This window comes from Hibiscus syriacus, unplaced genomic scaffold, assembly GCF_006381635.1.
Source record: "Hibiscus syriacus cultivar Baekdansim isolate YM2019G1 unplaced genomic scaffold, ASM638163v2 tig00110336_pilon, whole genome shotgun sequence".
NCBI classification, from domain to species: domain Eukaryota; kingdom Viridiplantae; phylum Streptophyta; class Magnoliopsida; order Malvales; family Malvaceae; genus Hibiscus; species Hibiscus syriacus.
Window position 1 is genome coordinate 744 of NW_024062690.1, and position 144,179 is coordinate 144,922.

Below are 144,179 nucleotides of genomic sequence, written 5' to 3' on the forward strand. Positions count from 1 at the left end.
GTGTCGTCTTGGCCCCACCGTTGATTGCTTGGCATTGCGCCATTCGACCCTAAAACGCTTTACGTTTATCATACTTTATAATACCATAAGTACTGTACATGAAAGAGCTACTCATATACTTATATTTCATATGAATAAAGCTGTAGTTTCTCTAAGATCGCTTGATAGAAGCCAAGGTTTCAATGATTCTGTATTTACAAAAAGAGTTTTACTATTTTGGGTTGATGAACAATAATTTTACTAATAATTGAGTTGGTTAGGCTTTTTAATTTTAAATCTGTACATTTTTATCGAAGAAGTAATCCATTAATGAATTAAAAGAAGTTATGTAATTCTACTTACTGGTGAAACTTTGATCATGACTAGGTAACCATCAGAACTTAAAACAAAAAGAAAAAAACAGTCCTGAATTCTTAAGTCTATTCATAAAACACATATGACATCTTCGAATATGCAAATAATATTAACACTTGTTCATTTGAAAACCAAAAGAATTCGGTTTGGTTAGACCTCGTATGGATCAGAAAGATATAAGCAATTATACATTTTTATTTTTTCTAATATATTGTTTTTAGACATGTTGCAGTCTCAATTTTTTTTTTGAATTTGATTTAAAAATTATTTTTTAAATAAAAAAGAGAAAGATTGTCTAAGACTGAACTATCAATTTAATGATAGTCAAACTAAAGTAATGTTCATTATTATTAATTGTACTATAGATTTGATTGATTATTATTTAGATTATTTATATCGAGTTACAGCTTTAATATATGGAAAATGATCAAATTAAATATGTTACAATTTATTAATTATTTTCAATATAAATGGTTTTGTTTTTGTTGTGTTGCAAATGACTGGAATTTAGGGTTTTACTAGAGTAATGGGAAAAGAAAAGGAAAAGAGAAGGCAGGTGGGGTGAGCTGAATCCCAACTAACGGTGGGGTCTGTGTTTAATCATTGTTGATGTAAACTCATTAGTGCTTCGGTTCCCCACGTTTAACTAAGGGAATGGCCAACTCTGAGAGAGAGAAGAAAACCCTAATTGAACAAAATGGAAAAAGGATTCAATGTCCTTTCTACACTCTCCTTTTGTCACCTTGGTGAGTTCCTATTGGTTACCTTCCCAATTTGAGAAAGTTACGAAAAGCATATTATACTTAATTTTTCAACAACTATAGAGTATATTATTATGGAGTAACTATAAGGTAGTATCTGTTTGAAATACTCTTAATCTTTTAATAATAAATGTTTAAATACTCTTACAAATATCGTGTTTAAACTTGAGGCTTTTAAAAAGGAACATTTCTCCTTTAATAATTTTATGTTAGAATGACATTAAAAGGAAATATCTTGTTGCGCTTCCTTTTCATTCGAACTATTCATTCTGAAAATCCCTTGCGCGTATCCTTCCATTTCATGGTATACAAGGCTACAGGTTATCACTGAGTTACATAACTTTTAAATCTTCAAGCACTTGCTTCACGAGTTCCACCACATTTGGATTAGAGTTTTTCTCAACCGAAATAAATTTATGAACGTCTTAGTTTAACTTTGAATTAACATATTCTAATTAACACATTTTGTTTAATGTTTAAATCGTCAAATTTAATAATTGTCTTGATATGTGATTATTGTTATTTTTCGTAAATTTATTCGGGTAAACTATATGTTTAGCACTTAAATTATTAATTTTTTTGTTTTGATACTTAAACTTTATTTTTTCTAAAACAATACCTAACGTTTAGTTTAAGTTTCAACTTGGTACCTACTGTTAAAAAGTTAACATAACTGTTGACGTGTCATTTTTTTTATTTTTTCAATGATGTGACATTATCTTACGGTGACACATCAACATCACCATTAAGTTTTTAACGACGGGTACCAAAATAAAACATAAACTAAACGTTACATATAATTTTAAAAAAAAATAAAATTTTGATAACAAAACGGAATAAAAGTAATAGTTTAAGTACTAAACTTGTTTTTAATCATTTATTTGTATTATAATAATTTTAAAAATATTATGCAAATGTTTTTTTAATATATAGATTTGACAAATTCGAAAGTCGAATCTAAAAAATAATAATAATCCGATATGGTTGTATGAGGTGAAAGATGCAGTCCATGGTATACAATCCTATAGGTCATCATTGTTCATTACTTAAGGTTCATCAGTAAAAAACATGATAAATCTTTTTATAACTTCAATTTAATAAAAAAAATGTTTTCAATGTTCTTTAATCAAAAGGACTAACAATTTCCCTAAAGAAATGAATCTTATTTTACTCTGTAATCTATCTTCCAACCCTTTTTAATCATACTCTTCAGTCAATTTGTCACACCCTAATTTAGGGGCTAAATTTTATTAATTTAAAGTATTGAATTAAAGTCGTAACAAGGGAAAAATTGAGGACTAAATTGTAAAAATTTTAAAAGTTGCAACTCAGTTTTAGAACCCGTGAAAAGTTCAAGGACTTAACCATGATTTTCTCAATTTTTCTTGGTAAGTTAAAACCCGATTAAACCCCAATTTTCCCAAAATCCCCAATTCCCAATTTCCCCCAAATCCCAAGCCCTAGCCGTCGTCTTAGCCAAATACGCAATCGTCCGACTGCCGTTAAGCTTCGTATCGCCTCCGTTTGGATTGTCGTCGCCTGGCGACCAAAACCCGACCCTCATTCCATCGTGAAACGACGTTCGTCACAATTTGGTTTTCAATCATACGACAAAATTACCCTAGTCGAATCGGTTATTTCACGAAACCTGCCAACCTAGACACCGTCTCGCTTCACCATCGGACCCATCAGTCTCGCCATCTCCATGTGCTCGAAACCCGCCCAGTGCGATGTGTCGTCATTGCCTTCTTCGCCGTTCACCATCGGGGTAAATTCCCAATTGAATTTTGGTAATTTTGGCGTAGTTTGGTTGTGATTTTGGGTTAAAATATGATTAATTGGAAAGTGTAGATGATTCAAGGAAGACCGACTGATCAAAACGACCCCTTTCACTATTACACACACCGACAGTGAACGTGGGATTCGTTCGCCGGTCCAACAAGCTTTTGGAATCGGTCCAATCAAACCGGTCTTGAACCAAGTCAACCCGACCTGACCCGTTGACTTTGACCCGACCTGTTGACTTTGACCTAACCCATTGACCGTTGATCGGTCTGACAGTTGACTTTGACCAAAAAAGTTAAAATTTTTGAAAAGTCATATTTTTATGTTTTTCGATATCCCGAGTCTGATTCAAAAGTCCGTTTTCCAAATTCACACTCGATAAGTCATTTTTCAGTGTTTTATCTTCAGATTCAATTTCGTTTTTCGATTAAGTTCAGCTTCTAATGTAAATTCATTTGCTATGTATCCGAGACATTATGAGACGTGGAATTAAAGTTCGAGAGCGATCAAATGGAGTTTAAATGGTCAATTGATATGGCTCGTAAATCGAGATAATACTCTATTACCTTTTGTATGCTTTTTGGAAAACATTGATAATTGGTAAATGAATAAATGGAAATGATTTGTTAATTAGGTGTATTTAATTATCATTGGACTTAAACTGAATATGGAATAAAGGTAGAACATTGTAGAAGACTCAGACTACTCGCAAAAGAAATTAGTAGATCGATCAGAAATAATTCTAAGTTCATGGATTATGTAGTAATAAGTTGATCTCATAATCCAAAATTTTGATTAATTTATTTATAGGTTAAATGCATGGAATACTTGATTAAGAAATTATGAAAATACCTTAAGTTGTAAAAATGGTATGTATTGATCCTGATAGGGGAATTGTCTCGAGAATCTGTATTTTGACCTGATAAAATTTATGACGCACCTGTTAACTCCTAATTTATTTGAAAAATATCTTATAATCAGTTTTAAACCTCAGAGAAAGCACAAGGCCTATAAACTCTGATTCTTGAATAAACACTTGAAGCCTAATTTATAAGAAGTAATGTCATTGACATAATTGAATGAAATGTCGATAATACCCTTAAAGTGTAAAAAAAGAAGACTATGGATGACTATGATAATGGAGATGTCCAGAGAACTCATATTTTGATCAACTTGAACCTTGGAATCATCGATTAAATTTCTGATCTATTTGAAATGCCCCTGAAGTGTAAAATGATCTAAAATATATCAAAGTCCTATAATAACTGAATACCCTCAAGCTCCGAAATGAATAAATCAATCTTGAATACCAAACTTACCTAGAATTCCTATTTCCTAAGCAAACACCCGGAGACTAAATTATCGAAGGTACTTTTCACGTCTGAATTTCTCGAAATGACTAAATTATATGACCAGGTTGAACTAAATAGAAGTATTGTATGTATATGAATTATGGAAACGACCGATTATTCTGGAAACTCCAAAGTGATCGGGATAAACTTAACTACTAAATAACCTAAATACCCTCAAAGACCTAAAATTAAGTGAATGACTTAGATAAGTCTGTAAATGCTGATGAACCTATATGTCGTACCTCCATAATGGTTTTGAACCAAGAATCACACACATCGACATTTCTTGATATCGTTGCAATATATAAATAAAATAAATACCATTGGAATATATGTTCGTATCCATAAAATTCGTTCGACGATGATTCTGAAGATGACCGGATCAACAAGAGTTGTTGGTATTAAAGTATGAATACCTTTGAAGTACATCAATTTGACTGATTGATATGTGTCATAGTGCTAGGATTTATTCAGTTCGAGTTAACTCGATATCCTGATAAATTGACACGAATCATAAATATCATGAATCATTGTTTCACCCTTATTATATTAAATTACTAATAATTCTCCAAGAACCAAATGTTCAAAATACTCCTGATTTTCTGAATAATGGAATCACTCTGTCATATTTGAAATCTTTAGTGACTCTGATGCAAAAGATTATGAGTACCTTCCTGATTGCTTAGCGCCTTCGAAAAATATTCGAATATTATATGATCTTGATAAATCACTTCCTGAATGACTGATAACTCTATTAGCTATCAAACCCCTTTTTATAAGGATATCAATTTTGAAATCCTATTAAATTACAGAAGTTTCATGGTCCCTACTTGATAATTGTTACGTACCTCCAGGTAATAATTGGATCTTCTAGTGTGTTCCCTATGCGCAATACGATTGTTTTATCAGTTTTAAAATGTGTTTCAACGGAATTTATGATTTATTGGCTTATGAACTATGGCTACATGGTATGTGTTCTCTGATTACAGTTCTCACTAGAAAATATAATCGTTCCTGATTTATGGATCATGGGATCTATTGGTTACTACTTGAACTATTTTATTGGGGCATTTTCTGAGTAGGTTGGAGTATGGAGGTTCAGCTTTGTTCAAGTTAGTAATTCTTTACAGACCTAAGGTGACCATTGGGTAGCTACGAGTCCCCGAGAAACTTTCTTGGGTAGGCCTTCATACCCCAAGACACTCCCTTGGGTAAATCATGAGACTGCATATGGTGTACGAGTGGAGGGCAGTTATGTGGTTTATTTCATTGTTACTCTTACGAGATTTTACTGGATCATGATATTACAGTTAGTGTTAAATCTGATTTATATTGGATATTGTATGGGTAGGATTCTGGAGTATGGAGGTTCAACTCTGATTAAGCTGGTAATTCCTTACGGACCTAAGATATTCCCTTAGGGTGGCTCCTTTGCTGTCTAATTAGGGTAAGTCCTTATGAATGCTGTTTTGGGAAACTACATAAAGGTGTTCAGTTGGAGGTTTTACTATGGTTTTAAAAATATGTTTTAAATTTTTATTGTTTTAAAAAGAGTTGTACATTTTCACTTGTTTTATGGAAACACACTAGACACCATATTCTCATCTCTTTAATCTGGTCCTCTGAACATTTCCTCTGAACTGTAAGCATCATGTCTTGTACTTAAAGAAATATCAGTAGAACCTCAGCTCATCCCAAAAACCTGTAGACGTATGAATCAATAAGTAAATTTTTATGCTTGCCTATTACTTGCATGTCATTCAATATCACCTAGTAGTTCTGTATTACTGAGCTTCTCAAAACTCACTCTTTTACTCTCTATTTCAGGTTAAAAGAATTGATCCGACGCAACTATTGACATCTGTAATGGGAGTTCCTTTGGTTTGGGATGAAGTGTACGGTACAAGTGTAATTAGGGGGCATGTAGGTCACATTTGATTTTTATACTAAGTATGAATGGTTTTTTTCTTTCTGAACTTGTTTTTTTTTATTATAAATTGTTTTATGATTTTACGCGTTTTAATAGAATTTAATTTTTTTTGGGATTTTTACTATGGGTTAGTCCGGTGACCTTAATGTGAAACCTTATATCGGATCGGGTTTTTCGCATCGGTATGTGGGTATTACATTTAGTGTTATCAGAGCTTAGGTTGAGTTGAGTCTTCTGGGTAGATTGGCCGATCGACAGTCATAGGATGTCTGGTTTGTACATGCCCCTAGATTATGGATGTACTCTCTGAGCCGGAACTCTAATGTTAAGAAATCATTTTGTAAAAAGTATATCGAAGTATCTTATCTGTTATGACTCAATCTGTGAAAAGGGAATAATGTCAGCATTCATTTTAATTTTGGAAGTTACCTTGCGAGTAACGTGGGAGATTATTCGTTCGAGAATTTTGACCTGTATTAGCTTAAAGTAAATGTTTGAATACTTGGTAAAAGTGTAAATCTCGAGGTGATGTTGTTTGTATAAAAGAAAATAGTTATGTCCGCATATTGTACTGAAAGTAAGCAAGTGTTATTCTGATTAAGGATTGATAATTAAGGTAAGTTTGGTTCTACGAGGAGAATTATGTTCAAATTCTGGAATTTTGATAAGGAAAAGTTTTGCCTAGAACTCTTATTCAACCGGTTAAGGTCTAATAGAGGAATCATATACCTGTAAAAGAGACCTGAAAGAATGAAGACTGGATGGAAGCTCAGTTTCTATATTTCTATGACTTGAGTAAATTTTGAGAATTTTTTTTAAGGAGGGGAGAATTGTCACACCCCAATTTAGGGGCAAAGTTTATTAATTTAAAGTATTAAATTAAAGTCGTAACAAGGGAAAAGTTAATGACCAATTGTAAAATTTTTAAAGGTTGTAGCTCGATTTTGGAATCTGTGGGAAGTTCAGGGACTTAGCCCTAAATTTTCCAATTTTACATGGTAAGTTAAAACCCCCGTAATTTTCCCAAAATCCCCAATTCATAATTTCCCCAAAATCCCAAGCCCTATCCGCCGTCTTCGCCAAATATGTCGTCGTCCAGCCCCCATTGAGCTTCGTACCATCTCCGTTTGAATCATCACATGACGACAAACCCGACCCTCGTCCTGACTTGAAACGTCGCTGTTTGTCGCAATTTGGCGTTCAATTGTGCTACGAAATAACCCTATGTCATATCGGTTATTTCATGATTTCGGCCAACCTAGACACCATCTAGCTTCACCTCCACACCCATCAGCCTCGCCATCGCCGTGTACACGAAACCCGCCCAATGCATGCGTCGTCGTTACCTTCTTTGCCATTCACCATCGGGTAAGTTCCCAATTGAATTTTGGTAATTTTGGCGTGGTTTGGTTGTGATTTTGGGTTGAAATCTGATTAATTGAAATGTGTAGATGATTCGAGAAAGATCAGTTGGTCAAAACAATCCCTGTCGCTATCGTACGCATAACCACGCACCGGCAGTGCGCGTGGGATTCGTTCGCAGGTCCAAGAAGCTTCTGGAACCGATTTAGTCAAATAGGTCTTGAATCAAGTCAACTTGAACTGACCCATTGACTTTGACTCGCCTAATTGACTTTTGACCCAAACCGTTGACCGTTAACCGTTGACTTTGACCGGTATAACCGTTGAACGTTAACTTTGACAAAAAAGTCAATTTTTTTTAAAAGTCATATTTTATGTTTTTCGATGTCCTGAGTCTGATTCTGAAGTTCATTTTGTCAAATTCGCACTCGGTAAGTCATTTTTCAGTGTTTTATCTTCGGATTCAATTTAGTTTTTTGATTAAGTTCAAATTCTGATGTAAATTCATTTGCTATGTATCCGAGACATTATGGGAATTGGAATTAAAGTTAAAGAGCGATCGAATAGAGTTTAAATGGCCAATCGATATGGCTCATAAATCGAGATAATACTCTATTACCTTTTATATGCTTTTCGGAACACGTTGATAATTGGTAAATGCATAAATGTAAATGATTGGTTAATTAGATGTATTTAATTATCATTGGACTTAAACTGAATATGGAATAAAGGCAGAACACTGTAGAAGACTCAGACTGCTCGTAAAAGAAATTGATAGACCGATAAAAATAATTCTAAGTTCATGGATTATGTAGTAATAAATTGATCTCAGAATCCAAAATTTTGATTAATTTCTTTAAAGGTTAAATGCGGGGAATACTTGATTAAGAAATTATGAAAATACCTTTAAGTTGAAAAAATGGTATGTATTGATCCTTATAGGGGAATCACCCTGAGAATTTGTATTTTGATCCGATAAAATTTATGACGCACCTGTTAACTCCTAATTTATTTGGAAAATTTCTTATAATCAGTTTTAAACATTATAGAAAGCATAAGGCCTATAAACTCTGATTATTGAATAAACACTTGAAGCCTAATTTATCGGAAGTAATGTCACTGACATAATTGAACGAAATGTCGATAATACCCTTAAAGTGTAAAAAAAGAATATGGATGGCTATGATAATGGAGACGACCAGAGAACTCATATTTTTATCCACTCGAACCTTGGAATCACCGATTAAATTCCTCATATATTTGAAATGCCCCTAAAGTATAAAATGACTCAAAATACATCCAAGTCCTAGAATAACTAAATACCCTCAAGCTCCGAAATGAATAAATCAATCTCGAATACCAAAATAACCTAGAATTCCTATTTCCTGAGAAAACATCCGGACACTAAATTACCGAAGGTGCTTTACATGTATGAGTTTCTCAAAATGACTAAATTATATGACCATGTTTAACTAAATAGAAGTACTGTATGTATCTGAATTGCGAAAATGACTGAATTACTCTAGAAACTCTGAAGTGATCGTGATAGACTTAACTACTAAATAACATAAATACCCTCAAAGACCTAGAATTAAGTGAATGCCTTAGATAAGTCTGGAAACGTTGATGAACCTATATGTCGTATTGTCCATAAGGGTTTTAAACCAAGAATCAAGCACATCGACATTTCTTGATTTCGTAGCAATACAGAAATAAAATAAATACCATTGGAATATCTGGTCGTATCCCTAAAATCAATTCGACAATGATTCTGAAGATGATCAGTTCGACAAGATTTGTCAGTATTAAAGTGTGAATACATTTGAAGTGCAACAATTTGACCAGTTAACAAGTATCATAATGATGAGATTTGTTCAGTTCAAGTTAACTCGATATCTTGATAAATTGAAACGAATCTTAAATACCATGAATCATTCTTTCACCCTTATTAGATCAAATTACTAATAATTCTCTAAGAATCAAATGTCTAATATACCCCTAATTTTCTGAATAATGGAATCACTCCTATCATATTTGAAATCTTTAGTAACTATGATGCAAAAGATTTTGAGTACCTTCCTGATTGCTTAGTGCATCCGAAAAATATTCGAATATTATATGATCTTGATAAATCACTTCCTGAATGAATGATGACTCTGTTACTATCAAACCTCTTTTTATAGTTATCTTGATTCTGAAATCCTATTAAATTACAGAAGTTTAATGGTTCTCACTTGATAATTGCTACGTACCTCATGATAATAACTAGATCCTCTATTGTGTTCCCTATGTGCAATATGATTGTTTTATCAGTTTTAAATGTGTTTAACTAAAATTTATGATTTACTGGCTTATGAACCATGGTTACATGGTATGCTTTCTCTGATTACCGTTCTCACTAAAAAATATAATCGTTCTTGATTTATGGATATGAGATCTATTGGTTACTACTTGAACTGTTTTATTGGGACATTATCTTGGTAGGCTAGAGTATGGAGGTTCAACACTTAATAAGCTGGTAATTCCTTACGGACCTAAGGTGACCCTTGAGCCCCGAGAAACTTTCTTGGGTAGGCTCTTAGGCCCCAAGGCACTCCATTGGGTAAATCATGGGACTGAATATGGTGTATGGGTAGAAGACAATTATGTGGTTTATTTCATTGTCACTCTTACTAGATTTTACTGGATCACGATCCTGATATTACACTTACTGTTAAATTTGATTTCTACTGGATACTGTATGGGTAGGATTGTGGAGTATGGAGGTTCAACTCTAATCGAGTTGGTAATTCCTTACGGACCTAAAGAGACCCTTGGTTAGGCCCACAGGCCCCAAGATATTCCCTTAGGGTGGCTCTTTTGATGTGTACTTAGGGTAAGTCATTATGGATGTAGTTATGGGGAACTGCATAAAGGTGTTCGGTTGGAGGGTTTATTATGGTTTTAAAAATATGTTTTAAACTGTTGATGTTTTAAAAAGATCTATAATTTTTCACTGGTTTTGTGGGAATACACTAGACACCCTATTATGATCTCCTAAACCTGATCCTCTAAACGTTTCCTCTGAACTGTAAGCTTCATGTCTTGTACTTAAAGAAATATCAGTGGAACCTCAGCTCATCCCAAAAACCTGTAGATGTATGAATCAATAAGGAAATTTTTATGCTTGCCTATTATCTGCACGTCCTTGATCATCACTTGGTAGTTCTGTATTACTGAGCTTCCCAAAGCTCACTCCTTTACTCTCCATTTCAGGTTAAAAGAATTGATCTAATGTAACTATCGACATCTGTAATGGGAGTTTCTTTGGCTTGGGATGAAGAGTACGGTACAAGTGTAATTAGGGGAGCATGTAGGTTACACTTGATTTTTATACTAAGTATGAATGTTTTTTTTCCTGAACTTTTATTTTTATTATAAATTGTTTTATGATTTTACGTATTTTAACAGAAATTTTAAAATTTTCCAGGATTTTTTACTATGTGACACCTCGGATTGAATCGGGTCACCCGCATCGGTATGTGGGTGTACACGATCTTTCTATCAATGGTGATATCGAGAATGTACATACCTTATAAAATATCTAATTGAGGGAGTTTTATTAATCTTATTATCAATAATATACACATTTTATAAACATAATTTTTTAAACTCAAAATTTCTATACGTGACGGATAATAATCTATGTAAGTTTAATGTTTTTCTTTCTTTATAGCATTGTGTTTGTTTCTCTTTCTAGAAGTAATGGTTTTCGAAATGAAAATAAATAAGTAGAAAGATTGATTCTCAGTATTTATAAACGTGAAATATTTTTAAGATGTAATGATTATTTTTTATCTTTTTAATTTTAAAAAAAGTTATTTTAGGTTTTAATTTTTTATTTGTTAAACATCAAAATTTTCAAACTAAATTAACTTATAAAAATTAATATTTTTATATTTTATATTTTATAATTTATAATTTTTATTGGAAAAGATAAAATAATTTATGTTAACATTGACAAGAAGTTAAAAAAGTTGACGTGAGTTGAACAGATCTATTATTTTTTGTCCATTTATTTGTTCGACATAAAATTAAAAGTTCAAAGATATTTTTTTAAAAATTAATAATAAACTATTAAAAATTGAAATATAAAAACATCATTAGACTATTTTAAAATAATGTTATTAGATTTTAAAATTTTACACAAACTGTTTTAAATATTATTTTGATTTCTATAAAAATAATTCTTCTCATCAATAACACTAATTACATTTGTATTTTTGTAAATATCTAACATCAGAAATAATGATTACATTTTGGTTTATATGTCCCCTTCATAATAATAATACCAATTATGGCGATAATTATAAGATTAAGAAATGAGAACAAATAAATGGTAAGACAGTGGAGTTTGGAGTCTTGAAAAGCTTTCACCACATCGTAACATCAATTAATAACCTGCACCAAGAAAATCAGCAACAACACCACCAATGCCCTTCCTAATGTTTAGACCAAGATAAAACCGTCAAAGGGTGAACAAAAACCTCAAACATCAGTAATGGAAGCATCATAGTATTAAAATACGACTGCAACACATTATAATGTAACGTTTTTTAAGATCAATGCAAAATCAACAAGAGTGCAACAGAATACAAGACATAATTCTCACAGAGAAACTTCATCACCCCATCAATAGCATATATTGCCCTTCCAATCTTACTAGTTGCTGCTCATCACCTTGAACTTGAATTCCTAGCCTCTTGTCGAGCTCTCTCATACCTTGTTCGTTTTCTGTACCATAATTTTACCCGCTTATGTCAGAATTCAAGAGGGATACATTCACTAAATCTCCTTCCTATCGTATCTCTTTTCTCTTTTTGCTTTGTCTTGTATATCAAACATGGAATCATACTTGTTCCACAATTTTTTTGGTTTACTGAGGAGTAAAACCCTAGGTTCTTCCACCTTGTAAACCAAAACTTGATCTTGTATATTACGTCCAAGCATGGAGGGGACTGCACGATAAACGTTGTTTGCCTAGTTCACTTGCTGTATAACACCCCTACCATCTTTAGTAGAAAATGGGATTAAAAAATATTATATTGATTGATCGAAACACACCAAATTAAAACGAAATTAAATCATACAATCAAAGTTTCAAAAATTATTATATGTTTATTTAGAGACTAAATTGCTAAACACATTAATTATGAGGGTTTCCTTTCATAATTTGTGTAGAGTCTCAAAATACACCCTCTAAGTATCGAAATTATTGAATAATCGGGTAAAGAAAACGGAAAGAACACAAGAATTTTAACGAGGTTCAGCAATGTGCTTACGTCCTCGTGCAGGCAGCGCTAGAATTTTTATTCAATGTCAATTATCTCATAGGTTTAGGTTACATATCCTTTTATAATAAATAAACTCTGGTACATATTTACAAAAATAACCCTGTATCGTACCGCGGGGCTGCTGTAACATCCCAAAAGTCGAGTCAATGACCAAAATGGATTTTTTGGTAATTTAGTGACCAATCTCAGAAAGATTGAAAGTTTAGGGATTTTAATGAAAAGTGTTGGTGTTGGATTTAATAACAAAGTTTGGAAGTAATAAGGGTATTATGGTAATTTCTCAGGAAAGATTTTATTTCCCTTTATAAAGGGTAATAAACACGTGGGAAATGAGAGAATTCTCCAGAGCTTTCTTTCTTTCTTCTTCTTCTCCAGCCTTGAGCTTCAAGAGAAAAGGTGAGTTTTCTGAATTCTTGATTATTTGTGGAATTAAAGGTTGAGTTTTGATCATTAGATAATAACTAAGCTTAAGGAAGCTTAAATTATCTTAAAAATCAAAACATAAAGGAGTTACGAAAGATTAAAGAAAATGAGTTTCAAAGTGAATTTTTGAAAAAGAGTTAATAAATGAACGTAGAGATGAAATTTGACTTGTCATAGGTGTGAATAAGAAGTTATAAGTGTTAAATCAAAGTTTGGATAACATGGAAAATTGGGAATGATTCTTAATTTTAAGAATCATGAAGAGATATGAAAGATAAAGATAGCTTATATGGGTATAAGTTGGTTTATAAAGTGGTAGTTGAGTTTAATGACATGATAAGGGTTTAAAATAAAAGAATTGAGTGTAGAGTTGATGATTTTCGGGCTTGAATATAATTTTTGGGCATGATTCATCGGTACACATTCAATATGTATCGATGCACTCTTAAAAGAAGAAACATCGAATGCCCGGAATGCATCGATGCAGTTTGAGTGTACATCGATGCACCAAGACAAAATTTGAAGGTGCATCGATGCATTAAGGGGTGCATCGATGCATGAGAATTCGAAGTTATTTTGTGTATCGATGCACATATAGTGCATCGATACACCCCTAAGGAAAAATGTAAATATGGGTTTATTAAGTTCGTTTAAGTTGCTAGTATCAAATTACAAGGTTTAGGTATCTAATAATTATCTTAAAATGTATAATTATGTAGATTCAGAGCCTAATCAAGTTCCGTAATCATTGACAAGAAAAATCGATCAAGGGGAAAGATAAGAGATTGGAATTGACTAGTGAGGCCAGGTGAGTGCATACAAGTTAGTTTATGATGTTTAATGGAAAGAAGACTTGCGACAAGTCTATTTCCTATATTAAAAGGCATGAATGTATGATCATATGCATATGTTTGATTTGAGTATATGTGATATATATTATAGTATGTATTAAATGATTTATGTGAATGCATGTAGTGTGATAAGTTATAGGAATTAAAAGAAATGATCTATATGATTTCATAGGAATGTGAAATAGGTTATATGATAGGTGACCATAAATTTTACATAGTAAATGTGATCAATTATAAGAATCAATATAATAGATTTATATTCAATATAATAGATTTATATGACTACATGAGAAGGGTGATAAGTTAAATAAGATTAGACTATAGAGTAATATGAGAATAATATATTAGTGAAGGGAATTGAGTATAAATGATGATGCCAAACTATAATATAAGTGTTATAGAGAAGAAATATACTTAAAGAGAATTATGGTATATGAGTTATGTAAAATTTAACTAAATAAATAGATTAAACGGGTATAAATGGAAAATGAGATAAGTTAGGTAGCATTTATAGGGATGGCAAAAGAACCCGAACCCGATGGGGAAACTCGAAAACTGAATTAAATCGGGTCGGGTTCAGGGATGATAAACGGGGACGGGGATGGGGAAAAACTGAGTTTTTTAAATGGGGACGGGGACGAGGACGGGTTTGGTAATCCCCATCCCGATTACCCGAATACCCGGCCCGATACCCGGGTATTCATACTTAATTTGTTTCAGACTCAAATAGCCCAATAAACTGAAGCCTACTTGGAATTGGACGGTCACAAACAATATTTTTGAACTCAGCACCATCACCCTTTTCTTCGTCTTTCACATTTTCTCGAGATCTCTTTAGGGTTTTACTCTACCGCAACTTTTGTTTATGGTGCGTTTTCTACTCTCAGATTTTCTTATTTATTATTGTTTTGATACTATTATTGTTATAATTCATGCATTATTGGTGGATGTTAAATAATGTTCATACTTTTAATCAACTTTTTAATTAATGGTTGTTAGCTATTTTTTTATAGGATAATTCAATTCTTTTTTGTTTTGTTTTCTTGTCTTGTTTTTAAGACGGATTTGAGATTGTGGTCTGCCTTTTTTCCCCTTATTTTGTGTATCCAATTGATTCATGGGTATCTCAGCTTATCTTAAGTCATATACGGCTATACCGGATTTTAGATAATCTATGTTTGTCATTAATTTCTGGGTATTTTCAGATCTTTAATTTATATAATTTCTTCTTTGGGTCAAAATGTTGTATATTTTACGAATTTAGATTTGTTACTAAATGTGAAAGTAGTGTTTTTAGAATCGAGGTGATTTTACAGCAAGTGCAAGTAATTTAACCTTTTAGCTCAGTTACTTTGTGATTTATGGGTTGGGGTTGTTGGTAATTTTGTTTTGATGGGTTCCATAGTTTTCGCAATGAAATTTCAGATGTTAATATTTGGTAATTTGTCATATTAGGTTAGGTATTAGTTATGTGGGATATAGTGTATTAACTTTGCTTACTAATTTAGCATCTTAATGTCCCCATTTCTTCATAAACAGAATATGATTTTGCCTTGTTCATAGGGTTACTACCTTTTCTGCTTTTTCTTTTTGCACCATTTTCTGCTAAATGTTGTCTTTATATGGGAGTTTTCAAAATGTATATGGAGTGCGTATGGTTATTAATTGATGGTGTATTTTATTTACATTATACTCCTAAATCTTGGTTTTATGGGTCTACAACCTTCTTAGAATCAAGGTGATTTTACAGCAAGTGCAAGTCCATTTTTGTATGATAGTTGAGAACATTAATTATCTAATTATTACTACTTCAAACCATAGAAATCATCTGCTAATTGCTAATACCATTTCTGGTCATTAATAGTTACTTTTCTTAATGAAGGTTGTTTTATAGTAATAATGGAAGGTCAACGTTCCATAGATGATAATTCTAATGCATGGGCACAAGAACAATCACAAGTTGAAAGCAATAACATGACTCAATCATCTCCGATGCGAAATAACCAAGGCCCATCAATTTCACCCATAGAAGAAGAACAAACACAAATCGATGGTAGCAATGTTGGTACAAATAGTAGAAAGCGAAAACTTACTTCAGTTGTATGGAATCACTTTGAGAAGGTGAATGTTAACGGTGAGGATAAGGCAGAGTGTCGTTATTACAAGAAAAAAATTAGGAGCAAATAGTAAGAATGGGACACGACACTTGCATGATCATTTCAAGAGTTGTCCAAGGCAAACTTATAGAGATATACGTCAACAAGTGATTGGGATGAGGAAAAAAACAACGGATGGACAAAAAAATCTATCATGCTTAAATCTTGACCCCGAAAAATCAAGAAAAGATCTTGTAGAGATGGTAATAGTGCATGAATATCCACTTGTAATGGTGGAACATCATGGGTTTCAAAAGTTTGTGATTGGTCTTCAACCTTTATTTAAGGTTCCATCTAGGAATACCTTAAAAAATGATATTCTCAAGATTTATGACTTCGTGAAAGAAAAAGCAATACGGTATGTTTATTTCTTTAATCGGTTTCTAATTTGTATCTTGTATTTATTTGGTTTCTAATTTGTATGTTGTAATTATTTCAGTCTATTGGAGAAGAATCGAAGCAAGATTGCCATTACGACAGATATGTGGACATCAAGTAATAAAAAAAATGTTTCATGTCAATCATATCACATTTGATCGATGATAACTGGGAGATGCAAAGCCGAATAATGAGGTACTTTAAACTTACCTTTGCTAGCTAGGTACTAAATATAATAACTAAATTGATTCTAATTACTTATTTACTAGGTTTATATACGTGCCTTGTCCTCATACTGCTGAAGTTCTTGCTGATGTGTTGTATGAATCTCTATGTGATTGGAACATTGATAGAAAAATATCAACAATTACAGTTGATAATTGTAGCACAAATGATCTGATGATTCATTTATTATTAGACAAGTTGTCTCTGAACTCGTTGATTTTAGGAGGAGAGTTATTTCATATGAGATGTTGTGCACACATCTTGAACTTGATAGTTCAAGATGGTTTATCTGTTATTGGGGATGGAATTGATAGAATTAGGGATAATGTTTATTTTTGGAGCGCAACAAAAAAAAGAATAGAAAAGTTTGAAGAAGCAGCTCGTCACTTGACAATTTATTGCTCAAAAAAATTGTCTCTTGATTGTAAAACACGTTGGAACTCGACATATTTGATGTTGAGTGTTGCTATAGTGTACAAGGATGTTTTCAAATGTTTAAAGCAACGAGAAACACAATATATAAGTTTACCTACAGATAGAGATTGGGAGTTAGCTTCAAGTATTTGTGGAAAATTGCATTTGTTTTATAAGGTGACTTTGATGTTTTCGGGTACCAAGTATCCTACGGCTAATGTATTTTTTCCATCCATATGTGAGATAAGAATTGCATTAAGTAAGTGGAGTGAAGATCGAGATGAAGTGATAAAAGAAATAGGGGAGAGGATGCTTGTTAAGTTTGATAAATATTGGTCAGTTATACATGGAGTTATGGGAGTTGCAGTTGTATTAGATCCAAGATACAAGTTCAAAATGATGGAGTATGCTTTCCCGAAGATTTATGGTTTTGAAAAGTCTGATGTTGAAATTGTAAAACTAAAGGAGCTTGTGTCTCGTTTGTTTCAAGATTATGAAACTTGTAATTATGAAAGTTCACGGAATCGAGATGTTGATTCAAGTCGCAACACTAGTGACATGGAGGTTCAGATGGAGGGGGGTTTTCAACGACTATTTTACATTCATTGAAGAGGATAATCATACAGGTATCACTATATGAGTTCGTTTTATTTATCTTTTGATTGTTTTATTTATGTTTTAAATGTATAAAATTATTATTGTAGGTATCACGTCGGAGCTTGATCATTATCTTCAAGATAAAGTAAGGACACAAAATTCAGAGCTTGATATTTTGTCTTGGTGGAAAACAAATGGTTTCAAGTATCCAACATTACAAAAAATTGCCCGATACATATTAGCAATTCCAATATCCACTGTTGCATCTAAGTCTGCCTTTAGTACAAGTGGTAGATTGGTGAGTCCTCATCGGAGTCGTCTTCATCCAAAGACGTTGGAAGCGCTAATGTGTGCCCAAAGTTGGTTAATAAACGAAATAAGAGGTAATCAATCATTTATTTTACTTATAAGTTTATTTTTTCAATTGTATTGTTGATATGATATGTTATATAAATTAATAAATACAACAACTTGTTCACAAAAGTCTGAAGCATATTGTAAAAGCATCGAATATGATCGTGATGATGGTGACGAGGTACTAAATTGATATACAAGTTATACGTGATATCAATAACTTTTTTTATATAAATTTTGGTGGCTTATATTTTTTTTGTGTAATTATAGCAATTGGGGGTCACAACTGTTTGATGACGGTGGTGGTGTCAAGCCCTTCATTGAGTGGCTCTAGAATGCCGAGTCTGAGTCGGAGGAGGGGTGATTCACATTTATCATGCTTTATTGCTAATTTTATTTCAATCATTTGGGGTCACAACAGCGAGGTGCTTTATGTTATTTCAGTCTGATTTTCTTCATCTTAATTAAGACTACATTTCCCAACCATCATTCCATGGGTATTTTACTACTCACCCAATTTTGGTTCGTGTTTAGATTCTGTTTAACTTATTTTAAATTTACTCAAATATTAAATTATTTTAATTTGATAAAATTTTGAAGTATTGAAATTATTTTGAGTTATAACTAAATTAATAGAATGTATAAGTTTTAATATAGAATGTATAAGTTTCGTGTTTCCCCGTGGTGAAAAATAATTATCTAAGGTAAACGGTTATTTAAACGGGTAATTTTCACCGCGGTTATCCCCGCGGTGAAAATTACCCGTTTAAATAATCGTTTATGCTAAATGGGGATACCCGTTTCCCCGCAGTTTTTCTCGATTACCCGATGGGGATCCCTATTTAAATCCCCGTAGTTTTTTAACCGGGGACGGGTACGGGTTTTTTAAACGGGGACGGGGATGGGGGGACCAATACCCGGCCCGTTGCAATCCCTAAGCATTTACCTATGAGATAAAATAAGATTATATGAATAAGTAGCATAAATGACATAAGGAAAACTTATGTGTTATATGATTTAAGCATTGAAATGAACAAAAGATATATTCAATTGAAGTTATTCGGTGATATGAGTATATGACATTACTATAAGGTTTAGATGAAATATTATACATGAATAAATGTGTTTGTGGGATAAATGATAGAAATTATATGAGAACATGTATATGTGAATTAGCTTGATAATTAGGTAAATATATGAAATCATAACTATGAACTATGCGATGTAAAAATAATCTATGTGATTATATGTTATATGAATACAAGAACATGAGATATGTGACAGGTGAATTATATGGAAATGATCTACGTGTAAGTGAACTACGTGACTATGTGATTTTATGAAAAATGTGATAATGAGCTATGTGCAAAAACTATGAGACTACGTGCCTAGGAAATATGAATATGTGAACATGTGAAATGACATAAATGATAATGCCCATGTTATGTGTCATGAGAGCTAGGGGTATAGTTGGCATGCCAAGAGTCGAGGGTCTACGCGGTCTTTCGAGACATATATGTGTCCTTTGGAACATCTATGAGGTCTTTTGAGACACATACTTGGTCCTTGGAATATGTATATGGATCTAAAGGAATTTTCTACGTGGTCCTTAGGGACATCTTATATGGCACTTCAGTGCATTTCTACGAGGCACTTAGGTGCATTTCTACGCGGTACTTAGGTGCAATTCTACGTGGCACTTCGGTGCATTTATACGAGTTGTGGTGGCAGCATTAGTGCACAACCTCTATAGACTCACATATCTATAGTTCTCACATGTGTACATGGGCTAATAAAGAAGATGATATAAAAGAACCTTGTATGATATTATGCGCTTTGTTTGTAATATTTATGATGAGAAATGATATATGTGATATGATGTTGATGTGTATATAGCTTGGTTAAGAAGAATAGGTACAAAAACATCTGTCTAAAAGATAAAGAACGAAAATAAGACTATTAAAGAGATAATGATAAATGTATTACATACGCTTTATATGCTTTGTGTTAGGAAATATATTATCATAATTACATGATGATATGTGTGTGTTTCTTGTGAAACAATATGTATATATATGCGTTTATGTTTGGAAGCATTTTATAGTTTATCATGATTACATGAAATGTGTATAATAGGAATTAGTTATGATATACTATAATTAGTTTATTTATGCCTCACTAAGTCATCGACTTAGTGTGTGAATGTTTCACACGTATGTTATGGAAAGCTAGAAGAAAAGTTAAGAGAAGCAAGACAGGTCAGATCAGAAAATAGAGGATTTAAATGACTTTGGTTATTTTTGAATATAGTTGGCATGTACTAATTAGTTGAGTTAAATATGCTCTGATTGATTTTGGTTATTGTGGTCAATTTATGTAACTAAACCGCTTTTACTTTAATGAAAATTTTAAATTTTCTTTGAATTTTGTCAAGAGTCAAAGTTTGAAAAGTCAATGTGATACCTCAGACTCGTATCCGGGTCGGGTACGGGTTGGGGGTGTTACAGCTGTGCCCCCGTACCCCTAACCCACATAATCGTAACCCACTACCAGGCTTTCTTTGTTTATCGGTATATTTATGAGCCATACCTAACAAATCTCCACCTTGGCGAATATCCTCCCCTTAGGAAACATTCAATGTGGGTTGGGTTACCTTACTTCTTTAACAACTCGAACAATTCAACAAGTCCAAGCAATGCATGAACTTGTCTGTTGTAACTGGCTTGGTGAACATATCAGCGACATTCTCATCAGTATGTACCTTCTGAAACAAAATCTCTCCAGATGCAACCAACTCTCTGATCTTGTGAAACCTTATATCAATATGCTTAGTTCTAGCACGATATACCTAATTCTTAGCCAAGTGAATAGTATTTTGATTGTCACAAAGCAACTGAACTCCACCTTGCTGAACACCCAATTCCTTCACTAAACCAGTAAGTCATAAAGTTTCTTTTGCAACTTCAGCCGCTGCCATGTATTCAGCTTCAATTGTAGATAATGTCACAAGAGATTGAACAGTAGACTTCCAACAAATAGGCCCTCACTATAGCAAAATGGGCTTTTAGCGGCGTTTTTTGAACAAACATCGGTAAATACTGGTATTTTAGTGGCACTAATTACTATACTTTAACGGTATTTTTGTACAAACGCCACTAAAAACTCATACTTTAGCGGTGTTTTAAGCACAATCGCCACTAAAGTCCCGTACATTAGCAGCGTTTTAAGTACAAACGTCGCTAAAGTACTTGTATTTAACGATATTTTTATACAAACGTCGGTAAAGACACGTACTTTAGTGGCATTTTTATACAAACGCCGCTAAAAAGTTATACTTTAGTGGCATTTTAAGTACAAACGCCGCTAAATGCTTGTACTTTAGTAGCGTTTTAAGCACAAACGCCGCTAAATAAATGTACTTTAGTGGCGTTTGTATATAAACACCGCTAAATATTTAGTCTTTATTATGCTTGTGCCTATCCAACTGTTCCTATTTTATCCTCCTCCCTCAATGAAATTATCACATTCGCCATAAAAAACTCCCCCCAAATCTCACACCTTGTCATTGTCAAAACCTACCCATTTCTCTTTAGTCTTTACTCTTACCTGTTGTGCCTTTTGCCTCTCTCTCTCTCTCGACAATGGCCACTGCCGCTACTTCTTCTCCTCGTGCCATTTTTATTTTGAATTTTTATTTTCAGATGTCAAACCGAAGACTCCATCGCAGGTGTAGTTCCCAATTTTGTCTTTCCTAAATGGTAATGTCTGCCTATTTGCAAATCAAATGTCGCTCTGTTCACTCCATTTTTTGTTTCTTTCTTAAATCTTGAATTTGATTACAAATAAGAAATAAGAAAAAATGGTAGTCATTTCGTCATTCTTCACCTTCATTCAATTTTCTTTTGATTTTTTTATTCTTAATTCGACTTTTCTTATCTGACTTCGCTCCTTTGTTCTTAGTTCATTTCTGGGTATTTCAGGTTTTTCTTTGTTCACTTATGGTTTCATCTTCAGTTTTGATTTACTTCGCAATCTAGTTTTGTGTGTTGCTTTTGGGTAAGTTTGCTTTCAACCTAATGTGCTAGTCATTTTTCCTATTTGTGTGTCTTATTTGTTTTAGTTTAACTGCTTGGTTTATTGACTTCACTTCTAATGTACATAATTTCTGTTATGAACAATTTTAATTCGAATTCAGAACTGAACTTCTTTCCTATTAGACGCTCAGAGATGGCATTCAACATTGGTTGAGGTCCAACTGTGGAAACCTAGGGTAAGTAATTTATGCTAATAAGTTTACTTTTTTTAATTATTTATTTTACTTTTATAGCCAAGATCTCTTATTACATATTCATGTCTAGGGATAAATCCCCACTTGATCAACTTTATTCACTGTGCAGCAAGGTATGGCGATATAGAGAGTTGAGACAGGAAACTAGTATGCCTTCGCTAATAGTTCTTCTGGTTCTTAAAGAAATACATTTCACATTGTTGCAGTCTCATGAGCACAATTATTCTATGCCATCTTTTACATGTTTTTTTTATTTAATAGAATTTTACCCCTTGGATAGCATTACAGACTAATCTTCCCTTAAAAGCCTTTGGTGATTATTTAGTACATAATGCATAAATACATCTATTTATGCAGAGTTGTATGTACATATGCACAACAGAAGGGATACACACACACTACTATGCAGTACCTTATAAATAGAAAAGTAGTTTTTAGTTTATTTACTTTGAAGGATAATGTGATAGTTTATATGGTGCAAGTTGATAACATTGATTTCATCTCTCTTTCTGATTCTATTGTCCACTCAAGATTATTGGAATAGGGAAAATATGTCTTTTTTCCGATTGTTGTTGCTCACTTTATTTGCTGACTTAACTTACATGAACCTCAGTCAAACTTGGAAATAAAGTACCTAGTAATCCTAGTGTGTAATTTTGGACATTCTGAAGTTTCTTCATCTCTGTTTTCGCTTGAGTTCTATTAACTTAAATGATTTGTTGAAAGCATCATATTATATGTTATTTTTTCCTTCGTTTTTCATTTTATGTAGAATGCGTAAAAATCAAATTTTAGAGTGAGAATCGTATTCATTTTTGTCATTATATAGCTTATATCCACACACTTTTGGTTGCCGTCTTGCAGCTACTATAAATGTAACAGAAGAAGCTGAAGAGACTAAAATGGCTGGTTTGACTAGCCAACTTATTCCAAATGCATCTGGGTGAGTTCATATCTGTTCTTTTAAAACATTAATGGAAGCTATATATGTTATGTCAAGTCATTATTGGTATCTTTTTCCACCTTTAAATTATAAAAATGTTTTGACCAATAGATTTTGAAGTTACTGCACAGTAGTTGTTTAAAGCAGCCATGAGGAAATTATATATGGAAATTAGAAAAAGAATGTAAATGATTTTTCTTCTTTTTGATCTACTCGTAATTTACAAATTTGGAATAAATATGTTAATATTTCATGTTTTGGGATTTCTTTAATAAATGAATGAAAGAATTTATACTTCGAGTTATATTTGAAAAGTTTGTTGTTTATAATCTCTAACTGCAGGTGGAATCTCTAATCAGAGATGTATGCGATACAACTTCCATTGCAGAGCTTGAACTGAAAGTAGGTGGATTTGATTATTGTGCCATAAATATCTTGATTAATGTGAATGAATTTTCTACTTGAATTGTTTTGTTTTGAATTGAAGCAATTGCAGATGTTGAAATTTATTCTTACTCTTTTGGCTGCCTCCGTTTTAGCTTGATGGATTTCGGCAATACATTGTGAGGGACTTAGCTGGAAAATTCTAAGGGAGGACGACGGTATGTCTTTGCCATCTTTTCAATATACATTTCAACTTGCGGTATTTTACGGTGTCCCATGGTCAGTTATTCTAACTTTCTTTGCTTAATACGACAGATTCCGTTGGATACGGCGATGCTCTCATCGCACTTCTACCTTCTTTTCCCGGGATAAAGAAGCTGCAGTAGATGATTCGATAATTTCGCTCGTTATCAACTGGTTTGTCGCAGATGTAAGCTTTGTGTCATTTAGTACTTGAAATGTGGAACTTGTGAACATCACTGGGAATCTACCATTGAACTTGAAGCATTTTCATTCATTGCAACCAATGATCGTACATTTTATGTTATTTTGATAACTATCGATACAATGTTGGTAACCATTAATTTATCGTTTGTAACATTTGCTACATTTTAGTTATTTTTAAATTATTTGATACATTTTTATACATTTATTTTAATATATGTAAATCTAAGCTTTGATTTGTATAACTGATTATTACTGTGGGTGTATATAATGTCTTTAATGGTGTTTTATGCAACTACTCCTAATAGTGACATTTGCGGCGTTTTTAGATGAAAATGCCACTAATAATGGGCTTATTTGCGGCGTTTTTAATTACAAATGACATTAAATACACAGTCAATAGCGGCGTTTGTCACTAAATATACAATCAATAGTGGCGTTTGTAAAGAAAAACACCGCTAAATGCACAGTCAATATCGGCATTTGTAAAGAAAAACACCGCTAAATACATATTCAATAGCGGCGTTTATAAAGACAAACGCCGCTAAATACACAGTCAATATCGGTGTTTATAAAGACAAACGTTGCTAAATACACAGTCAATAGCGGCGTTTGTAAAGAAAAACGCCTCTATATGTCTCGACCTATTGCGGCGCTCGTTATAGCGGCACAACTTGCGGCATTTTTGCAAGCGCCGAGAAAGTTTTTAGCGGTACTTATAAACGCCATTGTAGGGTTAAAAAAATGCCGTTAAAACCTGTTTTGTTGTAGTGCCTCCACCAAGAGTAAATACATACCCTGTCATAGATCTTTTATTATCCAAGTCACCCGCATAGTCTGAATCCACATATCCTACAACCAAATTATTATCCCGCTGACTACAAAAAACAATTCCATGTCCCACAGTACCCTTTAAGTACCTAAAGATCCACTTGACTGCTTCCCAATGTTGCTTACTAGGTTTAGACATGTACTTACAAACTTGACTAACAACATGAGCTAAATCAGAACAAGTACATACCATTGCATACATCAAGCAACCAATAACATTAGAATACGAAACCTTTTCCATATCTTCAGCTTCCTTATCTGTCTTAGGGTACTATTCTGATGAAAGCTTAAAGTGATTCACCAATGAAGTGCTTACTGATTTTGCGCTGCTCATCGCAAACCTTTCTAGCATTTTCTCAACATAACCCCGTTGAGATAGCCACAATTTCCTTGAGTCTTTGTCCCTGCAAATTTCCATTCCAAGAATTTTCTTTGCAGCACATAAATCTTTCATATCAAATTCCTGACTCAATAAAGTTTTCAAACCGATAACACCATCCATGTTCTTCGCAACAATTAACATATCATCAACATACATTAACAGAAAAATAAAAGAACCATCATCAAGGCTCTTAACATAGACACAACAATTATACTCATATCGCTTGTAGCCAATATTGATCATATAGGAGTCAAACCGTTTGTACCATTGTCTCGGAGACTGACCCGTACAAAGATTTCTTCAATCTGCAAACTAAATGCTCAATTCCAGGTTGAGTGAAACCTTCAGGCTGTTGCATGTAGATTTGCTCTTCTAAATCACCATGCAAAAAAGCAGTTTTTACATCTATCTGCTCTAAATGCAAATCCCAACTAGCCACCAATGCAAGTACTGCTCGGATTAAAGTGTGCCCGACGACAAGAGAAAACATTTCATCATAATCAACTCCTTTCTGCTGTGAAAAACCCTTTCCTACCAAACGAGCCTTGAACTTCTCCCCTTTTTTTCTGTTACTGCTGGTTTATTCTTATACACCCATTTACAACCAATAGGCTTCTTACCCTTAGAAAGACGGACTAACTTCCATGTACGATTTTGATTCAAAGACTCCATCTCCTTAACCATGGAAGCCATCCACTTGTTGTTTTTCTAACTAGTAACAACATCATGAAAAGTAATCGGATCATCATTGCTAACAGTAAGTGCAAAATAGACCAAGTTTTCAAAACTCAATCTGTTCGGAGGCTTTATATTCGTCCATCTCACCCTGTCTCTAGCGAGACTATAATCCTGCAAATCATCCGTAGCAGAACTACCTGAAGTCGGTTGAGAAGTTTCTATTTTCTCAATTGGAAACTGCTCGAAATCCACCACTGACGTGTCTTTCTTCTGCTGCAACATGGATTGTTCATCAAAAACAACATCTCTACTGATCACAATTTTCTTCGCAAATGGATCCCAGAACTTGAATCCTTTGAAACCTTTCTTATAACCCATAAAAATGCACTCCTTCGATTTTACATCAAGTTTGGATCTCTCATCGGCAGGTACATGCACATAAGCAGGATAACCAAAAATCTGTAAGTGATCAAAAGTAACATCATGACCAGTTCATACCTCTTCTGCAACTTTCTCAGCCAATGATTCCCTTGGCGATCTATTGATAAGATAACACACCATGTTAACAGCCTCAGCCCAAAAGTGTTTGGGAAGCCCCGCATTCAACCGCAAACATCTTGCTCTTTCATTCAACGACCTGTTCATCCGTTCCGCAACACCATTCTGTTGTGGTGTCTTCCGCACTGTAAAATGCCTCTTAATCCCATGCTCCTTACAGAAGTTTAGAAATTGTGAATCTGTGTACTCCGTACCATTGTCAGACCGCAAACACTTGATTTTTCGTCCCTGTTTGGTTTTCTACCTCATCTTTCCACAACTTGAACTTCTCAAAAACATCAGACTTCTGTTTCAAAAAATACACTCAAACTTTCCGTGAAAAATCGTCAATAAAAGTAATATAATACCTAGATCCACCCAAAAAAAGATGTCGTGGAAGGCCCGCATACATCAATATGCACATAATCAAGAATCCCTTCAGTTATGTGCTTCCCAGTCTTGAAACGAACTTTAGTCTGTTTACCAAGAACACAATACTTGCAAAAATCGAGCTTACAGCTTTTAACACCATGCAACAAATTTCTTTTATGTAATTCAGCCATACCACGTTCACTAAGATGAGCAAAACACATATGCCACAGTTTGGTAGTATCATCACAGGACTCAACAGAATGAACTCCACCTACAATAGTACTCCCTAACAATCTGTAAATATTCCCTGCAGTCATCTTTCCTTTCATCACAGTCAAAGCTCCTTTAACAATCCGAATGGTTTCCCTATCCTCATCAGCCTTATGGATAAAACCATTCTTGTGCAAAGTGCCCAAAGAAATCAAATTCTTTTTCAAATCTGGGATATGTCGAACACCACACAACGTCCAAACAGAACCATCATACATCTTAATTCTGACATCATCAATACCTACAATATTGTAACATCGATCATCACCCAAGTAAACATAACCATAATCAACCGATCTGTATGTCGAAAACCATTCCCTATTTGGCGTGATGTGATAAGAACATCCAAAATCAAGAATTCAAGCATATGTTAATTGTGTCGTTGAAATAGAGAGCATATCACCCTTACTGCAATCAAAATTGTCATCCTCGATCACATTCACAGACTTGGACGAATCATCATGCTTCTCATCAATATGGTTTTTCAACTTTGGACTGTCTCGCTTCATATGTCTCGCCTACTTGCACTTGTAATAGTGAACTGTTTTCTTATCCCTGGATTTGGATTTGAAATTCCGCTTCCAAGACCCTGCCTTCTCTGGCTTCCGTCCACGATCTCGAATACCCTTGACATATAAGCTATCAGCTTGAGAGTTTTCCCTTGCATTCTGCTTCCGCTGGTTGTGAGCCAACAAAGCTACAATAATCTACTTAACTTTGATAGTCTCTTTCCCATATGTAAGAGTAGTTAGCATGTGTTCGTAAGAGGGAGGCAACGAAAACAACAAAATCATCGCTTTATCTTCATCCTCAATTTTCACATCAACCCGAGCCAAATCAGAAACGATTTGATTGAAGACATTCACGTGTTGCGCCAAATCATGATCGTCCTGCATCTTCAGCCCATACAGCTGCTGCTTTAGATACAGTTTAGTCGTTAAGGATTTGGACATAAACTGACTTTCCAACTTCTTCCAAATTTCATCTGAAGACGACATATGCATGACGTGATACATGACCTCGTCCGCCAAACATAATCGTATGGTTTCTGTCGCTCGCTGGTGCAATTCTTCCCAATCTTCCTCCTCCTCCATCGACGCCGGCTTTATAGGTCGCAAAGCCTTCAGTATCCCTTGTTGCGCCAACAAATCCTTCACCCTTGTTTGCCATAATCCGAAGTTACCCTGACCATCGAATTTCGCAACTTCGAATTTGGCTCCTGACATCTGATACCAATTGTTGAATAATCGGGTAAAGAAAACAGAAAGAACATAAGAATTTTAACGAGGTTCAACAATGTGCTTACGTCCTCGGTGCCCTAAGCGGCGCTAGAATTTTTATTCAATGTCAACTGTCTCATAGGTTTAGGTTACATATATTTTTATAATAAATAAACCCTGGTACATATTTACAAAAATAACCCTGTACCGTACCGCGGAGCTGCTCCCCCAAAAATCAAGATACAATTTTAAAACCTTAGAATTTTCTGGAGTGGAATGAAACTCAATACCCAAAAATCACATTTGACCTTCTAAAACTAAAATAAACCCTTAAAGCTTACTTGATCACCAAGTAACACACATGAATACAATTTAACATAAAAAATGTACTCAACATGAATTAAGATACTAACATACAAATCACTTAAATTATATAGTATCACTTCAGTTGAAGATCATACTAAACAATTAACATATATATTTTTCGTTTAATACATTATAGCATTTATCTAGTTTTAATCTTTAGGCGTTTCATAACATAGTTTGCCAAAACTTCACCAATCATCCAAATTGACATATTTTTACACTTAATTTGCTTTATTACAACATGGATACTCTAATGATCAATACAACATGATCAATGTTCTACTTTGATACACATTGATACATACATTAGAAATATATATATAATCTCACATGGATTCGTCACATGCATTTTCAATCACTTAACTATAACATACAATGTCAACATTTTTCTCATGGAGAAATAGAATATATAGTGTAAGAAAATGGGTCAGATCACAGCAAATTTGTTTCTCCGGTCCCCCATAAATAGAATGTGGGGGCAATGAAGTTTAAGTTAGTAGGGTCAGGTGTGCAACCGCAAGACAGGGCAGCATAAGTTGGTGGAAGTAAGGGACTGACTGAAAGACATCCAAAGGAGTCAACTGAGATATGTTGTTCCAATGATAATAGCGCCGGACCTTTCTGTTAATTTAATTTTCCTTGGTAGTTAAGGTGGAGACATGAGCAGCCTTTATCATATCCAAAATATCAAATCCATTAATTTTATAAAAACTTTTCCAACATTGTTTTCTTATAATTCAAGCAATATTTGCTTAGGAGTAGGAACACAGTGTTGGACGCAATAATTAGCATTTCCACAAAGAACAGTATTCATACGTAGAGCATAAGGTATATATATATATATATACTTATTCGTAGAGCACAATTTCTTATATTGTTCCTTATATCCACTATATATTGAACAGATAGCAAGACGTATTATGTTTAAGGGTGATTATAGAGTGAGTTGATCATGAGTTGGTAGTGTTCGACTTGTGCTCGTTAAAAAATTTTGTTGCATAACTCGACTCGTTACTCATGCTCGTTAAAATTTTTCCCAACTCGTGCTCGTATACTTGTTTCTCAACTTGACTCGACTCGTTACTCGTTAAGTTTGTTGCTCGTTAAGCTCACCGAAATTTTTACCATTTTTTAAGTATAAATAGAATCTACTAATACTATATAGAGCTTAATATAAACATAAATTAATAAATTTAACCAAAAAATTATTAAAATAGTGTATAAAGCAATTTCAAAGTCTAAACTCCAAAATAACAATTCACAAATAAATCAAACTAACATATTAAAAACATTCTTGAAAAAAAAGTTCAACAACACAATCAATCTCAAAAATAAAGAACTCAACATCTCTTCACTCAATTCATTGTTTCTTGCAATCACCAAACTACAAAGTTATTAAAAAATATATATAAAATTAACGAGTTGCTCGTGAATTTATCGAGTCGAGTTGGACTTTGCTCGACTCAACTCGTTAAGATCTCGAATTGAGTTTTAATCGAGTCGAGAGCTGCTGAACTTATTAAGCACCCCTAATTATGGTATACATAAATAATTTCTTTAAGACATACTTGTTCTTTTTTTGGTTCTTGAGAACGTTGGATGTCTATCTCCCATGATATAATAACAATTGTTCATTGGAAGCAACACCACTTCAATGAAGTAACCAAACTCAACCTTCTCTTCTTCTATCAACGAAACAAAACTGATTTTGGAAGAAAAAAATTTAAATTCATATTCAAAAATGTTCTGTCAACTTATTTTTAAAGAGAGGAGAGGAAATGAAAAGACAGCAGTGAAATATATTAAATTAAATTAATGGAAAGATATGTGAAAAAAACAATCACAAGAATTAATTACAAAAAGTAAGCTACAAGCAAACGCTTATTCTGTCACTCGAACATCAAGAGATATAAATATGTTGAGAAAAATAATGTAAAATAGGTTAAAATTATTGCAAGTTCTACTTAGACCCGATCGATTTAGACATTTTGCATCGTCCATGTCATGCAGATGTGCCCCTAATCCCGGATGAGATTGCTCCAACGCGTAATAGTGTAACATTCTGATATGACATGGTTCGAATCTAGAAGATTCGAATGTCACACAGAATCACCAAAATAAGTAACTATTTTTTTAAAACATTTATTCAAATCAATAAGACATAATCACATATCCAAAATATATAAGTTAAGTTTATAAAATATAGAGCTCTAGATAATCTTAAACAAAATAGAGTTACGAGTGAAATATGATGTAAGGTCAATGAATATGCAGACCCACTACAATAAATCAAGACGTACTTTGAACAACGAGCGGCTGAAACTCTACTTGGCAACAGTGTTCCTTTAGCCACTCTTAAGAACATACGAATAAAAACACATTCTGAACGTTGAGCTAACAAGCTTAACGTCACACAAATAACTATACTATTTTACATATGCATTCATAACATAAGTATGACAGCAAATATAGTCAGAGAAACAATATCAACAATGCAATACAAATATGCAAACACATATGCAGATATCAAAGCTGAGGTTCAATGTCAAATAGCTTGAAGACACACATTTACATACATACACGTAGGTATCATATTGTAGTCCGATATCACGTAACCTCGAGACTCTCATCTCTCTAGTCTATTTAATATTGATACTTTAGATGAGATTCGAATCACACACACCTCAAGAATATACATCCAATAGTCCCACAATCGTCAAATATCTTGGGTGAGACCTAGGCCCTGGTCTGCAGACAAGTTTGGAGGAGAGGTATTGGTGATGGGCTTGTCTCTAATGATGGAGTTATCTTTTAACTCTTTAAAGTCCATTGGCACATCATTCGAGCCCATTGGTACAACATAGGACCTATTAGCACATCAAGGAGGCCCGTTTACTCTTCAGGTTGGTCTTGGTGAGGAGAATTGACGGGCAAGTCATGTACGCCCTTTTCCTATGAGGATTTTTGAGATTTCCCTATATTGTAGTGCCAGATATCCTAGGAAGAACATTTAAACTGCCAGCGTTCTTGTGGGGTTGCATTTAATGGTTATAACTTGCTTTCAGATTTAAAATAGATCATTAATGATCTTTGATGTTGTTGATTTGGTGAATCTTTTGAGTTCTGATTTGCTTTTGAATGCACTTCAATAGCTACGTGATTGCTTGTTGAGAGGTCAATATTAGCTTAAATAATTATATACCTAAATTAATTTGATGTCATTACTTACATCAATTTAGTTTTGATGTCATTGCTTACATCAATTTAGTTAGGTGAGAAATTAGGTATTTTTCTCATTTTTAATTTCAGTGGTTTAAATTATTTTATGGTTATTTTAATGAGGGGTTTAGATTATTTCTTGTAACCTATAAATACCCTACTTGTATTTGAATTTTATCATCCAACAATAAAATCTTAATTATAAGCATTTGAAAGTTTTTTTAAGAGTTCTTCATCTTTTGCAATTTTGTGAGATTATTATAAAGAGAGTTTTTTTTCTCGATCAATTAGAGTTTCTACTCTATTTTGATTTAACAATTTGCATCAGAGCCACGTTATATGGTCTCTTGAAATTCCAAGTATGCTATGTGGCTGCAGTTTTTAATTGATCTTCCACATCAGAAAATATTTCTTGAGATTATTGTCGGGGTTATTACAAACCTTGTGGAGCTTCTTTGTGTTTAGAGTAATTTAGTACTCTGCACATTTGTTACTCAAGCTTGTTCGTTGTAGTCAAAGCCTTTTCGTTACGATGGGTGACCTTCAAGTAGTTAGAGGAATCAAGAAGCTCAACAACCAAAACTATAACACGTGGGCAACGTGTATAAAGTCTTAACTTCAAGGTCAAGACTTGTGGGAGATTGTCGGTGGTAGTGAAGCTACACAACCGGTAGCGGAAGATGCTAATAGCATCTTGCAGAAGTGGAAAATTAAAGCAGGCAAAATAATGTTTGCTTTAAAAACCACAATAGAAGAAGAAATGTTGGAGCACATTCGGGATGCACCGAAGGAAGCGTGGGGCACCTTCGCTACACTCTTTCCAAAGAGGAACAATATAAAATTGCAACTTATAGAGAATGGACTTCTATAAATGGCGCAACGTGACATGGCGGTTGCCCAATACTTTCACAAGGTGAAGTCGATATGGCGTGAAATTTCAGAATTAGATCCAACAGCTGCTATTGGGGAAGCCAGGATAAAAAGAATAATTGTTCATGGCTTGAGACCTGAATATCAAAGCTTTGTAGCCGCTGTACAAGGATGGCCAACACAACCATCACTTGTTGAGTTTGAAAATTTACTGATAGGCTAAGAAACTATGGCCAGACAAATTAGATGAGTCTCACTAAAGAGTGAAGAAGAAGTGCTTTACATCAACCAAAGCATAGGTGGTTCAAGACAGCACAACAAAGGTGGATCTAGAAAGACTGGTGAACAAATAAAAAGTCATCAGGGAAGGAATGGCTCTCGTTCAGGGGAAGTTTTCAAGAATAGCAGTAATAGTAGAAAGTTCGATGGTAAGTGCTACAACTGCGGTAAGATGGGTTATATGGCAAAAAAATGTTGGACCAAGAAAAAGTATGTTGAAAGTAATACTGCTACTTCCAACTCGAAGGAGAATAGTGAAGATGATTGGGATGATGAAGCTTTATTTGCTACGAAGGAAGAAGAATTAACTCTCATGGTAACAATATCAGAACGGATTGACTACAAGAATGATTGGATTGTGGGTTCAGGCTGCTCAAATCATATGACGGGTGACAAACAGAAGTTGCAAAACCTGTCTGAGTACAATGGAGGTCGTGTGGTGGTGACAGCTGATAACTCAAGGTTATCGATAACTCACATCCGTAAGCCGATAGTTACGCCTAGATATAATTCTAACCAAGTGAAACTTCAAGATGTTTACCATGTCCCAGGAATGAAGAAAAATTTGCTATATGTGGCTCAATTAACATCATCAGGTCATTATGTCTTATTTGGTCCCCAAGACATGAAGGTTTATCGTGACCTCAAAATCTTAGAAACACCAACAATGGAGGGACGACGTTTGGAGTCAATTTATGTGATGTCAGCAGAGTCTGCATATGTAGATAGGACAAGAAAAAATGAGACATCAGATCTATGGCACATGCGGTCAGGTCACGTTAGCTATTCCAAGCTAAGTGTGATGGTGAAGAGGTTGATGCTTAAGGGGCTTCCTCAACTAGACGTGAGAACAGACACGGTCTATGTGAGATGCCAGTATGGTAAAGCACACCAATTGCCATATGACGAGTCAAAGTTTAAAGTAAAAGAACCGTTGGAATTAGTTTACTCTGATGTGTTCGGACCAGTTAAGCGGCAATCACTTAGCGGTATGCGGTACATGGTAACATTAATTAATTACTTCTCTAGGTGTGTATGGGTTTTCTTTATGAAAGAAAAATCTGACACTTTTTCAAAGTTTAAAGAGTTCAGAGAGTTAGTTTAAGGAGAAGTGGGAAAGAAGATATGTTGCTTGAGCATAGACAACGAAGGAAAATATAACTCAAACGAGTTCTTTCAATACCTAAGGGAATGCCGAATACGTCATTAGCATACTTGTGTCAACACGCCACAACAGAATGGTGTAGCGAAAGAAAAAACCGACATATTGCAGAAATTTATCGAAGTATGCTATATGCAAAGAACGTATCGGGAAGGTTTTGGGCTGAAGCAATGAGGACATCAGCACTTGTGATTAACAGACTTCCTCAACCAAGGTTAAGATTTGTTTCACACTTTGAGAAACTATGGAACATGAAACCTACAGTTAGCTACTTTCGAGTATTTGGTTGTGTATGTTATGTGTTTGTTTATGATCATTTACGGAGCAAGTTTGACAAGAAAGCTGTTAGATGTATCTTTGTGGGATATGATAGCCAGAGAAAGGGGTGGAAATGTTGTGATCCAATGAGTGGAAGATGCTACACATCACAAAATGTGGTATTTGATGAAACATCTTCTTTGTGGTCCTTAGAGAAGGAGGTGTTGCCAGACTTGAGAGAATTTGGAGACAAGCTGCAACAAAAGATGGGGGAGCATACTGTTAAACTCCAAACAAGTTCAGATGAATCAGAAGACCCAAACGGCAATGATGTCGAACAAAGAATGACTCAGAATCCTTGGCAAATTGGCGTGTATCAACAACCAAATGAAGAAGGTGGGCCGAGTGAAACAGAAGAATCAATTCCACAATCTCAACTCCGAAGGTCAACAAGAATACGAAGGCCAAATCCCAAATATGTCAATTCATCCATAATTGAAGAAGCAATAGAGCCTGAGACGTTCAAAGAAGCATCGCAGAGTTCTGAGTGGATGACAACTATGAAAGAATAGATCGATTCACTTCAGCAAAATTAAACTTGGGATCTTGTTCCAAAGACAAAAGATGTGAAACACATATCTTGCAAATGGGTTTACAAGATAAAGTGGCATCTAGATGGGTCAATTGAGAGGTACAAGGCACGATTGGTAACTCGTGGTTTCTCTCAACATTTTGGACTAGACTATGATGAAACATTTAGTCAAGTGGCAAAATTTACAACCGTATGAGTCCTACTTGCACTTGCAGCCAACAAAGACCGGAATTTATGGCAGATGGATGTGAAGAATGATTTTCTTCATGGAGAGCTAGATCGAGAGATCTACATGACCCAACCAATCGGTTTTCAAAGCCAAGATCATCCTGAATATGTGTGTAAGTTGCGAAAAGAACTCTATGGATTGAAACAAGAACCTAGGGCGTGGTATGGTAAAATTGATGAATTTCTAACGAAAAGTGGCTATTCAGTAACACCTGCAGATTCTAGCTTGTTTGTCAAAGTCAATGAAGGTAAGCTAGCTATCGTTCTAGTATACGTGGATGACTTAATCATAACCGGTGATGATGAGGCAGAAATTCTTCAGACGAAGGAGAATTTATCAGTTCGTTTCCAGATGAAGGAACTTGGACAACTTAAGCACCTTCTTGGTCTAGAGGTTGATCGCACACACGAAGGAATATTTATGTGTCAACAAAAATATGGTAAAGATCTTTTAAAGAGGTTTGGAATGCTCGAATCAAAGTTAACTTTGATGCCAATGGAACCAAATGTCAAAATGTGTGCACATGAAGGAAAAGATTTGGAAGATGCAACATTGTATCGACAATTGGTAGGTAGTCTGATCTACTTAACCTTGACCCGACCTGACATTTTTTATGTAGTTAGTGTGATGAATCGGTATATGCAAAATCCAAAGAAACCTCATTTGGAAGCAGTTCGACGAATACTAAGATATGTGAAGAGTACAATTGACTATGGTCTTTTGTACAAGAAAGGTGAAGACTGCAAGTTAGTTGGTTATTTTGATGCTGATTATGCAGGAGATAATGACACCAGGAGATCAACAACTAGGTATGTGTTTAAGCTTGGCTCTGGAACAATTTCTTGGTGTAGCAAGAGGCAACCGACAGTGTCCTTGTCAACTACAGAAGCAGAGTACCGAGCAACAACAATGGTAGCTCAAGAAAACACGTGGCTAATACAACTAATGAATGATCTACATCAACCAGTAGATTATGCAGTTATGTTGTATTGTGACAACCAATCGGTAATTCGGCTGGCGGAGAATCTTGTTTTTCATGCAAGAACTAAACATGTGGAAGTACATTACCACTTTGTTAGGGAAAAAAAGTTTTGCAAGAAGAGGTTGAGATGAGGCAAGTCAAGACAGATGAGCAAATTGCTGACTTGTTTACAAAAAGCTTGAGTGTTGGAAAGTTTGAACATTTTCGTCGTTAGCTTTGACGTCATTGCTTACATCAATTTAGTTAGGTGAAAAATTAGTTATTTTTCTCATTTTTAATTTCAATGGTTTAAATTATTTTGTGGTTATTTTAATGAGTGGTTTAGATTGTTTCTTGTAACCTATAAATACCCTACTTGTATTTGAGTTTTATCATCCAACAATAAAATCTTAATTATAAGCATTTGAAAGCTTTATTAAGAATTCTTCATCTTTTACAATTTTGTGAAATTATTTTAAAGAGAGTTTTTTCTTCTTCTCGATCAATTTGAGTTTCTACTGTATTTTGATTCAACATTGCTATCTTCCAGTAAGGTTCCAAATTGGGGTTATGTTTTCCTTTTATTAAAATAACACAGAGGGAAAGGTATTTAATAGGCTTGTTGGTGATAATCTTACCTGCACAATTGTATGAAGGGTATATCCTCCACCGAAAGGTTAAAACTATAAATGAAGTAGTTTTTCATGGGATCCTACTAAAATTTCATCGGCTAATAAACATAAAGAAAAGGAAGAAGAATAGTACCCAAGTCCATGATAACATCAGATATAGTATGCAGTTTCTTTCAAGTTTCCTCTTCACAAATGGTAAATTAATTAGAAACTCATCTAGGCCTTCTGTTTTTGTCTCTTTTGAGCACTAATTGAAGTTCTAATTATAAGCTGCCATGGCCACGAGTCTGAGTTGCTTGTACCAAAAATGATACTACAAAGTTGCGGAAGAAGGGCCTGATTTCACGCCTTTCTGGTTTATTTGTCTTTTCCTCGTTTCGGTAGGATTAATTTTGGCACTACCCTTCTAAGATTTTTTTTAAGAAAAAAATACGTAGATTTAAATTCACACGTGAATGGACATAGAAAATGCAAAAAAAATTAAATATAGTAATTTTAAATTTTAGAGGACGAGTGCCCATAATCGTCCCCTTCGATCTATCCGTGTTTATGCACATGTACAGATTATATTGTTTGAACTGTAATCACTAATGAAAAAAGAAAAATTCTCTTAACTAGTGGAACTAGTCCAAGAGTTCCCTTATATATTTTTTAAATAATCATTTTTTTCTATTATTGGTATTTTATCCATGGAAAATAGTAAAAACCTGCACATCGAAACTGAGCTAGCAATGGTCCAACACAAACGAAAAACATGACAAAATTATGTAAGAAGGGTTGGGGAGTTTAGACCCAAACTACATACACAACATCTTTACATGCACACGCGTCTTTGTATTTTGCTCCAAATAAAAGTAAGTATTTTATTCAAAATTACGTTCTAACTGAGAAAAATATATACTCATGCCCTAGAATTTTATTACTTAAGATATAATTTACATACACAAAAACGAGAGAAGATGATTAGATTTATACAAAATCGGACAAATACTCAATATACATCACGTGGTTGATAATATCTACGAGACCAAAACTTTCTGTTTTAGACTTCGCATGAACCAAACTCGGTCAGATAATAACAAAGCAACCCAAACATGGGTAGATTTGGTCGGGGGAATTCAACAAAATTAGGACAAATGTGTGGTTCTTATCTCAAGTATTTGCTTGTGGTCGACTGTTCTCTATGCATAATGTGATCAAAAGTTGCCAAAACAAATCAAGAATAAGAAAAACTATTATTAGAATAAATATCACAGTGTTTCCTAATTTCAATTAATACAATGTATTAAATTTAATTAAGAAAGACCAAATGTCTAATCAAGAGACTAACCACAAACAAAAACTGTCCATTAGTTACCTACAGATACATTTTAAATAAGAAGATAGATAATTATTGTTAATTAGATGTTAATGTGAAATTAAGTATGTTGGAGCCTTAAATAATTGGTAGTGGTTATTTAAACTGATTAATTAATTTAAATCCCGCCTCTTAGGAAACCATAGAGCCGCAGTAAGCTCGACCCTATTCCTGTGCCTCCCGGTTTTATTTGATGGCAAAAGTCGGCATTTTATCTAAAAGTTACTTTTTTTTTTGAAAAAGATATATATATGATAAACTAAGAAACCATTAAACTATAGTCAAAAATTAATTTGACCACCGAAGTTTCAGTTGAATCAATCAGATCATTCAATTATTTAAATACCTCAATCAAACAACATGTAGTTAATTTTTAACGGAGGTGGTTACGTGTCCATTAATAAAATTAGCATAATTATATATTTAATCCTTAATATTTACACATTTTATTAATTTAGTCATCATTTTAATTTAATTAAATAAATTTAATATCCAATTAGATAGTCAGATGTGTCATTAAATGATTGGATAATTATTTTAATTTATTTATTCTAATTTATTTATCTTCCAATAAGGTGGTGACACATGTCACAACCAATTTAAAGAAAATAATTGAAGGAAATAGTAATTGTTGTTGGGAAGATTCGAACCAAGGCCAAAAAAGGATGATGAACAAAGGCACAAACCACTCAGCCAACAACATATGACATATTTTTAGAATATTATTTTATATATCCTGTCATTCTTAATGAAAGAAAAAAATGAAAGTCAAAATGAAAATAGAAGCTGACAGCTTTTTAATTTATATTAAAAAGAAAAATTAGGGGGTGGTTTAGGCGTGCGATAATTCTCTACTTGGCCTTGGATCGAAACCACACCGTAGCTTTGTATTTTCACCAACTGTTTTCCTTTAATAAAGGTGGTGACACATATCACCACCTTATTAGAAAATTAGCTGATCCTTATTCCCATATGTAATAGGGTAAGGGAGGTAAGATAGTAGGTTACCCCCAACACCAAGTTAAGAGCAGCTTTCGTAGGAGACCTCCGAATTTTGAAATATCCTCCGTGGGACTCGGTCCCACGACCCCAAGGTTAAGAACCTTGTGCTCTACCAACTGAGCTGGATGGTTATTTCTATCATAATAACACACGTAATCATTTAATTGGATGTTAAATTTATTTAATTGAATTAAAATAGTGACTAAATTGATAGAATATGTAAATATTAAGGACCAAATATAGAATTATACTAATTTTATTAACGGACACATTACCACCTACATTAAAAATTAACGGGCGGTGGTTTAATTGAAACATTAAAATAGTTGGGTGGTCTGATTGATTCAATTAAAACCTTGGTGGTCAAATTGATTTTTAACCATAGTTTAGTGGTATCCCGTGTAGTTTACCCATATATATATATTTGGTGTAGTTTACCCATATATATATATTTGGTAGAGCTAAAGGTAATTACAAAGTAGTATCTGTTCTAAGTACTTTCAACTATTTGACAATAAACGCTCAATTATCCTTGCGGTTGTTGGTGCTCGAACTCGTAACCTTGGAATTAACAACGATTATTTTAACCACTGAAATAATATATAAATTACCCGTACTTTATTTCATTTATAGATTAAAAGATAAATGTTTTATATATCAATATTTAAATCTCTAAATTTGTCTCAACTAATTAGACCAAATAGGCAAATAATAGTTAGTGCTTGTAAAGTTACATGAGTATTGCACCGCATGTAAATAAATTATGATACTAATTTTAAATTGGTTTCCAAATTTTTCAATGTTTTAATTTCATCCTTAAACTATATTTTTTCTTTTAAATTTTTCTTCAAACTTTTGAATGTTTCATTTTAATCCCCAAATTATGGTCCTCATTTAAATCAATCACTAAACTTTAAATATTTTAATTTCATCTTCAAATTATCAGTATATGTTAAGCATATTATATATTAATTAAATCATTATAGAAATGTTCTTACATGTAAATCACATGTGTGTTATATAACCATATAGTGTGACATAAACGATGATTAATGTTGCGTATAAATAAAATAATAATTTCTTTGAAATATAGGAAAAAAAATTATAAACAAATTGAGAAAATAAAACCAAAGAACATTTTAATTTTATTTTAAATAATGATTTTGGGATATGATATAATATTATTGATTATGATATATCATATTATTGCAAAATATAGATCATTGTTAAAAATAAAATACATATCCCACCTTTAAAAACTTGGCAAACCTATTAAAATGGAACTTTTTTTTTTTATTTTTTTAGTGATGACATGATATTATCTTATGATGTCACGTCAATATCGTCTTTAGATTTTTAACGACCGTATACTAAAATAAAATCTAAACGTTAAATATAATTTAAAAATAATAAAATTTAAATACTAAAACAAAATAAAAATAGCAGTCTAAATAATAAAGTTTATCCTTATATATATATATATTAACCCCTACAAACAAACAAACAAACATGATAACATGTTAAAACAAAGAAAAAAAAGATTTCCTTTTCGGTCCCACTCTACTAAGTCATTACAGCGCGCCTGGTGCTGACCATTACGATCTCTGATTTTCTCTTACAAAAATCTTCTATATAAACATCTCTCAATCTCCTCCAAAAAGACCGAACCTTGTTCTCGTGTCATGCTTCAATTCTCGATCCAAAGCAACCAGCCACTGTTCCAAACCCACCAAACTTAGGGGGGGGGGGAAGACAAACCGAACAAGAAACAGAGGCACTGCAATGAGAGTCTGATACCCATGTCTGAAAACAGACCATTAGCAAGTCTCATAAGCACTTATTTGTCAAAGACATTCGGACACTATTTTTTTTTCGACGTAAAGATCATGAAGAGAATCAGAGGGTTCCAGCTCGGACGCAAGCTAGTGAAGGTTTGCAAATGGATAATACGACCTACAAGAAGAAGAAGAAACTTCAGGATTAGTTTCTTGGGACATACGACCCGAAGCCACAACCCTTTAACAAGAATCTGCTCTTTTGCGACGTTTATTCGACGGGGAATCAAGGGGCTGTGTGATTCGAACTCGGATCCGGGTTACATTCAATTGGGTGGAAAAGGAGCGAAGCGGGTTGGAGTGCCGAAAGGGCAGCTTGCTGTGTACGTCGGCGAATCAGAAGGTAACACGAAGAGGATGTTAGTGCCTGTCATTTATTTCAACCACCCGCTATTTGGTGAGCTGTTGAAGGAAGCGGAGCGGGTTTACGGGTTCAATCAATCGGGTGGGATCACGTTACCTTGCAGTATTTCTGAGTTTGAAAAGGTGAAAATGAAAATTGCCGACTGGGATCATTGCCAACGGAAACAACACCGTCGTTATTTTTTGGCGGATTAAAAAATTTTAGCTATTTTTCTGTAAATATAGAAGGCTGCCGCCGTGCCGATGTTATGGTTTTTTTGGGTAAATTACAGATTTAGTGCTTGAACTATAAATTTAATTCTGTTTATGGTACCTAAACTTTATTATTTTCAAAATCATGCTTAACGTTTAATTTAGGCTTCAATTTAGTACTCTATCACTAAAATTGAACCTAAAATTTCATATAATATAACATGGGTTGAAGCCTCAGTTTTCTCATTGAACGTTCCTCGAATTCTTCTTCTTATTTATAAAACTATTTTATAAAATTAAATATTAAATTTATTATTATATTAAATTTATTAACCATCATGTCATTGATAGTTTTTTTTAAAGAGGGTACTTTGTATTAAGAAAGATAACAAAGTACACCACGATCAGGTCCTCATTAAAAAACCTCCCTATCTCTAAATGGAGGAAAAAGAGTATACCCTGGGGTGGTAAAGATCAAATACATAAAACAATAACAACACTCGAACCAACCGTCCGTCCAACCACTATCCCCTGTCCAACTCATGAATAAACCAGGACCCAACCAAGAACATGAAATGATACATAAAACGAGATCAAACGAAACATCACAACCAAGATAATAAATCAAACAGGATACTAGAGAAATGAAAAAAAAAATCATATGAAGACAACTAAGCCAAAGAGAAAGGAGGACGAGTCTCTCAAAACGAAGTGGCAACCACTCTTTCAATCATAGAAGAAGATCCAGAAACTTGCAGAATTCTAAAGCATGCATCCCCCAAAAAGCCAACTATGACACTCCCAACGGGCAAGCAGTCCTGATGAACAAAACTTTTAGACGATAAGAACTATGGAGAAAGGAACCGCTACAGAAAACTCCTCGCATATCCAAAGAGAGCAGAATCGGAGAACAAAGATAGTCAAAATGAGAAATAAAGAGAAAGACAACACTGAACTATCGAAACCAGAAACAATACTGAAGATTGAATAAAATCAGCCCGAGATAATGGAATCCGGAGTACGCACAAAATCAATCACATGAGGGATCAGAGACGACCATAAAATCTTAGCCCAAAACCCAACCTGCAATAACACCAGATTAAAAATCCTATCGACTGTAAAAGAATCGCCATTGAACCTAGACTTATTCCTGCACAACCATATCTTCCAAATCAGTCTAAAAAACCTGAGATGCCAAAGCTTACTGACTTTCCTTCTAATATACTGAGACGACCATATCTCTAAAAGTTGTTTAACATTCGAGGGGGGCGGGAAAATAACATTCCATAAGGAGCACCACCTTTGCCACACTTGCCATACAACAACGCAATGAACTAACAAATGGCTAACATCTTCGTTATGCTCTTTATAAAATGAGCAAAGCGGCTGAACACTACCATTAATACCTCTCTTAATTAATTCAGTCGCTACCGACAACCTATTATATACCGCTTTCCAAACAAAAGCAGCCACTTTAGGAGGCATGAACTTATTTCAAACTACATGCCATATAGGATCTTGGGGTTTTCCAACCGAAGCCGACTGAATATAGAATTCTCGAGCAGAATACTTGCCATTGGAAGCCCCAGACCACAACAATCTATCAATCCCAGGACTGGCAGCAGCACCCATGTTTATAACTTGGTAAAATTGGCTCCACATCGGTAATTCCCAAGAGAACAATGAACGCCTTAACTCAATTCTCCATAGCCAAACTCCATTACCCCAACTCCCAAACTCACAAATTTAGCCGAGTTTTTTAATAGCCAACCCATATATTCGAGGGAAAGCTGCCTTCAAAGATCTAACCTCAGTCCAGTGGTCACTCCAGAATTCTATTCTTGAACCATTCCCTGTTGCACACCGAACGTCTAAAAGGAAGTCATCCTCCATTGACAATATCGGAAACACGATGTCAATCCACAACCCTTTCGACCTTCTAACGTTAATACTTTTGGGGAGAATTGCGACAGGATCAGAATGATATTTAGCAACAATAATCCTCTTCCATAAACTATCTATCTCCTCACTGAAACGCCAGATCCATTTATTCAACAGTGCTCAATTCCTAACTTTGACATCAAACAATCCTAGACCACCATGGGATTTCGGACCACTCACCATATCCCATTTTATCCAATGAATACATCTGTCAGACTTAACGTTCCACATAAATCTGGCTATATATTTATTAATCTCCTCAGCTATAGCTTTAGGCATAGAAAATAATGACATGTAGTACACCGGTAGATTAACCAACACATACTTAATCAAGGTAATCCATCCCCCGAAAGAAAACAACTTACCTTTCCATCCTTGTAGGCGAGACTTGACCTTCTCTACAATAGGATTCCACATCAGCTTTAGGTTTTTTTTTGTAACCTAACGGTAGCCTCAAATACATCGATGACAACCTGGACCAATCACACTACAACAAATTTGTCCACTCTTTGACTCTGCACTCATTCACATTAATGTCAAATAGTAATGTTTTCTGCATATTTAATTTGAGCCCAACAGCAACCTCAAAGATTCTAAGAACCCGGAACAAATTGAAATTTTTTTCTTCATTAGCTTCCGAAAACAGAATTAAATCAACGGTGAATTGAATGTGGGAAGTCGTTACTCTATTTGAACCTATATGCACCCCTTGACAAGCATCAAGAGCAACCGCTTTATTCAATAAACCACTAAGTGCCTCTCCCACAATATTAAAAAAAAAAAGGCGACAGCGGACATCCTTGCCTAAGCCCCCTTTTAATAGGAAAATATTTCGATGGACTCCCATTAACCAAAACAACAATAATAGGTGTCGAAATATAAAAGAAAATCCATCTCCTCCATCTTTTTCCAAACCCCATTTTCTTTAAAATCAAGCTCAAAAAATCCCAATCGACTGTGTCGTATGCTTTTCTAAAATCTGCTTTAACCAAAACTACTTCTCTCTTGTTTTTTTCAGATCGTCAACGATCTCATTCGCAATCAAGGAACAGTCTAAAATCTGTTTACCGGCCATAAAAGCAAAATGATTCTCACCGATTACATCATTAATACAAGACGCCAACCTCTTAGCCAATACGCGCGCCACAATTTTATAAATACTACCCACCAATAAAATAGGTCTAAAATCTTCAGGAAAGACTGCTTGAGATTTCTTCGGAATTAGAGCAATGAAAGATTTGTTAAAAGATAAATCAGAAATCCTACCCCAATAAAAATCTACCACAAACTTCATGACATCGACTTTAATAACTTCCCAAAACTTCTTAAAAAAATCCAAGCTAAAACCATCCGACACGGGGGCTCTTGAACCATCCAAAGAATTAATAGCGAGCCAAATCTCCTCTTCCGAGAAAAGATGTTCGATCCATCTTCTAGTAGCAGTTCCAATCCTTTTAAACGGGACATCAAACCTCTTAATCGGGATGGTATTCACCTCATTATAACAAGAGAAAAAGTGATTAACACAAACTTGTTGAATCCCTACTTGATTTTTGAAGACCGAATTATTCACCTTCAGTTTCGAGATCTGATTTTTGCACCCTCTGAACGCAGTAGTAAGATGAAAGAATTTGGTATTCTTATATCCTTCTCTAAACCACTTTAGTCTCGACTTTTGCAACCATTCTCTTTCCATAAGTCTATGCTCCGACCACAACTTTGCCTTTATTGACATAAGTTCTGCTTGAGATATCTTATCACTAGGATTCACAATACAGAAAGCTTCTAATGAATCAATTTTTTCTCCAAGGCAATAATCGACTCATCATTTGACTCTCTACGCACACCAACCCATTCCTTAATCGCGTTCTTAGCTAACATTAGAACGTGGTTCAAATCTTTCCCATGATTGGCGCCAAGAAACAATTTAATTTTATCAGCAATCATTGGTTCACCTACCCAATGGTTAAACCATTTGAAAGGCCTACTTACCATTTTTGGCAACCTATCACTCAACAGAATAGGACAGTGATCTGATATGCCTCTATTAAGAGTTGTTTGCACCAGATTAGGACTTAAACTCACAATATCAGCCGAGACAAGAAATCGATCTAACCTACTAGCAATTGTGCTCAGACCACCCCTGAACCAAGTGAAAACACTACCCAAACTTTGAACGTCAACCAGATCCCATTTCAAAATAAAATCTTCAAAGACCGACGTTGAGGACGCGATGTTGTGATCCCCTGTTCTCTCCAAATCCGACCTCACTATATTAAAATCCCCACCCATAATGACCGGAACCTTCAGATTATCTATAATAGTATTTAACTGCTCAAAGAAACTCACTCTATCACCATATATATTCGGACCATAAACATTGATGATGCCTATTTCTCGATTATGTTGTACAAGAAACCTTTTAACATAATGACTCTCCTGAAAACATTATGTAACTTAACGTTAAAAACGTCATTGTCCCATATAGAAATCAACCCCCCTGAAGCACCCTCTGCCGGAGCACAAACCAACTCCCTAGCAAACCGACCCTTTAACCTTCTCTCTACACCAACAGATAGGCTCCCCATTTTCGATTCCTGTAGCAACACCACCCTTTCTTTATTTGAATCAATCGCCCAACAAATTGCTCTCATTTTTTCATTCCTTCCTAACCCTCTAATATTCTATGACAAGATAAAAAAAATATAAAACCATAAAAAAACTACCAATCACACACATAACACCCAAGAACAAATCCAAATCAATGTTTCCCGATTGGACAGAGTTCTTCAATCTCGCAATCACCCTCTTCGAAGGAGCGTCAAATTGCACACCCAATGAATTGGCCACTGCTAAGGTTGCCTCGGCTTCATTATCACTCCCCATAGGCCGATCGAAATTGACCCCACTGGAAGTACCCACCCCATCGAAAGGTTTTTTTGCAATAGACTTCGCCCTACTAATCTTCGTATTTTTCTTCTTTTGCATAGAGTTCTTTCTACAACGAGCCTTTCTGCCATTTTGCGTAGAAGAGACATTATTCACCCCCTTTCCACTGCAGAATTAAAAACACCATCGAAATTGACTGGAAATTTATCTAAGTTAACCGTAGGAGCTTCTCCCCGCACTCTATCCACTCGGTCTAGCAGAGAATAGACTTGGATTATTGGAACGCCTAGTAATCTAAAACTATTAGAAATAGATTGGGTCATCCCACACTGGGCTTGCTCTCTATTAATATCCACAAGATCAATGTTATCATCCACCATCTGGAAAATAGGCCCATCGTTAAACCGGATGAGCACGTCATGCAAGCCATCACCGACAACCTCTATATTACCCTCAGGAAATCTGCATGTGAAGACCAGCTTTTCAGACCACCTTTTACACACCTCTGACTTTATGATTTATTAAAGCTTTCTTCCATAAGGTCCCTCCTCGAGACCAGCAGAAGCCGCAAAGTTCTCCTGTAACCTAGGAAACTAGGAGCCTCCATCACCTTCTAGAGACATCTCTCCACTACCCTCCGGTGTACCGTCAATGAAGACTCTACCTTCTTCATGATCCTCTGTAATGATTTTAATGGAGAATGCCCTACCATTAATGATAACAGAGCATCTGTCCGGAACCACCGAAGCATTAGGCACTTCCACAAGAAGTCTGGCTTCGTCAAAACGAACTCTATTTCTAGTTTCATCATGAATTGAAATAACAGAACCCCACTTGTTCCCTAATCCGATGAAGAACTAATCACACCACACTAATAGTGGGACATCTTTTAAGATAACCCATAATTTCCTTTTAAGTTTCTGGTCATACCCTTCTAAAAGTTCCAATTCATCAAACCAGGTACGAATCCATTCTTCTTTTCTGTCCCAGCATATCGAACGCTCCGCTACCCCCCCTTAAACTAAATAACCACCAGTATGTCGAGCCACACACTAACCCTAACATCAAAACCTTCCGCTGTAAAAGTTGTATGAATGATATCCTCATTATACATCCTTTTTATTTTTCCAACCAAACAACACTCTCTCCACCTCAGGTCATTCTTAGGAACCACTAAACTTGAACCATCTGCTAGATTCGTCCGACTTAAGTTTGAAGCGTGATCTTCTACAAACCTAACATGAATTACTACACCCGAGTCCGTAATCCTCAACTACTGGTTCTCTAATACTTTATCCGGGGACATACCTATTTCATAAAACCAGCCGCCCAAGGCATCCTTATAAGACTTGGAATCACGCAAGGCTGGCTTCCACTGCCCCTTCACCGACTTACCAGACTCATATCTGAACCTTAAATCCGATTCTGATCTGTTGCTTTTTGAAATCACGGATTTATCATGGTAGACTTTAATTCTGAACCCATCTATCAACCTCCCGTCAGCCCCCCTAACCGCTACACTAGCATCTTGTTTACTTTTGAACCTCACAAACGCAAAAGTGGATTTATCGTAAAGTCTCCTTCTGCTTCTAAATGCAATGAACACATCAGACACTTCACCATATTCCATGAAAGCTTCCTTAAGAGTTGACGGATGAATCCTCTTGCTCACGTTATTGACAAAGACAATATGGTTAATCGTCGACTGGTTTGCTCTCTCCGCTCCACCTCTTGCACTCTTAAACCTCTTACTCACATGCCGTTGATCACTCCTCGCACGCAACCGCCGTTGCTCACTCCACGCCATCTTTTCAATAAATTGTCTCCCAACCGTAGCTCTTCAAGCACTGAAAGAAAAGAAGAAGAAGGGGTCTCTTCATCAAATCGAAAAATAATCCAAATTTTGTGATTTTTACTCATGTCATTGATAGTTAAATCTTTAATAAAAAAGAATTAATTCATTTTTTTTGATCCAGATGATCATTTTATAATTAAAAAATATATTATAATAAGAGGATTATATATGTTAAAATTTGATAATTGAATTTTCGTTTAGACTTTGAATATTCCATTACTTAGTTTACAATCAATGGAGAAGAGTATGTGCCTTGAAAAATATTTGGTTGGCCTATCAAAGCTTCTGACATTTTTATTAGGTATAATGTCAAAAATAGTTATTAACGTGTATCAATATAATTATTTTACATTCTATTGTAATTTTTGGAATATTATTGCCCCAATGTTATTTTAGGACAGAAAAACCTCTAACGTTACGCCTCTTTATAAATATGAAGATGAGTTATTATATGGTTGATGTGATATTTGACGATTATTTAGTCAGTTTTTTTCTTTCTAAAAGGATCTAACACGATACAATATTAAAATACCCAGATTTATTTGGTGTCGTGGAAAACTAGAACACCCATGTGAAAGCTGAATCAAACAGAAAAAATAATTATTTGTTAGATTAGTATGTAGAGCACGAGCAACACAATGATCAGAGTTGGGACAGAAAATTGCAAACCAAATCTGTTTAATTAATGCTCAAATTATGAATTTGGTTGTATACTTTTTTTAACATACAATATAAGTTACAATACTTATATTATTCAAATTTCAATAAATTTAAAGATATTTAACGTTTAAACATATTGATTTTGTATTCTTTATATATTATATTAATAAATTAAACTAAATTTAATCTAATTTTACAAAATTACTTTTTTTAATATTTTTATAGAACCATTAGCTAAACCTGCTAATTATTTCAAAATGAAAAATGATATAGTGTTTTTTAATCTTACATAAATTTCTTTTTGTTGCAAGTAGTTTTTTTTTAAAAAAAATCAATGCAATTATCAGAATTAAGTAATGACATTATAAAAACAAGATTAAATTATATTAAAATATAAAAATTAAATTCTAAATTTCAATATAGAAAGAAATCAAAACTATAATTTGACCTTTTGACTTCTAAAATTTTCTCTGGCACCTTTGAATTTTACCAGGGTAAGTGCTTAAGAAAAGGATAAACTCGTTAGTGGCCATCCAGCTGCTACATTTGTGTAATTTTTAACCTAGAGTTCAATTTTACAAATTTTTAGTTAAACTAGAATTCAAATATTTTTTTAAAAAAGTACTAAATCATAACATAAAAAATAATAAGTGAAAGAGATGATTAAATAAAATATTTAAATTAATTTTCATATAATAAAAAATACTATCTCGTTTTATAATTTTATTTCTTTAATTGACTTTTAGATTATTATTATAAAAATATAACCAATATAATTTAACCAAAATTAAGAAAAAAATAACTATAATTTTTAAAGCACCTAAAATTAAACCAAATTCATAAATAATTTAAAATTTTATTCTTCGTATATTTGTTTGTCACAAAAAGGTTATCAACTTCTAAGTTCTAATAATACTCATAATCTTATCTCATATAATTAAATTAATAAATTAAAACAAAATAATAATAAATTATACACAATCTAAAAACATATTAGTTATAAAAATTATATTTTTATTACGATCAATATAACTAATTTGAACTATAACGTGATTTAAAGCTTGATTATAATTAATATAATTAATTTAAATTCTACTTAGAACCTTTTTCATTTTAGTTTCAGCTAAAAATTATACTATTATTTTCAATCAGGTAACAAATATAATAATTGGGTATAGTGATTAATGACTCTAGGATATTTTAGAGATAATTTGAATGCAAACAAGTCCAACAATCGACACGTGTATCTCTAATCTAGACTAATCAAGTCACGTCAAAAGATGGTTGCCAAAAAGAAAAATTTGACAAAAAAAAGATATAATTTTTTTTAAGGTACAAATAATTATAAGATTATATTTATTTAAAAAATTAATTATTTAATAATAATCGTTTATACATTTATATATGAAAGGTTTAAATCTAAAATTTCAAGATATGTAAATACATTCTTTAACTATTAAGAACGTTTAATTATTGGATGACCATCCATGTGATTTACCTTTACAGATAAAAAAATACAGATCAAAGTTTCATTTTCTTTGAATTCCGGAGAGATCCTCTTCGTCAAACATAGAAATCAAGAGATGATTGAAGTAATTAATTAGATTGTATAATTGAGGAAGTAGATGTTACCAAAGTTTCAAGAAAACGACACTTGTAAATTATATCATTATTAACGAAATTAGTTCAAATAGTAAGTAGTTTGACATCAATTAAGTTTTAAGTTCAAGTCTTTATCTATGCAGAAAATTTCTGTTGAGAGACTCACCCATCAAAATAATATGTACAACCTGAATCGATCTGGAATAGTCAAATCAAAACTTTAAGAAGGTAAAGGAAAAAAAAAAGAAATTACATAATCAATGTCTACCCCATAATTGTTGCCTACTCCACTAAGCTAAAGAGACAATGAACACAATCAACATCGGAACCCTGCAAATAACTTTAATTTCCATAATCCCAGATTTACATCATTAATTATTTATAATTTCAAGTAAATATTGTTTTATTTAATCCAACTTTTGTTTGCTGAAATTTATTGGGTCAAAAACTACAATGGGGGATCCCAGTTACAAGCCTGTCATTCCTAATTTAATAAATCGGTGATAGTTGAAAATTTGTGTTTTGGGGTCCAATTTCGTCCATTAAAATGACATTCTTTGTTTTTATCTCAATATATAATATGATTGCAAGATCTTAACTAATGGAATAAATAAAAAAGGGTCTAAGCTATGATCTTATATGTGATATATTTTATTAAAAAAATAATTTGATTCTCAATAATAAAGTTTATGAATTATTATAGTGGAGAACAAACAAGAAATAAAAGAATCGTTAATAAGAGGGGAAGAGCATGCCTAGAGTAATGAATTTATAGGTCAATGACTACAAGTTCCAACCATAGGTGTTTATATTTTATAAAAACATGTAGAAATAAATGTTCGATTGAGTCGAATAAGTTTTTTTTTGAATTATTCTCGAGTTAACGAATCTTATTTAATAACTCAAATTTAATTTAATTTTTTTCAAATCGAATTTTCGAATTTCTATTTAAATTTATGATATATATATATATATATATATATTTCTTCATATTTATTTTTCATATTTTTTATATATGATATAAATATGTCCTATAAAATCAAAAGACTTAACTTAAATTTAAAAATCAATCTACTAATTATTAGAAAATTAAAATTATTTAAATTACTATTCGAATTATAAATATAACATGATTTCATATAGTTTTACTTAATTAGGTTACTATTCGAGTCATTCGAATTATAAATATAACCCGATTTCATAAATTTTACTTAAGGTCAAATTTATAAAATTACAACTCAAAATTGATTTCATATAAATTTTACTTAATAACAAATTTATGAAATTACAACTCAAAATCAATTCAAATCAAATCAATAAAATCAATTTTTGAATCAAATTTTACTCACCTCTAACTACATAACCACATTAAAACATTTATTAATAACAACTCTTGGTCCCCTTGATTAAAGTTGAACTAATCTACTAAGCCCATTTTCTTTCTTTACTTTTGGACTTATCTTTAGAAAACAAAAATTACCCTTTGCTTATAGCAAATGAATAGGCCCACTAACAACATATTTATGTCTTCAACAAGTCTTCAAATAAAAGTTATTTTGTATTTATTGGCCTAAACATCTGCTAGATGACTACATTCTCGTACATACAAATAGACATGCACAAAGTCGGATAAAAAATCGATCTAGTTTTTTCACATAGAAAAAAAATCGGATTTTAAAAAAATTGGTTCGAATCCTAATCAGTTTGGAGGGCCGGATGGTGTAACCAGTTTCGGTTTGAAAAAAATCGAATATAAAAAAACCGGTGGTGGTGAGCAACACTACTCTTGTGCAATCTGTCTCTCCTCCTCCTCCTGAAGGCTTTGAGAGTAATGCTGAGCAGCACTACTCTTGTCCTGTTTTCTTTGTTCTTCATTCTTATACACTCTCATCAAAGCACATTCATCACCATTTCTTGCAAGCTTTCATTATCTTCCACTTAATCGAATTAGATCCTCATTTAAGCTCCATTTCACGCACACCTATCAAAAACCAAAAGCTAATCAAAGCACAACTATTCTAGGTAAATTAAGTGTATTTATAAACATTATATGCATGTGAAGAGCATATACACAAGATACTCATCAACGATAAATTAAAATACTTAAATATTACAATGTTAAAATTACATCGTCATCAATTGTAACAAAGTTTAAGATAATTGAAATACTTAAATACTTCCAAGTTCGATAAATTCAAATACTTAAAAATTTCCAAGTTCGATAATTGAAACAAAGTTTACGATAATTGAAACAAAGTTTAAAAATAAACTACATCGCCATCTCTTCTTCATCATCTTCTCCTTCTTCGTTTGGAGAGGATATTCCAAGTTCGACTTCTTCAATGTGTAAATTTGCTTCCAAATCGACATCAATTGCATCTTCTAGGGTGGTGATATGTTGCTTCCAAGCCGCTCCATCCAAATAATCCTTCAAACAAATGCATACTTCCACCGACTCGGGACTTAGTCTTGATCTCCGTTGCGATATAACCCTTCCACTAACAGAAAAAGCGGATTCCGAAGCTACAGTAGAAGCTTGGACGGTTAGTAAATCACGGGCCATGACGGCTAGAATCGGAAATTGTGCTTCATTTTCTTTCCACCAAGCCAAAATATCCAAACTTTCAAACTCTTCAAATGTCATTTTTGATAGAAAATCGCATGACATGTAATTTCCCAACTCACTACTTGGAGTGGTAGTACGTGATCGTTTGGATTGGGAATTTACTAGAGTGTTAAAAAGTGGCAAATTTATGTTACTTGGACATCTACTAGATGATTACGCATTCGTTTTCATTTGATCATGTATTACACCACTTGATCCGAATTTAGTTAAATAAATTGCAAACATGTCTCAAAAATATTTGTTAAAATAATTTATTTGGTTTTGGACAAAGTTGGGTTCATCATCGGTTAGATTAAAAGCAAACACAATTTGTTCGATTAGTGTTTCAACCCCCCCAACATTTATCGTTGGGTTTAAAGCGACGACACAAGTAAAAATAGGGGGAATCTCCTTAAAATATTTTAAAAGTTTTTCCTTCATTGCAAAGCCAATTTATTGAAAAACTTCGATTTCAAATTCAAAGTCATTTAGGCAGTTAGCCAACAAAAATATTTGATTAAGAACCAATGGGCTAGTAGGGTAATAAACACCGGATAAAAAAGTTGTTGCATTTTTAAAAACCCCAAGCAAATCGATTATTTTGGTTGTAGTTTCCCAAATCGAATCCGGATAAATGTTTGGGACATGACCCCTCTCAAAAAGCCGATCGTGAAATGTTTGCAATGTTTCCCTTTGCCTTAAGGCGGTATGCATCATCATCCAAGTTGAGTTCCAACGAGTTGGACAATCCAAATTAGGACCCAAAGCTTTTTTATTAACTGACTTACAAAATCGTTTATAATCATTTAATCTTTTATTGTTGTTACAAAGAACCGATTTTTTCATTGCTTTAAATTCTAATCTAATCGGCTCAATAACCTCCAAACCAGCTTGCACGGATAAATTAATTATGTGTGCAACGCAACGGGTATAGAAAAACGCACCATCTAAAATCGGTGAAAGTAATATTTTTAATCTTGGAACCACATTTGTATTATTCGATGCATTATCAAATGATATAGAAAAAACTTTATTTTCTAATTTATAAAGACAAATTACCCTTTTTAAAAGTATAAATAAATTAGCACTGGTATGCGGCTCACCGAATAATTCAAACGTGATTGTTCTTTTCATCATTTGCCAATTATCTTGATCTAACCAATGTGTCGTAACGGCTAAAAAAGAATTTTCGGTATTATGAGAGGAACTCCAAATGTCACATGTAAGCGACACACCAGAACGGTGTTCTTGGAATCCTAAAATCATTTTTTCCCTCGCCGTACGCCACATTTTTATAGCATCTCTTTTAAGGGTAGTACCACTTACTTGAGTATAACGTGGTTGCATTAGTTGTTGAATTGTTGATGTGAAATCATCATCATCAAAGTGGTCGAACGACAATGCTTTTGTAATCACGAACTTTGTAAACGTTTCTCGAAATTTTTCGTTGTCGTAAACAAAAACACCACCTTGCGGTGTAAGAATCGATTGACTTGGATCCGATCTTGAGCGAAGTGCCTTGCATGATTTTGTAAAATAGTTCTTCAACGTTGTGTTTCCTTCCGGTGCAAAAAACTTTAGACAAAGTTTACAATGCACCCTCCTCGAGCCATTTGACATCTCACATAAATCGTAGTGATCCCAAATATCTTTGTTTCGAGTGTGTTCGATCACTCTCACGATTTCAAGGTTTTCCCCGATAGAAGATTCAGCTGTGTTAGGGTCAGTATTTGTAGCCATGATGAACAAAAAAATACAAAAATAAGATTTAAGAGATGTTTAAGTGTTGTGTAATAAGATTTGAGAAAGTTGTAATCAACCAAATACATCCCCAACCTATTTATACATGTTTAGGGTGAAAATGATGATTTATTTAGAAAAAAATGGCCACAAAACCTCCCCCCAACGGCTACAAAACCCCCCACAACAACTAATTTTTAAAACCCCATACCGGATTTTTTTCGGATAAAACCCGATTTTTTATTCGGTTTTTTTCAATCCGGTAAAAAAATCGATCATCCAATTTTTTTTCAATCCGGTTATACTATCCGGTTTTTAAATATCCGATCCGGTTTAAAAAAACTGGTTTTTCCCAAATCCAGTTTCGGATATTTTTTACGCAAAATCGGATATTCGAATTTTTTGTGCACCTCTACATACAAACACCAACTTAAAAAATATTTATGATTTAAAGGTAGCAAATGGGCAGCATAGGCACATATATTCATCAATCAAGCGCTATATCCATGGTTTGAAGGATGCCATTGCCTCAAATCATGGCCGCTACCGCCGCCGCATGTGGCAACACAAGCTTCCTCCATTATGGATTGGGAAACACCACTGTTGCATATGTTGGCAAATGCACGCATGTGCTTCTTTCCGTATTGAGTTAGTGACCCGCAGTGTGTTTCAAACACCCGAACCTAGAGTGAACATTTGGTTTATAATTTAATTAAGCATTCAAGACTAGAAGCAAAGATGAGTAATTAAATTTTGAGTGGAAAAGAGAGTAATACCATGGATTTCAAATCAACAAGGGGCAAACCACGTTCCCTGATGGCATTGAGGACAGAAGAGCCTTTTGCTGGCCCGTACAAGAGTGTTCCGATCAAGTTAATGCTGCCATCCAAGTGGTTTCTGTGCCTCGTAGTCTGGGTAATCTGTGTCAGTATTTCTTTCTTCTTTGATCCATCTTCTGAATTTTTGTACTGTATAACAACTGAAACGACCAACATTGGTATCGTTTGTAATTTGAATAAGCCCAAGGAAAAGAAAAGAATATGGCTCAAGCTCACCATATGCCATAGGAAGAGAATGTCTGCATCTCTCTGGTTAATAGCTTCCATGTGCGTGTCGTGTCATAATTTGTTTGGAGGGAAGTTTTACCGTAGCAGGGTCAAAATACTGATACAAATAAAGTTTCTCAGCTTTAATGCTTGTATTCCCATATTCCATCACATGGGATCCACCGTTTGCGTACGCGTCGAAATCGGAAGTCCGTTTCCTAACCTGTTTAATGAAAATTCAAGAATAATCATACATCAGTGTCATAACAGGAGGATCCATTAGACTAAGGGGTGTTGGCGGTCGGTTTGAATAGGTTTTTGGTTAAAAATTCATCCGATTCGAAAGTATAAATGTTTGCAGTTTGGATCGGTTTGAATGTTTCTAAAAAAATTCGATCCGATCCAATTAAGTGCGGTTTGATTCGGTTTGAATTTGTGCGATTTTTTTATTCTAATTTTTCAAAATAATTCTTGAATTTTTTTTCATAAAAAAATAAAATATGTATAACAAAAACAAAGAGAATATATATTTTAACAAATGCAAACTTGTGAAACTTACAAAGAGAATATATATTTTAACAAATGCAAGCTTGTGACTGTACCAAGTCAACATAACAAAATTGAAAAATAAAAAAAGGGGTTGATTAAATGTAATTCTATGTACTAATGGTATAAGTATAATTAAACAAGATAAAGATCTATTATCTTGACCTACATATTCAATGTCGCATAAAACAATTATAATTATTCAATTACATATCATCTTATCAATCTGGTTTAAACAATGTAGATTGGTAAGGAAATAGAACGCACTGATACATGCGCAATCAAGTAGGCTTGACATTGGTTTCATTCAACTTTTTTTTAAGAATCAGTGAACATGTAGTATTTTGTTTTTTTTGTTAATGAATCTATATCATATTTTCTTTATATTTTGGCTCAGCCACATATAAAATCGTAAGCTCTGAAGAACAAAAAGGTGTTGCAATTGTGGAAAAGATGTTAAATACCTATGATAGTGCAAGGTTAGACCAAATAAGTCATAATTAACAACAACAACAACAACAAAACCCTATTCCCATATGTAATGGGATAAGGGGGAGGTAGGGTAGTAGGCTGTCCCCCAACGCCAGGTTGAGAGCAGCTTCTGTGGAAGACCTCCGGCAGTCAAAAAATTAAAAATAAAGATAAAATACAATGCATGTTTAAATAAATAAATAAAAATACATAGTTGGACAATCTTCATATGCAGTCTTCATATGCACGTCTGTAATGGGAAGTAATCCCTGCAAATACACCCCTGCGTAAAAATATCTGCATATAGACAGAAAAGTAAGACCCGTCCAAAATTATAAAGAGGAAACATGAAGAACAGTATACAAGGAATTCAATGATAGCAGGCTTCGAGAATGGATAAAGTCAAATGGGTTAAAACCTAAACTAAGGCAACACTACTCCGCTACCTTAGTTCTAGGCCTTCATTAATTCCAATGACAGAAACGTATAAAAAGTATAAGTAATGAAATTACTACAAAGGCATTAAAAGAAGACAAAGATGACACACCCAATGGATGTGACTCGCCCTACTCGGCTACTCTGGTCTTAAGTCGCCATAATTTCCTATCAGAGGTCATGTCCTCAGTAAGGGCTAAATCCTTTAAATCAGATCTCAAGCAGTCTTCCCATTTCCGCCTTGGTCGACCTCTCCTTCTGGTACCGTCGACTGTAATCGACTCTACCCTCCTAACCGCATCCGATGGTTGTCGTCTTTGGACATGCCCAAACCACCGTAGTCTTCCCTCCCTCAATTTTTCGGATACATACACCACCCCTAAGGACATCCTAATAGAAGAGTTTGGTGTCATGTACCATAGAGTCCTACCACACACCCATCGAAGCATTCTCATTTCTGCGGCCTCCATCTTCCTTACGTGATCCTTCTTGATAGCCCAACATTCTGATCCATACAGCAGCGCTGGTCTTATTGCCATTCTGTAAAATTTTCCCTTAAGTTTTAGAGGTACCTTCTTGTCACACAAAACTCCAGTAGCAGCCCTCCACTTTAGCCATCCCGCCTTTATACGGTGTGAAACTTCTTCATCTACACCCCCATCTTTACGTATCATAGACCCTAGGTACTTGAAACAATCCTTTGAGGGGAGAACGTGTCCTTCTATGCATATTTCTACGTCTTCATCGTTTTGGTTCCCACTGAAGTTTGAACATAAATACTCTGTCTTTTCAATATTGATCCTTAGTCCTTTTTCTTCCAAAACTGTTTTCCAGGTAGACAGTCTACTATTCAGCTCAGTTTTTGATTCAGCCACTAAGACAATGTCGTCAGCGAAAAGCATACACCATGAAACACTATCGGTCATAATTAACTATGATTTAATTTGAAAATTAATCAAAAAGGTTTGGCCATTAATGTTCAGTCATACTATCGGTTCAGTTTGGATCGGTTTTGGATTTCCAAACCGAAACCGAACCGATCGGTTTTTTAAAAAAAACCAAACACACTAAATTGGTTTTGGTTTTTTGGATCGGTTTTTGGTTTTTTTTTGATCGGATTGGATCTGAACACCCTTAATTAGACTTAAAAAATTAATTTTGGGAAAAGCGATGAAATTCAATTTTGAAAATAATTTAATTTTGGAGTCGCCACCAACCATTAAGTTATGTAGGTTGGAAACCTTAAACGTTAAAAAATGGTATAAATTTTACCAAATATTCGTTTTTAAAAGTTCGGGAGTCGGTTACGTGTGGGGAAGGGTGATCATCCCCACAACGCCCAAATTTTGGTATCTAAACGATTATATGTTGTTTAAATATTGGGCATTACAAACACGAAAATATATTTAAATTGCGATACTTTTATTCAATTTGACTTTATTCAAAAAGTGTCAATTTTCAGATTACGAATGCCCTTTTGTGTGAACAATCTTCGAGAAAACACTTCCTTTGTAATTAGGAGACTTTCCCATAGATTCCCCTCACAAAAGACATTATTTTACAAATTTTCGCAAAGATAAAATAAAACAAAATAAAAGTGAAAAGAGTTGAAAAATAATCAAAATAAATAAACATGGAACAAAGAGAATTATCGAATATAAAACAAACGTCTATGCGAAAAATCCTCGAAAAGATATCTTCCCTTTAGTTGGGAGATATCTATGTAGATTTCCCTCATATTGAAATTCCTTTTTATTTTTCTAAAATTAAAACAATGATGATTGGAAACATACGAAATAAAAATATTTACAATAAATAAAGATAAGCATATTTATTTATGTGATTCAAGTGAATACATAACATAAAAATATATACATACATAAGGGATTGATATAAATGCAAATGAATATTACAACCCAAAATAATATGATCAAAAAGTAAATATTTAAAATTACAAGGACCAAAATGGGAAAAACAACAACTAAAAGGACCAAATTAGTACAAACATGAATTTAAAGGACTAAAATAGCAAAAACACAATATTAAAGGGCTAAATAGTAAAAACAGAAACTAAAAGGATTAAAACAATAATTACAAATAAAATGGAGCCCAAATCGTAAATATTAAGTAATACAGGGTTCAGAAATATAAATAACCCATAACTAATATACAAGACTAAAATGAAATAAACAGAAACATTAAGGGCCGAACCATAATTAAACTAAATGCCAACAGTGATTAAAATGAAATTTTTACAAATATTATATCTAAATTCGATTATCCACAAAAATATACAACACATGCTACTAGTGACTAAAATGAAACATTTACAAATATTATGACCAAAGTCTAATATTAACATGAATGACATAACATACAATAACATGACTAAAGCATAAGTTCTGAGAAAATGAATGCTCGAAATCAAAGAAATTAGAATTTCATTAAATGGCTTTACACAAAGTTTACAAAATACGAGGACCTAAATGGATAATAGCCCCTATTGTGAAAACACGTTGAAGGTCCCTAGTGAAATGACGTCGTTTCGTTAGGGACATATAAGCCCAGAACGAGCCCTCTTCCTTCTCATTTTCTCATTTCTTTCATTCTAAAAACCAGAGGGAAGATAGAGAGTGTTAAAAACTCTCAACTTTCCTCGTCGGAGAGAGGGAACCACGACGAAGCCACGACGGTGCACGACGACCGGAAACACCCCCAAAAGATCCCTTTCACCTCCCTAAGCCCCGATCCTAACTTATCTTAGACAAAAACCCAACCTACAAGCCCATATCTAACTCTTACCTTTCGAACGAAAAAACAAACCCGACGACTTTAGGGCTTTCACTGTGACTTTAGAGCTCCCCGGTTTCGAACTGAGGTAAATCTCTCATCTCTTTTATTTTTTTTTCTTTGATATTTTTTTTGATTCAAACTGGTTTCCCCCCCTTTTGTAACATCCCAAACTACATGTTAGTGACTAAATTGTAAAATTTTAGAATTTGGTGATTAAAGCTAAAAAAGTTCAATGATTTATTTAAAAGTATTACCTAAAGGGTTGTTAGTAATTATTAAAAGAGTCAAAGGGAAAATAAGTCATTGAACAAGAAAAATAATTAAATAATAATTAGTGGGTATTATAATACCCATGTGATGCATGTGTGAAGAGATAAGTTTCCAGACTTATCTTCTTCATCTTCTTTTCTTCTTCAACGTGAGGTCCCAAGCCCAAGCTAAGTTTGATTTATTTTGGTTAATCCTTAAAATTTAAGTTGGGTTTTGATCATTAGATAATAATTAAGCTTAAGGAAAGCTTAATTTGTCTTAAAATCAAAAGATGAAGAAGTTATGAAAGATTAAAGAAAATGAGTTTTTAAGTGAAATTTTGAATAAGAAAGTTTAAATGAATTTGGAGGATGAATTTGACTTGTCATCCATGAGAATAAGAAGTTAGAAGTGTTAGAATTAAGTTTGGATAACATGGAAAATTTGGTATGATTCTTAGCCTTAAGAATTTGGATGAAATATGAAAGATTATAAGGTGTTGGAATGATAAGAATTGGTTAAAGTTGTTATAGATGAATTTAGTAGCATAATAAGGATTTTATACATGAAAATTTGAGAGAAGTGTTGATGATTTTCGGATGAAATAGCCTATTCTGGGCAGGTGCATCGATGCACTATGAGTGTGTACCGATGCACAAAGACAAAATTTGAAGGTGCATCGATGCATTAAGGGGTGCATTGATGCATGGGAATTTCGAACATAATTTGGGTACCGATTCATCCATAGTGCATCGGTACACTCCTAAAGGAAAATTGAATTTTTGGTTTATTAAATTAGCCTAAGTTGTTAATATCAAGTTATAAGGTTTAGGCTTCTGAAAATCGTCTCGAAATTTATGTTATGTAGATATTGAGCCTAAACGAGTTACGGAATAATCGAAGAGTTAGGATTGAATCAGAGCAAGTAAGGCTAATGTGAGTGCAATTTAATTTGTGCTTATGTTATAGAACGAACATTGGCTTGCGATGAGCCAGTGACGAAGTTACCATGGTAAGAAGTAACTCTTAAAATGTTATGGTATGTGACATGATTTACATGGTTACATGTATATGTGATATGTTTGACATGTTGTTCTATGTGTTGTGTTATATATATATATGAACATAAGTAAATAAGAACATGAGAAATAAAATAAGCTATGTGATAAGGATATAGAGAATGAAATGAATGACACGAAATGTATGTATGCTTGATTATATGAGTGGATATGTTCTTGTAAATGCTATGTGGCTTATCTAAATAAATGGAAAGGTGAGATAAAATAAGTAGTACTTACTGATAAGGTAAAAGGAAATTATATGAACATATACTATTGATAGGTGATAAAACCGTGAGCCTATATGAATATATGGTGTATGTGAAGCATATAAGAACAAGAGAAGTGTTATAAGCTAAGTGACGTATGATTATGAAATCATATGAAAAGTGAAATGTGCATGTGAATATGTGAAATGATATACAAGTTATATGAGAATGAGATATGAGATTACATGTTTATATGATACAAGTGATGTGAACTGTCATAAATGATAATGTCCATGTTATGTGATATGAGAGCTAGGGGGTATAGTTGGCATGCCAAGAGTTGAAAGTTTACCTATGTTCTACGGAACATATGGACAGAATTACCTATGTCTTTCGGGACATATGGACAACATACCTATGTTCTAAGGAACATATGGACAATTTACCTAGGTTCTTCGGGACCTATGGACAGTTATCGAGGTTCTTTATGACCTCTGGATAGGTTATTCGGGACATTTATACGAGTTGTAGTGACAACATAGTGGTGCACAACCTCAATGTACTCACATACTTTAAGTTCTTAAAAGTATACATGGGCTAATAGATGATCTTAAAAGATAATAAATAACTTGATATGATACTATGTGTGCTCTGTTGTGAAATGACATGGATGCTCGATGGTGAGTATAAAAAGGTACATTATATGATTACATGATAAAAAGGAATTAGTGATAGTATTAATTGTTTATGCATTGATATAAGTAGAGTAATATCATATGTTTTCATGCCTCATTAAATCAACGACTTAGCGTGTGATTGTTTCACGCGTAGGTTATGAGAAGAGGAAGATTGATAAGAGTTATGCAAGACAGATCAGTTTCTCCTTTCAAAAGATCAGATCAGAAAAGAAATGTATAGTATGTATTTTGTAATAAAGATAAAGGTTGGCATGTAAATAAAAGATTAAATCCGATATGTTCTAATCGGTTTTGAAAAGTCATACGATTGAGTTTTGTAATGTTTTAAATGCATATATGTAATTGATAAATTTTATACGGATGAAAGCTTAGATTTTTACGAGATTATACGTATTTTTACGAAAGTTACTGTAGCAGTGCATCGATACACAATTTATATTCAAAATTTTTCACTGTTTCATGGTATTGTTCATGGTATTGTTCACGGTACTGTTCATATCGTATAATATTGTTCACAAATATGTATTTTTTATTAAATTTTTTTATAATGAAACATAATTTAATAGTATTTATTGTATTTTCTTGATATAAGTTCAAATGTTCAGTTATTTTGTAAAGAAATTGTTTTAAAAAGTCAATGTGACATTTCGAACTCGTATCCGGGTCAGGTACGAGTTGGGGTGTTACATCTTTTCTCTGTTTTTCTTTTGGTTCTTTTTTCTTTTCTCTCATCTCAAACCCGAATGTCCTATGATAACAAGAAGTGGAGAGCAAGCGCGACTTGGTGGCTGACTTCAATTGGCGGCGACGACTGAAGATATTTTAGGATTCAAAACTCCAACCCTTGATGATATGGACCGTTGATTTGGGGTCCAGATCCAACGGCTAGATCAAAGGCGGCTGGAAGCTGAAGAGAAGAAACCCTAGCGAATTTGGGTGTTGGGCCTGGACCGGGTCAGATTCGAGCCTCGTGTCGGGTCATAGATACTGGGTCACTTGGGTACTGGGCTTGTGTAGGTTAGAGTGTTGTAATTGGGGTTCCAGTGGGCCTACAAAATGTAATCTAAAGTAATATAATAATAATAATAATAATAGATTAATAATAATAATAATAATAATAATAAAATAATATTTTTGGTAGATCAGAACAAAAACGGGTGTCTACAGTATTGTAGACAAAGAGTTAAGCCGAACATAAGTCCAAATTACAACGGCAAAAGTTTGTGGAAAATTTGTTCTGCTTACTGTTTCATATTGTTGCTCTATTGTTTCTCTCTTTAGATTGTGAGTTTCACTGCAGATCATCAGAACAGTTTTCGAAACATAAACTATAACCAAAAGTCTAAATAAAATCATAACTGCTTAAAGATGAATAAGTGCATATACGTGTCCTCCATCCAGGCCACACAATACAAATCTCCTAAACAAGTGATGAACTCTGGGGGTGGAGGATCCATCTCAGGACAATAAGTTCCCCAACTACTCTCTTGTGCATTCGATGCTGTTGTAACATAAATGTTAAGATCATCTGGCATTATGCCTTCTAAGATACTTCCACTCTCGCAAGCTTCTACATATATAACCTGTTAGAATCAGAAATGCAACATAAATGTCATACAAGTAAGTTCCATCAAAAGAAGAAGAAGAAAGGAAAATAAAAAGACTATGGAATTCATCCAAGTGCAGAAGATTTGTTACCATCTCTCTGTAGCTTCCAGCTGCATGTTTCTTCTTCAAGACATTAAGAACATCCATGGCATACAGCCATGGCGTATTTGGCATCCCTAGAATCAAATTTCAAATGAGTCAGATAAGATTCTGGCCATATATGATTCAAGAAGAGTCTGTAACGTACAGAGAACTCCGGGGCCTCCATGATCAGAGTAGTAGATGAAGATTCTGTCATTGGGTTTGATATCAACAACCTTTCCACTTCCTCCACTCATTGCACTTCTGTTACCAAGAAGTACCGCATACAAATTTGCAGCAGTGACATGCTCACCCGTGTAATCCTACCATTCAATATTAACTATAAAATTAAGTAGGGAAACCTCATATTTCTAGACCATTCCTAATCCAAGCAATTAATTAAACCCTTAATGCTTAAGTTACCCTTAAAAAACAAGCACTTGATGAAATCTAAGAACTAAAAATTAAGTTGGTGAGACAGTGACCGAATGAGTATGCTTAAACACCAAGTTACCACCGAAACACGACCCATTTATTACATGTTGAGTGGAGAAAGAATATTAGTGGTCACCTTAGGCACACCGGCATAAACATCATCGCCTTGGGGATGGTTGATGATGATTCCTGGCCTCGGATTCAGCTCATTCATGGCTATGTCATCGTACATGAACACAATGATATTCTCTTCCTTCAATCCTCATTTCCTTAACAGCTGATAGTCGTGGCATACTTCTGCCTGCAGCAATTGCACCCCATGTAAACAAAGAAACTGGGATTATGGTTATAAATTGCTTTATTGATATTACCTGATGCCTGTAATTACCAAAGCCAGCTGAACCAGCCACGAGAACAGCCCATCTTGTTCCAAGTTCCTGATCATCTTCATCTCGCGGCTCATCTTTCTCTGAAGGCAGTCGGATTCCAGACTCCCAGTGTTTCAACCGGGCGGCCCGACCAACAGTTGTGACTTCAAAAACCAATAACAGCAAGAAAAGCAACGAATGGTGGTTGTGGAATACAGAACCTTGTTTTCCCATGGATGTTTTTTTTTAATGTAAAACAGGGAAGCGGTTCACGAAATACGGCAACAAGATTAGTGAAAAGAAAGGGAATGAAAATTGAAAAGCTTTAGTTAAAGCGAAAGAAGGGGGCAGTGGGAGAGAACATTAAAATGTGGTGGGTAAAAGGGTGTAGATGCCATGCAAAACGACGGGTTGACACGAGTGGGAATGGTTCAGAACTGAGGGTCCTTAACTCCTGTTTTTGAAACAAATGTCAATATTCTTTTTGGTATTTGATTGTATAAATAGGTTCACTTTTACATTACTTTTCAAAATAATAGTTGAGTAACTAAAATATTAATTAAGTAATAAGTCGATGATCAAATATGTAGTTTACCCTTAATTTTATTCTTCGGTCGTGAATGATTATTTGTCCAGAGTCCAGACTTGGGTGTGAAAAAGGGTTCACTGTTTCGATTAATTCGCAAAGCAAGGAAGCCCCCGTTTCAATCACAAAAGGTAAGCACTCTTTTATCTTATTCTTGGATCAACGCAATCAATTTGCTTCATAATCCCAATTTGCTTCATAAAATTAATTAAATCCCGTATTTACAATCCCATTTCTCTTGGTATTGAAATTCAATTTGCTTCATAATCCCAGTTGCTCTCAATCTGAAATTCCAGTTCTTAATAAACCTAAGTTCAGTTTCCGCCTTAGGTTTTTACATACGGCTATAGCTTCATGTTGATCCCAAATTCCGATTTTTAAATACCCTACTGAATTATACGCTGGTGGTTTTCCGTTGAATTATACAATTGAGTAGCTATGGGAGGTCGTGGAGGGTTAAATATTTTGCGCCAGAAAAGTTGGAATGTTTATAACTACGAGAACAGAGAAAAAGTCCGGAAAGATGAAGAAGCTGCTGCAAAAGAAGAGCAGCTAAACGTGAACAGGCAAGGAAAAGAGATGCTGGGTACCGACTTGAGCAGCTTCGGGCTGCTCGTGGCTTGGCTCCATTAAATAAACCTGGAGGTTCAGAGCCTGCCGCTGATGAGCCTGTAGTGGCTGTGGAGATTGGGTTATGGGATTGCTGGAAAGGGTTTTAAGTTGCCGTGGTACCTGGAGAAGCGGAATGTAGATGTCTAAGAGGGGAGTGGCGATTATGGGTCAGAAAGAGTGAAGAAGGATGAGGGAAGGAAAACCGGGAAGAAGACGATAGAAGAATTGCGGGAAGAACGTTTGAAGAGGGAGAGGCGGGAGAAGGAGAGGGAACGGACATTGTTAATCGGAAGGAGCAAAACAAATCGAACTCTTAAGGATACAAGGTTTTCCAGGAGGTGAGCTTGCAGAAACTAAAGCTCTGCAGGTTTATGTTTCTAGTTATTCAAATTGCAGAGTTGTATGAATTTAGGGTCTAACTAGCCTTTTCATATTATATGCACCACCTGAAGAAAGGAGGAAGAATTCTTTTAAAATATATTATATATAAAAATATTTATAATTATTTTAGAGCAAGTAGGGATGATTTTATTCGAAATTTCATTATTCCAACTTCGATTTTTTAACTCGTTAAGTGACTTAAATTGAGTGTTCTAAATATCTGATGATTCTGAACAACAGAAAGGGATTGAAGGCACCAGATGGCCAGTTCCACCTCCCTTATTTCTTCCCGTAAACCAACCTCCTTACTCTGACAGTGCAGAGTTAGATGCAATTAGATCTGTTGTTAAAGAGAGTGAGAAGGTCGTTGAAAAGCTGCGGAATCAGGAGGAGAACATGGTGCAGGAAGTAACACAAAAAGCTAAGGATCTTCATGAGGAGGAGTTCAAGATTCCAGAACCGAAGCCTATGCCGTGTTTGATTGAAAGTAATGCTTGGATGGCATGCTATAAGGAGAATGCTAATGACCTTACTAAATGTGCTTCTATGGCCCAAAATTTTGCAGAATGTGCTCGTTAAGTTAGGCAGCTAGCAAAAACAGCTGATAAATAGACTTTGACAGGGACAAATTTTCAACTGATAGAACGGTGCCAGTTTGAGTTTAATTTTGGCATTGCAAATAAACCAGCAACGGACAAAACCTACTAATTTGTCTGGAACCCTTATAGGGTTACATTCTGTGTCATTTTGGCCTTTATCGTCTGATGGTTTGGTTTTTTGCTACCTGAACTTGGTTTCAAGCTACAATTTAGTACTTAAAAACTTTTTTTGTTCCAATTAAGTACTTGAACATTGCCTTAACGTTCACTTTGGTTGCTAAAGTATTTTTCCTACTCGAGTACTTAAACTTGATTTGTTGGTTCAAATTAGTATTCAAGCTTTACATTTTGGTCTAAATTAGTACTTACAATAAATGTCTTATTTGAATTATAAAGATTTGGTCCATAATATTATGTCAGAAGCTGCATTGACAAGACCCAGATATTCAGCTTATGTAATCGACCGAGAAACTGATATTTGTTTTCGTGTGCTACAAGACAAGAAATAATATCCAGATATCCACTATAGACACAATAATCATCTGAATCAATACCCTAGTCAGCATAATAAAAAGAAATGAGAATGAAACATGTCTTCTGAGGAGAAAACCTAAGATCATAATTGATAGTGCCCTTTAGATATATCAAAATACGCCCATCTGCCAACCAATGGCTATCTTTACTGTGCCACCTTGGAAGAAATATATGGCCTAATGTGGTAAATGTACTGTAAGGCTCTCACTATGCTTCTGCGTTGATAAGGGTTCTTCAACTCTTTGACCTCCATCTTTGCAAAACTTCGACGAAATAACAATATGAGTGGAAAAAAGCCTGACATCTATCTTCTTGGCCTTATGTAAGACTTCAGTGATGTACTTCCTTTGAGTTTTAAAGAGACCGCCACTAACTTGCTTCACTTCAATACCAAGGAAATATTACACATTACTCAGATCCTTCAATGAAAAATTCCTTTTGCAATTTGTGTATAACATCATTGATGTGTGTTTCAAAATTCCTTATGAAAAGTATATCATCTACGCAGACAAGAATATAAGTGATGATTGTGTCAACAAAATACACAAATAATGAATTATCAGTTTTGGAAAGCCTGAAGTTGAGACTAAACAGAAAACCTCTTAGTTAGTGAACCAATTCTTGGGTGCTTGTCCAATGCCATTTAAAGTCTTTCTCAACTTACAGATCAAAGGAGTCCCATAATTTGTTGTTTGTTCAAATCCACAGGGCTAAGAACATCATCCACAGGAGTTTTGTGGAATTGAAGGAGCCATTGTTTTCATCACTTAAGTCCCTTCTTATTCTCAAAACTCCTGTGGATGAAAACAAACGTTGGCATGCAATGTCGAAGACAGTCTGAAGTTATAAGAAGGGACTCGTTTGAACGTTGGAGATGAATCGTTGATGGTGGCAGCATTTTGCACCGAAGCGAAAACATCACCAACAATACTTGATGAGAGCATAGCTTCATTCATGCTTCTTCAATGCACAAAGAAAACGAAATCACAAAAAAATCAAAACAAATATAAAACAAAAGATTCCGAACTCATAATGCCAACATCGACACTAAGAAAACAACCGAGATGAAAGTAAATCTACATCGACAACACCATCGATGATCGAAAACCGAAACTCTGATATCATGTTAAACATCGTACATGATTGATCATAGATATAACTGAACAGAGGGAATACATTAATATGGATGGGTTAGATTATATAAATAAATGAATTATCACTTCCATTAATGGATCAAAAAGTTAAAACTCAATACAACAAACCCATTTATAACCCAACGTCTAATCCGTATATTTGACCCAACAACTTTGGGTATTTTCAACTGTTTCATTAGTGGGTGGGCTATCAATTGACAACGAGTCCAAGTCTAAGATTGGGTCGAGACTGAGTTTTACCTTGTAAAGGCCCTGCATGCCAATTGTCCCAGTAGATTTCTGCCAGCTGTGGTCAATCCCCAACAATAATAAATTATTGTTTGGCGCGTGAGTTGGTCAGCCGAGTTGAGTTGAGTCCAGGTGAGTCATTTTTCCTCTGGCTTTGACCGAGTTACTTCTTCTGAGCTATTTTTCTTTGGTTTCATTTCTCTGTTAGAATTGGCGGTGCTTGAGCGTCTCCTGGTAGATGCTTTATCTATCACAAACAAACAAACATGGGCATACAATAATTTTTGTTTTTTCGTAATTTCCATGCTTTGCCTACAAAATATCCGATTCAACCATCATCGATATGTCCGTTTGAATTAAATTTACATAATAACGTCATCTTAAGATTGACCAGATTTTTTCTTGTGTGTGTGTGTGCCAAATCTCCATTTACCGTATGCAATAGGGAAGATCCCTTTTCCCATATTCCAAGCAATAACAGCTCAGTTCTTGTCCGCAATAAAACCGATCGAATCATTTCCCTTGATATAAAAATTCCACAAATATGATACCCCATTTACACTGCTAACTCATTGTCTCTCTTCCATGGCTCTGTTTTTCACCCTTGTTGGTGTTTTTGCTATCTTCTGGTTTACATAGATGTACCTCAAGTCCAAGGGGAGTCCGCCATCTCCGCCGGGCCCTCGAGGCCTTCCCTTAGTGGGAAGCCTTCCATTCCTCCGTCCTGACCTCCACTCCTACTTCGCTGAACTGGCTCGCAACTACGGCCCAGTTGTCAAACTCCAGCTTGGGAGCAAGCTGGGGATCCTCGTCACCTCCCCTTCGGCGGCACGAGAAGTGCTTAAAGACCAAGACATCGTCTTCTCCAACCGTGATGTGCCTATGACTGCCATGGTTTTAACCGGCGGCCGTGATATATCTTGGAACCCCTATGGTCCTGAATGGAGGTTGTTAATGTTAGGAAATAAACCAAGTACAAGTAATTTCTCTATAACCATATTAGTGAGAATGCAAAATAAAAGCGGAAAAATAATACCCGAAATTGATAACGAAGTTCAGCCAATTGTGCTTACGTCTCCGGACTGCTGCAGATCTTTTATTAAGAGAGAAAATTTACAGGTGTTTACAAAACACTCACTACTCACAAGAAAACTCTCTAGTATTGGGAGAAAGAAATGATTTTTGGGATGGTCTTGAAGCTAAATGAGCTAGGGTATTTATAGTTGAAACTTAAGGACTTAATCTTGTAAATATCCTAAAACCTAGGGATTAATTGTGATTATCCCATTATCATTTTTCAACAAACATTTACCAAACTTTGAAAAACTATTTTTCAAAGAAACATTTACCAAACTTTGAAAACCATTTTCAAAGAAACATTTACCAAACTTTGAAAACCATTTTTTCAAAGTTGGTTACCAAACTTAAAAACTATTTTAATACTTTCAACAATCTCCCACTTGAAGACTGATTTTAATTTGTCTTCACACCTCGATCAATGCAACAGCTTTTCTAGTCTTGTTACTTTAGCATGCCAACTGAAGTTGAACACAACTTCAGTTTGTCTGTAGTCACCGTCTTTGTCAACATATCTGCCGGATTTTGAGCTCCACTGATCTTTTCAAGTTTCAAAATCTCATCTTCCAGAAGAGACCGGATAAAATGATATCGCAATTGTATGTGCTTTGTCCTGGAATGAAAAGGCGGATTCTTTGCTAGATGTATAACACTTTGACTGTCGCAATACAAGACATTGTTTTCTTGTTTCTTGCCTAACTCTTCCAAGAAACTTTGGAGCCAAACCATCTCCTTGCTAGCTTCCGTAACAGCGACATATTCTGCTTCAGTTGTGGAGAGAGTAACTATCTTCTATAGTTGAGAAACTCAACTCACTGCGGTTCCTCCTAGAGTATAGACATACCCTGCAGTGCTCCTTCTGATGTCAATATTTCCGGCTAAGTCAGCATCTACATAGCCTGTCAGTATCGTATCTCCACCTTTGAAACAAAGTGCTTTGTTTGTGGTACCCCGCAGATATCTGAGGATCCATTTGACTGCTTCCCAGTGTACCTTGCCCGGATTATTCATGTACCTGCTAACAGCTCCCACTGCTTGAGCAATATCTGGTCTGGTACAAACCATGGCATACATCAGACTTTCAATCGCTGAGGCGTACGACACCTTCACCATGTGTGCACGTTCTTCCTCCGTCTTTGGTGACTGTTCTTTGGAGAGTCTGAAATGAACACCTAAAGGTGTACGTATTGGTTTAGCATCTTGCATGTTGAACCTGGAAAGTACTTTGTTGATGTACTCAGCCAATATCAAAGTCCCTGACTTTGTGTCTCTCTTGATCCTCATCCCAAGAATCTGCTTTGCAGCGCCCAGATCCTTCATAGCAAACTGCTTTGACAATTTTTGCTTCAAGTTTATAATCTCTTGCATGTCTGAGCCTGCAACGAGCATGTCATCAACGTACAACAATAAAATAATGAAGCTATTGTCGAACCTCTTGATGTAGCAACAATGATCTGCTTGGCATCTGGTAAAACCACTGCTACTCATGAAACTATCAAACTTCTTGTACCACTGTCTAGGAGCTTGTTTTAAACCATACAAGCTCTTCTTCAACCTGCATACCAGGTTTTTCTTGTCTGCCTCTATGAAGCCTTTTGGCTGCCTCATATAGATTTCTTCCTCCAAATCACCATGAAGGAAAGCTGTCTTTACATCTAACTGCTCAAGATGTAAATTCTCTGCAGCTACAATTTTCAACACCAGTCTGATTGTAGATAGTTTCACGACTGGAGAGAAAATTTCATTGTAGTCAATACATTCTTTTTGCTGAAAACCTTTGACAACCAATCTCGCTTTGTAGCGTTTACTCCCATCGTGCTCTTCTTTGATCCTATAAATCCACTTGTTGTGAAGCGCTTTCTTGCCTGGTGGTAATTCAGCTAATTCCCACGTCTGATTTGACAAAAGCGAGTCCATCTCATCTTTCATGGAAGACTCCCACTTGACTGAATCCTCCACTTGCATTGCTTCATCATAGCACTCTGGTTCACCATTGTCAGTCAGCAACAAGTAGTGCAAAGAAGGAGAATACCGTTGGGTTGGTTTAGGAATTCTGGAGGAGCATCTTAGTTCCGGTGTGCCTGGTTCTTCTTGAACTGCTTCAGGACTGATCTGAACATCATTTCCAGAAATCTCCTCAAACTCAGCAAATTCCTTTGTTTCAGCTTCGGTATTACTTGATTCTGCGGTTGACCTGTCTTTGTACATCATATTTTCATTGAAAATGACGTCTCTGCTTCTAATGATCTTCCGATTTTCGTAGTCCCAAAACCGATAACCAAACTCATCACCACCGTAACCAACAAATACGCATTTGTTGGACTTGGCATCAAGTTTACTTCTTTCAGCAGAGTTTATGTGTACATAAGAAATACAACCAAACACTCTTAAGTGTGAAAGGTTTATTTCTTTCTTGCTCCAAGCTTCCTCTGGTATTCCGCCATCCAAAGGAACTGAGGGCCCACGGTTGATCAGGTAAGCTGCAGTGTTGATAGCTTCAGCCCATAGAAATTTGGGCAATCCGGCATGTATCCTCATGCTTTTGGCACGTTCATTCAGAGTTCTGTTCATGCGCTATGCTACGCCATTCTGCTGCGGTGTTATGGGAACTGTTGTCTCCATCTTGATCCCATTGTTTGCGCAGAAATCTCTGAATCTACTATCTCTGTACTCTCCTCCATTGTCAGACCTCAACCGCTTGACTTTTAAACCAGTCTCATTTTCCACCATGGCCTTCCATTTTCTAAAGGTATCGAAGACTTCTGATTTCTTCTTCAGAAAATAAACCCACACCTTCCTTGTTGAATCATCGATGAAGGTGACATAATATAGTGAGCCTGCAAGAGATGGAACTGGGGATGGTCCCCATACATCAGTATGAACCAATTCTAACATTTCTGCCTTGGGTGTCTTGCCAATATTTGCAAAACTGACTTTCTTGTGTTTACCAAAGATGCAATCCTCGCATAGTCCGACATCTACATTCTTTAGATCCGACAGCTTCCCTTTTGACAGAAGTATCTTCATTCCTTTCTCGCTCATATGGCCAAGCCTTTGGTGCCATAGGTTTGATTTTCCATCAGCATTTGCTACTGCAATGATATTCTCTAAATTTGAGGTTACATAGAGAGTACCAGTCTTCTTACCACGAGCAATGACGAGTGCTCCTTTGGTAATTTTCCATTCACAACCTGAAAAGGTTGTACTGTATCCTTCTCCATCAAGCTGTCCTATAGAAATCAAATTTCTTTTGAGACCAGGAATATGTCTCACTCCTGTCAGCTTCCAGGTGGTCTAGTTTGGCAGCTTTAGTCGGATGTCTCCTTTTCCGACGATCTTCAAGGTTTCATCATCAGCAAGATGAACCTTCCCAAAATCACCACTGACCTAGTTCTCCATGATTTCTTGGCATGGCGTGGAGTGGAAAGATGCCCCTGAATCCAAAATCCATGATTCAATCGGACTGTTGACGCTTAAAATCATGGCATTACCTGTCTCCTCAGTCATGTTGGCAGATTCCTGTGCGCCGGTATTTTTCTTCGGTGCTCGACAATCTCTTTTGAGGTGGCCCTTCTTGTCGCAATTATAACAGGTAAAATCTTTATTTCCTGTTCTTGATTTTCCCCTTCTGGATTTCGATTTGCCACGATTTGAATTTCTTTCTGAAGTTCTCCCTCTGGACTCCGTGTGCAAGGCTGAGGAGGTTGATGCTTCACCCGATTCTCTCCGTCGAATTTCTTCGCTCAGTACCAGATCCTGAACATCGTCGAATTTTAATTTGTTGTTTCCCGACGAACTGCTGACTGTTGTAACAGTAGCATTCCAACTGTTTGGTAAAGATGATAAGAGAATTAAAGCTCGAACTTCATCATCAAATTCAATTTCCACTGAACTCAACTGGGTTGTGATTGTGTTGAGTTCATTTAGGTGTTGTGCCACCGATGCCCCTTCCGTCATCCGCAAATTGAATAATCGCCTTATCAAATAAACTTTGTTTGAGGCCGATGGCTTCTCATATATACTGGAGAGAGCCGTCATAAGACCCGCCGTGGTCTTTTCCTTTACTATGTTGAAAGCAACATTGCGGGGATAACGTCAGTCGGATAACTCCGAGGGCTTGTCTGTCGAGAAGAGCCCAGTCTTCATTCTTCATGCCCTCTGGTTGTTTTCATGAGAGGAGTTGATATAGATTTTTCTGGTATAGAAAATCTTCAATTTGCATCTTCCAAAAATCCAAAGTCCGCACCATCGAACTTTTCAATTTTCACCTTCCCTTCGTCTGCAGCCATCGCTCCCACTCGAATCTGGCTTCGTTTGGATCGCTTTTGACAATTTTTGCGAACCGCCGTGTATTAGAACACCTCCGTCGACAAACTCGTATCGCCGACCGAATTTCACTATTCATGAAATTTACTATTCACGTGAATAGTAACCCGAATAGTAACATCGCAAAAAATTGACAAAATTCACAACCCAAAAGCTCTGATTACCAGTTGTTGGGAAATAAACCAAGTACAAGTAATTTCCCTATAACCAGATTAGTGAGAATGCAAAATAAAAGCGGAAAAATAATACCCGAAATTGATAACGGAGTTCAGCCAATTGTGCTTACGTCTCCGGACTGCTGCAGATCTTTTACTAAAAGAGAAAATTTACAGGTGTTTACAAAACACTCACTACTCACAAGAAAACTCTCTAGTATTGGGAGAAAGAAATGATTTTTGGGATGGTCTTGAAGCTAAATGAGCTAGGGTATTTATAGTTGAAACTTAAGGACTTAATTTTGTAAATACCCTAAAACCTAGGGATTAATTGTGATTATCCCATTATCATTTTTCAACAAACATCTACCAAACTTTGAAAAACTATTTTTCAAAGAAACATTTACCAAAATTTGAAAACCATTTTCAAAGAAACATTTACCAAACTTTGAAAACCATTTTTTCAAAGTTGATTACCAAACTTGAAAACCATTTTAATAGTTAAGAAAAGTATGCGTCATCAATATGCTTAGCAATGCTACTTTGGACAAAACATATGAGCTTCGCCGTAGAGAAGTACGGCAAACCGTGGGTTATTTGTATAGCAAGGCCGGATCGCCGGTAAACGTGGGAGAGCAAATGTTTTTAACGATATTGAATGTGGTGACCAGTATGTTATGGGGCGGCACCGTCGAGGGGGAGGCGAGGGCGAGTCTTGGTGCAGAGTTCAGGCAGGTCATCTCGGAAACAACTGAGCTTTTGGGTATGCCCAATATTTCTGACTTTTTTCCAACGCTGGCCCCGCTTGATTTGCAAGGTGCAGTAAAACGTATGAAAAAACCAATGGATAAGTTGAACGCCATCATTGAAAACATAATCGATCAAAGGTTGAAGAAGGAGAGGGAAAGTGGGAGCAGTTCAGCACTGGAATTCAAGGACTTTGTTCAGTTCCTATTACAATTGAAGGATGACGAAGATTCCAAGACCCCATTGACTATGGATCATATCAAGGCCTTGCTCCTGGTGAGTTTTCCTTCTTCTTCAATTAGATCAATTATTGATAAGTTCTTAAATAGCTATGAAAGAACAGAGTTCCTCTCCAAGTTCGCTAACCTAACAAAAAATAAAAAAAGGATCTTTAAACATACATTTAATACTTGACAGGATATGGTGGTGGGAGGATCAGACACATCATCTAACTCAATTGAGTTCGTAATGGCTGAAATCATCAACAAACCAGAAGTGATGAGAAGAGCACAGCAAGAACTGGTTGAAGTAGTGGGCAAAGATAACTTGGTGGAAGAATCCCACATTCACAAACTGCCATATCTACTGGCAATAATGAAAGAGTCGTTGCGTTTGCACCCCGCTCTACCTCTCCTAATCCCTCATTGCCCCAGTGAATCCTGCACCGTCGGTAGTTACAGTATCCCGAAGGGTTCGAGGGTGTTCGTGAATGCATGGGCAATTCACAGGGACCCCTCGATCTGGGACAATCCATCGGAGTTCAACCCTGAGAGGTTTTTGAATAGCCAGTGGGATTTTAGTGGGAACGATTTCAGTTATTTTCCTTTTGGGTCAGGCAGAAGAATCTGTGCCGGAATCGCGATGGCTGAGAGGATGGTGTTGTATTCGGTTGCCACACTGTTGCATTCTTTTGACTGGAAAGTGCCAGAAGGTAACAACTTAGATCTTACTGAGAAGTTTGGGATCGTCTTGAAGTTAGAGAAACCACTTGTGGCAATCCCAACACCAAGATTATCGGATCCCACTTTTTATGAATAACTCAGTTTAGACCTACTTCTACACCTTTGTTTGTACTAATAAAACTATTATGGGTCAATTAATAGCATGAAAATAATGCTTTTCGTCCTAATTACACCGTATGTTTTCGAATTCCAACGCCAAGAGATTGATGTTATTCTAAATTTCATTCTGATTTTTCAAACTCATTAAGTAACCTTAATAATTAAAGTGAGTGTTATTTTTATTAGATGTCTCGAGTTAAAACAACTACTTTTGTAGGCATGTGCACGATGTCAATGATTAATTTTCTTTCTAGAATATATATATTTTATAATCATTAGGACAAAATAATTGAAAAGAAAACAATTGAAAATCCTAAATATTATAGTCATGAAATTGTAATATGAAGTCAATCTAGAAGAATAGGCAATTATGGGATTGCTGGAAAGGGAAGGAAAACCGGGAAGAAGACGATAGAAGAATTGTGGGAAGAACGTTTGAAGAGGGAGAGGCGGGAGAAGGAGAGGGAACGGACATTGTTAATCGGAAGGAGCAAAACAAATGGAACTCTGAAGGATACAATGTTTTCCAGGAGGTGAGCTGGCAGAAACTAAAGCTCTGCAGGCTTATGTTTCTAGATGGTTATTCAAATTGCAGAGTTGTATGAATTCAGGGTCTAACTATAGCCTTTTCATATTTGTTACAACATCTTTGACTTGAAAATTTATTCAATATTTTGTAAGAGCTGCTTTTGATGCTTATGTATGAAAGTTATCATTTTTTTACCAAAATATTGCCAGTTGGATGTTGACATAATGTGGTTTGATATGGTAGTTGCCAATTGTTGGCAAGTTTCATCCTGGCAACTCCAACTTTTTGATGTTTCCTTCCATGTTTGTATGCTTTGATGGTATCATTTGTTAGAATTGTTGCTTTGATCTGTCTGTCCGAACTATTATTTTGTTTCATGTAAGATAAACATAACAGCATTGAATTGTGCAAACTATGAATATTTGTATCATCTTAGATCTTTCAAGTTATGCATGATCATGTGCAAATGCTAGCATATTTTTAAATACATGATTCCCAAAGTTATAACCTAAACCTAGTTGAACAAGCCATCTCACTCTGACTAGGTCCAAAAGAAATATTCAAATCTAGATATATTAATTACTCTACTTAATATTCATATCTACTATCCTATAGATTAAAATATCATTTGGTCCATTACCTATTTTAGCTTTTGCTCTGTCCATTTACATCAACAAATTGATTTAATATGGTCTTGAATTATATCTTATTCTGTCACGGAAAAAAAAACTAAGCTTTTAACATTGATTGTTATAGTATATACTATGCAGAGAACATGAAGGTCACAACGAATAGAAGCTTGGTGGGCATAAAATGGTAAATCTATCAAGTTATGGTCCTCCCAAGAAATTCAGCAGAATGTTAGGTAGTTTGAAGTTCTAGGAAATATTATCTGTAGTCATAATGTTGACGGGAACTCATTTTCCTTAATAGCAACTTCACATTTTTATAATATTGCATACTTCAGTTTCTTCTTGTCAAGGGGTTAATTATTGTCATAAATTTGTAAAAATCCTGGTTGAGGGAGAGCGGTCATCCCTTTGCAGAAGCAGAGCAGAAAATTGATTTTTATGGTGCATGGCATCAAATTTGAACACTCTCTTCAATCTCGAGAATCTGGCACTCCCTTCGGTACGTTTTCTGGGCTGCTTTCTTTGCATCAACGTTTTCATTGCCCGTAGCTTGGTCTCTTGGCTCTGCGTATCATTGTTATGCTGTTTTAGCTTTTTTCCCTACTTCGAGGAACACTACCTTTTGGTTTTCTTGATTGATTAATATCTGCAGATTTCTTATACTTATTTTTTGATGATTCCTCCATGATTATGATTTATCTAAATTGAATTTTCATATTAATGAACTTCCTTCTAACACCTCCATCATGAGCCAACTTTAAGCTTCTGCAAACTCACACAAGTGTGAAATGCACACATGAAACTGTTGGTGTTTTAGAATTTAATTCAGTTATTAGGAGTTCATATTGCATAAATTTCAGTTTCAGGTTATAGTGATGACTGCAAACATGGGATGCTCTGAATGCCGAAAGAGAGTCTCTCAAGTTATATCTAAAATAACTGGTAGGGCACTTTGATGGGTAAAACCTCCATGTCCTGGGATTATAAACCAAATTATTGTTTCAGCTTGCAGGATTGAGAGAATTCGTAGTGGATGTAAGCAATACAATAGTGATTATAAAGGCAGATTTTGGGATTCGTTGGGATGTGAAAAATGATTTTCTAAGACTTACAAGACAAATGTCTGGCTCCTATGTGTCGGTAAACAAATATCATTAGCTGATTGAGCTAAACATTGGGAATTCTTTATGCATCCTTTGGAAATTTAAATATCAAAATTTAGATTTTATTTATTATGTAAATTTATAAGAATGGAATGCATACATAGTTGAGATCCAATGTAGCATATAGATAAAAAGTATAAAAAATGAATTTATCAAATCCAAAAATAAATTAAGAATTTCAAAATCACTTCTACCAAATAGGCATCTAGAAAATTCAAAGATACGAGAAATAATCATCAATGCCATATTTCTGAGTATTTCATTACTCCATTTACACTTTTATTATAATCTAAATCAAAGTTTACACATGCTACATTAATTATTGTTATTTGAATTTATCATGACCAAAATTGGAAACAAATGTCTCGTCATTATAAACAAGCTTCATCTTAGGTCTCAGCCTAGTCTTAGGAATTTGATAGTCTTTTGTTTTGAGAAAAGGAGGAGTGATCCCTCTAGTAAAAGAGAATATTGTTCTTCTAAGATAATTCGGGTTCGAACAATCTTATTTACACGTAAACATGAGTTTAATTAGATCTATGTCTTCTAAAAAAAAATCTTCTTGTTTTGAAGATTTGGGATTTTGTCTGGAATGGTGGCAAATCTGAGCTCTCCCCAGCTCAGGTAAAAAGTCCCAGAATATCGGAGAGTTCAGTGTGCTTTTAAATAAAATTGTAACAATCAAAACCATTTTTGTGAAAATATAAATTTATATATATATTATTCCCATATTCAATATCGATAAATAACTTGAGTATCTATAAATAGAAACTAATAGTACCAAGGTTAGCTAATTTCGTCAAAGCTAACTAGTAAATACCAATTGAAGGTAAAGCAGCAACCCAAAAACCATTAATTTTTCTTCCCTTTTCCTTCATCATACTTGTCCAGACGAAGGTAAGTTAAGTTGAGGTAAAATACCATGAAGAATCCTAGAAGATGGTTGCTTATGACTTCTTCATGATATATCCCATAATTAAGCCGAGCATGCCGATCAAAATGACAACCATGAATGACAAACCACTGCCGGTTTTGCTGCCTTGATGCCTCAGAAGTTCCTAAAATATTTGTAATCTTAATATGTAAGAAGTTTATATATGGCTCAGATTAAAAGAACATAATAAACAAGGGAGCTCTCCAATGAAGTCTCCTAAACATAAAGAGTGTTTTGCTGCATACATGTAAGCATCAGGTGAGAAGGAACTAGGAGGGATAGAACATATATTACTTCTGTTATACACATTAATTATAATAATTATTATAATCCACATGGTTAAAGTCATGGTCTATTTTCCCTCACAAGTTCTTGGCGAAGCTTGTTATTTTGTTGAATTGCCCTATTTTTTTCCTCAGTCAGCTTTGTTACAAGAGCTCTTGCCTGCAAGTATAGAAAATATCATTGAGGGTTATTACTTATTGCACTCGAAATATGTCATTGAGAAACAGAGCTTTGGGGTCCAATGGTGCAAAAGCTGGCTACGGAAAGTTTGGCAGGGGCATTCAATGGAAAATTGCATGTGGTGCCTCCTTGCTGCAAGGTGCAATTTACAGAGATACTTAGTAGCTCAATAAGTTTTGGTCGGAACAATTAATAATAACATTTTCTAAATATTATTTGAACCTGAACCCCCTCTCTTACCCTGTCATTCATCTAACTAGATAGCAACTGAGAAAATGAAAGCAGATAATTGACCAAGAAAATAAGGAACTTACTATATCTGAATTACCAAAAGAAATTACTATTATCAAGAAAAAAATGAAATCAATCATGCATATGCAAAAGCACACTGAAACAGAAGACATGGAATTAAACATTTACCTCGGAAGACATATTTTGAGCTTCAAGCCCTTCAGTAAATGCTCGTGCACCCTGAATTCGGCAACGGAATGCAAACTATTACCAAAAGATGAAAGACAACAAGAGATGCAATGATAAAAACATACGAAGCAAAATCTTAAGCTGCACACATCTCCCATCTGAAACAGAGACTCCCGCTGAAGACCCCTCTTCCGACCCTTCTTGTACTGGTGAAGCTGGGGAAACATAAACCACTCTCAACTTGCACTCCTCAACCACGTCCAGCTTCTTTGTTGAACTATAACATTAAACATTCCCCATAGATCATAAGCTGCACACATTTCCGAATGTTGTAATAGTAAATAGTATCATGTAAAATAAATAGTTACCTACCATTTCTGCAGTTATATCATTTGCCGTAACACCATCATTCACTTTTACGCTTTGAAGGAGGAATTTGTCCCTACATTGCATATCAGGAGGAGCTTCCTTTTGCGCTTGCATTGTAACTAAATCAAAATCAACCATTGTTTTAGAATTTATCCGGAATCCAATAATGAGCAGAGATAGAAACAGCAAAATATAAAGTTAAAAAATAATAATTAATTTAGTATACCTATAACTTTGCATGTGGATCGAGGCAAGAAGACTCCCGCAATACTTCTTCGCATTGGTTGTTTTCACCTGAAAACAAAATCAATTGTAACTCAAAAGGCAGTGTACAATATCAATTTGAGATTCAAACATTAGAAATCAAAGGTTTTCTCGTTCGAAATGATAATTAATTCGTTATTCCTGATTTTATTCATCAACCAAACAGTGGCTTAGGGCAACGCATTATTCAAACGTTAGAAGATTATGATCAATCAAAGATCAGAAGTTACAAAACTACATGTTCCAGCAATGGATGGGGAAATTCGAAGCCGATAAAGATGCGTACCTTGAAAGCTACATATGTTGCGGAATACGACTATCGGATAGACCAAAAGCATAACTAATAATTTGAGAAAATAAAAATGAAGATTAAGAAGACACAAATTTTACTTAGAAAACCCCTAAATAATATAGGGTAAAAACCACGGGCAACGGTAGAAGAATTTCACTATGAGAAAATAGGAATTACAACTTCCATCGATCTAACAAGGATAAAACAATGATAATTCTCTCTTGAAAAAAGGAGAAAACAACTCTCAAGAAAACTCTCTAAATTCTCTAGTATTGGGAGAATGCTAGAATGATTTGGGATGGTTTTGAAGCTAAATAGGTTAGCGTATTTATAGTTGAAGCTTAAGAACTAATCTTGTAAATATCCTAAAGTTCAGGGACTAAATATGCAATTATCCCATGCCAAAAAAATCAACAATTTCGGTGGAATTTCTTTTGCACCGAAAGTTTTCTTTGCGTCGAAAGTTTTAAGCCAACTTGCTTTAACTTTTTAACAATCTCCCACTTGAAGATTTGATTGAAACAATCATACATTCACACCATTCTTTCTACCTTGTACCTTCATATTGGTTACATTTCTGACAGGCCACAAGAGGATCGACACCAAGTAAATTTATCAGCGTTGATCGCCTTCGTCATGAAATCTGCTATATTGTCTTTGGTATGGATCTTCTGCATATCTACCGTCCCTTCTTCCACCTTTTCACAAATGAAACGGTACTGAACTCGTATGTGCTTTGTCCTTGAATGAAATGTTGGATTCCTTGCTAGATGCAAGGCGCTTTGACTGTCACAAAACAGAGAGACATACTCTTGATTGTGCCCAAGCTCCTATAATAGTATCTTCAACCAAATTGCTTCATTACTGGCTTGTGTAACTGCTGCATATTCTGCTTCTGTTCTTGACATAGCCACAACTGACTGCAATTTTGAAACCCAGTTTACAGCTCCACTAGCAAATTTGAACACATATCCTGTAGTAGATTTGCTTTTATCCAAATCCCCTGCATAGTCAGAATCGACATACCCATTGATAAGTAAGTTTTATCCTCCGTAACATAATACAACATTTGAGGTCTCTTTGATGTATCTCAGGATCCTCTTTACTGTATTCCAATACTCTTTGCCTGGATTCGTCATGTACCGACTAACCACTCCCACTGCTTGTGTAATGTCTGGTCTTGTGCATATCATAGCGAACATTAAACTTCCCCTGCCAATGCATACGACACTCGAGACATGTCCATCATCTCTTCTTTGCTGCTAGGACTCATATTGGAGGATAATTTGAAGTTAATAGGAAGAGGGGTAGAAATCGGCTTACAATCTTGCATGTTGAATCGTGACAAGATCTTCTTCAAGTAATTCTTTTGTGAAAGCCAAGTCTTCCTATTACTTCTGTCTCGGTGAATTTGCATTCCTAGAATCTTGTTTGCTGATCCCAAGTCCTTCATTTCAAATTCCCTAGCCAGTTGTGCCTTCAATTCTTCAATATGATCTTTGTTGGATCCTGCAACCAACATGTCATCCACATACAACAACAATATAACAAAATCGTTATCACCAAACCTCTTGAAATAAACACAAGGGTTTGCGTTATGTCTGTTGTATCCAAGGCACATAATGAAGGAATCAAATCTCTTATACCAATACATTGGCACCTGCTTTAGACCGTACAAAGATTTGTTCAACCTACAAACCAAGTTCTTCTTTTCGTCTTCTTCAAAACCTTCAGGCTGGAGCATGTAAATCTCTTCTTCAAGATTTCCATGAAGAAAAGCTGTTTTAACATCTAGCTGCTCTAGATGTAAATTCAATATAGCACACATTGCCAAAACTACATGAACTGTTGTTAGTCGAACCACAAGAGAAAAGATTTCATTGAAATCAATATCTTCTTTTTGAGCATATCCTTTGACCACCAATCTTGCACGATACCATTCCACTTGATCATCAACATTTCGCTTGATTTTGAAGACCCATTTGTTACCAATTGGCTTCCTTTCTTGTGGTAGTGGCACAAGGTCCCATGTATTATTTTTATGAAGGGCTTCAATTTCTTCTTGCATCGCCATCATCCATAGTGAATCATATGAGTTGTTTATTGTCTCCTGGTATGTTCATGGCTCATCGTCATCTGTTAAAAGGCAGTATGCAATATTTCCTTCTATAACATAATCTGAGTTCCAATTGAGACAACTTCTCACATGATCTGATTGACGAGTTGTTGGAGCTTCAGAACTCTCTGGTTCTTGTTCATCATGTGTTGGTTCTGCTTCAGAAGAATCTCCTTGTTCAAACTCTTTTTCCATATGTATCTATATAGTCTCTGACTTTTCAGCGATATCATCGTCTTTTTTTCTTTGTAGTTTATATTCTACAAAGATAACACCCCTACTAATGATCACTTTGCGGGCAGTGGGATCCCACAAGCAATACCCCTTTATTCCATCATCATACTCCAAGAATTTGGATTTCCTGGATTTTTTTTGATCCCTTGCTAGATGAAGGTTTGTCATAACATTCTTGTTTATCTCGTTCCATTTGCTGTCATATGTGAAATCTACCGGTCTTTCACTTATAGCCGCTAGACACTCGTCTTTCATCAGGATGACCTTCATCTTCAATTTCCACAATGAGAAATTTCTCTTATTGAACTTTTCAATATCAAATTTTGTTGTCATAGCTTCTATTACGGATAGCTCCCACTATTTCACTATCTTGAATAGTTCTCTAGAATCTTCAAATAATGGATAATACCTTCTTACTTTCTTATGTTGGAAGATCCACCTTTTGGTGGCAACCACAAAGATAATAAGTAGATATTACACACTCTAATCTGGCTCTTGATACCAATTGTTGCAGAATACGGCTATCAGATAGAGCAAAATCGTAACTAATAATTTGATAAAATAAAAATGAAGATAAAGAAGACATAAATTTTACGTGGAAAACCCCTAAATAATATAAGATAAAAACCACGGGCAACAGTAGAAGAATTTCACTATGAGAAAATAGGAATTACAATTTCTCTCGATCTAACAATGAGAAAACAATGATAATTCTCTCTTGATAAAAAGGAGAAAACAACTCTAAAGAAAACTCTCTAAATTCTCTAGTATTGGGATAAAGCTAGAATGGTTTGGGATGGTTTTGAAGCTAAATGGGTTAGAGTATTTATAGTTGAAGCTTAAAGATTAATCTTGTAAACACCCTAAAGTTTAAAGACTAAATGTGCAATTATCCCATGCAAAAAAAATCAACAATTTCGGTGGAATTTCTTTTGCACCAAAGTTTGCTTTGCACCGAAAGTTTTAAGCCAACTTGCTTTGACTTTTCAACAACATAATTATCAGTTTTATTCGACAACTTAAGAGAACATGAGATCTGCTTCCTCAGCTAAACTATTCACCAAAAACACAACAAAATTAAGAAACAAATCAAAACAAAAATCCAAAAAAAAATGTAGATCTGCAAGAAAAAAATAAAATAAAAGAACATACAAGGAAACTTGAGCTCTGAAGGGTCGCTGCTAAGAAGGTCGCACGAGCTCATTTCGAGCAATGGCTGTTAATGCAAGAATAATTGCTATGGAAAGGATCCAGTATAATTTGTGTTTGGTTTCTTTTAATAGTGAACGTGTGTCCCAAAAGAACTAAGGAACTGAAGGGAAAGAAAAAAAGGAATCTCATATCATTCTATGATCTTAGCTCTCCTTTAATTATTGGATAATTTCTTTTATTATTAGTATAAAGTACACTAAATGTAATTTAATTAAGTTTTTTTATCGATTATGTAACTAAATTATAAATTAACATGTCCATAATAATAAATTTTAGTTTTACATATAATTACATTACCCTCGACCGTTAAATGATATATAATGTACGTATATGATAACTTTTGTTAATGTAATAACATGTTCAAAACAACGTTGTTTTAATATGGGTATATTAATACTTAAAATGATGATAGTTTTTTTGAAAGAGGGTACTTTGTATTATATATCACACAAAGTACACCACCCCAAGGACCTCATTAAAAAACCTCTCTAATCCTAGATGGAGGAAAAAGAGTGAACCTTGGGATGGAACAACTTATAACGACCATAGGCCGTATTACATCCGGAACCAACCCTGAAAAAGAACACCTAACATCAAACAAAAAAATGCTCTAAACTGAGCAACCACATTCTACAAACCACCCACATAATCAGTAAAGCATTAACAAATTGAAATCAAACCAACCCCCACAACAGGAAATCTAACAAACAAATTAAAGCCTAACTATACATACTAAAGACAAAACAATGGCAGCAAAATCACCAACACTGGAAACCAAATATGATAGATTCAGGACACCTCACGAAATCAAAAGCTTGAGGAACTAATGATGGCCAAACGATGTGAGCCCAGACCCCAATCTACAACAGAGCCATGTTGAATATCTGATCTAGTATAAATGACAAATTATTAAACCTGACTTTATTTCTACACAACCAAAAAACCCAATTTGCCATAAATCCCTCACTTTCCTTCTAATAGACTGTGACGACCACATCGTAAGAAGAAGCTTGACGTTGCCGGGAAGATAAAACTAACGTTCCATAACTTGCACCACCTCTGCCACACTTCCCAAACGATATTACAATGGCAAAACATATGAATAACATCTTCCGAATGAACTCTACAGAACAAGCAAAGCAACTGATTATTATCGATAATCCCTCTCTTATTCAGTTCAGTCTTAACCGGAAATCGATGATATACCGCTTTCCAAACAAATACTGCAACTTTAGGATGAACAAACTTGTTCCAAACCACCTTCCAAATATGATATTCAATCTTGCCAAACGTTGCCTGTTTAATGCAGAATTTTTTGGAGTAGTATTTACCATCAGAACCACTAAGCCAATTCAATCTATCTTGACCGTGACAGTCCCCAACATCTCTATTCAGAACTTCAATAAACTGATTCCAGATCAATAATTCCCATTCGAACATTCTTCGCCTCAGATCAATCCGCCAACACCAAACACCATTAGCCCAACTCCCAAACTCAGAAATCATTCCCTGTTTTTTAATAGCCAACCCATATATTCTAGGGAAAGCTACTTTCAATGAACGGACTTCAGTCCAATTATCTTACCAGAAATCAATTCTCGTACCATTCCCCATGACATACCGAACCTCTGAAACTAAAGTATCATCATTCATCATCACCGGCTGCATTATATTGTGCCAAACTCCATTCGACCTACGATACCTAGAGCAATTTGGTAGAATTGACTGCGGATCGTACTCATATTTTGCCACAATAATGTTTTTCCAATAACTATCAATCTCTTCACTATACCGCCAAATCCATTTATTCACCAAAGCACGATTCCTATCCTTAATATAAAAAAACCTATCCCACCATGAGATTTCAGACCACAAACTAAATCCCACTTTATCCAGTGAATACCTCTATCATTCTTACCATACCACAAATATGGATTTAGGCATAGAGAATAACGACATGTAATATACCAGTAAATTCCCCAGCACATATTTGATTAGCGTAACCCTTCTCCCGAAAGAGAGTAACTTACTTTTTCAACTTTGGAGCCAAGATCTTACTTTCTTTACAATCGGTTGCCACATTTGCTTAAGATTTCTTTTATAACCCAACGGAAGCCCCAAATAGGATGTAAGAAACCTATCCCAATCGTAGAACAAGGTATCAACCCATTCTTTAACTCTGCAGTCATCAACATTTATACCAACTAGTTTCGTCTTATGCATATTAAGTTTCAGTCCAGCAGCAACCTCAAAATTTTAAGCACTCGAAACAGGTTTTTAATCTTGTCCTCTTTTGCTTCCGAGAAAATAATTAAATCATCAGCGTATTGGATGTGAAAGACACCCAATCTAGATGAACCAATATGGACCCCTTCACACACTTGGAGTTTGACAGTTTTAGAAAATAGCCCACTTAGTGCCTCATCCACAACATTAAACAATAATGGTGACAGAGGGCAGCCTTGCTGCAATCCCCTTCTGATGGAAAAAAATTCAACGGACATCGGTTAACCAAAACATCAATATTTGCAGACGATACACACATCTTAATCCATCTCCTCCACTTTTTTCCAAACCCCATTTTCTTTAGGATCATTATCAAAAACTCACAGTCGACGGAATCATAGGCTTTACTGAAATCCGCTTTTACCATGATTGCTTCTTTTTTATTTCTCCTCAACTCATCAATAATTTCATTCGCGATCAGAGAACAATCTAAAATCTACTTATCAGCCATAAACGCAAACTGATTTTCGCCAATCACTTCGTTTAAGCAAGACGCCATTCTCTTCGCCAATAAGCGCGCCACAATTTTATACAAACTTCCCACCAACGATATAGGTCTAAATTCTTCAGGATCTTCAACTTGAATTTTCTTTGGAATAAGTGCTAAAAATGACTTATTGAAGGAATAGTCCGAAATATTTCCAAAATAGAAGTCGTCCAAAAACTTCATAACTCCATATTTAATATCCATCCAAAAATCCTTAAAAAAATTCAAGCTAAAGCCATCCGGCCCCGGCGCTCTAGATCCATCCGAATTTTTGATAATGAACCATACTTCATCTTACGAAAAAGGACATTCAAGCCTCCTTTTGGATTCATAACAAAGCCTTTTGAACGGAACTCCATATTTCTTAACTGGGATCGTGTTCACATCATTGTACCAAGACTGGAAATGCTTTACGAAAGCTTGTTGAATAGTAAACTAACTTTTAAACACCGAATTATTCATTTTCAGCTTCGAGATCTGATTCATTCGGCCTCTCATCGCAGTTGTAAGATGAAAGAATCTGGTATTCTTATCACCTTCTCTAAACCACTTTAATCTGGACTTTTCTAATATGACAATTTTTTTCTCTAAGACCTCAATAGGCTCCGAATTTAACTCCCTACTGACTTTAGCCCAATCTTTAGTCACATTCTTCACTAACAACAACACGCTATTCATGTCCTTGCCCCGATTTGCATGAAATACCCTCTTTATTTTCTCAGCTAACGTATGGTCGTCTGCCCAATGGTTAAACCATTTGAATGGCCTACAGGCCTTTTTGATCTCTTTTTCGTACAACAGAACGGGATTATGATCTGAAAGGCTTATATGAAGCGTAGCCTGCACCAGATTTGTACTTAAACAAGCAATATCCGCTGAAATTAAAAATCTATCCAATTCATTAATCGCAGTACACGCCCCACCTCTAAACCATGTAAAAACGCTCCCTAAACTAGGAACCTCAACCAATTCCCATTTTGAAATGAACTCTTCAAAGATCAGCATTGAGTTCGAAATGTCCTGAACCTCCGTTCTTTCAACATCCGACCTAACAATATTGAAGTCCCCCCCACAATCACAGGCACCTTCATCAATGATGCTACTTAACTGATCAAAAAAACAAACTCTATCACCGTAAACATTCGGACCATACACATTGATGATGCTTATTTCCAAATTATGCTGAACAATCCGACCTTTCAACACAATAAATCTTTTGTAAACTCTCTGGCAGCTAACATTAAAGAAATTCCCATCCCACATAGACACCAACCCACCAGATGCACCTTCTGCCGGAGCATATACCAACTCTCTACCTATTCTCCCCTTTAGCCTTCTCTCTACCGTAGCATGCAAACTCATAACTTTTGTTTCCTGAATCAGCATCATACTAACCTTATTTGATTCAGCAACTGGACACACAACTCTAACTTTCTCCCTCTTTCCCACCCCTCTAATATTCCATGATAATATAGAAATTCCTAATTCCATAAATTAAGCAGAAAACCCACAAACTATTAACACCAATATCCCATTAACTAAGCGGTACATAGCTTACCCGATTAAACTATTGACTCCAACCTCTCGATCACCCTTTTCCTTGATCCTCCAAACTGCACTCCCAGAGTATCCGCCACCGCTAACACAACCTCCGCTTCCATTTCATTCCCCAAAGGTTGAACAAAATTATCTTCACTAAACAGAACACCTCCCTTTTGGGCTCTCGCAGAAACATACCTACCCACACATCCCTTCACCATTTTCTTCAATTTTCTAGAATTATCTCTTATCAGCGCCTGACAACCGGGATGCATGTATGAATCCTTGACACCAATATCAAAATTCCCCACAGCAGACACGGGCACACCTTCAACAAAACTTGGAATTTTCTCTTTTTGGAGCACATATACATTTTCCATATTTTCAACTACAAGGCCTTGCCACGATGATATTTCTTCTACTGAGACATCAATAAGCCTTGAACTGTTCGAGATGGAATGGGTCGTACCACATTGGGTTGTCTCTCTATTAATTTCAACTAAACCAATGCTTTCATCCACCATTTGGTTAATGGGCCCATCTATAGATACAACTGGCACTTCATGTAAACCAACAAATGTTTCTTCCATATTTCCTACGCACAGATCTGCATGCATAGACCTACCTGATATCCCTCTGTTTTCACTCCTTTGACTTTGCACCTCATAAAACCTATCATCATTATACCCTACATCGATATCAGCAACACCATCACACTCCTCCTGCAACCTTGGGAACATACCATCATCATCAGCTACTAGTTTCCCTACTACACCGCCGGTCGGAAAACCATCGATGAAAACTTTTTCTTCTTCGTGATCTTCCGTAAAAAAAATTATTGTGTAAGCCGTACCATTGATGATTAAAATACATTTCTCTGGCACCGATGACGCATATTGGACTTCCATAAGCACCCTAGCTTCGTCGAATCTTGTTCTATTATATGTATCTTCATGGATCGACACAACTGAGCCCCAAAGACTACCCAAGTCATTAAAAAACTTGTTGCTCCAGACTATCAAAGGAACTTCTTTCAAAACAACCCAAATTGTCCTTTTAATTTTCTTCTCATACCCTTCTAATAGTTCCATTTCTTCGAACCAAGTTTGAATCCATTCAACTCTACTATCCCATCACAACTTACGCTCCGATTCTCCTTTAAACTGAATGACCACCAGCATATCGTGCCAAATACTTACCCTAACATCAAAACATGCTGCTTGTAAAGTTGTCTGGACAATCTCCTCATTATACATCCTTTTTATTTTACCGACCAGACACCTCTCTCTCCACCTAAGTTCATTCATCGGAACCACTACATTCGCTCTAGATACTTGACTAGACGGATATGTGTTTGAAGCGCCATCTTCCGAGATACTAACATGGACTGTAACACTAGAATTTACCACCCTCCACTGCTTTAACACTGAGTCCTTTTCCTGTGACAAACATGCTTCATTATTCACGACGCCCAAAGCGTATTTAAAAGACCTCGAATCCCTTAGAGCCAGTTTCCAGACCTTCTTAACATATTTTTCATTCTCAAAACTATTACTTTTTGTTACGAATGAGTTTTCATGAAACACTCGAATTCTGTATCGATCCATCATTCTCCCATCTGCCCTTTGGACCGCTGTAATCGCTTCGTTTTTGCTTCTGAATCTAACAAACACGAAGGTAGACCTATCTAATAGCCTCTTTCTACTTCTAAACGCAATGAACACATCTGCCACTGCACCATACTCCTGAAACGCTTCTTTGAGAGTGGACGGATGGAACCTCTTGCTTACATTGTTGACAAAGACAGAATGAATCGTTGGCTTTTGGTTTGCTCTCCCCGTTCCTCCTTTCCTTCCTGACGCCATTCTTATAATAATCGATTAGTTAAAATGATGACATTTTAAGACTATAAATCATCTAACATGTGTATAGATTTTTTTCACTCAACTTTAAAACGTTTAAAACATTTATATCATGATCAATATTGATAACTGTCATAAAAAAATAACATCCCACGGTAAAATCTTCAAAAATCTAAAATCCTAAAAAAAAAAAACTCTCAACTTCAAACCGTATATTCTCCGACAGCTACTGCTCAAAGCACTAAGATCGCAATCGTCTAGCTTCCAGCGTTCTTCCATTCGCCGTCGTCACTATCAATACTATGGGGGAAATTGGGGAAAGGGTTTCATCAACTCAGCCAGTCCGACACTATGGGGATGACAAAGTCAATCACCTCCTACTTTAAAAAGTTATATCATAAAACTGTTATATCGCCACATATCTATGCAACAACATCGAAAGAACTATATCTATGCATTCCAAATTGCATAAGGTTAGCATCCAATTGAAAACGTCTTCATGATTTCCAAAACACTATTTTTAGGTAGCTTTATTCTCAGCTCAAGCTTTTCGGGAAGCATCAGTAATCTAATCCTCCACCGTACATATGTATAAAAATCGTATATCAGACTTACACCAGTCCAGCACAACACCCTGCAAACTCAAACTTCATGTTAGACTTCAGAACCAGAAAAGAAACCTAAATGCCCCCAAAGTGGATACAAAGATGATGAACAGTGGTGACAGTGAAGGAAGGACGGTGACTATGGTGTTCGAGTGGCAATTGTCAAAGAAGATAAGTTTTGAAGCTGAGCGTAGACTTTAAGTGACATGAGCCCATGACATCAGTTTTTTGGAAGTACTCATAATTTTATGTAAACTTCTTAGAGAGGAACTTACAAAATTTTATGGGATAAAAATAAATTATCAATAAAAAATATATCTAAAATATATGATTAAATTAACCATTATGGCAATCTTCTTTTCTCTAATTTATCAAATTTAAATTAGTGAAAATAAAATGGAATTGAACTTTCCTCTGGGTAATAATTGCGGTTAATCTTGTGAATTTCCATGGAGAGATATCTTGCAGGCTTTGAGAAATTAGACATTCCCTAACAGAAATAACATTCAAATAAATTTTGAACTCAATATTAGAAAGTCAGCATTTATGTAATATCCCATTAAGGCAGGCTTCTCTTTTTAGAAATCTATATATTGTCATAGAAAATAGGCCATACAGCAAATAGAAGAACATTGATCTCAGTTACTGTGTATCATACTCTGATTCCACTTGTTCACATAGTTATAGACAAGTAGAACTCTTCAGCAAGAAAAGCAAAAATAAAGCTTTCATGTTTCTCCAACTCCCTCCACGTCTAAGATACTTGTGGTGGCTGCTATATGCATCTTGCCTTCGATTGAGCATGCGGGAAATCTCAAATTGAGTGTTTTCTCTTGTTCTGACTTCTGATTTATGATACTTGACAAATCTGTCATGGTTACTTGTAGCAATGCATTCAGGTCCACCATGCCGACTCTTTCTATGTATACTGGTCTACAACTTCGATCGACACAATGAAATCTATGACGGTAGCATTTATTCACTTCTTCAAGCTCGACGAACTTAAATTTAAAGTAGGAAAGAACTTATAAAATTTTTATTCACTTCTTCAAGCTCGACGAACTTAAATTTAAAGTAGGAAAGAACTTATAAAATTTTAGAGGACGAAAATATATTTTTAATAGAAAATGTAAAGAAAATATCTAAAATATACATGAATTTAAAACTTTTAGAAGAGGTAACCGTCTTACCCACCCCTGTAGGTCCATCCCTTCTTGCGGCATTGAAGATAGTTTATAAACATTTCTTTTGCTTTTGGCAGATCAGAATCTCTCGTTCTTAGAAACCTAAATCCATTAGGAAAATGTATTAAAAAATAATATTAATATCTACGTAGGATATCGATATCTAATATTTAATATCAGGGTTCTAAATAACGGAACGAAAGTGTTATTGCGGCCGCTATTTCGCGGTAGAGCCGCCCTCCGACATCGATATTGTTCAAAAAAGCGGTGTGACATTAGAATCACACTAATAACGGCCGATAGCGGCCGCAACTTAATGGGTAACGGCCGATCTCGACGATAACGGCCCGTTATTCCCGTTATTTTCCATTACACAAAGTCAACAGCAAACTCAAAATAAAAGTTCAGATTTTCTCTTAAATTTCATGGTCCAAACTCAAAATCAAACAAAATCAGAAAAAAAAATATTTCACTTTGAAGAGAAGTACCTGGTTATTTTATTTTTATTATTGCTTTTCTTTTGGTGTAACAAAGTAAGGCTTTTTTGGGTATTTTTTTTGTAAGAATCAAGCTAGCAAGCAAAGAAAATTTAAGAACATCAAAAATAAAGAAGAAAAGAGACAAATTTTAACAAAAAAACTCCCTATTTTCACAATATTTGCTTTGCGTTTTTGTCTCCCTCTCACTCATGCGTGATACTGAAGAAGAAGAAGAAGAAGAAGGGATATAATAATTTTTTAAGATGTTTTAAATAATTATTTTTTATTTTTAATGTTTTAGATATGGACCAAAAAAAACCCAATAATAAGTTAATTAATTGTTTACTTTTTAATGTTTTGGGTTTGGACCAAAACATACCAAATAATTTAATTATTTTTGCAATTTGATATTTTTTTTATTTATGTTATAGGTTTTTCTATTAAATGATGGGTTATTTTTAATTGTATAAGTTTTAAGTTATAATATGTTAATTTTGGTAAGTGAATAATAACAAGTAATTTATTTTTATCTATTTTATTTTTTAGAGTTTTTCCTATGTTGATAGTCTTATTTCTTTTAAATAATAATGTATTCATAATGTTATTATTATTTAATTATCTCATCCTATCACTGAGTTTAATATTTGATTAAACTATATTATATGTATGTTAATTTCATTTAGAAAATATTCTAAAAATCGTTAAAAATGACTCTTTAAAATTATAATTATAATTATTATTGTTTAGGATAAGTTGTGCGAATTTTAAGAAAATTCACGACCGCGATACCCGTAATGACCGCGATGACATATATTATGTCCGCAATCGCGACAAACGCGATACAACCGAAAACGCGACAGCGAACGCTATTTAAATCCCTGTTTAATATTGATACCATTAGAAAATATATCGATACCTTAAATATAAAATGGGTTGATTTGTCCTTTGATTGCTTGATATATGTTTATATCCTTATTAGTCCCTAAAATATGTATGGTTTGTAAAATGATTATTAAATGTACGAATGAAATGTTTAAAATGTCTAATAAAACTTATGAATTGATTTAAAAATTGAAATATTTTATTTATCTTTTTTGACATCACTCTCTCGATCAGTGTAACATCCATCTCCTATATACATATTCTGTACACGAGATACTGATGTCACATCACTTTGAAAACAGTTTCTCTTTTGAAAACCCTTAAAATTTTGTTTTCGATTTCTTAAAACATAACATTTTTAAGATAAAGCCAAAACATTGATTGTAATATGTTACAAAGTTCTACTTAATTAAAAATTCAGAGCATTTTTAATACTTTAATTACATGCCAAACAAGTTTTCCAAAATAAGCTAGATTGTCCTATTGTCACTTACGAGTCAACCTTAATTGATGATCACCGCGGCTACAGCTGCACTCCTTACTCAATTAATCTTTGTTTTTACCTACGCATGGAAGCAACACACGTTAAACATTTACTTAGTGAGACATAATATTGTAAAGAACATTAAGGTATACATAAGTATATCATAGTTATTTGATTCCAAAATAATTTGTATCAACCATAAGGATTAGCTAAGTCCCTCTTATTGAAACCAAACTTCTTTCATACTATTACTATAAACATCCTTAGTATGTCCAACATACATTTCTTTCTTGTATATTTTTTTCTTTTCATTTTTCTTTAGTGATTATTCGTTAATTCCAGTTATGGCCTCTTTTCATGCATCCATTCATGCATTTTAGTTATGTCAGCCTTTCTTACCTTAATGCATCATTTCATGCATTTTAGGTATGGCATCCTTTCTTGCCTTAATGCATCCTTTCATGCATTTTAGTTATGACATCCTTTCATGCCTTAATGCATCCTTTCATGCATTTTAGTTATGACATCCTTTCATGCATTTTAGTTATGGCATCCTTTCATGCCTTAATGCATCCGTTCATGCATTTTAGTTATGAATTCGTATTAGAGCAGTTCATACTCTAGAACTCGTTCATAATACCCTTTCAATACATATAATGATAACATATTAAATACTATAAAACACACATTAACTTAAAACATTCTAATTTGAATCATTGTGAATCTTCTTCATCTCAAATAATTACAATAAATGTACTCACCCGGTAATCCCCGCAAGTAAGATGTATAGATGTCTGGCTAATCAACAACTTTATCTTTCCCCCTTTTCTTGTTAGATTCAGGAGTTTGGTTACGATCTACACAAGCATCCATTAAGTACACAGAACATACCAATGTTAGTATACTCTTTAACACTATACTTTAATAATATTCAAAAGTACCATTATTTCAATTTATATAACAATTTCAACCTATCTTGTAGTTACAAGCTCAATAGTATCGGTACTACTACCCTGGTATCGATACTTCTATGCTATGGTACCGATACCCCCTTTCAGTATCGATACCATTTCTATATTCTGTGTTGCATGGTATCGATACCTTTCTCTCAGTATCGATACTACTATACTATAATATCGATACTCCTTTTCAGTATCGATACCATTTTAATATTCTGGATCCATGGTATTGATACTTCCTCTTGTTAGTATCGATACCCCATCAATATCGATACCACTTGCATCAGTACCGATATTGTTCGTAACATTTTTACCTATTTACACCTATAATATCAGTACTATTCTATCAGTACCGTTATCCTTACCCATATTTACTATTTTTCAGCCCGATTTCTACTAAATTTTCCCCTCTAATCTCTTACTTTTACCTTCAACAATACTATTAAACTTTTATTTACTTAACCCCACTAATTTTCCTTCATTTAACCTCTTATAGCTCCTAGGATCTTAATAGAACACTTCAACTCAAGAATCATATCATTTTTCTAAGCATGTTTTTAATCATATCTCATGCTTCTATTCTCTTATTCAATCCTTTGACAAGTCAATTCTACTAATAAACCCCAATAAAAACACATATATCAACATATCATTCAAAAACTCTTTTCTTTAAATCTCCTATAAAACACCACCACTTAGTTTTAATCTTCTTTAATCATTCCTTAAGCTTACATATCACTTAATGTTACAAGAGCAACCCAAAATTTAAAGGAAGAACTAAGTAATTGAAGTTTACCTTATGCTATGGAGGAGAGCACTACGCACGTGAAGAAGAAGAATAGAAATGACTTAACTTTCATATTTTCCCTATTTAAAATCACTAATAATAATATATTTTAAATTCATTTTCCCTTTTAAAAGATCAAAATGCCCTCTTAATTTATCATTGGTACAAATTAGTCTAAACACTATTCCAAATTAGTTTTTCATCTTTTATCACTTATTCAAATAAATCTTAATTTTTCGAACTTTTTTCAATAAAATATTGACATAATATTTGGGTATTACAATCAATCCGATCCAAATAAATGGTGTTTCATTGATTCTGTCATCTTGTGTGCTAAGACACTATGGTTATGGCTTTAGAACCATGTAAACTTTCCGCTATTAGACTAAAGGTGTGATATATGGTTTGGTTTTATATGTTGAGGGAACATGTGGAGGCATGATTGAAAGTTTTTTTTTTAACTTTGTTGCTTTCTTTGCTGGTAGGGACCATATGGTTGAAAAGAAAATTAAAATCACATAAATTATTTAGCTGTTAATGGGACCTATTGAACAGTGTCGAAGTATTTTGTTTTGGTAACACAGTGTCAAAGTAAATTAAAGTATTAAGCTATTAAATAGTAAAATTAACATTATGCTTCATTATTATTTGATAGTCACATTTTCATTGTATTTTACAATAATATTTTACCATGGTAGTTATATTATAAATTATCATTGTGAAATATACTGGTAAATAATTTTTCTACTTTAATATATTTCACATTGATTTTATGTTTATGTTTGATGTGAATGATATGATTAAAAAGTTAAAATATTTTAATTCATCTAATATTTATAAGTAACAATGAGGGTACATTAAATCTGTCTAGCAACTTCAGTGATTAAAGATAATGTTGTTTTTCTTAACGATTTTGGGATCGAATAACTACATCAGCAAGATGTGTGTTATTAATGACTAAAAATGTATGAATAACTATTATCTTTTAATCACTCTAAACTACTAAAAAAAACAATCACGACACATTAAAGGTTAAACCATTAAAAATTGACAGTCATATATTTAATATGTTAAGTAATTTGTTTGGGACAAGTATGTCCGTGTTTACATAAAAAGAAGTGGAACAAAATGCTAAAACTAATAATGTTGATTACATTGCTGAAACTGTTAATAGATAAGATGAATCTGTTAGGGGTTGATTTTAAATCTGTTAGGGTCATATGGCTTCCACCTCATTTTAGATAATCCTAGAACTTGAAAGAGTAAGAAATCTTTCATAGTGAAGTCGATTTACTTTTAGTGTTTAATTATTTTATTAAAAGTATTTTTCGTAAAATATATTTAAAAAATGAATTTTAAAAATCATTTTATAATGTTTAGATGTTATTGTATAAACTATTTTCTGGTAGTTGATAAATATAAATATAATATACATTATTATAATATAATTATGTATATTATTATAATATTAAGAGTACGCTATATTATTTTTTTGAATTAATCAATGATAATATTATTAAATTATTAATATATATATTTTAAATATTTTAATAATTTATATTTTAGTTAAAATAATATTAATATATTATATTAATATTAAATATATAAAATAATATTGTTTTGAGTATTTATTCTTTAAAGTGAAATGTTAAAAAAATAATTTACGAAAAATATGACCGTAAGTCAGTTTTTAAAAAATACAAAAAAGATTTTGTTGACTAGAGAAATTTTTTATATTAATTAATTTGTTTTCCACCAATCAAACACTAAAAAAATAAAGAAAATATTTTTCAAAAAATAAAGAAAATATTTTTCAAAAAATATTTTTTGTAAAATAATCGTACCCTTAATTATTTATATTTTGGGTTATTTATCTTAATAATTGGGTGAGATGAGTTTTACTGTATCGTCGTGCACCAAATCTCAGAAGTCCAAATTCAGAACAATAATTAACCACAATAAGAAGCTCCCTACCCCACATTCAAATATAATAACTTTGATTAAAAAAAGTATAAAACTTGGAATGTATCTGTTTTCTGCTGGTGAACATAATTGAGCAATGGGTCATAGCCATGATTGAGACAAATTCTGTTTGCATCATTCACCTTACTATTAACACGAAATATCTGCAACATTACAGAGCATCCGAAACTTCAAGGAAATTTCCTACAAGTCCCCACATTTCATTCAAACCTGATCCCATGCACATGTGCAGGTTTAAATGATCAAAGCAACAAATTGTAGGATACATCATGAAGAAAAAGTAGAAGACAGAGGACTCATAAATGCTGAAATTTAATTTCATATTCTGTCGTCTTTTTGCAGCCTCCGATGACTGAACCAACACTATAAAATCCAACATTAAGGATATTTTCTTTTTCCCATCTTCCATGGGGCTGCACTTGGTAGCACTGGCGAAACTCCACTTGTTATCTCCTTCCCATAGTTTCAGTACTCCTTTAGTTGCGAGCTTGATATACCCTTTCGTGCTCAAAGTTTCTTTCAGATTGAGTTTTCTTCGTCGGGTTTACATTGATGCGTTTGATGCATCAAGGCTCTTCCTTTTTCAGTTGAGTCAAATAGCCTTGGGAGCTGATCAGCCAGCTCCGGGCAGCGGTGGTGGTCACAGATGGCAACGAGCTCTTCGATTAGTTTGCCAGAGGATAACCCATGTGAGAAGATCTACAGTGGCAGAATCCGAAGAGGATAGCTTCCATACTTTCTCCATGCTTTCACTTTAAGCAAATGTTTCATTTTCGGGTGAGACTTGTAAATGTAATTTAATTTTCATGAATGTGAACAAAAGTTTGTGTTGCCTTAATCAATTTATCTTTCTGGGTTCTGCTTTTCTAAACGTTCCCACTTCCCCATATGAAACACTAATGTGCCTGCATGGATATATATGCCTTCTTTACAAAGAAAAATTAAAGCTTCTTTAACACATTTTATTCAATTTAAAACCAAGCTGATTCTAATTCTGGTATCAAACTTCAACATCCATTGCTTTTAAGAGGAAAAAAAAAGTTTAATACTATGGCCTTGCAAATGGTGGTTTTGGCTACCCTTCTATCCCCCTCGCATGGCATGAATCCCATTCTAGCTGGTTTAGCATGCTCGTTTCTATTTAAGCTCTCTTTGAATTTCAACCTTCTCCATCAAGGTTGCATCGATTTATGCCATGTCATTGGCTTTTTACTATATCGGATTGGTCATGTGGCTTTTGGCATTGAACCAGCTCTTAGCAGCGGCAGCAGCGGCAGCGGATGGGAGCAAACTCTGCAGATACTCTACGGGAGAGTGATGAATGAGAGGTCACCTGCACCTGTTGAGACTAGCTTCGATGACCTCACTATGCTTTCACTTTAAGCACATAATTGTAATACGTTCCAAATGAAGACATTCAACATTTGTTAAGTTCTGTAGATTCTTTTTAATTATTCATATGATGTTTTACAGCAGATACTTTATGGAATTGCGTTCACGTTTTGAATCCACCTCTTCTCAGAAATTCAACATCACTAGTGGAAAGTTTAATTGTTTATTTGGTTTTTAAGGGAGGGATATTGTATGGGTCATCCCAAGAAACAAAAACTAGGAATGATTATAGTAGTACGAAAACAATGGAAGGATAAACCAGGGTTTTAAAAAACGGTTCGCGATCGCGATTTCGGACGTGATATAGCGGTTTCGTCGCCGTCCGAGTTACCCGTGACGACCGCAATAGCGTCCGCGACAGCCGCAATAGCGTCCGCGACGACCGCAATCACGGTAAATCTGAAATAACCGAAAACGCGACCGCGACCGCGATTTAAAACCCTGAGACTACTCTAATGGTCACTTTAGTTTCTTAAGTGTTCACTTTTGTTCGTCGAATTTAAAAAAGTTAATGTCTTGGTTATTTATGGTATCGTTTTATAATGTTTTGGTCATATACATTACCGTTTTATAATATTTTGGTCATTGAGAGGTTAAATGCAATTAGTTTGATGATGTGACATCTTAATGAAGTGATTAATTTTTAATTTGATCCTTAAACTTTAGATAAAATATCAATTTAAACATTTAACTTTAGGTAAAATATCAATATAACTTATGAATTAGACTAAAGTCCCAACCGTCGGTTGCCACTCACCGTCGACAACAGTTGGACTCCAAATTTTTCAGTTCACTCCTTTTAATCTTTTAAATGTGAATATGATATTTATTTCATTAAAAAAATGCCTTAAACTTTACAAATCCCTTCTTCGCTAAAGCTCATCAAATCCGGCCTAACACCTTTACAAAAAAAATTACATTACAACCAAAACATGTCAAAAACTAGATATTGGGTGGAATAGATTATGAGGTACATGCCTCTTTTCATTTGGTTCTCTCTCATCGATGGCAAACAAATTTCATATTCAAGGATGAGTGAAGCATATAGATGTTGTTTTCATGTATGGTATAAGTATATTAAGGAGGAGAGACAATATGAGATTTGATGAACCAAATAACTAAATATTGCGATGAAATTGAATTTTCAGAGAAGTTAGAATATTGTGAATATCCTGTCTCACTGAATTGTTGTATGAACTCAATTATGGTTGTGAAAAATATTAATATGTGATATTGTTGTCATCCATGATATACTTACATTTAAGTGGCTGCATTATCTTTCCAATTGGAGGAACTTCATGCTGATATTATAAACTTGAAGGAAATGTACATAGAACAAGTCAACTTGCTTGTGAATAAGGTGTTCTTTTTCTTTATTTCAAAAGTGTGTATCTTCATCTTTTTTTTCCTTTTAACTACATATATTATAAGTAAGCATTGTCATTTATTTATTTTGTTGATTCTACATGTTATATGCTAAAAGCTGCCTTATTGTGTTTGATAGATATAAAGAATGACCTCTACAATCGGCAACTCGTAAGAAAATTATATATATATATATATATATATATATATATATATATATATATATATATATATATATATATATATATATATTGTGATATTCAAAGATATTATGTGCACGGTATAGTTAAAGCAGATATAGTTAATGCCATGGTTATTTAATTTTTTTCTAATATTATCAATCATTCAAGATTTTGTGTTTTATTTGTTTTATGCTTATATTCATTACTATATATTTTCATATGCATTTACCCTATACTATAATAAGATGATGTAAAAAACAAGATGTGAGTAATACGTTGAGTCAAATGAATCTAAATAAAAATAGAAGCATATAGTAATATTTTTCAAGAGAATAGCTCAAAACATGTCCACAAGTACTTTTTTCATTTTTACACCGGAAAGACTACAAGGATTTAAAGGTCATTAAAACTCGTTCCTATAGTATAAAATAGATCTAATCTTGGATATAGTATGATTGTTCTCCTTAGAAGTATTGGGTTTAAATTACTACGTCTACAGGATATCTGCGTTGTCAATTAATTAAGAAAGTTCTGAACATATACTATATTGTAATCACTTGAACTATTAAAAAAACACCTCGATTGAACATGTTTAATATATAAAACATAATATACATGAACAAATTAAAAGAAATAAGTTGTCTCTTTCCCTAGCAAAGTACCGTCAACTCTTCCACATCACATGCTACATAATGTATGGGGTAGCTTTCTAAAATTGTTTACATTTTTTTTAAATTTTTTATGTACTCTTGATTGTAAAATAAGACATAAATTTTTTGAAGTTTGGGGTATTTTTTATGGAATATACATTAAATTTACGTTTTAAAAATAAAATAAAAATTAGAAATTTTAAAGTCTAATTATTGTTGAAGATAATAATTAATAGTATAATTATGAAATAGAAGTAACCATTGCAGTAGTTTACCCAGAAGCCATAATAAATATCAATCTGGCGTCTTTACTATTTTGGTTTCCAAGGCCAAATAGCAAAAACAAAGGTGTTGAGAAGTATAAATTTGGACATGATTTCTGTTGATAGCGTAGAAATACCAAATTGTTCTTACGCGCGGAGGTCCGTCTCCAAAGTACTTGGTGGTGAATTGGTGATGGTAAAACTGTTTTAACAGGGATGGATTCAGAGATAGGTGGAGATGATGAGAAAATTTTAATTTTTTATATATATATTTTAAATATTTTCTTTATATTTTTTATTTAAAATATATTTTCGTCACTTTTCATTATAAGTATTCTTATCTTAAAATTTTATGAATTTACTCTAATATAAAATCATTCATCGGTTCATATACTTCATTGTGGACTTATCTTGATTTTCTCAGTTTAGACCATTGAAGGTGCTTATAGTGATACTAATGGTTTAGATCTTAATACCCACGATGTGGCTGATATGAATGAAAATCGACTTTTGTCGAAGTTCGAGAACCACCAAAATCTACATCTGTTCATGTACTTCATTGTGGACTTATACCTGATTTTCTCAGTTTAGACTTTTAAAGGATGCTTAAAGTGATACTAATGGCTTAAGTCTTAATACTCATGATGTGACTGAAACAAATGGAAATCGACTTTTGCTGAAAATCGAGAACACCTAAATCGTGCCACTCTATTGTGCATGGTACCTATTGTGTTGTATTGACTGATAGAAGCTAGTTCTAAGGTTTATACATCTTGTATTATAAAAAAAAACAAAGGAAAATACACTAGAAAAGGACTGCAAGGGGGTGAAGACTAGAATGGGAAAAGCTACACAAATGGCTACTTAGAAGAGACCGAGTTGAGCGCAGCACAGCCTTTTCCCCATTTGAAGTAGCAAATAGCCCAAATTAGGAGAAACCAAAAAGTCCTTATTCGTTAGTCTCACTAGGCTTAGTACCAACAATCACACATGATGACTTGTGATTTGCATGGTTAATAGATGGCACAAAATATATATATATTATATTGATTATAATATAGTATTTGTTCAGAATTTTTTTTAACATATGATAATATGTATACACCTTGCAGACACAACTGCTCGAACTAGAATCCGAAGAATAATGTTTCCTTTCCCACTAAAATCACTCAATAAATTTTTTGTAATCCTTTTTAAAACTTTTATTGTTAGATTTAGTCAATCGTTTTAAAAAGGTGTTGTAACTGATTTTTTGTTTTTTTTCTTATTCATTTTTTTTCTTTTGCTTTTTTTTCCTTTTTCTTTTTTTCCCTCTTTTCTTCAAGTGTAATTCTTCTTAACCTAAATATGAATTTATTGGATCACTTAACACTCCTCCAAGAACGACCTCATTGACAATGTATGGTCCTTTCCCAATCAGGCATCCATTTCCCACAAGAATCTTTATGAATTGACAAGTTCTTTTCAATCATTAGATCTCCCTCTCAAACTTCTATTAGATGAACTTTCTTATCATAAGCTCACATAATATGCTTCTGATAGCTTTCAACCTCTTTTCTTTTATGAGGCTCAACTGATCATATCGAGCTTCAACTTCGTCTCAGCTCTACTCTCGTTGAAACTTGAAGTAACGAAATCTTGACTGCGATGAGTAAGACTATTTTGTTTCAAAACCGAATAGAAAAGGAGATGCATCTCATCATAGTACATACTGAATGCATACATAACGAATGATAGTTTATTGTGACAACTTTCTCTATCCTCGTAGTTGAAAGATTACTGACGAGGAACTTTTACATGTTTTCAGCACTTAAATTTTCTTTTCATGACTGCTCTTATCCCCCAAAGTACAAGCCTCAAATTTTGATACAAAATAACTCTGGTCTACTTGTGAAATGATAACATACATTTTCTAAAGAAATCACCATTGCCCCAAATTATCATCCCAAAGCACTAGATACTAAATCAAGATATAGTGGTTCATCTTTTGAAACAACATCTTATACAATTGAAATACGCATTAAATCATCATATGCACAATGTCAGATTCTGATTACAACATTTTTATCAAGATAATCTTCTAGTTAATGTTGGTGGCCATACTAAGAACTCTAGTGGATCGAATATGGATATTTATCAAGTAATATGGTACCACAAGTATCGTATGAGCCCTCAGGAACTCATACAAAAGCACATCATGACTCCTGGGTTGGCGGGTATCAGATATCACCATCAATGAACTTCTTGCTAAGATGATAGATGACTCTCTCATTTCTTTCAGACTTATCATGTAGCCTCAACACATATCTCAATGAATTTTCAAAGATGTTAGGGCTATTAGGAACTTGTTCCACTATTTCATTTGTATTCAATCCTGACATGTTTTGATAAGATTAGGAAAAGATGCCTTTGAAATCTTGAAGCAATTCTATCAGCTCTTGTATTATTTCATGTGACAAATTAGAGTCAATCTCCATCACTTTTCTTTATTATTTTATCATAGATTCAAAATCTCTACTTCTTCATTGTGAGATAAGATATGTCCATCAGTATTTTCACCAGCCTTAATAATTTGCCATAAACGTCATACTTTACCTCATTTTTGCACTCATAGATTTGTACTAAACACAAGCTGCTCAAAATTTATCTCATGATTAAAATTAAAAAACATTCATGTTATTAATGATTGAGACACCAGCAAAGAATACTTGGAGCGAATATATACATTTGGAAGAGTAATAAACATTTGTATGGAATAAATAAAAGAATAAAAAAATAGAAAAAGGTAAAAATAATAAAGAATGTAAAGAATGATAAATAATATAAAAGTGTATAAAATGATTGCCACTTGAGAATTAAAAGAAATCATATTTGATTACAGAAAAAGTATAATTAACATAGTAGCCCTCATAAAAGATTCCTTAATGCTCGCGGTCAAAAGCATAAGGGTTAATTATGAGTATTACTCTAAGTTTCATCTAAAACTGTAAGAGGGTTTTCTATAATCAAATTGTTCAATTCATCTTCAGGAAAACATGGTCAGATTTCAATGCAAATCTTCCAACCTCACAATCTTTAGGCATCACAGTGATATGCATCTCTTGATCCTTCAAACTCCTCATCTTCTTCAGTTGCTTCCACAAATTATGGTTCATTATTAACCTTCCTAGAGTGTGCTTCAGATGTTTCAAAAGATTATCACCTTCTTTCAGGCTGACATCTTTCTCTTCTTCTTGATTCTTCACCTCATTTTTTCCTTGTTAGATATTGGTCCCAAATTTGGATCCTTCCTAGGACCATTTCTCGTTTGGAGGCCATTGTAGCTGGACATAGCGTGGTGCAATCAGCATGACTTTGAGCATTTCAGCATGCAACTTTTTGCATGAAAAATGGAAGGGATGGAACTGAAAACTCTACGATTTCCTCTTATTATCCTCTAACTCTCATGATGGAAGACTAGTTTGTGTTGTCTTGGGAGGTTGAGTTTGATTGCCCTGACTTAATGGTTGCGAAGGATTAAAGCACTGGATCATAGGAGTTTGACTTTTCTTAGTTTTCTCAATCTGCATTCATGCTTTTTCTCTGCTCATCTTCTTTGAGTGAGGTCCATCTCTCATGAGGAAACCGTCACCTTTCAATGTTTCTTCATTCATTATCAATTTGGAGATAGGCTCTGGGACCATATCTAGTTTTTGGCTCGAGTTACCTTACTCTTTAGAAGGTTCTTGATCATCTATTTATATCATTTTGACCCCACCACTATCATATAAAATCTCATTCACATTCTTTACAACAGGATCTTCTAGTGGCTTTTCCCCATGAATCAAAATAGTCATCATATGCATCGATTTAGACATGTTTTCTCGACTCATCTTAGAATTTCCTTACTTGATTAATCGTCTCTTGCTGAGTCTTGATAAGTTGCTCTTGGAGTTTTTCGATTCTACCAACACGTGCTAAAATCTCATTCATGGCTCTTATCTTTCTTAAAGAAGACCAAGTTGGCTCCAAATTGCTTTTTAGAATTTCTGTCATAGAATCCTCCACAAGTTACTCTCATATTTTCATGATTGAATGCATGTATTTTTTTTTTGAATAAATATGGTGTAGAAATGCAAATGCAAATGTAAAGAGATGCAAATAAAAATACAAATTTAAATGCAGCGAGGGTGTTGATTCCAAAGTAATAGTCATAAAACAACTTCCAAAGAACACACAATATCTCTATACACCGAGGCAGATGAAAACTACAAATCATGTCATATTGCTCAATTTTCTAATTATTTGATCGAATGTTCAAGGAAACATGATTCTTCTATCTATGGCTTGATGCATAACTATAATATTTCGACTTTCTTTCCCCAAAAATGTACTTTTTGAACAATCATGTGCGAGTAGCATCATCCACTGTCTCGTGTCAACTTTCATTATTGCTTGATGACTTTAAATATATTATTTCTTTTTGGCTAGTTGTATCAGCATCATTATAGCATCCTTGAAAAGGTTGTTTTGACTGCATCATTTGAGCTTCATGTATTCGGACTTGGTGTACCTTCTTCAGCTACTTCCTATAGCACACCTCTGGACCATTGATGCATTTTTTCAGTTATATTCTACCACTTCGAGTGACATTGTCATTTTGAAAGCCTTCTAATGCGACTATTAACTCGGGAATCAATACCTTCTATGAAGTGTATGAAACATATGTTAATTCAAAGGTAATTATCCTAGAACAACTTTCAAAGAACAAACAACGTCCCAATACATTAAAGTATATAAAAAATAATTTTATCTACCCCTTTCTATGGCGTAGTCATTTTAAAAGCTTTCTAATTTTATAATTAACCTAGGAATTAACACCAGGTTTATGCACAAAATAAAGCAACAAGACAAGGCACAAGAAAAAGATGTTAGCAAAATTAATAATCAAAGAGAGGACACGTGTGTTATTAAAATATGACAAGATTAAATTCAACTGGTAAATGAACTGTAAAATACAGTGAATAAAGCACACAAGAAAATTAAAACCCTAACCATATGCATTCTAGTTCTTTTAGGGTATCCACATGGGTCTAGAGATGTGGGTTAACTATATTCTATAAATGATGTTTAGTTCTAAAAAGGGTTCTCAAACTATCGTTACAACATGATAAGGTGAATAAGGACTTAGATCCTCACCCATTACAGACTTTTCAGATCGAATTCAGTCTAGGGGATCACATTACTATATGGCTATTAAGGAAAACAATATCCTGACAGACATAAAGAATGCTTTCCAAAGGTACTCTGCTAGACCTACACAAGGAAAAAATGGTATTCCTTGGTGGTGTGGTGTTTCCCAATACTTAGGTGAAATGGTACAAAGCTCGAGTATAGAGTTATGATATGCATAATTCCTATAAATTCAAATAAGTGAAAGCAGTTACGAGAGAGATCTTTTTTGGTTTTCTAAAATCATAGTGGATCATGAATTAAATAAAATCAATCTCAAAATTTAAGACTTTTAAAATATAGGGTAATCTATTTATGGCTCGACTCTTTTTTTTTTTTTTAAAAAAACAAATTTTCCTAGCGAAGTTACCAAGTTGTCGTAACCGATTTTTGACAGGGAAGACCGATACGACTTTTTGGAAAATAAATGGTGTTTTATGGAAAGATGAGAGCTTCCACCAATCATTTATTTGGTGAGATTTAAACACCTATAAAAACAAAGTAAACTTAATAAAACATTTTATTTTTCTAAAAACAAAATTTTGGTCTACGAAATCAGAAATTAGGTTCGGGAGTCAGTTACGCATGGGAAAGAATTAACACCCGCAAATAACCCAAAATTGGTACTTGGATGATTACCCTATATTTTCAAAATTGGAAGTTTTGATTTTAAAATTTTATTTAATTTAAAATCCACTATATATGCATATTTTAAAAAGGATGTCAATTTACCAAGACTAATAACGACCACCCCCAAGCAAAAGCGATAGCTTCATTATCTATCACAATAAATGGACATTGCCTTAATAATTTATAAATAATGATGTAGGGTTTGAAAAGGATGTTGATTTACCTCGAGAATCAATAGCGGTTACCCCCAGTCAAAAGCGGGAGATACTCTACTAATCCCTAATAAATTAAAATTACCTTATTTGAAAATAAAATGCAACCAAACAATTGGTTATGGAGCCTAATTATACTACATGAATTAATTAAAGATTCCCTCTACTTAAAGTATCAAATTATGAAATTTAAATAACCTAGGGATCAAACCTAAAAATGTAGGTTCTAGTGTTAATCCTAATTAATTTTAATCAATTATGAGATTCGAATAATTAAATTGGACCCTCAAGCAAAAGCGAAGACCAAATTAAGAATTCACCTAATTTAAGGACTAAATATGAAATTAGGCCTAAGATTGAGGCTCTAATATTAATCCTAATTAATTTTGATCAATTATTAAATATCGAATAATTAATTTGGAACCTCGAGCAAAAGCGATGACCAAATTAAAAATTTTCCTAAATCAAAGGACTAGGGACAAAATTTAAGGTAACCTAAACTTAAGGATTAAATCTAAAAATCAAGTGATCTAACAAGGATTAAATTAGAGGAATTTAAAAATTAAAGGCAAAATTAAAGGCAATTACCAAGTGTAAAAAGACTGAATTGAAATAAAGTAAGAACATAGAATTAAAATTAAGACTTTAAATAAGGAATAAAATGAAATAAATCAGAATATAGAACTTAAATTAAAATAGTGCATAAAAATTAAAAGTTGGAATTGAAATAATAAAATGTAAATAATTAAAAATTTTAAGCATATATTAAAAAATCAAAATTTTAAAAGGCAAAATTATAAATAACAAAAATAAATCAATCGAATAAAAATAAAGTTAGGGGTTAATTTAATTGTTACCCGAACCATAAATAACACAAATCATCCCCAGTGTGGGTCATCGCGAGTTCGTAAATTGATTCGAAGGTACTTTAAGTTAGCGGTTAATAAATTAACAAGTTAGAAGTTAAAAATTAGAATTTTACCTGGACCATAATAATGTGGATCATACCCCAGGGCGGGTCATCACAAGATCGTATTAACATTCAAATATTTGTATAGCAATAATAAAATAACAATGACTGAAATAAAATAAAAAAAACACAGTGCAAAATTAGAGTAAAATAGCATGAATGCAAGTGACTAAAACGCAATACATACAAAAACAATAACTAAATTGAAACAAACAAAATAGCAGAAATGGTGACCAGATTGAAATAATATGAAACGATATGCCAAAATTAAAATAATTAAAAAAATGTGATTCTGGTGACTAATATATAAATATGTGCTTGCACTAGGGGGATTGTAAGACCCATTTCCCGTATATGATTTCGTACACGAGTCTCAGATGTCACATGACTTTTGAAACATTCTCTATACTTGAAAATCAATAAAAAATTTCGGTTTCTTTAAATAAAACCATTTAATAAGATATTAAACACTTCTACTCTGATTAGCAATACTAGTTCATGTTATCCATAATCAAAATCAATAAAAAAATGGTCCAATTAATCTATTACAAATCAATTTCCAAAATATTAAAATAGAGCTAATAGGACATTCATAAGTACATGCCACTAAACTCAGTCAAAAATTCCATCATAGGATGTTTTACTGATATTGAAGGATATTCCTTAATGCTTACAGTTGCTCGGTACTCTTTACTTCTAATCTCGGCTTTTACCTACGCGTGAAACCAACACATACTAAGTATTTACTTAGTAACGCATAGTAATACAAAATGAATTATACTTAAATATAAGCATATTCAAAATTATCAAAATACAAATGAAAATCGTATAATTCAAATCAATACATCAAATAGGCTTGGCGAAGCAATCTTCAATCAAATAACATGATAATTATCTTTAGTATGCCCAACATACCTTTCAATCAGTATTTTCTAATTTATCCTTTGTTTTCCAGTATATGATGAATAAAAATACATGGTACATGAGTTGCACCTAAATGCCTTAATTAAAACATAAGTATATCATATATATCAAAATACATTTTTTCATAACATTATAAGTTCTCTGGGATGCACACGTAGTGCCAATACAGAAATCCATAAACTTATTATGAATTTATTAAGTTGCACATACAGTGCCAATACGAAAATTCATAAACTTATTATGAATTTCTTAAGTTGCACATACAGTGCCAATACAGAAATTCATAAACTTATTATGAATTTCTTAAGTTGCACACATAGTGCCCATTTGGAAAATGCAACACATACATTAAGCAAAATGTATATGTGACTATCATAACATATAAGTACATAATAAATGCACTCACCTAGTATGCCTCGTTAGTATCCTTTGAGGATGTCGAGCTATTCGACAACTTTATCTTTGCCCTTTTTCTTGTTTGACTCGGGAGCTTGATTATAATCTATACAAATATCCATTAAGTATACATATCATACCAATGTTAGCATACTCTCTAATATTTATACTTTTAATAATACTCAAAATTACTATTACATTTAATTTCTATCAAAATCTGCCTTATTTTAATTTTTCAGACTCAATAGTATCGTTACCCCTACCATGGTATTGATACTTATATATTATGGTATCGATACTCCCTTCAATATCGATACCATTTCTGCATTCTGGAATCCATGGTATCGATACCTTCCTTATAGTATCGATATCCACATCAGTATCGATATTATTCATCATATTTTCCCAAATTTAAACCTATAGTATTGGTACTGTTCTTCCAATACTGATACCCTTACCCAGATTTTTCATTTTTTAGCTAGATTTTTATCCAATTTTGGTCAAATTCCCTTATTTTTACCTCCAACAATACTATTAAACTCTTCTTTACTTATCCCAACTAACTTTCCTTCATTTAGTTTCTTATAACATCTAAAATCTCCAAAGAACATCTCAAACCAAGAATCATACCATTTTTTCTAACATGTTTTTAATCACATCCAAGGCTTCTAATCTCTTATTTACTTCTTTGAAAAGTCAAATATACTAGTAAACATCAATAAAAACTCATATTCCAACATATCATTCAAAAACTCATTTCCTTCAATCTCAAATATTTCACTAATTACTTAGTTTTAAACATCCTTTAACTTTCTTTAAGCCTCTATATTACTTAAGGTTTCAAAACTTGTCCATAAACTAAAGAATAAACTAACTCAAAGAAAATTTACCTTGGCTATGGTGAGAGCACGTGAACATGGGAAGAAGAAGAAGAAGAAGAGATGACTTTGTTTTGTTTTAACTATCCAATTTTCCCTTCTTAAATCCCTAACAAAAATGAATTTTAAATTAATTTCCCCTTAAAGGATCAAAATGCCCTCTTTATTCATCCATTGTTACTAATTAGTCTTAAACACTATTTCCAAATCATTTCTTATACTTTAACATTTATTCAAATTAATCTTATAATTTTAAATCTTTTCAATAAAGTTACTGACCTGATATTTGGGGTATTACAATTCTCCCCTTAAGAAAATTCATCATCAAATTTTAAGAAGACCTAATATTAAGAGGTGTGGAAAATGTTTCCTCATGTCCTCATCTCTTTCCCAAGTAGCTCTTATACCTTATGGTTTTTCCAAAGTACTTTAACTAGAGGAATCTTCTTGTTAGGCAATTCTTTGTTTTCTCTTGCCAAGATTCGCACTGATTCTTCCTCATAAGTTAAATCTGGTCGGATTTCTATTTCTTCAGGTGTGATGAAATGGGATGGATCTGATATTTACCTTCTAATCATTGACACGTGAAAAACATTATAGATCTTGTCCATATCCGGTAGGAAAGCTAATCGATATGCTACTGGTCCGACCTTTTTCAAAATCTCATAAGGTCCAATGAATCTCAAACTCAGCTTTCCTTTTCGCCCAAATCGTAATATTTTCTTCCAATGCAATACCTTAAAAAATACTTTGTCTCCCACTTGTAATTCAATTTCTTTTCTTTTCAAATCATCATAAGACTTTTGTAGATCAGAGGCTATCTTTAGATTATCCCGGATAACTATCACTTTCTCTTCCATTTATTTCATCAAATCAGGGCCAACTAGGTCTCGATATTTTAGTTCAAACCAATTTAATGGTGTTCGATAATTCCTCCCATACAAAGCTTCATACGGGGCCATCAAATCAAGGATAACTATTATTATAAGAAAAATTCCACTAAAGGTAAACCTTTTCCATTATCCTTTAAACTCAATCACACATGCCCTTAGCATATTCCTCTAATACATGTATAGTTCATTCTGAATGCCCATCTGTCTGCGGATGAAAGGCTGTAATGAAATTCAATCTAGTACTTAAAACTTTATGCAAGAAATTCCAAACTCTTTGAAATGAATCTTGGATCTCTTCGATTATGATCGATACTAGCAGTCCAAATAGTCGAATTATCTCTTATATGCATAATTCATCATATTTATCAATCGAATAATATGTTTGTACTAATATGAAGTGAAATGCCTTGGTAAATCTATCAGCAATCACTCATAATAAGTCTTTCTTGCTAGGTGTCAAAGGTAGCCTTGTAACAAAGCCCACAGTGACTCGTTTCCCCTTTTCTTTCATGAATCGAAATTGATTGAAACTATCCAAAAAATACTTGATGTTCAACTTTTCCTCTATTGGTACGTCAGACACTTTGCCACAATTTTTTTGATGGTTCTTTTCAAACCAGACCACCAAATCGACTATTTAAATCTTGGTACATTTTGTTTCCATATGAATGCATAATCAACTGACTTAATGCCCCAAAAAGAATATCTTTCTTAAATTCTTCATCGTCGGGAATACAAAGTCTCCCATGATAATACAAACATCCGTTGAACCTGACCTCAAAAGTCTTTAATCTCTTTATTTTCTACTTATACAATTCTTATCATGAAATTTTCATCTTACATGTCTTAGGTTCAACTCTTTTTGAGTCCACAAGTACTTTAGGCTTTTGTAATTAGCATAACTATAGCACCGTTTACCATACAGGTAAATGCATTAAATCTTTAAAGCAAAATCAACTACTAGAAACTCTAAATCATGAGTAAGGTAATTCTTTTTGTGAGTCTTTAATTTTATCGAGGCATATGACACAACTTTAACTTTTTGCATAAACACCCCTTCCTAAGTCGTTAGTGATGCATCATTAACAACCACATAATCTTTACCCAACTCAAGTTGTATAAACACTATTGCATCTATTAAAATCCTCTTTATCATTTCAAAACTCTCTTGGCTTGGAATACACCAAAATATCATCTATAAATACCACCACAAAATAATCCAAGTAAGATTGGAATACTTGGTTCATCAAGTTCATAAATACTGCAGGAGCATTCGTCAATCCGAATGACATCATCACAATTTCATAATATCCATACCGAGTCCAAAAAGTTGTCTTTGATATACCCTCCTCTTAAATCTTTAATTGGTGGTATCCTGACCTAATGTCTATCTTAAAGAACACTGATGTGCCTTTCCATTGATCAAACAGATCATCAATCCTCGAAAGAGGATACTTATTCTTTATTGTTACCTTATTTAACTTTCAATAATCTATGCATAACCACATATATTCATCTTTCTTTTTGCTAATAACACAAATAATCCCCAAAAAGAAACACTCATTCTAATGAAACCTTGATCAACCAACTCTTTTAATTAAGCCTCTAATTCTCTTAACTCACTTAAGTTATTTGATACGGAAATCATAGAAACATGCTCAATGTCTTGATAACTATCAACCTTCACTTTCACCTCTCGATGTGGAGGTAACCCAGATAATTCATCTGAAAAGACATATATAAATTCCCTAGTTGTGGAAATATCATACAATTCTACTTTAATTAATTGAGTATCTAACACATTATCCAGAAAAGTTATACAGCTTTCTGACATCATTTTCTTCACAATCATTGTCGATATCATCTGGAGCGATGATTTTGCTTTCTCTCCAAAAACTATAATTTCTATATCCTCTGCATCTTTCTGAACTAATTGTTTCTGGAGACAAACAACCTATACCCAATACGATCTTAAATCATCAAATTATAATTCCATCATATTCACCGGGAACATAGCCCCTGGAATCTTTATAAAATATTTACTATCTGTCCAACTCACACATGCACCATGACCCATAGGGTTTATCGCTATCATCTCACTCGAGATTAAGTTGAATAGAATACTGTTATTTTAAAATTTCTTATTTCCTTATTAAGGTAATCTGTGTAACTTTTCCGGATCCATTGAAAATATTCTCAAGCAGTTGAAACATTTTCTATCTCAACTATGAAACTCTGAATATCCACATAATTTAATAAAAATACTTGACAACTTTGTAGCAACAACTTCAGGGCATTTAATGCTAAAAATTACACTAGTAAAAAAATTTACTCTTTTTCCTATCATTACGAACTTGACACTTTTCAAGTTCTCGAGAATTAATCTCAATTCTAAATAATAATTCATTGTAGCATAGAATGGGTAGACAATACATTTTCACAAATTACTTTCCAAAAGTAACTCTATCAAGTCCATAAAACTTAACATTTATTCACAAACAAACTCATAATTATTTGATTCACTAATAACTCGGCTTTCTATAAACTTTTAGCAGACAACGTATTTTACCGCTTACTCATTTCCTTTTACTCAAATTAACAATACTTTAAACAGTTTAATGTTTTACTTAAATATTTCTCAATTATTTAAGCTTACCTGAAGAAACCTCGGAATCATCACTAGATTTAGAAATCTGTTCTAGATCCTCATATAATTCAACTTCTCTTGTAAACCGTTCAAACTTTTTAATGGATTCCTCAAATGTAGAAACGTCGTTAAACGTTGTGGCATTCCTTCCACAGAATGAAGGAAAATCCCTAGCAGTTTCTACCCTTCTAAGGTGGAATACTGAAGTCATGTCAGATTCTCTTGGGTCAATTTTGATCTCGATTTTCTTTTCGATATTATCAACTTTTTTACCTTTATCTTTAGTTTCCGACAATTAAACACAATCAAAATCATCTTACATTAATAAAAAGCAACTTTACTCCCATATAAGCATCATGACACTATATATATACAAATATCAGTAAACTTTTGACATCCTAGTGGCATGTATACATTCTTAACAAATTTAATACTCGATTCATATCCAGAAAAGGCTAAATCTGTAGCTCTAATACCAAATGTAAGACTCATTTCACGTATACATTTCCATACACGAGTCACAAATGTCATATGACTTTTGAAACATTCTATATACTTGAAAATCAGTAAAAAAAAATTGTTTTCTTTAAATAAAACCATTTAATAAAATATTAAATACTTTTACTCTGATTAGAAATACTAGTTCATGTTATCCATATTTAAAATCAATATAAAATGGTCCAGTTAATCTATTAAAAACCACTATCCAAAATATTAAAATAGAGCTAATAGAATATTCATAAGAACATGCCACTAAACTAAGTCAAAAATTCTATCATAGGATGTCTTACTGATATTGAAGTATATTCCTTGATGCTTGGAGTTGCTCAGTACTCTTTACTTCTAATCTCGACTTTTACCTACGCTTGAAACCAACACACGCTAAGTATTTACTTAGTGAGGCATAGTAATACAAAATGAATTATACTTAAATATATGCATATTCCAAATTATCAAAATACAAATGAAAATCGTATAATTCAAATCAATACATCAAATAGGCTTGGCGAACTAATATTCAATCAAATAACATGATAATTATCTTTAGTATACCCATCATACCTTTCAATAAGTATTTTCTAATTTATCATTTGTTTGCCCAGTATATGATGAATGAAAATACATGGTAAATGAGTTGCACCTAAATGCCTTAATTAAAACATAAGTGTAACACCCCCAACCCGTATCTGACCCGGATACGAGTTCGAGAAGTCACATTGACTATTAAAACAATTACTTTTATAAAAGAATGAAAGTATTGACTTTTATTAAATTAAATTACATACTTTATACAATTTATATCAAAGAATTTACAAAACTTATCAGAGCGGATCCAATTCAAATCTTTTATTTCATGCCAACTACTTTCTATAAAACAAAATACATATGATTCAAAATATGCTTTTCTTATCTGATCTTTAAAAAGGAGTAACTGACCTGCTTTGCCTATCCATGCTCTTCTTCTTGCTCATAGAACCTACGTGTGAAACACTTACACGCTAAGTCGATGACTTAGTGAGGCATGAAATAAAATATTTGAATTGGATCCAATCTGATAAGTTTTGTAAATTCTTTGATATAAATTGTATAAAGTATGCAATTTGATTTAATAAAAGTCAACATTTTCATTCTTTTGTAAAAGTAATTGTTTTAATAGTCAATGTGACATCTCGGACTCGTATCCAGGTCGGATACGGGTTGGGTGTTACAATAAGTATATCATATCTATCAAAATACATTGTTTTCATAACATTATAAGTTCTTTGGGGTGCACACGTAGTGCTAATACGGAAATTCATAAACTTATTAAGAATTTCTTAAGTGGCACACACAGTGCCAATAAAGAAATTCATAAACTTATTATGAATTTCTTAAGTTGCATGCACAGTGCCAATACGGAAATTCATAAACGTATTATGATTTTCTTAAGTTCCACACACAGTGCCAATACGGAAATTCATAAACTTATTATGAATTTCTTAAGTTGCACACACAGTGTCAATACGGAAATTCATAAACTTATTATGAATTTCTTAAGTTGCACACATAGTTCCAATACATAAATTTATAAACTTATTATGAATTTCTTAAGATGCACACATAATGCTCATTTGGTAAATGCAATACATACATTAAGCAAAATGCATCAGTGGCTATCATAACATATAAGTACATAATAAATGCACTCACTTGGTATGCCTCGTTAGTATGCTTTGAGGATGTCGAGCTATTCGACAATTTTATCTTTGTCATTTTTCTTGCTTGACTCGGTAGCTTGATTATGATCTATACAAGCATCCATTAAGTACACATAACATACCAATGTTAGTATACTCTCTAACGTTTATACTTTTAATAATACTCAAAAGTACTATTACATTCAATTTCTATCAAAATTCGCCCTATTTTAATTTTCCAAACTCAATAGTATCAGTACCCTACCATGGTATCGATACTTCTATACTATGGTACTGATACTCCCTTCAGTATCGATACCATTTCTACATTTAGGAATCCATGGTATCAATGCCTTCTTCATAGTATCGATATCCACATCAGTATTGATACTAATTGCATCAGTATCGATATTGTTCATCCTATTTTCCCAAATTTAAACCTATAGTATGGTACTGTTCTTCCAGTACCGATACCTTACCCATATTTTCTATTTTCAGCTCGATTTTTACCCAATTTTGGTCAGATTCCCTTATTTTTACCTCAAACAATACAATTAAACTTTTTTTACTTATCCCAACTAACTTTCCTTCATTTAGCTTCTTATAACATCTAAAATCTCCAAAGAACGTCTCAAACCAAGAATCATACCACTTTTTCTAACATGTTTTATTCATATCCAAGGCTCATAATCTCTTATTTACTTATTTGACAAGTTAAATGATACTAGTAAACATCAATAAAAACTCATACTCCAACATATCATTCAAAAACCCATTTTCTTCAATCTCAAATATTTCATAAATTACTTAGTTTTAAACATCCTTGAACTTTCCTTAAGTCTCTATATTACTTCAGGTTTCAAAACTTGTCTATAAACTGAAGAATAAACTAACTCAAAGAAAACTTACCTTGGCTATAGGGAGAGCATGTGAACACGGGAAGAAGAAGAAGAAGAAGAAGAAGAAGAAGAGATGACTTTGTTTTGTTTTAACTTTCCCCTTTTCCCCTTCTTAAACCTGTAACATCCGAAAAGTCATGTTAGTGACCAAAATGAAAGTTTTTGAGACTTAGTGATCAATTTTAGAAAAGATAAAAAGTTCAGGGACTTAATTAAAAAAATTGGTGTTGGAGTTAATAGCAAAGTTGAGAGTAAAAAGGGTATAATGGTTTTTTATAAGAAAGATTTTTATTTTCCCTTTATAAAGGAAAACCACGTGGAAATAAGAGAATAGAAAAGAGAAGTCTGGAAACTTTACTCTTCTTCTTCCTCTCAACGTGAGCTCTCAACTAAGGTGAGTTTTATTTTTTAGCTGGTTTTCTTTCAATTAAGGATTGATTTTGATTGATAGAGCATAAGGAAAAACTATGGAAATTATGTAGAAATTAAAAGAATGATAGGTTAGAAGAGATTAAAGATAAGAGGTTTATAAGTGAAATCTTGGATGAGGTTAGTAAATAGAATTTGAGACTAAAATTGACTTGTCATAAGCTAAATTAAGAAATATGAAGTGTTAGAATTGAAATTAGAACATGATGGAAAATTGGTAGAATTCTTGATTTCAAGAGATAGGACGAGATTATGAAGATAATGAAGGTTTAGATGGATATAAGTTGATTTAAGTAAGGGTAGTTGAGTTTAATGGCATGAAAGGGGCTTTAAATGGAAGGTTTAGATTAGTATTGGTGAATTTTCAGGTTTAAAAAGTGAATTTTGGGCTATGAGTATCGATACTTCTTCATCCAGTACCGATACTTCAAGAGTAAAAGAGTGGTAATTGGTATAGGGGTATCGATACTAGTTGAACAATATCGATGCTATAAGCTTGAATTTAACAAATGTATTCATGGGGTATCGATACCTGAAGGGTAGTATCGATACTAAGAGTACCGATACCATAAGGTCAGTTCGGTACCAATTTTTGAAACTAGGATTTCGAATGCAAAATGGGTATCGATACCCAAGCTCAGTATCGATACCACGGCTAGGGAAGTATCAGTACCATACCTTGGGTACCGATACTACTCAACGTGGAAAGTTTTATTAAGTATTTTTGTTTAGTCTGATTTATTAAGGATCAAATTATAATATGTATGATTGTGTAGATATTGATCGGAAGCAAGTATATGATGAGTCGACGAGATAGAATTGAACAAGAAAGAGTTAAGAGACTGTTATTGATTAGTGAGGCCAGGCGAGTGCATATTAGATAGTATATGATGTTGAATGGAAATAAGACTTACGACAAGTCTATTTCCTATAGTAGAATGCATAAATTCATTAATATGAGCATATGTTTGACATGATATATGTGTGTTATTGGTTTTTGCATATGTTATATGATATACATATGTATATGTTAGTGTATATGTGAATGAGTATAAATTATATACATGATGATATAAGAATATGTTATAAGATATATGATATGAACATAAGAGATCATATGAACATGAGATACGTGATTATGAATGAAATTATATGAGTTATATGAAAATATGACTATGAGCTATGTGATAAGAAGTTATGTGAGTAAATGATCAATAGATATAAGCTATGTGATATATGTGACATGTGAATTATATGAAAATGATCTACGTGTAAGTGAACTAAGTGACTACGTTAATATGTGATAAATATAAAGGATAATGCCTATGTTATGTGACATAAGAGATAGAGGTATAGTTGGCATGCCAAGAGTCGAGGGTTTTACGTGGTCATTTGGGACATATATGTAATCCTTTGGAACATATATGCGGTACTTCGGTACACTTATTTGGTCCATTGGAATATGTATATGGTTCTTAAGGAGTGGTCCTTTGGGACATATATGTTATATGTGGTCCTTGGGGACATTTCTACGCGGTCCTTGGGACAAATTCTACGTGCCCCTAGTGGGAATTATACGAGTTGTGGTGACAGCATATATGTACAACCTCTATGTACTCACATATCTTTAGTTCTCATATGTGTACATGGGCTAATAAAGAGAAAATAACAAATATACTATATGAGATATGTATGTTTTGTGATATGAAATATGTTACAGAAATTATATGATGATTTGTATATGGTTTGGTTAAGAATGTTAGGTATAGAACATATGACTAAGAGATAAAAATGAAAATAATGTTAATAATGATAAAAATAATAATAAGGATAATGAGATGATATGTATATGTATGTATTTATGTTTTCATGCATAATGTGTTTTGTAGTTTAATATGATTATATGAATTGTGCATAGTAGGAATTAGTATTAAGATGTTATATTTCAGTTTATTTATGCCTCACTAAGTTATCGATTTAGAGTGTGAGTGTTTCACACGTAGGTTCCGAGAAATATTAAGAAGCAGAGAGGAGCAAGCCATATCAGTTTATCCTTACCGAAGGTCAGATCAGAAAAGAAATGATTAATATGCATTTTGTTTTAATGAATATATTTGGCATGTAATTAAGAGATTGAAATTTTATACGCTCTGAAATGTTTTGTAAACCAATTATTTTAAATTAATTTGAAATCCATTCTTTTGTAAAAGTAAATGTTTTGAAAGGTCAATGTGACACCTCAGACTCGTATCCGGGTCGGTACGGGTTGGGGGTGTTACAAAATCCCTAATAAAAATGAATTTTAAATTTATTTCTCCTTAAAGGACCAAAATGCCCTCTTTATTCATCCATTGTTACTAATTGGTCTTAAACATTATTTCCAAATCATTTATTATACTTTAACATTTATTCAAATTAATCCTCTAATTTTAAATCTTTTCAATAAAGTTACTAACTTGATATTTGGGGTATTATAAGGACTAAAAGGGAAATAACCCCTAAACTTTAATATATAACCTAATTTAACCATTTTAAAACTCATTTAACCTATTCCTAACCTAAAACACAACCCCATCTTTTTCTCTCGAACTCTCAACCTCCCCACAAACATGTGACGTCGCTCCCCATAACAACCTCGTCCAAAAGCCAACCATTGACTTGGTGACCCCTCCTCACCCCGACTGGTGCCATAGATGGGGGAATAAACCCACTTGAAGCCGTAAAGCAGCTACCTCTTCCTAATTGAAACCCATACCCAACCGAAAACCCTAAGGCCAGCTGTTCTTGGCGACATAACTACAAGCCCCGACCACTGACCACCACCAACAATGGTCGGTTGAACCAAAACTCAACCCTAAAATGAAACCATCATCTACTCTTGACTCTAAACTCCTAAAACCAAAGCCCCAAGCTAACATATAAACCCTAAAAAAAAGGTATAAGGGCCTCCGATCTGTCGACTGCCTCGCCCCTCCCCGACCCCTCCCCGATGGCAAACCCGAACCGAAAAGGCTCCGATGACTAATGTAAATGTATCACTCTTCCCTCATCGATTTAAGGCTCTATTTTATTTGAAGAAAATAAAGAATGACTGTTGGAAATGGAAAAAGGAAAACCTTTGAGGAAAAAAACGTTCTCTTGTATTTGCTTCTTTTTGTTTGAATGAGATAAAAAGATGAGAGGGGAGTCTTGCTCTGTTACAAAGAAATTTTTGAAGAAAAAAAATCATGGAGTCTTGCTATTTTTTTAAACCCCCTTTGTGTACACTATTTTTTCGCTTTATAATCCCCTATTTTTGTATAATTTTTTTGCATGTGTGGCTGCTGATGGAGCATCTGATGGGGCTCGGTTGCTGCTGTGGAGGAGCACGAGGGCTTGGGATCACCTTGGCGTTTGTGTGGGAGATGACGAGGCACCAACGAGTAATTTGGTGTTGACTTAGGGTTGGTTCAGTGGCAACGTCTAAAGCTGACGAGGCGTAGACTACTGCTGATGTTGCTGGGTTGTTGTGGGTAGGGATGGGCATGGGACCCGAACTCGACGGGTGTCGACCCGACCCGATCGGATCTAGTTTTTTTTTAATTTCGGGTTCGGGTTTAGGGTGAAAAATACTCGACCCGACCTAAAAAAAATATAATTTTACCTTATATGTTTAGGAATAATTATAATAATACCCCTCTATATATATATTTTTCAATTAAGTCACTATTTTTATTGAATAAAAATAATATTTTTATTATTATTTCGGGTCGGGTCAGGTCGAGTTTTTAAGTTATATATCGGGTTGTGTTCGGGTCGGGTGAAATTTTGTTTTGGTCGGGTCGGTCGGATCTAAGGTGGATGATTCCTTATTCTCGGGTCGGGTCGGGTCGGTGGACCAAAAATCCGACCCAACCCATGCCCATCCCTAGTTGTGGGCTGATGAGGGCTATTTTGTGTATTTAGTAAGTGGATTATTTGGGCTGGAATTTGGACTAGCCATATCATATATTTTTTTGGTATTTTAATGGACTATATTTTGTGTTGTATTTATGAACATTTGGACCTTAAATTTGGACTGTATATATGGACATTTGGGCACTTAATCTTGATATTTGGGTTTTAGTAAACAAAAAAAATTGACTTAATTTGGGCTTTAAAAATTCTCAATGAACAAATGGTCACCATATCTAATTAAATAAACGTTTCAAACCCATCATTCGTGGCCAAATTCTCTCGGCCAAATTCTCTCCAAGCTTCCACGAACTACTTTTTCTTATGCCACCAATGCTACTTGAAGTGACCCAAAATCAACTCGTGGTCCAATATCAACTCGTGAACAATCTTTAAATTTGTCTTTGATTGCCTTCAATTTGATTTGAATTGTTAGGACAAAATTAGGTATTACAAAAGAGAAATGATAAAATTTAGAAAAAGTCTAGACAGCGTACCCACCAACCCTTGTTTCAATCAATGGCAAAGGTTGGTGAGAAATGAGTACTATTCATCGTATATGATGCATGTGTATGAAAATGCGAGCAGAGTAGACCCACTCTTGCCATTAGGCATGAACCTCCTTATTTGATGAAATAGCAAGGACTGCGTCAATGAATTCTTGGTTTTCTTCCACTTAAATCCCACGTGGAGTAGTGGGCCATATTAACATTGTATCCGCCAAGTTTTAATTAAATACTAATACAATGCTCTTGAAAATACATGTACTATTACTAAAGGAATCAAACAAGGAAACAACCGAATGTAACAAACAGGAAAGAAGCGAAGCAAAGAGAAGTACGTGGCGGAATGAATACACTCCATTTGTCTTTGCCCCCCAATCAAAACCGATTGCTTAACGCGTCTTTAATACAGCGCATATACCCAGTCAAAAAAGACCTCAAATCCTCCACACAATCGCGTAATTCGGGTCTCCCTCCTCTGACTTGACTTTTCCACGTCTGAGTTTTGATGTTTTGATGTCCCTACTCTTTCAACTTCTTTTTAAAATATACAATTATATATTTTTATTTTAGTTGAAACTCTTCCAAAATATCTACAGATTTTAAATTTAAAAAATAAAGATATTTCTTACTTCATTAAGTACACTTTTAAAGATTTTTGCTTGATTTTAATCTTCTTAACACTTAATCCTTCTATAAGAGACAAACATAAGATTTTATTTAAAAGAATAAATTTTAAAAGACGGTAAATTTATAAAAAAAATTAAAAAATATTAATAAAATATATAATAATTCAAAAATTTTAAGAGAATAAATATCCCGACTGCTCCTCTCGGTCTAACTATACCTCCGGTCCTTTAACGTGTTCACATAATTTGTACTCCAATACTCTTTACTATTGTCAGAACTGTTCATCTATTGGCGGCTTAAACATTGAGCGGCATCCACTTGTTTTGGACTTTGGGTATACTTTATAGGATAATTCATAGTGTGTATCATTACTTTTGTACAACCTTTTCATCTGGTCACAATTCTTAAAATTTATTAAATTAAATTATTTAATTTCTAATATTAATAAATTCAATCATTTTTACTTATTTTTTAAGTAATCATAAAAAACTTAACTTCATATACATACATACATACATACATACATAACTTAAGCATCATATCCCATCAAAATAATTATAAAAAATTGTTAATTGCTATGCATAATTTTTATTTGTGAATGTACATTGTGATTAAATTTTATGTATTAAATATGATTTTGATATATTTTACTTTTAGGATATTGATGTTTATTAGGATTAAAATTTTATATTATATCTACTCCTTATGGATATAAATATAAAGTTTAGACAAACCCTCTTGCTTCATATTAATAAAATAACACATTTTTCTCTTTATTCTCATACTTCTAATTCTTCTATTACTCTTTTGCTTGCTTTATTTTATAGGGTAAACTATACATTTAATACCTAAACTATCATTTTTATTATATTTTAGTACCTAAACTTTATTTATTTTTTGGAATCATACCTAACGTTTAGTTTAAGTTTCATTTTGGTACCCCCATTAAAAACTTAAGCACATCAATGACGTGAAAATTACATTACAAGATGCGTGGAATATCAAAAAAGGGAAAGTAATTCCACGTCATCATTGTTGTTAAGTTTTTAACGGTGTGATACCAAATTGAAATCTAAACTAAACGTTAGGTATGATTTTGAAAAGAAAAAAATAAAATTTAGGTATTAAAATAGAACAAAAGCGATAGTTCATATACTAAATATGTAGTTTATCCTTTTTTATAACATCAAACATACATGTCTTTTTTCATATTTATTGACGTTTAATATAATTTGCCTTTTTAAATATTCTTATAGTGTGAGATAAAAATAATTATCTAAAATATCGCCTTTAAATTATTTTTTTTCTGTTAGAATTATTAAGAGAATCAAACTAAATGACTTAACTTATAAATAATTAAATCTTTAAAATTATAATTTGATTAATTAAAAATTTTATAATATACATAAAAATTGATATCAAACGTAATGATATAATTTGATAAAATAAAAAGTTCATAATTTGCATTAAAGGAAGTGTTTTTTTAAGGTCAAAGTTGATGTTAAGTAAGGGTCACGATGCAAATTGATAAACTTTTGTATAAATATCAATAGAAAGGAACAGATGGAAAATAATATTTGCAAAATGCCCCCACCTGTACTTCCTCTTAAAGAACTTTCTCGTCTGCTTCCGTTCCGTCCTATTTATATGCTTTGGAAAGCTTAAAGAGTTATCATCCAAAGCCGTTGCTGATTCTTTTTCAGCATTTTTAGAGGAAAATCTTTACTTATCGGAGTTTCCTTTTGTTTTTGTTAAAGTTCATAACCTAAAAGCTCAGATAAGAGAAGAGAGAGAGAGAGAGAGAGAGAGAGAGAAACGAATGGAGACACGAAACTTTGTTGTTACTTTTTTAAGAGTGTTGCTGGTCTTGATGGCGACGATGGAAACGACAGCTCTTTATGGTGTTAAACTGAAGAAGAAGGAACACCGGAACGCTTATGCGACGATGATGTACATGGGGACGCCGAGAGATTACGAGTTCTACGTTGCGACGCGTGTATTGATCAAATCCCTTGTCAGTCTCCAAGTAGACGCTGATCTCATCGTCATTGCCTCCCTCGACGTTCCCCTCCGGTGGATTCGTGCTTTGTAAGAATCGTATAACACTTTCTTCTTCTTTTCATTTCCTTTAAATTAAAATAAATATTATATACAAGGTCCCATATGAATTGAAAGATGATCATAAAATTTTAAATTATTATATATTTTTTATATTTTTTTATTAATAATCTATTTTCATTCCTTATAATTTTATAAATTTATTCTCCTCTAAAATTTTAAAATTTTATTCTGTATTCTTCCCTGATCAATAGAGATTAGTTAACGAAGCACAAGCAGTAGAAATGAAACCCTTTGATTCAATGAAACTCTGTTTCTGGTCCAAGTTGTAACGTCCATAATTTCTACATTAATTACCTTAAAAGAAATTAATTAATACAAAGTGGAAAACAAAAGGGTATGTTCTTGTTGGTCACCATCAATATATTATTTTTTATAATTAAATATAAGTAATTTAAATTAAAAAAATAATAAGATGGACAGTTTCCATAGAATAGTGATAAAGTGTGACGTTACTTGCTCAACTACGTGTTAGAAAACACTGTTGGTTCGCTGGGGTCAATTACCGGTAAGTGTTAAGCATGGATAAGTACGATACAGATAATATATAAATAGAAAGAGGAATGTGATTGGCACAAATTTCCCCGCATAAACGCACCGCCCATTATAATTTTATCTGAGGGTGGACGCATTCGGCCCTAATTTTATTTCTAGTGGATCCACGATATTAGACCATTTAAATCACCAGACCCCACACGCACTTTCAACCAGCACAAGACATGGTCTCGGGTATTGTATTGGTCAAGCAAACAGCACATGAGAGTAGCTTGTTTGATGCAAAACCGCTTTAGAAATTTGTCCTTTGCTTTGATCCTTTCAAAAACATGATGTTCCTTATTGTAATGAAATGGACATGAGCTTGACAGGTCGTGTTTTGTGCGGCACAGGGAAGAGGAAGATGGAGCAAAGGTGGTGAGGGTGGAGAACATTAATAATCCTTACACAGGTCAACAAAAGAGATTCAAGTTGACACTGAATAAACTATATGCTTGGAGTTTGGTGGACTATGAGAGAGTGGTCATGCTGGACGCCGACAATCTTTTCCTGCAGAAAACTGATGAATTGTTCCAATGTGGACAGTTTTGTGCCGTCTTTATCAACCCCTGTATCTTCCATACTGGCCTCTTTGTGTTGCAGGTAAAAGATTGATTTGGCTATTTTTGTGAACCGACTTTGGTACTTAAAAAGAAATTTTCCTGCAGCCATCAGGGGAGGTATTCAAAGATATGATTCACTCACTGGAAACTGGTAAAGAAAACCCTGACGGTGCGGACCAGGGATTTATTGGTGCCTACTTCCCCGACTTGCTCGACCAGCCGATGTTTCACCCACCTTTAAATGGCTCCAACCTCGATGGACAATACAGACTTCCTCTGGGATACCAAATGGATGCTTCTTATTACTGTGAGTAAATTGGTGGTGATATTAAAACAAACTTGTAATGAATTGAGCTGCAATAACCTCAAACAATGTTTTGTTTCTTCTGCTGGTCAACAGATCTTAGACTTCGCTGGAGAGTACCTTGTGGACCTAACAGTGTGATCACTTTCCCTGGTGCACTATGGTTGAAGCCATGGTACTGGTGGTCTTGGCCTGTCTTGCCTTTGGGCATTCAATGGCATGAAAATCGTCGTCAAACTCTAGGCTATGCAGCTGAGATGCCTATTGTGATAATCCAATCGATTATCTTCCTTGGAATAATAGTGATGACACATCTAGCACGTCCCACCATCCCCAAACTATGCTACCGGAACTCAGACAAAACCACAGCCTTGATCCAAACTGCCATAAAGTTCATAGCAATCTGGTCAATTCTCGCGGCAAATGTAGTTCCCTTCGCCATTATTCCTCGCACAATTCATCCACTAGTAGGCTGGGCACTGTATTTCCTCGGTTCCATTGCTCTGTCATCTATAGCAATCAATTCATTCATGCTGCCTGCCATTCAAGTTTTCGTGCCATTGATTGGGATCTTCGGTTCTCTTCTGGTCATGGCATATCCATGGTACCCTAATGGAGTTGTGAGAGCTTTAGCAGTTTTCGGCTATGCGTGTTGTTATGCTCCTATTGCTTGGGGTTCAGTGCTTAAGGTGTTGGCACGTCTTCATGTCTCACTTGAAAGGGAACAGTTCTTCCCCAAATTGGCTGAATCTTCACCACCTTCCGGCATCAACAAATTGTGCTGAAACTGGTTATACAGTGCAATGAAACAATGACTTCAACTAGACTGTTTTTCTCTAATATAATGTTTTGTCATTTAATTCATTTCTTCGTTACTGTACAATCCATGTATTGAGCTTTTAAAACCTCAATAGGTTTCACTATTTTTAATTTTCTTTATCTAATTTAAAGGTCAAATTCGGATTTCGATTCCTCTACTTTTCTCAAATTTGGGATTTATCCCTGTATTTTAATTTAGCATAATTTGACTTATTTACTCGTATAATATTTGTTGAAATCGTTTTTTGATTAGAAAATATTTTTCTTGTAAAAATGTACAACTTAAAAAATTTAGTAGTCGTCAATCATTTTGGAATAAGTGTGGTTGAACACTTATAAAATTATTTTTTAAAGAAATTCTCTTTTGAAAAATATAATTTGGGAGGTATATATTTAAAATTAGAGTAAAGTTAAATTCGAGAGTCAATCGCGTATGGGCAAGGTTAAGGCACTCGTACAATGCTCAAAATTTATATATTTTTTAAAAAAATAGTGTATTGTTTTTTAGAGTTAGAATATGAATTTAAATGCAATCTATGGTCATTTGAATTAAAATATGAATACAAGATTTATTAATAGAGTGAATTTGTTTGAAAACAAAAAATATATATATTTGCATTGATTTTTAATTTTTATTATAAAAAGAGTCACTCAGTTGGAAAATTTAGAATGGATGTCAAACATTGATATCCACCCTTAGTTTTATAAGGTAAAATTTATAAATGGACATTAAATTATATCAAAATGATATTTTTAGATATTAAACTTTTAAAAGTTAAATAATAGACATTAAACTTTAGATTTTGTTACAAAATGGGCACAATGTCATTATCTATCATTAAAGATGTGATGTGGCATGATAAATTAATAGAAAATATCCCATTTGACCCTTTAATTGTAACTAAAATTTCATTTTACTATTAATTTTAATTAAAAAATTATTATGTTCATTGAATTAAAAAAATGGATATAAACAAGTTAAATATTGTTTTTAGTGTCGTATTATAAATATTTAATTTATACCATATAACTTACTTGATACATTATTAAAAGTTAAGGATTGTTTCGATTATTTTTATTTAAGTTTGGATGTATTTTCCTCATTAATGTGATATAATAATTTTTTGAATGTATTTTTAAAAATTGTGTTTAAACTTCTTAAACAAAAGTCAAGTGCTTGAATCACATCGTTTAATAAAAAATAATTAAATTGTTTGATAATTCATTTTTTTGGATAATGAAAGTTATAAATTTTTAATTTTACAACTACAACCAAGATTAATAAATAATTGAATATAAAATAATTTGATGAATGAATTTTTAAAAAAAATATATATATAATTTTTAATTTAAAAAAAACTGTGTTTATATATATTTTTATAAAGTTCTAACTTTTCAAATTTCTTTTTGAAATTATTACTTAAAATCATTGAAAAGATATCAAAATGAAATTTTAGTTATAATTGAGGGGACAAATAAGATATTTCCTATTAATTTAGTATGACACATCACATCCTTAACAATATTTCACGGTCTCTATCTATTTTTTAATAAAACATGAAGTTTAATGTCTATTTTGTAACTTTTAAAAATTTAATTGACAAATGAAACCATTTTAATAAATTTAATGACTATTTATGAAATTTATCATATTTTTTCTCTTAATGGTGTATATTGGTGCATATCATTAGTGGTGTACATCCGTATGTGTCACTCACTCTATATTCATCTCACTCAATTGGTCAATTTTAAAAATAATGTTTATCTATTACGAATAATTTAAAAAGCTGCAATCCATTATTTTTGGGCAATATCTCTTTAATTGTAGTAACAAAACAACATTTTCTTATTTTTTTAAGAACATTATTATCTCATTTCGAATAATTAACATGATCATACTCCTATAAATTTGAGGACTATCTCACCAAACACCTTTATATAAAAACATTGCCTTATATTTCAAAAATATAAAATCCTTTCAATGAAAATGTATGTTATTTTTATAAACACAAAATAAAAATATGTCGATAACAACAACAATAATAAAAATAATTCATAATTCATAGTAATTAAACAAACAAACAAATAAATATGCTAAAGGATCAAATTACAAAAGAGAATTATATGGGTAAAAATAGCAATTAACTTATGTAAGATGCTAATTGAATAAATCCATTCGTCGTGACCAGTCATTGTCGTTGATCATTAGAGACGGAGTTAGAATCAAATATTGACAGGGCAAAATGATTTTATATAAAAAGAATAAGAGTCTATTAAGTATTTAAATCTAAAACTCAAGGGGGGTAAAAATCTTATTTGAATAATATTTAAATTAAAAAAAAAAAATTGGGAGTGGCACCAGCCCCTCCCAACCTCTAAACAGTTTTGTCCATGTTGATCTCCATCATTGACGATAGCTAGAAACCTAAAATATCATTACTTAGAACCATTTTCTGTTATGGTTCCGAATTTATCCTTAGTTTCACCTAAAAACTTCTAGATCTCCCAAAACCTACAAAACAATGTTTACAATCTATTTTCTCTAATCTCTCTATTTCCCCGTCTAATCGGTCATGATTTTGAAGTATGTTGCTCTTCCTGCCAAGATGCTTAGTCCACCATTTATATTCTCCAATGAAGTGTTTTAGTGGAGTCTTTTAATTGCTTCTTGTTCTTCTACTTTTGTTTTTTTCTTTGTTTTTGCTTATTTCTTCTGTTTTGCGCCGTCATTATCAATAGCTACAAACTCGATCGCCAATGCAACTGTCAGGGATGAAATAAAGATTAAATTACGAGAGGATAAATTGTTTGATTATGAAACAAATAAGGTGTCTAAACTGAAACAAATCATAAAATTTAAAGAAGTCATGGTTTAATTTCATTAAGTTTAAAATTGAAAGACCTTAAAGAGTAATTAAACCAAAACAATTAGAGGTCAATACATAATTACATTTTAAAACTAAAAAGGTCTTTAAAATAGTTAAACCAGTAAATTTTGGGAGGGACAAAGACTTAATTATAATGATTTCAAAGATATAAGTAATCTAAAAATAATTAAACCATTAAAATTTGGGAGGGACAATTGCCCCTCTCACCTTTAATGTAGATTCATCCCTGACAACTGTTGTTCTTACAACTAACTCCACAAGACACCGCCATAAGTGGATCGGACCCATCGACCACCAACTAATTACCATTGACATTAATGGTTTGGGTCATTTCCGATCAGTTTCAGATGTAGTTGATTTTGCCTCGAAGAATAATGAAACGAATCTTCTAATTTGCATCAGCGCTAAATATTACATGTAATATTTTAATTTTGTTTCCTTGGGAGTGATTACATCATATTATGGGATTTAAATAACGATCCGCTGTTGTAATAACAGTAGTTATATGGCGATAATGATATCATTTAAATATGTTATGTAATCATCATTTTTCAACCGTTAATTATCATTATCATGATGATGATGATTATTATTATTATAAATAAAATATTATTATACCCAACACCTAAAACCAGGCCCAATTATAAACCCAAACTCGGACCCAAACTAAAATAACTCTAGCCCAATACCTAACAACCTAAACTAATCCTAACCCTAATATCTTCAACAGCCGTCGTCGCCAAGATGGTTTCCACAGATGTCGCTCGTGTCTGACCCGTATCTAGCTGCGCCATCATCACCGTCGTCAAACCTAGCCAAACCAAATCTCATCAGATATCTCAACAAAGCACGAAAATCTGGGACATTAAAAATAAAATCATCAGAAACAATGATGGTCAGAGGAGCAAGTAGGGATTATATTTTTTTTATTTTTCTTTGTAAAGTTTCAGGTATAAAAACCCAAAAAGTGTAAAAAGGATTCCCTCATTTTCGGAAAGCAATACCAAGAAAAAAAATTCAATGTGGTTTTTTTCTTTTTTCAATTTTTTTCCTTTTTATACGATTAAAAAAATAGTAAGAGAAGGGGTAAAAGGGGTTATCTAGAGCGAAAGAGAGCTTTTCTCGGGGGACTCAGTTCATTGGGGAAGTCACCGGTGAAAGTAGCCAAAGAGTCAAAAGACTCTTGAGAGTTGGGTCTTGTATGAAGGTTTTGGGATTGTTTTAGGTTTTGGTTAGGGGCTAGGTGAGTAGATCGGAGCGAGTAGGGTTATTTGGGGTTTGATTTAGGAATTTCAGCCACCCTGTGTGGTGGCCAGAGCGATGGTCTAGATGGAGTCAAGGGGGCCGGCGAGGGGGAGTGAAGGAGAGTTGAGAGAGTTTTTTTAATTTTTTGGTTTTAGGTTAAAAATGAAAAAAAAAAGAATAAAGTGTGTTTTATAATGGTAGTTTAGGGGTTAATTTGGTTTAGGTCCCCATAAAGTAACCGTGTTTTTTCACCTTGGTCACCTGTAAGGACTGTTTTGATTTTATTTTAATTTTGTTTGCCTGATCTTGTAATTTTCGTATTTTCATTTAATAGAGCATTTTAGGATTATATAAAAAAGGACAATCATGCTTTAGTCCCCCTAGTTTAAGCGCGCTTTTGCATTTATGTCACTAATATGTTTTTTATTTGTTTTGATTTAGTTATTTAATTTCTGTTTATTTTAATTTGATCCTTGATTATAGTATTTATGTTTTATTTTAATTTTGATCCTCAATTTGTGATGTTCGTTACATTATACTCCTTATGCTTTTTATTGCATTTCACCTTGTATTATAATTTAATTTTTTTCTTAAGTTTAATTTATTTAATTTGTTTTTCTATTATTCGAATTTGCAAGACTAGTGTTTTCTTTGCTATTTTATTTAATTAGTTGGTTTATTTTATTTCTTGTTTAAATTAATTTATCCCATCGTTTTTTTACTTTCATTTATATTGGTATGATTAATTGGTATTTCTAGTTTTTTTTAGAACTTGTCCTTAGATTAGGATTTTCTAATACAAAATTTAATTTAGTGATTAGACTTTCACTGTAGTTTTAATTAGGGAGCAATTCGATTTGAGTTTTCACATAAAATGCCCGATTACTCGAGTCGATTGTTCAGATCCCTAAATTGTTAACCATTAACTAATTTTAAAGACTACTTAGTTTAATCCATTAATTTTTAATAATTAGCTAGGAAAATTATTAGAGCCTTGATTTATTGGCTAATCTTTAAACTTTAGGTGTGGTAGTTTTAGTCCTTATGCTTTAGTTTATTCACACTTAAGCCCCTAAACTTTAGGTTTTTACATTTAGGTTTTTAAACTTTATCTTCCTTACATTTTAGTCCTTGAACTTTTAATTAGAGTTTTTTAAATTAACATAATTGATTAGGTTAACAATTAGAGCCTACACCTCAGGTTTAATTTCATTATAGTCTTTTAATTAGAGGATGATTCGATTCGAGTTTCCACAAGGAAATGCCCGATTACTCAAATCAATTATCCTATCCAATAATTGGTTAATAAAATTAATTATGTAATATTAGAGCCTCTATGTATAGGTTTAGTCCTCTAGGTTCTTTAAATAACATATTTTAACATTGTAGGTTAAGGGAAGCCTTAATTAATTACCTAATATAATTAGGTTGGCATAACTGATTATTTGATTGTATCATGATTTCACAACTAAGGCAATGTTGATTTACCAAGAAATCAATGGTATATCTCCCGCAAGTATGCTTAGGGGGTGACTACTAGTGATTCCCGAAGTAGGTTGACATCTTTTTCAATGTCGCATCATGATTTCTTAAAATCAAGACAAAGTCTGGTTATTAGGCATAATAGTTGATCTCCCGCATTCTTGCTAGGGGGTGAACACTATTGGCTTAAATAAATGAACATCCTTTTTTAATTGTGCATTTGTAGTGAATTTTCGATTAAATAAAGTTTGAACTCAAAATTTACAATTTTAAATATAGGATAATCAACTAGGTACCATTTTTGGGTGTTATGGGGGTATTAATCCTTCCCCACACGTAACTGACTCCCGAACCCATTTTCTGATTTTTTATAGACCCCTAAACTTGGTATTTTTAATAAAAAAATTTATTAAAATTACCTAATTTTTATGGTGTCCCGATCGCACCTTAAAATGATTTGTGGTGACTCCTTACATTTCAAAAATATTTTCAAAGAAAAACCCTTAAGTCGTACTAGTTTTTTTACCCACATGGGCGTAAAACAATGTCGACAACTTGACGACTCCACTGGGGATCTTTTTTGTTTTCGAAAATAACTTGAGAGTCGAGCCATGAGTTGGTTACCCTATATTTAGGATTTTGGAAATTACGAGTTTGATCTTATTTAATTTATAGTTCATTATGTTAGTTAAAATAAAGAAAAAAAGGATTTTCTCCCTGGTTAATGCTTACACTTCTGTGTATATTTAGGATTGTTGCATATCTTAGCTCTAAAGCCAAGCTCAATCCCGATTTTCTAAGTAGGGGAAACGTCACACCTCATGAGGAGCATTGGGCTTCCTCGTATGGGTCTGACAAACTACCTTTGGAATGCATCCTAAGTTGCCTATCCAGATATTAGTTCTAAGACACACTTTTAGTGGTATGATCCCCTAAGCCAAATTTGATTCACAAGTCTGTAATCAGCCAAAATCAGAGTCCTTGTTAACCTTATCAGGTTGTAAGGACAACTTAGGAACCCTTTGCTAGAACCAAGCCTCTTTTAGAGAATTTAGTAGACCTTCCTCGCTAAAGCCATGTGGATAACCTAAGAGAATTAGAACGCATGCGGTTATGATTGTAATTTTCTTTGTGTTTTTTATGTCCGCAATTAGCATTCATTTTTATTTGAATTATTTGAATTAATTAACATTCATTATTCTTTGAATTCTATGAATCAATTTAACTTTATTAACTTATATCTTTTGTCTCTTATCTGCATGTATCATTTTTATTTTATTTCATAACATTGCATAGAAGATATTGATTCTCGAATCATCTGGTTACCGTAAAAAGGGCTTGAGGTAGCAATGTCTTCCGATGAGACAGAGAATGTGATAAATGTTTAAACTTTGTCAGAGTATGGACAAACGCAGTTTAGAAATAGTATTGTAGCTGAAAATAATATTATTGGTGTCAAGCAAACACATTGTGTAAAGTTGTCAAAAATCTGGCCTAGTTGGGATGAGACCGAGAAAATGTTGTTCAGAGAAGTCTATGGAGACCTAGTAGAGTTATTAAGAGTATTGATTGACACAATTGTTGTTCGAGTTTTGCTTGAATGTTGGAATCACGTGTATCGTTGCCTCACCTTTAGCAGAGTATATATGACCCCTACCTTCGAATAGCATATTGCCCTGCTGAATATACCAAACGTCAAAAGCCATTCACTTTACACTAAGGCAATCTGACCCAAAGGATTCGTAACCAAGATGGTCACTTTGACTGGATAGACAAAGGAATGAGTTGCATAGTATATTCAAAATGATGTGATTTCGTGGGCTCAACTAAAAAGTTTGATATATGAGCAAGCACCATCCAAGAAAAGGAGATATCAATTTGAACTCGCAATATACAGTTTGGTAGTTTTCCCGATAAAAGAATATCACTTCAATATTTCCATAATAGATTTTCTTGAAGTCGTTTCTAGGAAAACAAATCCCGTACCAACCATCTTAGCAGAAAAATTCATGTTCTTAAGCAAGTGTAGACGATCAGGTGGTGGTCAATTAACTGGTTGTGCATCTCTCTTGATAGTATGGTGGTGGAGCTATTCCTAGATAGTCGAAAGGGGTTAGGCCCGAAAACATCAGTCAGATTTTTCTCCCTTGGTATATTTTCTTGACAAGTTCAAGATTCCAAAACCTCGTAAAAAAAAAGACTGGATTGAGGCTCTACAAAATATGAAAGATACAAAAATAGTCTGGAAAGCGTATTGGTTGCCCAATGAAGACATATTATACAAATACGGAAATAACAACTGTGTTATGTTATATGGATTATGGGGAGCAATTGGCTACACTTCTTTGATGGTACTTCAATAGTTTAGTGCCCGACAGTTCATACCAGCTACTCGTAGACTGAAAGAGACAGATTTTTCCTTTTCTACCCCGAATTATAGGGACCGAATCTTTAAGATATACAATACTTGGAAAAAGTTATGTTTCATGAATTTCAAGATGATAGAACCAAAGTTTAAGTCAACCTATTATGTTTGGAAGACAGAGAAAATCAATGATAATACCCCAAAACCAAATGTAGAAGATAGGTTGACCATGGAGGAACGATTAAGAAGGCTCTCGACTGAAGCTAAGCTATTAAGAGAAGAAATTAGGTTGATGAATCTAGATAGAGAAAAAGAGAAATGAAGTTTCTCAGAGGAGAAAACGATGTGGGAACTCGAGCTAGTAAAGCGAGATGGGGTGATTAAATTGTTAACCAAGGAAAATGGGAGAATCTATTAGACTTTCGATTCCCTAGACCGAGATTTCAGAGACTTAGAAAAGAATATGAAGGCTAAGGGTCTACATCATAAAAATAAATCTTTGAAAGTGAAGTTAAATGGAGTGTAAAGAAGTGCGAGAAAAAGAAAGAAAGAAAGAAAAGAAGTGAGTTATGCAACAGGCCCAAAGATTAAGGGAACAAATAGATGAGGCCAATCAAGAGGTAGAACAAAGGCGAGCGCAAATTGAGCAACTTGAATCACAACTAATTAGTTTAGAGGAGGCTTTTCAGAATCCCTAAAATAACAATGACATTTTTCTTCGAAGAAAGAATGAGGCCTTGAAGAAAAAATAGCTGATTTGGAAGGAGGTGAGCTGATTTACTCATCAACCAGAGAAATGGCTAGACAAGAAAATAAAACTTTGAAGAATAAGATTGATGAGTTGGAGGCTACAGTACAAATACACAATGAATGAATCCAACAACTCGAAGGAAGCCGACCTTTAACTAATCAAGAGCTTAGAATTGCACTGTGCCAAGCTAATGATATTATTCATATGCAGCAAGAAGCAATAGAGAAAGCAGTGGATCAAGCTAGCAAGATTGTTCAACAAGTATTTGAGTTGTCTGAAGAAGTTGTTGCCTTAAGAGTCTTTATGGTTCTAGAGTCTAAAAAAGAGAGACGCATTATTGAGATGATGGTGAAGCTCGAGAAGTTAGGAGATATGGCTAGATATTTTATGTAGTTCTCTGTTGATGTATTTTCTTTCCCTAAGTGCTTAGGCATTGTGTGTTATTGAGAAATTTTTCAATAAACTGGTTATTCTAGAATCAATATCCTTTGCACTAGCATTTTCATGTTTTCCAATCTTTAAGTATTAATGCATGGCATCCTAACATTCATTCATTTAATAAGACACCAAATAATAAAATACAATTTCCAATCATTTGTAGTGATCATGGCCTTCACCTCACACCCCTACGATACTCGTAAGTCGACCAAGAAAATGAAAGAGAGACTAGCCCGAATCGAGCAAGATAAACAAGACACACAAGAAGAAATGAGAGATAGGCTAAGTAAAATTGAAGCAGATATGGCAAGTTCATATCTCGACTTACTGAAAAAAATAGAGGACATATTAAAAAACATTCGACTTCCAGAAAGGCCACTGCTAACCATCCAATATTGTCCAATCAGAATCCTTTGTATCTACTAGGTTTTGGCCTTGAACCATCTCACCCAGTAGGCTACACGTATGACCCTCAACACCAATCGAGTTTTACACCATATTCTTCGTATCCTCTGGGTTTTACATCGGTGCATGTTTCTGTTCTTTTTCCAACTTCACATGAGATTCAACATGTATCTATGTGGCCAACCAACAACACTACACAGAGCCTTCATTCCCAGTGAACTATCTATCCATGGCTAGAGCAAGACATGTCGAATCGGGCGTGGAAGAGTTACCACCCGCTTTTAATGATTTGGTCGAAAAAGAAAAAGTAAATAGTGAGATCACTCAACATCTTAAGAATATGGAGGAAAGTGTAAGGTTGGTAGAGGTAATTGAGCCATTTTATGGTATATATGTTAGGGAACTAAGCCTAGTCCCTGACCTTACCCTCCCACCAAAGTTCAAAGTGTAGGACTTCGAAAAGTATGATGAGACCACATGTCCATCTACCTACCTCACCATGAATTGTAGGAGGATGGCTGACTATATCGAAAATGAAAGTTGTTGATACACTGTTTCCAGGATAACTTGTCTGGATCTGCTGCAAAGTGGTACAACTAGCTAACAAAATTTCACGTCAAATCATGGAGGGACTTAGCCAAAGAATTTTTGGAACATTACCGTCATGTCACTGATTTGGTCTCTAACTGATGGACTCTACAGAATATGGAAAATCAACATAATGAAACTTTCAGGAAGTATGCTCAGAGGTGGCGTGACTAGCCGCGTAGGTGCAGCCTCTACTACTAGAGAATGAAGCCACTGTTATCTTCGTGAACACCTTGAAGACTCCGTATCTCAGACATCCATTAGGAAATGCCACCATGAATTTTGTTGATCTTGTCATTTTGGGTGAATTAATTAAAAATTCCATAAAGAGTGGTAAAATCGAGGGTGGAGAAGGGTCTAAGAATCCATTTTATAAGAAGAAAGAGAATGAGGTGAATCATACAAACACTTACCATAAAAACGTTACAGCTAGCGTTATAATAACCCAGCCTAGGGTAGAGAAAATAAACACTAATTAGAATAGAAGGCCAAGGAAAGAGGCTACGAGGAAGACCTTCTCACATGTGCCAGTATCGTATTATGAAATATATGCCTCGTTGTTGAAAGTACATGTGGTATGCCCCTATAAGTTGACTCCAATCCAACCTCCTTACCCTCATTGATATAATGTCAATGCCCACTGTGAGTATCATTCATGGATTGTTGGCCATGATATCGAGAACTGCATGTTATTTAAGAAGATTGTGCAATATATGATCAACACAGGAGATCTAGAATTCAAATCACCATCTGCAAACACTCATCCCTTACCCAATCACGGGAGGCAAGGAATAAATATGATTGGCAAAGAGAAAAATATGAGGTTGAAGAAAGATGTGTTAGAAATCAAGGGTAATCTCAAGTCGAGGCTTATTAGATGTAAAGCTTATTGTGATTATCACCAAGAAGGTCATGATATTCAATGTTGCCATGAATTCTGAGAATTACTTCAAGAAATGATGAACAAGTGTGAAATAGAATTCTTTGATCAAGAGGAGTGCAAAAGAAAGATGGATGTTTGCATGACGAATGACTCTAATAAGACGCGATGAGCAAAAAAACCCGTGATCATCAAAATCAAGCCTAGAAATAAGAGTTCATCATCAAAGACCCTTAAAGTTGTGATTACAACTCCGTCTCTTTTTCCATTCAAAGACACATGACAAGTTCCTTGGAATTATGCTACAAGTGTATCTATAACAGAAGGATCAAGATCATCTAAGAGAATAGAGGAAGAAAAAAAACCAATCACTGAAGAGATGAGTGAAGTAGGCCACTTAACGAGGAGTGAAAGACGTTACTCACCTGAGATATCCACAGAGGTAGACAAGGCGAAAGCCAAAGCTGGAGCAATAATAGTGTCTAAAATATTTAATGAGGAACCTCCACCAGTAATTAATGAGCCAGTAACTGAGGCTCATGCTCGTAAATTCCTAAGGTTCCTAAAGCATAGTGAATATAACATGGTAGAGCAGCTCCACAAACAGCAGGCCTAAATCTCAATATTATATTTGTTAATGAATTCAGAGGTACATCGGAACGTTTTGCTGAAAGTGCTAAACTAAACATTTGTCCCCAAGGACATATCAACAGATAAGTTAGATCAAATCGTGGAACATATAGTTATAGACAATACATCACATCACTGATGATGATCGTAAAAGGTGGGATGTGATCCATCAAAGCTTTAAATATCACTATTTTTGGCAACGGTCATGTTCTACCATGAGTCCAATAGATAATGGGTCCACGCTAAACACCTACAACAGCTTATTGGGGAGACCCTAAATCCATTATGCAGGGGTAGTTCCTTCATCTCTACCCCAGAAGGTGAAATTTGTGATTGATGGAAAGTTGGTCAACATATGGGCCGAAGAAAAAATCATCTCTTCAGTAACATCAGATGCCCCATACATTGATGTCAATAAGAATGCCTTAGAATGCTTCTTCAGAGCATTATAGTTCATCAATGTATCATATATTGTTGAAGGAATCAAAGTTCCACGCCCCATGCTATCTGATTATACCAAGATGGTGGTGAGCCAAATTTTGGGAAGACAAAGATTGGAAAAGGATTGGGTAGGAATCTACAAGAAATGGTACGACCCGTAGCCATTGAATAGAAAAGAGACCATTTCAGGCTCGGTTTCAAGCCCACAATTCAACAACATGGCCAGGAATTGAGAAAAAGGGATGAATCAAGAAAGACTATAATGAAAGGTGAGGATATCGTATGTCCTTCCCTCCTATAAAGAGTTCTTTCAAATTCGGATAGGTGTATGATATGGAGCAGCAACTGACTGATGCTATCAAGATCAGTAAGTTAATGAAAAAGCAGAATATGATGGGTGAGGCTTTAGATGGAATATCTGTCAATATGATTACCGGGAGTAACCAACCTGGAAAATTTAGCTGGAATCCGTCCTTGTTTCCCTGGTGAAGAACTCAATAAATGGACTGTAGAGGACCTCCCGTAGCTTTTAGGTTTAATTCAAAGTAATGCTCAATGATAACTTTTGTTAATACTCAAAAGTATCAAAAGAAACTTTTTGTAAAGAATCAATGTTATCATAACTGATTAATGAAAGATGTTTTTCTTATTTCTCAAATGAAAATCATTTTCATTCTTTGCATTTTTGCATCGTGTTCTTTGCATCATATTCTTTATTTTATATTCTTTATCTTTCATATTCATATTCCAATACATCTAGACAAATTTTATGTAGATGTCACAATTATACTAGCATGAATATTCTTGAATTCAGTCACAAAATAGATTTTGAGTGATCTTTGTGTCTGGAAGAAGTCAATGAGTGCGATGGTGAGGTAGATTGTGATGTTCCTAACAAATTATTAGGGGTGATGGAAAAAGAAGAGAAACAAATTCTACCCCGCAAGGAAGAAACCGAGCTGGTGAATTTGGGAACAACATAAATAAGGAGAGAGATATAAATTGGCACTACTCTGTCTACAGGATTAAGCCAATAATTGATAATTTGCTCCAAGAGTTCAAGGACGTCTTTGCATGGTCATGCTAAGATATGTCTGGGTTAAGTACATATAGTAGTCCATAAGCTGCCAATTAGACCAAAATGCAAGCCAGTTGAGCAGAAACTCATGAGAATGAGGCCAGAGATGTTATTAAAGATCAAAGAGGAAGTGAAGAAATAGATTGATCCAGGTTTCCTTCAAGAGGAAAGTATCCTGAATGGGTAGCCAATATCGTCCCTGTACCTAAGAAATATGGGGAAGTCTGCATGTGCATGGATTATTGATACCTTAATAGGGCTAGTTCAAAAGGCAATTTTCCCTTGCCTCCTATAGATACTCTGGTAGACAAAACTGCTGGGAATTCATGGTTTCCCTTCATGGATGGCTTCTCAAGATATAATCAGATCAGAATGAATCATGAAAACAAGGAAAAATGACCTTTATAACTATAGGGTACCTTTTGCTATAAAGTGATGTCGTTCGGGTTGAAAAATGTTGGGGTAACCTATCAAATAACCATTATGACTCTCTTCTATGATATGATGTATAAAGAAAATAAAGTATACGTGGATGAAATGATTGCAAAGTCCTGAACCAAAGAACAACATATACATAACCTAAAAAAACTCTTCAAAATGATGAGAAAATACCAATTAAAGTTCAATCCAACCAAATGCACATTCGAGGTAAAATAAGGCAAATTACTAGGCTTTGTGGTGAGTCATAAAGGAATCGAGATCTATCTAGATAAAGTTAAAGTGATTCAAGATTTTTCAATACCTTGCACGCATAAAGAAGTTCGAGGGTTCCTTGGAAGACTAAACTATATATCTTGGTTCATTTCCCAGCTGACCAATAAATGTGATCCGGTATTCAGATTCTCATAAAGAATAACCCTGAGGTTTGGAACGAAGAATACCAAGACTTTAGAGGTTATCAAGAAACCTATCCAATGCTCCAATCCTAGTAGCACTAGTGCCTGGCAGACCGTTAATTATTTACTTAACAGTTTTTGAAAATTCAATGGGGTGTGTGTTGGGGCAACATAACGATTCAGGGAAAAAGGAGAGAGTCATTTATTACATGAGTAAGAAATTCACCGATTGCGAGACTCGATACCACCAATTCAAAAGTTGTGTTGTGCTTTAGTTTGGGCAACATGAAGGCTTAGATAATGCATATTATACCATACCACGTGGTTAATATCGAGGATGGATCCACTAAAATTCCTGATGGAATCTCCTGCCTTAACTAGTAGAATGGCTAGGTGGCAGATGTGTTATTTGAATTTGATATTATATATATGAGCCAAAAAGTAATAAATGGGAATGATATAGCCGACTTTCTTATGAATCGTACCTCAGAAGATTACGAGTCTCTGAACTTCAACTTCCCATAAGAGGATTTGATGTGCATCTCAACTGAAGAAGAAAGTGGCATGGACGACAAATCCATGAAATTATACTTTGATGGAGCCTAACGCTTTGGGGAAATTGGGGTAGTGTTGATTTCCCCATAAGAAATCTATTATTTTTTTACGAGTAGATTATAATTCTTTTACACCAACAACATGACAGAATATGAAGCATATGTTATGGGGTTAAAAGCAGCCATTGAGAGAAAAGTTAAAACACTTAAAGTATATAGATTCCTCATTATTAGGTAGAGGTGTGCAAAACTACCTGACCCGCCAACCCATCGACCCGGATAAAAAAAAATCCGGGTAATTTTCTGAAAAAAAAATTACCAAGGCTGGGTCGGGTACCCGACCCGACACTTTTCGGGTCGGGCCTGGGTCACAAAATTGATTTTTTCCGGGTACCCGGTTACCCGAATACCCGATTAAGTTTTTTTTAATATATTAACTCAGCAGCAGCGGTAGCAGTTTTACTCGGCACTCAAACTATGGTGGTTCATATACATCCATTTGTGGAGCACCCACGTGATTAATCTCATGTTGTTTATTTGAAAACTGGGTTGTATTGTTTTAACCATGCAGGTTTACATAGTTTATTTAGGGATCAACCATTTTCATGACCCCATCCTAACTTCCGAGTTTCATATTAAAGTTCTCTCTGATGTGTTTTCCAGGTTTTTTTACCATATCTTATATAGTAAACATGTCTTTTGACTCTAAAATTTCCTACCTAACTTAAGTTTCTTTCAGTGAAGAAGATGCCAAGCAGTCAATCCTCTATAGCTACAGAAATAGTTTCTCGGGTTTTTCAGCAAAGCTCAGTTCATCTCAAGCAAATGCCTTAGCTAGAAAGTAGCTACCTTTTCTAATATATATATATATATATATATTATATATATATATATATATGTAAAGCTTGCTAGTTCCTGAAGTAAATTTCTAAGTAAGAAATGTTTTGATGAATAGAAAATATTGCAGCTGAGGTACTCCCAACATGAGAACAATTAATGGAAACGAAAGGTGTTGGCAACACTGATCACCGATTGGTCGAGGCTGGTTGGTCCAACCATTAGTTATCCTAGAGTATCCATTTCATCTTTTCTTTGAGTGAACCAAATGATTAACAAAATATTATTATCTATTCAATTTTTGTTGGATTATGTATTATTTTATGAGGATGTTATATAAATGTTGTGAATCTCATGTACTTTCTGTAAATGTACAAGTATA

The 144,179-nt window shown here is 33.9% G+C and overlaps 5 protein-coding genes, 2 long non-coding RNA genes and 4 pseudogenes across 8 annotated transcripts; 7 read left to right on the forward strand and 4 right to left on the reverse strand.

Moving 5' to 3' along the window:
- The first annotated feature begins 16,050 nt into the window (after window positions 1-16,050).
- Window positions 16,051-24,050, forward strand: LOC120120254 (zinc finger BED domain-containing protein RICESLEEPER 2-like). Its single transcript, XM_039139930.1, has 6 exons — window positions 16,051-16,272; window positions 16,747-16,802; window positions 16,955-17,904; window positions 18,029-18,219; window positions 23,849-23,908; window positions 23,994-24,050. Exons 1-6 carry the CDS (start codon window positions 16,051-16,053, stop codon window positions 24,048-24,050), a joined length of 1,536 nt encoding a protein of 511 aa, XP_038995861.1.
- Window positions 24,051-24,086: 36 nt separating this feature from the next.
- Window positions 24,087-42,359, forward strand: LOC120120258. The gene is made up of 3 exons (XR_005515890.1): window positions 24,087-24,108; window positions 24,206-24,331; window positions 42,350-42,359. It is a non-coding gene; the product is annotated as an uncharacterized LOC120120258 (long non-coding RNA).
- Window positions 41,214-41,959, forward strand: LOC120120257 (auxin-responsive protein SAUR36-like). The gene has a single exon (XM_039139932.1). The coding sequence runs from the start codon at window positions 41,351-41,353 to the stop codon at window positions 41,942-41,944; it is 594 nt and encodes a 197-aa protein (XP_038995863.1). The 5' UTR covers window positions 41,214-41,350; the 3' UTR covers window positions 41,945-41,959.
- Window positions 42,360-55,698: 13,339 nt separating the features above from the next.
- Window positions 55,699-65,505, reverse strand: LOC120120271 (annotated as a pseudogene).
- A 399-nt stretch (window positions 65,506-65,904) lies between these two features.
- On the forward strand, window positions 65,905-77,465 carry LOC120120259 (annotated as a pseudogene).
- Window positions 67,026-67,523, forward strand: LOC120120274 (annotated as a pseudogene).
- On the forward strand, window positions 69,895-76,712 carry LOC120120260 (annotated as a pseudogene).
- A 2,338-nt stretch (window positions 77,466-79,803) lies between the features above and the next one.
- Window positions 79,804-80,876, reverse strand: LOC120120256. The gene is made up of 3 exons (XR_005515889.1): window positions 80,834-80,876; window positions 80,315-80,392; window positions 79,804-80,072 (listed from the first exon to the last, which is right to left on the reverse strand). It is a non-coding gene; the product is annotated as an uncharacterized LOC120120256 (long non-coding RNA).
- Window positions 80,877-80,911: 35 nt separating this feature from the next.
- On the reverse strand, window positions 80,912-81,340 carry LOC120120276 (vesicle-associated protein 1-1-like). Its single transcript, XM_039139944.1, has 2 exons — window positions 81,206-81,340; window positions 80,912-81,097 (listed from the first exon to the last, which is right to left on the reverse strand). Exons 1-2 carry the CDS (start codon window positions 81,338-81,340, stop codon window positions 80,912-80,914), a joined length of 321 nt encoding a protein of 106 aa, XP_038995875.1.
- Window positions 81,341-88,528: 7,188 nt separating this feature from the next.
- Window positions 88,529-90,723, reverse strand: LOC120120277. The gene is made up of 2 exons (XM_039139945.1): window positions 89,675-90,723; window positions 88,529-89,546 (listed from the first exon to the last, which is right to left on the reverse strand). Exons 1-2 carry the CDS (start codon window positions 90,721-90,723, stop codon window positions 88,529-88,531), a joined length of 2,067 nt encoding a protein of 688 aa, XP_038995876.1.
- A 34,923-nt stretch (window positions 90,724-125,646) lies between these two features.
- On the forward strand, window positions 125,647-128,394 carry LOC120120261 (putative glucuronosyltransferase PGSIP8). 2 transcript variants are annotated; one of them, XM_039139934.1, is made up of 4 exons: window positions 125,647-126,129; window positions 127,026-127,296; window positions 127,362-127,563; window positions 127,657-128,394. In XM_039139934.1, exons 1-4 carry the CDS (start codon window positions 125,861-125,863, stop codon window positions 128,343-128,345), a joined length of 1,431 nt encoding a protein of 476 aa, XP_038995865.1. In that variant the 5' UTR covers window positions 125,647-125,860; the 3' UTR covers window positions 128,346-128,394. The 2 variants fall into 2 exon arrangements, with proteins under 2 accessions (XP_038995865.1, XP_038995866.1); XM_039139935.1 differs by having other exon boundaries at window positions 127,047-127,296.
- The last annotated feature ends 15,785 nt before the right edge of the window (window positions 128,395-144,179 follow it).

Coding starts and splice junctions, on each gene's coding strand:
- LOC120120254 (XM_039139930.1), top strand. CDS start 16,051: ATGGAAGGTCAACGTTCCATAGATGATAATTCTAATGCATGGGCACAA. Junction 16,273..16,746: donor TATGGAATCACTTTGAGAAG/GTGAATGTTAAC, acceptor TAATTATTTCAG/TCTATTGGAGAAGAATCGAA. Junction 18,220..23,848: donor TTAGTACAAGTGGTAGATTG/GTGAGTCCTCAT, acceptor CTCTAACTGCAG/GTGGAATCTCTAATCAGAGA.
- LOC120120257 (XM_039139932.1), top strand. CDS start 41,351: ATGTCTGAAAACAGACCATTAGCAAGTCTCATAAGCACTTATTTGTCA.
- LOC120120276 (XM_039139944.1), bottom strand. CDS start 81,340: ATGGTTGATTTTGATTTAGTTACAATGCAAGCGCAAAAGGAAGCTCCT. Junction 81,098..81,205: donor ATGATATAACTGCAGAAATG/GTAGGTAACTAT, acceptor TCAACAAAGAAG/CTGGACGTGGTTGAGGAGTG.
- LOC120120277 (XM_039139945.1), bottom strand. CDS start 90,723: ATGGAACTATTAGAAGGGTATGAGAAGAAAATTAAAAGGACAATTTGG. Junction 89,547..89,674: donor AGGAAAAGGGTGATCGAGAG/GTTGGAGTCAAT, acceptor ATGGAATATTAG/AGGGGTGGGAAAGAGGGAGA.
- LOC120120261 (XM_039139934.1), top strand. CDS start 125,861: ATGGAGACACGAAACTTTGTTGTTACTTTTTTAAGAGTGTTGCTGGTC. Junction 126,130..127,025: donor CTCCGGTGGATTCGTGCTTT/GTAAGAATCGTA, acceptor TGAGCTTGACAG/GTCGTGTTTTGTGCGGCACA. Junction 127,564..127,656: donor AATGGATGCTTCTTATTACT/GTGAGTAAATTG, acceptor GCTGGTCAACAG/ATCTTAGACTTCGCTGGAGA.